This window comes from Callithrix jacchus, chromosome 2 (assembly GCF_049354715.1).
Source record: "Callithrix jacchus isolate 240 chromosome 2, calJac240_pri, whole genome shotgun sequence".
Lineage (NCBI taxonomy): Eukaryota > Metazoa > Chordata > Mammalia > Primates > Cebidae > Callithrix > Callithrix jacchus.
The window spans coordinates 159,334,154-159,478,332 of record NC_133503.1 but is presented as its reverse complement, the minus strand read 5'-3'; the positions used below and the strand labels follow the sequence as shown (position 1 = coordinate 159,478,332).

Sequence of the window (144,179 nt, the reverse complement as noted above, 5' to 3'; positions counted from 1 at the left end):
TCCCACCAGCAGTGTGTAAGTGTTCCCTTTTCTCTGCAACCTCTCCAGCATCTGTTATTTTTTACTTTTTAATAGTAGCCATGCTGGCTGGTATTAGATGTCATCTTATCGTGGTTTTGATTTGCATTTGTCTAATTAGTGATGCTGGGTGTTGTTTCATATGCTCATTGGCCACATGTATGTCTTCTGTCAAAAAGTGTCTGTTCATGTCTTATGCCTATTTTTTAATGGAGTTGTTAGTTTTTGGCCTATTAATTTAAGTTCCTTACAGATTCTGATAGTACTATTCAAAATAACAAAGACATGGAATCACCCTACATGCCTATCCCAGTGGTAGACTGGATAAAGAAAATATAGTACATATACCCAATCGACTACTTCACAGCCATTACAAAAGATCAATATTATGTCCTTTGCAGCACATGACTGGAGGCCATTATTCTAAGAGCACTCATGGACACAAAGGAAGGAACAACAGACACCAGAGCCTATGTGAGCATAAAGGATGGGAGGGGGAAGATTAAAAAAACTACCTATCAATATGATGCTTATTATCTGGGTGCTGAAATAATCTGTACACCAAACCCCTCTGACATACAATTTACCCATATAACCAACCTGCACAGGTAACCCAGAACCTAAAATAAAAGTTAAAAAAAAGAATGGAAGAAATAGAGAAAGGAGTCCCATGTGTATTATTACTGGAGAGTAACCTGTTGAGGATTCGTTTGGGTATATGAATGAAAACTTACTTCTCATTCTAACAAGTACTTCACAAACTGATATCCAATTCACAATAGAAGATAAGAACATAAAGCATGATTGTTACATTGCAGAAAGCTAGGAAATACAAAGAAAGAGAAAAGCCAAAATTGGGTTCAAGATACACAGATTTTAAAGAAATGAACATACTCAAGTTGTTAACAACTTGTTCACGTGAGAGAAGCCTCTAGACATTTCAGAAATGGGCTCTTGAGTAGAATAAAACAAGAGAGCATATGACAGAATCAGATAATTACAGATACATACTAATGAAGAGCAGATTCTTTGAATTCACACACCCAAACCCTTAATCTTTGAGTCTCAAAACAATGATTATGAGTTTGCTTTAAGGTCATGTCATAGAAAAGAGATTTCTATCAATTGTTTGGTAGGTCACACTGAGTATTCAGTGGAGGGCAGTGTTTAAACTATAGGATTACATAAAATATTTTTAGGGACAGTTACAGTGACACAAATCAATCCTTTTTCATTTATGAATTCAAGATCATTAAGATGTCTTCTGGTGATAATGAGTTATACAAAGATATTTTATGTTCATTCAGCAGTTTAAGAAAAATTTTTGAAAATGGGACTTTGGTGAAATGCATAAGATAGGTTCCCTAAAAAAAGAACATGTGTTTTGCATGTGTTGAGAATATCAGTTGCTTGGTAAATTCTTTCTCTAAAAAGTAAGTGTTATTTCTGCTATCACCACCCAACAAGTCCCACTCCTCAAAAAAAGAAAGAAAATGAAGGAACAAGTAAGTGTGGAGCTAGGATATATAGTCATTTAGCGTTGATAGACTGTTATAAGAGTTTGGTCATGGGATATCAGAAAAATGGAAAAATGGGCTATATGAAAATCTTCATGGAATCTGCTTTCCACGGCTCAGAATATATAAACCTGGCCTGTTGTCATACACCCTGGTATGTTCCCACAGATGATGTCACACTTGAGCTCCTTTCCATGTCTGATTTAGAGACTAAAGGGTCCATTTCGTCTGCTCAATTTCATAAGAACTTTGAATCCTTGGGTTGACAGGTTTGGTTAACCTTCATGAAACAAATATGTCCCTTCTCTTATCTTCTTTTTTGCTTCCTTCATTCACTATTGGCTGGTTTCCAACTCTTGGCACTTATATTTTTCTTTCCTTTTGTTTTGTTTTGCTTTTTATTATTGACCACTATTAAAACTTAATTTTCATGCGGAGCTATTTGCTATCAAAAGTTTTTTTTTTTTAATTTTTTATTGGATTATAGGTTTTGGGGTACATGAGCAGAGCATGCAAGACAGTTGCGTAGGTACACACATGGCAGTGTGCTTTGCTTTTCTTCTCCTCTTCACCCACATTTGGCATTTCTCCCCAGGCTATCCCTCCCCACCTCCCCCTCCCACTGGCCGTCCCATTTCTCCCCAATAGACCCCACTGTTTAGTACTCCCCTTTCTGTGTCCATGTGTTCTCATTTTTCATCACCCACCTATGAGTGAGAATATGCGGTGTTTCATTTTCTGTTCTTGTGTTAGTTTGCTGAGGATGATGTTTTCCAGATTTATCCATGTCCCTACAAACGACACGAACTCATCATTTCTGATTGCTGCATAATATTCCATGGTGTATATGTGCCACATTTTTCCAATCCAGTCTATTATCAATGGGCATTTGGGTTGATTCCAGGTCTTTGCTATTGTAAACAGTGCTGCAATGAACATTCGTGTACATGTGTCCTTATAGTAGAACGATTTATAGTCTTTTGGATATATACCCAATAATGGGATTGCTGGGTCAAATGGAATTTCTATTTCTAAGGCCTTGAGGAATCGCCACACTGTCTTCCACAATGGTTGGACTAATTTACACTCCCACCAACAGTGTAAAAGTGTTCCTTTTTCTCCACATCCTCTCCAGCATGTGTTGTCTTCAGATTTTTTAATGATCGCCATTCTAACTGGCGTCAGATGGTATCTCAATGTGGTTTTGATTTGCATCTCTCTGATGACCAGTGACGATGAGCATTTTTTCATATGATTGTTGGCCTCATATATGTCTTCTTTCGTAAAGTATCTGTTTATATCCTTTGCCCACTTTTGAATGGGCTTGTTTTTTTTTTTCCTGTAAATCTGTTTGAGTTCTTTGTAAATTCTGGATATCAGCCCTTTGTCAGATGGGTAGGCTGCAAAAATTTTTTCCCATTCTGTTGGTTGCCGATCCACTCTAGTGACTGTTTCTTTTGCCATGCAGAAGCTGTGGAGTTTCATTAGGTCCCATTTGTCTATTTTGGCTTTTGTTGCTAATGCTTTTGGTGTTTTGTTCATGAAGTCCTTGCCTACTCCTATGTCCTGGATGGTTTTGCCTAGATTTCCTTCTAGGGTTTTTATGGTGCCGGGTCTTATGTTTAAGTCTTTAATCCATCTGGAGTTAATTTTAGTGTAAGGTGTCAGGAAGGGGTCCAGTTTCTGCTTTCTGCACATGGCTAGCCAGTTTTCCCAACACCATTTGTTAAACAGGGAATCCTTTCCCCATTGCTTGTTTTTTTCGGGTTTATCAAAGATTGTATAGTTGTATGTATGTTGTGTTGCCTCTGGTGCCTCTGTTTTGTTCCATTGATCTATCTCTCTGTTTTGGTACCAGTACCATGCTGTTTTGATTACTGTAGCCTTGTAGTATAGTTTGAAATCCGGTAGTGTGATGCCCCCTGCTGTGTTCTTTTTGCTTAGATTTGACTTGGCTATGCGGGCTCTCTTTTGGTTCCATATGAAGTTCATGGTGGTTTTTTCCAGTTCTGTGAAGAAAGTCAATGGTAGCTTGATGGGGATAGCGTTGATTCTGTAAATTACTTTGGGCACTATAGCCATTTTCACGATGTTACTTCTTCCTAACCATGAACATGGAATGTTTCTCCATCTGTTTGTGTCCTCTCTGATTTCGTTGAGCAGTGGTTAGTAGTTCTCCTTGAAGAGGTCCCTTACGTTCCTTGTGAGTTGTATTCCAAGGTATTTTATTCTTTTTGTAGCAATTGCAAATGGCAGTTCGCTCTTGATTTGGCTTTCTTTAAGTCTGTTATTGGTGTAGACGAATGCTTGTGATTTTTGCACATTGATTTTATGTCCTGAGAATTTGTCAAGTTGCTTATCAGTTTCAGGAGTTTTTGGGCTGAGGCGATGGGGTCTTCTAGGTATACTATCATGTCGTCTGCAAATAGAGACAATTTGGCTTCCACCTTTCCTATTTGAATACCCTTTATTTCTTTTTCTTGCCCGATTGCTCTGGCTAGAACTTCCAGTACTATATTGAATAGGAGTGGTGAGAGAGGGCATCCTTGTCTAGTGCCAGATTTCAAAGGAAATGCTTCCAGTTTTTGCCCATTCAGTATGATATTGGCTGTTGGTTTGTCATTATTAGCTTTTATTACTTTGAGATACATTCCATCGATACCGAGTTTATTGAGGGTTTTTAGCATAAAGGGCGGTTGAATTTTGTCAAATGCCTTCTCTGTGTCAATTGAGATAATCATGTGGTTTTTGTTTTTGGTTCTGTTTATGTGGTGAATTACGTTGATAGACTTGCGTATGTTGAACCAGCCTTGCATCCCCGGGATGAATCCTACTTGATCATGATGAATACGTTTTTTGATTTGCTGTTGCAATCGGCTTGCCAATATTTTATTGAAGATTTTTGCATCTATGTTCATCATGGATATTGGCCTGAAGTTTTCTTTTCTTGTTGGGTCTCTGCCGGGTTTTGGTATCAGGATGATGTTGGTCTCATAAAATGATTTGGGAAGGATTCCCTCTTTTTGGATTGTTTGAAATAGTTTTAGAAGGAATGGTACCAGCTCCTCCTTGTGTGTCTGGTAGAATTCGGCTGTGAACCCGTCTGGACCTGGGCTTTTTTTGTGTGGTAGGCTCTTAATTGCTGCCTCAACTTCAGACCTTGTTATTGGTCTATTCATAGTTTCAGCTTCCTCCTGGTTTAGGCTTGGGAGGACACCGGAGTCCAGGAATTTATCCATTTCTTCCAGGTTTACTAGTTTATGCGCATAGAGTTGTTTGTAATATTCTCTGATGATGGTTTGAATTTCTGTGGAATCTGTGATGATTTCCCCTTTATCATTTTTTATTGCATCTATTTGGTTGTTCTCTCTTTTCTTTTTAATCACTCTGGCTAGTGGTCTGTCTATTTTGTTGATCTTTTCAAAAAACCAGCTCTTGGATTTATTGATTTTTTGAAGGGTTTTTCGTGTCTCAATCTCCTTCAGCTCAGCTCTGATCTTAGTTATTTCTTGTCTTCTGCTGGGTTTTGAGTTTCTTTGATCTTGCTTCTCTAGCTCTTTCAATTTTGATGATAGGGTGTCAATTTTGGATCTCTCCATTCTCCTCATATGGGCACTTATTGCTATATACTTTCCTCTAGAGACTGCTTTAAATGTGTCCCAGAGGTTCTGGCACGTTGTGTCTTCATTCTCATTGGTTTCGAAGAACTTCTTTATTTCTGCCTTCATTTCGTTGTTTACCCAGTCAACATTCAAGAGCCAGTTGTTCAGTTTCCATGAAGCTGTGTGGTTCTGGGTCAGTTTCTGAATTCTGAGTTCTAACTTGACTGCACTATGGTCTGAGAGGCTGTTTGTTATGATTTCAGTTGTTTTGCATTTGCTGAGCAGTGCTTTACTTCCAATTATGTGGTCAATTTTAGAGTAGGTGTGATGTGGTGCTGAGAAGAATGTGTATTCTGTGGATTTGGGGTGGAGAGTTCTGTAAATGTCTATCAGGTTTGCTTGCTCCAGGTCTGAGTTCAAGCCCTGGATATCCTTGTTGATTTTCTGTCTGGTTGATCTGTCTAGTATTGACAGTGGAGTGTTAAAGTCTCCCACTATTATTGTGTGGGAGTCTAAGTCCTTTTGTAAGTCATTAAGAACTTGCCTTATGTATCTGGGTGCTCCTGCATTGGGTCCATATATGTTTAGGATCGTTAGCTCTTCTTGTTGTATTGATCCTTTTACCATTATGTAATGGCCTTCTTTGTCTCTTTTGATCTTTGTTGCTTTAAAGTCTATTTTATCAGAGATGAGAATTGCAACTCCTGCTTTTTTTTGCTGTCCATTAGCTTGGTAAATCTTCCTCCATCCCTTTATTTTGAGCCTTTGTGTATCCTTGCATGTGAGATGGGTTTCCTGGATACAGCACACTGATGGGTTTTGGCTTTTTATCCAATTTGCCAGTCTGTGTCTTTTGATTGGTGCATTTAGTCCATTTACATTTAGGGTTAATATTGTTATGTGTGAATTCGATACTGCCATTTTGATGCTAAGTGGCTGTTTTGCCTGTTAGTTGTTGTAGATTCTTCATTATGTTGAAGCTCTTTAGCATTCAGTGTGATTTTGGAATGGCTGGTACTGGTTGATCCTTTCTATGTGTAGTGCCTCTTTTAGGAGCTCTTGTAAAGCAGGCTTGGTGGTGACAAAATCTCTGAGTACTTGCTTGTTCGCAAAGGATTTTATTTTTTCTTCACTTCTGAAGCTCAGTTTGGCTGGATATGAAATTCTGGGTTGAAAGTTCTTTTCTTTAAGAATGTTGAATATTGGCCCCCACTCTCTTCTGGCTTGTAGTGTTTCTGCCGAGAGATCTGCTGTGAGTCTGATGGGCTTCCCTTTGTGGGTGACCTGACCTTTCTCTCTGGCTGCCCTTAGTATTCTCTCCTTTATTTCAACCTTGTTGAATCTGACGATTATGTGCCTTTGGGTTGCTCTTCTTGCAGAATATCTTTGTGGTGTTCTCTGTATTTCCTGCATTTGAGTGTTGGCCTGTCTTGCTAGGTGGGGGAAATTTTCCTGGATGATGTCCTGAAGAGTATTTTCCAGCTTGGATTCATTCTCTTCGTCCCCTTCTGGTACACCTATCAAACGTAGGTTAGGTCTTTTCACATAGTCCCACATTTCTTCGAGACTTTGTTCATTCCTTTTTGCGCTTTTTTCTCTGATCTTGGTTTCTCGTTTTATTTCATTGAGTTGGTCTTCGACATCAGATATTCTTTCTTCTGCTTGGTCAATTCAGCTATTGAAACTTGTGTTTGCTTCGCGAAGTTCTCGTATTGTGTTTTTCAGCTCCTTTAATTCATTCATATTCCTCTCTAAGTTATCCATTTTTGTTGTCATTTCCTCGAATCTTTTTTCAAATCTTTTTTCAAGGTTCTTAGTTTCTTTGCATTGATTTAATAGATGATCTTTTAGCTCACAAAAGTTTCTCATTATCCATCTTCTGAAGTCTAATTCCGTCATTTCGTCACAGTCATTCTCCGTCCAGCTTTGTTACCTTGCTGGTGAGGAGTTTTGGTCCTTTCTAGGAGGCGAGGTGTTCTGGTTTCGGGTGTTTTCCTCCTTTTTGCGCTGGTTTCTTCCCATCTTTGTGGATTTGTCTGCTGGTCGTTTGAGTAGTTGCTGACTTTTCGATTGGGTCTCTGAGTGGACACCCAGAATGTTGATGATGAAGTATTTCTGTTGCTTGGTTTTCCTTCTACCAGTATAGCCCCTTTGCTGTACGACTGCTGAGGTCTGCTCCAGACCCTGCTTGTCTGGGGTGCACCTCTAGCAGCTGTGGCACAGCGAGGGATGCTACCAGTTTCTTTTTCTGCTATCTTTGTCCCAGGATAATGCCTGCCTAATGTCAGTCTTTTGGATATAGAGGGGTCAGGGAGCTGCTTGAGGAGACAGTTTGTACTTTATACGGGCTTAATTGCTGAGCTGTTCACTCTGTTGTTCATTCCGGGCTGTTAGGCTGCTATGTTTTATTCTGCTGCAACAGAGCTCATTAAAAAACCCTTTTTTTTTTTTTTCTCAAATGCTCTGTGTTGAGGGGTTTGGGCTTTATTTTTGGGTGTTCGATGAGGTGTCCTGCCCAGCTAGAAGGCAGACTAGCCACTGTTTGGCTGTCGAGGCTCCGCCCTGCTCTTGTGTGATTCGCCCTGTTCCTGCAGGCTCTGCTGTGGTCTCCGCCACGCCCTGCAGCAGAGTCTCTTCATTGTAGCATGTTGCCTCAGCAACGGCAGGCTGCGTCAGCAGTGGGCGTGTATCTCAGTAGGGACGGGTTGCCTTGGCAATGGCTGGCTGCATCAGCAGTGGGCGTGTATCTCAGTTGGGACGGGTTGCCTCGGCAATGGCTGGCTGCGTCAGCAGTGGGCGTGTATCTCAGTTGGGGCGGGTTGCCTCGGCAATGGCTGGCTGCATCAGTAGTGGGCGTGTATCTCAGTTGGGGCGGGTTGCCTCAGTCGTGGTGGACGCCCCTCCCCCACAGAGCATCTCGGACCGTCTGCTCGGGATAGTTTGAAATCGCGGTTTTGTTCGTCCCACTGGGTATCCCAAACGATCTGTCCCTGCAATCCCCTGGGCTGGGCTACTGTCCAAGTCTCGTTCAGTCTCAAGTCCAGCCCTCTCAAGTCTCAGGTTGCCGGTTCAACGGGGCACCCGGACTCGTGCGCCCTGTGGGGATTGCTGGGTAGGGCCGGCCACCGCCGCCCTGGCTGCCGGCTTCGCCAGGCAGACCTACTGCCTGGCGTCCCATGTCTTTTTATACTTAGGAGTTTCCCCGTTCTGTGGGCAACAAAGATCAGTCTGTAAATGCAGCTCTGACTCACCATTTGCGGATTCAACACAAGCTCTAATCCTGGGTTGTTCTCACAGTGCCATCTTGAGTCCTCCCGCTATCAAAAGTTTTTGGACAAAATACACTGTAACAAAAAATCATAAAATATTATTGGTTTATAATTTTAGGTAAATTTTAAATACTTGAAATAACTTTTAAGTCATTTAGAAATTTTTTTGTTATCTTCAAATTAGTTCAAGTCCATGATTAAAATTCCAAAGGGAAAAATTTAATCTTCATGGAAAGCAACAAAATTTGCAATAAAAAATCCCAGCTCTTTTGAAAGAAGATGGAAAATGCTTTCAAATATTTAATGAATTTTTTAATATAAAGTTTGTACAATTTACATGCATTTGTGGGAGGCTAAAAAACATATGTCTAGACAACTGATGGCTGCTTGAATAGACTTTGGTGTTCTGAACTGAAAATATTCCATTAGAAGCCTTTCTATATGATTTCACAATAATGATTCATTTTAAGTTACATTTTTGATTAGGTGGCCAGCTCTTTTCAGAGTTTTATTTATATGATAAACTTATTCTAAAAGACTTTGAGTCAGTAATGGCAGAAATTACAACACTTTCTGTCAAAATTTTTCTTTTAGGGAATATGCAAATTACCCTTTGTTAGACAAACATTTCTGGAAGGTGTGGAGAACTGAAAGTACTCTTGTCCATGGTTTCTCCTATAAAGGAAATTGGTCTTGTTAATTCCAAAATCAGGACTCTTCATACACCTCATTAGGGAACTATATTCTAGAATGCTGCACTATGCCTAACCACATATCCTCATCTCAGCAGATATGAAAGTTTCCTATGGCATGAAACACGTTAGCATGACAGGCTTGCACATCTATGGTAACACACAGTGAATTTACCTTTCATCCCAGAGTATACTGAACACATCTGGCCAGCTCACTTCGAAAAACAAGCAAGCAAATGAATGAGAACCACAACAAAACCTTATTTGTAAATACCTATATTGATTTCCACACAAAGTCTAGTAATGTGAATCAATAGATAATTGAGAAGTATTGCCTAAGCTTCAAGCTGGATAACATTTCACAGATGACTAGTTCTTAAATACTTTCAGTAGTGATCTTCACAGCTTAGCATCAGCCAGGGAAAGCCATACACAGAGGCTGACGCAGTTTATCCTTGCATGCCCTAAATCATAATTCCACCCAGAGCACTGGTCTAATGGGAGTGGAAATGCATATCTGATAAACGGCTAAGAAGATACAAGTATTTTTTAAGAGCCTACACACATTAAACAAATAAAACTCGGTAAAGAGAGCCACCGAAGTATAAAGCAATGGCTCCTGACAGTGGAGAGCTAGGAAATAGCAGCAGCAGGAAAAAGATTCATGGCTCTGGAGCTATCATCCTTTCTTTCTCTTCCTCTCATCTTTCGTGAAACAAAGAAAGAGAAAAGAGAAACTCAAAAATGTTGGTCTTGTTGTGGCTACCATTCATCTATGTGCAAATAAAATCATTCCCATTAATTTTAGAACTCAGTTCAGGACTGGGTTAATAAGGCAATATGAAATCTTTTAAAAATTGCATTCCTTAAATAAGTACACATTTGACTTTTAAATCTTAATTTTTCCTTTAAATATTTTATAATATGTTGAAAAATATTTTAAGATATTAATATTTTTTATTTTTATTTTTTTCATAGCCTTAATTTGCTTTTGCCATGTTCAAGCTTCTCATGTCTTTTGTTGTTGTTGTTGATTTTGCTCTGTTTTTTATTCTAATTTCTTCAGAGAGGGAATATGCCTATGAGGCAGTCATGTCGAAAGTCAAGATAGGCTGGACACTAGACCTTTCAGACCAAACAGTTTGCCAAGTTGTGAATGCAAATGAAAAGTTATGGAGGAAAATTAGTAGTGCTACTCCAGGTAACACACAAATAATCAGAAAGCAAAACAGCCTTACTGCCAAGATGGGGCAAGTTTGAGTGGTCTGAATAGAAGATTAAACATTAAGCAGCCACAACTTTCCCTTTAGCCAAAGCCTAATCTAGAGCAAGGCCCCAATTCTCTTCAATTCTTTGAGGACTGGGAGAGGTGAGGACTGCAGAAACAATATTTGAGAGGTTGGTTCCTCAGATTTTTTCAAAGAAGCCATCTCCATAACATAAAAGTGCCAGGTGAAACAGCAAGTGCTGCTGGAGAAGCTGCAGCCAGTCATCCACCAGATGTGCGAAGATCACTGATGGAGGCGTCTACACAAAACAAAAGCTTTTCCATGTAGATGAAACAACCTGATATTGGAAGAAGATGCCATCTAGGAGTTTCATAGCCAGAAAGAAGTCAATGTCTGTCTTCATAGCTTTGAAGGGCCTGCTAACTCTTTTGCTAGGAGCTAATGCAGCTAGTGAATGGAAGCCAATGATCATTTACCATTCTAAAAATCCTAAGACCCTGAGAACTATGCTAAATCTACTCTTGCTGTGCTCCATAAATGGAAAACCAAAGCTTGGGCGACAGCACACCTGTTTACAGGATGGTTTACTGATATTTGAACCCACTGTTGCGACTAACTCCTCAGAACAAACAAAAAAAAGATTCCTTTCAAAATAGTACTGCTCATGACAATGCATCTAGTTACCCAAGAAGGTTGATGCAGACGTACAAGGAGACCTATGTTTCCATGATGCAACATCCATTCTTCAGTCCATAGATGAAGGAGTAAATCTGACTTTCAAATCTTCCTATTTAAGAAATATCCGTCATAAAGCTATAGTAGCCATAGACAGTGATTCCTCTGATGGAACTGGGCAAAAAAAAATAAACAGAAAACTTTTTGGAAAGGATTCACCATTCTAGGTGCCATTAATAACATTCATTATTCAGCCAGCCATGGTGGCTCACTCCTGTAATCTCAGCACTTTGGGAGGCCGAGGTGGGTGGATCACAAGATCAGAAGTTCGAGACCAGCTTGGCCAGCATGGTGAAACCCCTCCCAATTAAAAATACAAAAACTTAGCCAGGCATGGTGGTGCGTTCCTGTAATCCCAGCTACTTGGGAGGCTGAGTCAGGAGAATCACTTGAACCCAGGAGGTGGAGGTTGCAGTGAGCCAAGATCACCTGGGTTCTTGGCTCACAAAGAGTGAGACTCTATCTCAAAAAATAAAAATTCATTATTCATGGAAAAAAGTCAAAATATCAACACTAACAGGAATGTTGAAGTTGATTCCAACTTCATGAGTCACCTCGAGGGATTTAAGACTTCAGTGGAGGAAGTGACTACAGATATGGTGGAAATAGCAAAAGAGAGAATAGGAGGTAGAGCCTACGGATGTGACAGAACTGCTGCAATCTCGTGATTCAACTTGAATGAATGAGGACTTGCTTCTAAAGGATGAGCAAAGAAAGTGGTTTCTTGAAATGTCTACTCCTGGTGAAGATGCTGTGTACATTGTTGAAAAAAACAATAAAATATTTTGAATATTAAGGATGCAGCAGTAGCAGTTTATGAGAATTGACTCCAATTTTGAAATAAATTCTGCTGTGGGTAAAATGCTGTCAATCAGCCTCACATGCTACAAAGAAATCTTTCAATAAAGGAAAAGTTAATTAATGAGGCAAACTTCATTGTTGCCTCAATTTAACAAATTGCTACCTACCCCAACTGTTAGCAGCCACCACCCTGATCTGTCAGCAGCCATCGACATCGAGATAAGACCTTCCATCAGCAAAAAAATTACAATTTGCTAAAGGCTCAGATGATCATTAGCATTTTTAGCAATAAAGCATTTTTCAATTAAGCCATAAACGTTGGTTGTTAGACATAATGCTGTTGTACACGTAATAGACCACAGTACAGTGTAAACATAACTTTTATATGCACTGGACAATCAAAAAAATTAATGTGGCTAACTTCATTATGATATTCATTTTATTGATGTGGTCTGGTACCAAAATTGCAGTATCTCCAAAGTATGCCTGTATATAAATATAAATAAATATATATATATATATATGCCTGTGTATAAATATGTATAAACATGTGCTGTTTGCTACTCTTTTCCAGTTGACTAAAGTTTACAAAATAATTTTCATATTTTATGCATAATTGTTTGACTCATTTCTTAAATTCAAACAGTATGAATTTTTTTATCTCACTAAGAATAAATAACCTACTTTTCAGACTTTGCTGTTTCACAATCAGTGGATAAATAGTTCTTATCTAAAAGCATGTTTTAAATGTTCTTACTGCAGTCGCTAAGAAAGTACTGTATGTTCTTCTTATATTCAATTTACTTTATTGAATATCTTCCCAAAAAAGTCACAAAACTCCAGCTATTTGCCTTATGAAGTTTAATATTGCATAAGACAGTGTACGTCTGCCACCTGCTGGCTATCTATAAACTTGCACAATTTTTACCAATTAGAAACAAATTCTAATTTCAATTTACAAAACAAGTTGAATTGGATCTTAGTGCTGCCGTGTGAGGTTAAAAATCATTAGTGATCTTTTTGTAGTCATTTCAGTTTCTAATTTTTTTAATAAATTTTTTAATAATGTTATGTTTTTTGATACAGTTAAATGATGGTTCTATATTTTAAATAGAAGCTTTAAGAAACAGATTTAAACCTCAAATTATTTAACTCTATTTTAAAGCGATGATACAACATTTTAAACGAGGTTTAAATATAATTATTCTTACAATTTTTCTTGTATAGTAATATGGTGACCTAGCCAAATTTGTTTTTTTCTCATATAAATTTAAGAAATACAAGTGCAATTTTGTTACATAGATATATTGCTTGGTGATGAAGACTGGGCTTTTAGTGTGTCAAACTCCCAAATAACGTACATTGTACCCATTAAGTGATTTCCCATCACCCATCCCAGTACACCCTCCACCTTCCCAAGTCTCCAGGGACTACTATTCCACACTCTATGTCCATGAGTACTCATTATTTAGTTCCCATTCATAACTGAGAACACATTGTATTTGACTTTCTGCTTTTGAGTTGTTTCACTTAAGATAATAGCCAACACTTTAATCTAGGTTGCTATAAAAGACACGATGTCATTCTTTTTTATGGCTACATAGTATTTCCATGTATATTTCCCCACATTTTCTTTATTCAAGCATCAGTTGATGAACACCTAACAACCTTCCCTAATTGAGTTTTTTTTTCCTGAGGCAGGGTCTCACTCTGGCACCCAGGATGGCGAGTGCAGTGGCACAATCTTGGCTCACTTCAACCTCTGCACTACCATGCCTGGCTAATTTTTTTGTATTTCTTATAGAGACAGAGTTTCACCATGTTGACCAGGTTGGTCTTAAACTCCTGGGCTCAAATGATCCACCCACTTGGGCCTCCCAAAGTGGTGAGATTACAAGCATGAACCTCCACACCCAACCCCAAATTGATTTTTCAAAAAAAAATTACGTAAATTTAAGGCATACAACATGATGTTTTGATACACATATACATAGTGAACTTGTAACTACAACCAAGCTAATTAATATAACCACCTCTTCACATAGTTACCTTTTGTGGTATGGAGTGAAAATACTTATGGTCTACTCTCTTAGCAAATTTTAAGGATATAAAAGGGTGTTATTAATTACATTTTGCATGTTGTACACTAGACCTCTGAAACATAATCACCTTACATAACTGAAACTTTGTACACTTTGACCAACATCTCCCCATTTCCCCCACTTTTTTCACCCTAGTACTCACCATTCTAATCTTCTTCTATAAATTTTTCTTCTATTTGCCCCATCAAGCAAATAGAAATTATATTTCCATTCAGGAATATTTGCTACCAGTTTCTATATGCTATCCTCAACTTCCCTGAGGGGCAATCATTAAAATCTGTATCCACATTTTGATCCTGTGCTTATCACTATCTATGTAGGATGCTTTCATTTTTTTTGCATAATCATTATTATCTTTATTTTTCATGGATACTTTGAGTTTATCCGAATTTAATTAATCATCCCCTTTTAGCTTAAGTTCTCACTGTTTCCAATTTTACTTGACTTGAAATTGTATTGAAATCAATATCTTCATAAATAGAAACTTTATTTACAAATAAGAGAGTCTTTTACATCAGGGGTTGAAGTTAATGTTCAAGATGAATGTTTGGGGCATTTAGAGCTAATGTTAAATGTATTTCAATTCTCAAGCAGAGCTATGTATAATATTGATTTGTGTTGGGATTCCAAATGTTTCCCAATGGAAAAATATTCACTGGGTATTCATTTGTGTGACTCACCGAGAAGCATAAGAAGGAATGAGACACAATTGTCTCACTTCTTGCACTGGATAATACTACTTGCTGGTGGAGACGAGATGTAGACAAACATTTCTAATGCAAAGCAGATATGGATTATTGCAAGAATAGAGGCCAAAGATAAAGATGGCTTTCAGAAGAAATATTCAAGGAAGGCTTTATTAATAAAAATTAAATTTAAATGAAGACATGAGTTTCATTTGTTTCTCCATTTCTGCATATTAATATAATTATAATTTTAATGTTAGAGAAGCTTGATAAATAGGAGAAAACAATGAGGTAGCATTGCTACACAGTGAGCTGTCATTACCTGAAAATTGCTGCCTAGAGTTCTACTGATTAAAAAAATAAAAAACAAAATTATAACACAATGTGGTGAAAAGAGTGCTAGCAGTGCTGATTTTCTGAAGATCTGAAAGTTTTCCTGGCTTCACCTATTCTTTGCAAGATCAGAGCAAAGGTAATTCGACCTCCACATTACACATCTTTGCCTCAATTTATGATGTATTAACGAAAGCCACCCACCACACACACACACACACACACAAGTATGGCTTTCAAGTTTTTTAAGTAACAGAAGAAATTTTATGAAGATGCTCAACACATAAAGTAGCTCAACTTGCAGCTACTGTGTTAAACGCTGTGAGAGAGCCAGTGAAGAAGCCCTGGCGCATTACCCCAACGCCTACCTCCACTCTTCCTTCACCTTTCAGAAACTTGACCTTGGTAGGAATATGTTAGAAAGAAAAAAGCATGTCCTGACATACAAGAACCAACGTGACAAAACTAGGCCATGGTGGTTTTAGAAGCTGTCCTGGTGCTCACACATAGGTGGTGGTTTTGTCAGGTTGGTTATAAACTTTCTTACAGAACACCAGCAAGGTCACACTGCAACCACGATGGTGTGTGACAAAACAAGTCCGCTTCATAATTTTGTCTAAGCAAAGAAAGAAGCAAGTTCACTGGGTGAACAGCAAAATATCCAATAACTTTCTGTCCAGGCTAATATGAGTGTATTACTTCTTTATTGTAATATACTATAGAGTAATATACAATGAGTAATCAACTCAATGTCTTCCTAGTAGGTTTTGACGGCATGAAGAAATACAATTAATTTTGCATGCTAATCTTGTATCCTGCAAACTTGCTGAACTCACGAATTCATTTTCCTGAGGTTATTCTGTAGGTCTTTTTTTTTTTCTTAGCTCCCATAGAACTTTCTATGTAGACATATCTTAACCTTTATCAATTTAAGGAAGTTCTCTTCTGTTTTTAGTTTCAAGAGGGTTTTTATTAAGGACGGTGTTTGGGTTTTATGTGCTTTTCTTGCATCTATTTAGCTGCTCAGAAACCTTTTCATTATTAGTTTGTTATTAAGAAGATTATATTGATTGAGCTTTGAGTGTTAAACCTTGCATTCTTGATTTATACTCCATTTAGTTATATAATAGGATCCTTTTCCTTTTTGTTGGCTGTTATTTGTTAAAATTCTGTTAAGTATTTTGCATCTCTATTAAGGAGGGGTTTTAGTTTATTGGAGTTTTCTTTGTAATATCCTTGCCAAGTTTTGCTATTAGGTAATGTTTGCTTTATAGAATGAGTTGGGAAACATTCCATCCTCTCCCATTTTCTATAAACATTTTTTCCTTTCTTGAATATTTTATAATCTTGCTTGTGTGGTTATCTACAAGAAATCACAATCATTATTATTTTTATTTATTTGTATGTAACTTGGAATTTGGAGGCATTGGAGATTCTTCTATTTATCACTGATTTTTATTAATTTTATTGTGTAACCTCTCTGTTTTAATCTCTGCTCTCCTCCTTGCTCACTATTATTACAGAAAATGTCAGTACATAGTAAAAAAGGAGAAAAAAGCTACATTTTTACTATGTGCTGAAAGTTTTCTTCAGCTGGAAAAAAATATTTTTTTAATCTTTATGCAGCTCTTTGCCTCCTTCAAATATTCACTCAAGTATCATGTCTCACTGATGTTCATTTTAATTATCCTGCTTGAAATTACAAACCCCCTAGCACTTCCACACCACCTTTCTTGCCATGCAATATAATTTCCCATAGCACTCATCACTTTCTAACTTTTCATACACATTTTTATGTTTATTTTCTGTCTTCTCAATTGGAATTTAATCATAGGAGGGCAGTAAGCTTTATCAATCTTTTTCACTGTTGTATATTTAGTACTTAGAATGAAACCTAGAACAGTGCCTAGAGTACTGTATTTTTAGAAAATATTTGTTGAAAGAATTAACTATTGAACAATGAAGATAATTAAAATGCTACTTTTAAAGTATTATTTTATTCAGTAATTCTTTTTTATTGACATCTACTTCATACTATGAGATTCTCGATATTAACTTTATCTTTGTGACAGTTAATAGGCCCTTAGTAAATATTTGTTGAATTATTGAATGATAAATTCTACTTTACGTACTTAACGGAGGGCAACATGTTATCATGATCCTTCCACTTACAAATTTAATGAATCTAAATTTACTAGCAACTGTAAATTTACTAGCAATTAATTGCTAGATAATTTATCATTAAGAATGTTGTATATATTATCATGCAGATTGAAAAGTTCTTTTGTCATTTAACATTTAACTGGTGAAGTATAATTTTTAAAATATTTATACTAGATTCAGAAGACCTAAATTCATGTCCCAGTTTTTCCACTTTCTAGACCTATAGCCATAGGAAAATTTCTTAAACTTTCTGACTCCCCATTTTCTTATCCTTAAAATGAGGACAATGAATTATAAGTTCTCCGAGTCCTTTCCAATTCTAACATTCTGGGAATCTACTTTAATAAATTACTTGTCCAAACTCAGTGTGATAAGGATAGTGTTTTGCAGCTAGACAAGATCAGTACCAGGATAACAAATGTCCCTAATGATGACCTGAAGGCATTCTGAGATCCCAGATTGCCTCCTGAGTCATCCTAAATGTTCTAAGGTTGGCTTCCAATCTGTCCTAACCAAGAAATTGAAAACAATTTTAAAAGCCCACACATGAGTTATAACAAAGAAATGGGAGATGTCTTTTTTTCCATTGTTCCAGAACTATGCACTTAGTGATTATTAGTCCATGTTGGCCTTTTGAAGAATAAATGTCTACTCAGGCTTTGTTTGCAACGACTTAATAATTACTATGTTAATAGTATTTCTATAACTCTAGTTATCCATGGTCTTGTAATTACTGCTTATACCTAGAATTCAGGCTTTGTTTGCAACTACTTAGTAATTACTGTGTTAATAATGGTATTTCTATAACTCTAGTTATCTGTATGTCTTGTAATTACTGCCCACATATAAAAACTATAACATTGGGAGATTTTCTTGTCATCTGAAATACTTACTGTCCACCACATAAGAAATGCCATTGCTGGAGTCTGCTGTGTCATTAACTCCAAATGTTGACTATTTAATTTACATTATTGTTGTAGGCAGCACGTAGTTTACACAGGGTCTTGATAGGGAAAAAAACAATTCTTTATATCAATATCAATGAAAAGGATACCTCACATGTTTCAGACCCCACAACAACTTCCAAGTTTACACACACACACAGAGACATACACACACACACACACACACACACACAGAGCCTTAGGGGTGGAAACTTTTTATTTGGCAATGTACAACTTTTTCAAAGCAACTATCTTTTGTAGCCATCATTTCATAAAACAAAATATACAGTAACAGCAAAATTTAGGAAAGACATAATATCAGAATAAAAGGCAATACTTTACATTTTATAAATATAGTTTTATTAACAGTTCACTATATCGGTTTTATTTTTCTTTTCCCCTTTTTTTAAAGAAATGACTAAGTGAGATGGTATCTCAATGTGGTTTTGATTTGCATTTCTCTAATGACCAGTGATGATGGCGGCATAAATGTCTTCTTTTGAAAAGTGTCTGTTCATATCCTTCTCCCACTTTTGAATGGGTTTGTTTGTTTCTTTTCTTTTTGCATTTTAGGTTTTGGGGTACATGTGAAGGACATGCAAGATTGTTGCATAGGTACAAAAATGGCAGTGTGATTTGCTGCCTTCCTCCCCATCACCTATATCTGGCATTTCCCCCCATGCTATCTCTCCCCAACTCCCCACCCTCCATTGTCCCTCCCTTATTGCCCCCTGACAGACCCCAGTGTGTGATGCTCCCCTCCCTGTGTCCATGTGTTCTTATTGTTCAACACCTACCTAAGAGTGAGAACGTGTGCTGTTTGATTTTCTGTTCTTGTGTCAGTTTGCTGAGAATGATGGTTTCCAGGTTGATCCATGTCCCTACAAAGGACACGAGCTCATCTTCTTGATGGCTGCATAGTATTCCATGGTGTATATATGTGCCACATTTTCCCTGTCCCATATATCATCGATGGGCATTTGGGTTGGTTCCAGGTCTTTGCTATTGTAAACAGTGCTGCAATTAACATTTGTGTGCATGTGTCCTTATAGTAGAACGATTTATAATCTTTTGGATATATACCCAGTAATGTGATTGCAGGGTCAAATGGAATTTCTATTTCTAGGTCCTTGAGGAATTGCCACACTGTCTTCCACAATGGTTGAGCTAATTTACACTCCCACCAACAGTGTAAAAGTGATCCTATTTCTCTGCAGCATCTGTTGTCTCCAGATTTTTTAATGATTGCCATCCTAACTGGAGTGAGATGGTATCTCAATGTAGTTTTGATTTGCATTTCTCTGATGATCAATCATGATGAGCATTTTTTCATGTTTGTTGCCTCATGTATGTCTTCTTTTGTAAAGTGTCTGTTCATATCCTTTGCCCACTTTTGAATGGACTTCTTTGTTTTTTTTCTTGTAAATCTGTTTTAGTTCTTTGTAAATTCTGGATATCAGCCCTTTGTCAGATGGGTAGACTGCAAAAATTCTGTTGGTTGCTGATTCACTCTAATGACTGTCTCTTTTGCTGTGCAGAAGCTGTGGAGTTTGATTAGGTCCCATTTGTCTAATTTGGCTTTTGTTGCCAATGCTTTTGGTGTTTTGGTCATGAAGTCCTTGCCTATGCCTATGTCCCAAATAGTTTTGCCTAGATTTTCTTCTAGGATTTTTATGGTGTTAGGTCTTATGTTTAAGTCTTTAATCCATCTGGAGTTAATTTAAGTGTAAGGTGTCAGGAAGGGATCTAGTTTCTGCTTTATGCACATGGCTAGCCAGTTTTCCCAACACCATTTATTAAACAGGGAATCCTTTCCTCATTGCTTGTTTTTATCAGATTTGTCAAAGATCAGATGGTTGTAGATGTGTCGTGTTGCCTCTGAGGCCTCTGTTCTGTTCTGTTGTTCTGTATCTCTGTTTTGATACCAGTACCATGCTGTTTTGATTACTGCAGCCTTGTAGTATAGTTGGAAGTCCAGTAGTGTGATGCCTCCTGCTCTGTTCTTTTTGCTTAGAATTGACTTGGCTATACAGGCTCTTTTTTGATTCCGTATAAAGTTTAAGGTTTTTTTTTCCAGTTCTGTGAAGAAGGTCATTGGTAGCTTGATGGGGATAGCGTTGATTCTGCAAATAACTTTGGGTAGAATGGCCATTTTCATGATATTGATTCTTCCTAACCATGAACATTGAATGTTTCTCCATCTGTTTCTGTCCTCTTTTATTTCATTGAGCAGTGGTTTGTAGTTCTCCTTGAAGAGGTCCCTTATGTTCCTTGTAAGTTGTATTCCTAGGTATTTTATTCTCTTTGTAGCAATTGAGAATGGCAGTTCGTTCTTGATTTGAGTCTCTTTAAGTCATGATTTGGTTCTCTGTTTGTCTATTATTGGTGTATAGGAATGCTTGTGATTTTTGCACATTGATTTTGTATCCTGAGACTTTGCTGAAGTGGCTTATTAGTTTCAGGAGATTTTGGTCTGAGACGATGGGGTCTTCTACATATACAATCATGTTGTCTGCAAATAGAGACAATTCGACTTCCTCTTTTCCTATTTGAATACTCTTTATTTCTTTTTCTTGCCTGATTGCTCTGGCTAGAACTTCCAATACTATATTGAATAGGAGTGGTGAGAGAGGGCATCCTTGTCTAGTGCCAGATTTCAAAGGGAATGCTTGCCGTTTTTGCCCATTCAGTATGAAATTGGCTGTTGGTTTGTCGTAAATAGCTTTTATTATTTTGAGATACATTCCATCGGTACCGAGTTTATTGAGGGTCTTTAGCATAAAGGGCTGTTGAACTTTGTCCAAGGCCTTCTCTGCATCCATTGAGATAATCATGTGGTTTTTGTCTTTGGTTCTGTTTATGTGGTGAATTAAGTTATAGACTTGCATATGTTGAACCAGCCTTGCATGCCTGCAATGAAACCTACTTGATCATGGTGGATAAGCTTTCTGATGTGCTGTTGCAATCCGTTTGCAAGTATTTTATTGAAGATTTTCCATCTATGTTCATCATGGATATTGGCCTGAAGTTTTCTTTTCTTGCTAAGTCTCTGCCGAGTTTTGGTATCAGGATGATGTTGGTCTCATAAAATGATTTGGGAAGGATTCCCTCTTTTTGGATTATTTGGAATAGTTTCAAAAAGAATGGTACCAGCTCCTCTTTGTATGTCTGGTAGAATTCGACTGTGAACCCATCTGGACCTGGCTTTTTTTGTGTGTGGTAGGCTCTTAATTTCTGTCTCAACTTCAGACCTTGTTATTGGTCTAATCAGGGTTTTGACTTCTTCCTGGTTTAGGCTTGGGAGGATGCAAGTGTCCAGGAATTTATCCATTTTTTTCCGGGTGTACTAGTTTATGTGCATAGAGTTGTATATAATAATCTCTGATGATGGTTTGTATTTCTGTGGAATCTGTGGTGATATCCTCTTTATCATTTTTATTGCATCTATTTGATTATTCTCTCTTTTCTTTTTTATTAATCTGGCTTGTGGTCTGTTTTGTTGATCTTTTCCAAAAACCAGCTCTTGGACTTATTGATTTTTTGAAGGGTTTTTTTGTGTCTCTATCTTCTTCAGTTCTGCTTTGATTTTAGTTATTTCTTGTCTTCTGCTAGATTTTGAGGTTTTCTTTTTTCTTGCTCCTCCAGCTCTTTCAATTTTGACGATAGGGTGTCAATTTTAGATTTCTCCTTGCTTCTCATGTGGGCATTTATTGCTGTATATTTTCCCGTAGAGACTGCTTTAAATGTGTCCCAGAGATTCTGGTATGTTGCGTCTTTGTTCTCGTTGGTTTCAAAGAACATCTTTATTTCTGCCTTCATTTCATTGTTTATCCAGTCAACATTCAAGAACCCGTTGTTCAGTTTCCATGAAGCTGTGCAGTTCTGAGTTAGTTTCTGAATTCTGATTTCTAACTTGATTCTGCTGTGATCTGAGATACTGTTTGTTATGATTTCCATTCTTTTGCATTTGCTGAGGAGTGATTTACTTCCAATTATGTGGTCAATTTTAGAGTAGGTGTGATGTGGTACTGAGAAGAATGTATATTCTGTGGATTTGGGGTGTAGAGTTCTGTAAATGTCTATTAGGTTTGCTTGGTCCGGGTCTGAGTTCAAATCCTGGATATCCTTGTTAGTTTTCTGTCTCATTGATCTGTCTAATAGTGACAAGGGGTTGTTAAAGTCTCCCACTATTATTGTGTGGGAGTCTAAGTCTCTTTGTAAGTCATTAAGAACTTGTCTTATGTATCTGGCTGCTCCTGTATTGGGTGTGTATATATTTAGGATAGTTAGCTCTTCTTGTTGCATTGATCCTTTTACCATTATGTAATGTCCTTCTTTGTCTCTTTTGATCTTTGATGGTTTAAAATCTATTTTATCAGAGATGATAATTGCAACTCCTGCTTTTTTTTTGCTCTCCATTTGCTTTGTAAATATTCCTCCATCCCTTTATTTTGAGCCCTTGTTTATCCTTGCATGTGAGATGGGTTTCCTGGATACAGCACACCCATGGGTTTTGGCTTTTTATCCAATTTGCCAGTCTGTGTCTTTTGATTGGTATATTTGGCCCATTTACATTTAGGGTTAATATTGTTATGTGTGAATTTGATCCTGCCATTTTAATGCTAGCTGGCTGTTTTACCCATTAGTTGATGCAGTTTCTTCATTGTGTTGATGCTCTTTACCATTTGGTATGTTTTTGGAGTGGCTGGTACTGGTTGTTCCTTTCTATGTTTAGTGCCTCTTTCAGGAGCTCTTGTAAGGCAGGCCTGGTGGTAATGAAATCTCTGAGTACTTACTTGTTCACAAAAGATTTTATTTTTCCGTCATTTATGAAGCTTAGTTTGGCTGGATATGAAATTCTTGGTTGAGAGTTCTTTTCTTTAAGGATATTGAATATTGGCTGCCGCTCTCTTTTGGCTTGCAGGGTTTCTGCCGAGAGATCTGCTGTGAGTCTGATGGGTTTCCCTTTGTGGGTAACCCGACCTTTTTCTCTGGCTGCCCTTAGCATTTTCTCCTTCATTTCAACCCTGGTGAATCTGATGATTATGTGCCTTGGGGTTGCTCTTCTTGAGGAATATCTTTGTGGTGTTCTCTGTGTTTCCTGGACTTGAATATTGGCCTTGCTAGGTTGAGGAAGTTTTGAATATTAGCCTTGCTAGGTTGAATATTAGCCTTGCCAGGTTGGGGAAGTTTTCCTGGATAATATCCTGAAGAGTATTTTCCAGCTTGGATTCATTCTCTCCGTCACATTCAGGTACACCTATCAAACGTACATTAGATCTTTTCACATAGTCCCACGTTTCTTGGAGACTTTGTTCATTCCTTTTTACCATTTTTTCCCCTAATCTTGCCTTCTCATTTTATTTCATTGAGTTGATTGTCAACCTCTGATATCGTTTCTTTTGCTTCATCAATTCAGCTGTTGAAACTTGTGTATGCTTCATGAAGTACTCATGTTGTGTTTTTCAGCTCCATCAATTCACTCATATTCTTAAGTTGTTCATTCTTGTTAGCATTTCGTCAAATCTTATTTCAACATTCTTAGTTTCTTTCCATTGGGTTAGAACATATTCTTTTAGCTCACAGAAGTTTCTTATTACCCACCTTCTGCAGCCTGCTTCTGTCAATTCATCACACTCATTCTCCATCCAGCCTGGTACCCTTGCTGGTGAGGAGTTATGATCTCTTGTAGGAGGAGAGGTGTTCTGCTTTCAGGTGTTTTCATCCTTTTTGTGGTGGTTTCTTCCCATCTTTGTGGATTTATCCATCTGTCATCTTTGTAGTTGTCAACTCTCAGATTGGGTCTCTGAGTGGATGTCTAGTTTGTTGGTGATGAAGTTATTTCTTTCTTTTTCTTAGTTTCCCTTCTAACAGTCTGGCCCCTCTGCTGTAGGACTGATGAGGTCCACTCCAGGTCCTGCTTGCCTGGGAATCACCCATAGTGGCTGCAGCACAGTAAAGGTTGCTGCCAGTTTCTTCTTCTGCTATCTTTGTCCCAGAAGGATACCCACCAGATGTCAGTCTGAGCTCTCCTTTATGAGCCGACTCTTTGGATATATGAGGGTCAAGGAGCTGCTTTAGGGGATAGTCTGTCCTTTATAGGAGCTCAATTGCTGAGCTGTGAGCTCCGTTGTTCATTCAGAGCTGCTGGGCAGGTACATTTAAGTCTGCTGCAGCAGAACTCATAAACCCCTTTCTTTATTTTTTCCCCAGGTGCTCTGTCCTGGGTAGTCAGGGCTTTATTTATGAGTTTCTGTTGTGCTGTTGTCTTTTTTTCAGGGCTGCCCTGCCCAGCCAGGAGGCAACCTAGTCATTGTCTTCCTGCAGAGGCTTTCCTGAACTGCTGTGGTTTCCGCTGCTCTGTGAACTTGCCTGCAATCCTGTTTATATGAGTGTAGTTAGAACTGCCTCCACAACGGCATCCCACCTCTATAATGGTGGACTCTCTCTGTAATGGCAGGTTGCCTCAGCAATGGCAAACTACCGCTGTAGTGGTGGACTGCCTCGGTAACGGCGGATGCCCCTCCCCACAGAGTTGGACTGTCCTGGGTTCAGCTGTGCTTGTTGTGAAACTCTCAATCCAGAGCATTTCTGATTGCTGTTCCTTTATGGGAGTGGGACCAGCAGTGCCTGATCACCTGGCTCCCTGTCTCAGAGCCCTTTTTTGTTTGTTTGCTTGTTTTTTTTTTTTCAGTTGAATGGTCGACTCTGTCTACCAGGTGTTCCAGCCGCCTGTTGAAAGGCATTGGGATCTGTGTGATTTCCCATGTGATGACCCACTGTGCCTGTGCCAGCTGAAACAGCTGTGCTGAGATTCGTGGCACTTTTTTGCCCAGGAATCTCCTGGCCTGGCTCCCTGTTTCAGTCCCTTTTTTAATCAGTTGAATGGGTGCCTCTGTCTGCCAGGAGGTCCATCGCCAGCTAAAATGGTGCCCAGACCAGTGTATTTTGTATGGAGAACCACTGGCAAAACAGCCGTGCTGGCCAAACCAGCCACACTGATGACCTGTGGGGCTCCTCCACCTGCGAATCTTTTAGTCTATGGGCAATAAAAATCCATCTGGAAATATGGCGCCCACTTACCCTCTGTGCTTTTGCTGGGAGCTGCAATCCTGAGGTGCTCCTAATTGGCCATCTTGGATCCCTCCAAACTGTTTGTTTGTTTCTTATAAGTCAGTTTTAGTTATTTGTAGATTCTGGATATTAGCCCATTGTCAGATGGGTAGATTGAAAAAAATTTTTCCCATTCTGTTAGTTGCCAGCTCCCACTAATGATTGTTTCTTTTGCTGTATGGAAGCTCTGGAGTTTAATTAGATCCCATTTGTCTATTTTGGCTTTTATTGCCAATGCTTTGATGATTTCGTCATGAAGTTCTTGCCTATGTCTATGTCCTGAATGTTTTTGCCTAGGTTTTCTTCTTGGGTTTTTATGTTGTTAGGTCTTATGTTTAAGTCTTTAATCCATCTAGAGTTAATTTTAGTGTAAGGTACCAGGAAGGGGCCCAATTTCTGTTTTCTGCACATGGCTAGGCAGTTTTCCCAACACCATTTATTAAACAGGGAATCCTTTCCCCATTTCCTGACAAACCTGTCAGATTTGTCAAAAATCAAATCTGGTTTTAGATGTGTGGCTGCCTCTGAAGCCTCTGTTATGTTTCATTGGTCTATATCTCTTGCCAGTTAGAATGGCAACCATTAAAAACTCTAGAGACAACAGATGCCGGAGAAGGATGTGGAGAAATAGGAACACTTTTACACTGTTGGTGAGAATGTAAATTAGTTCAACCATTGTGGAAGATAGTGTGGCAATTCCTCAAAGACCTAGAAATAGAAATTCCATTTGACCCATCAATCCCATTACTGGGTATATATGCAAAGGATTATAAATTGTTCTATTATAAAGACACATGCACACATATGTTCATTGCAGCACTGTTTACAATAGCAAAGACCTGGAACCAACCCAAATGCCCATCAATGATACACTGGACAAGAAAAATGTGGCACATATATACCATGGAATACTATGCAGCCATAAAAAATGATGAGTTTGTGTCCTTTGTAGGGACATGGAATCTGGAAACCATCATTCTCAGCAAACTGACACAAGAACAGAAAATCAAACACCACATGTTCTCACTCATAGGCAGGTGGTGAACACTGAGAACAAATGGACATAGGGAGGGGAGTATCACACACTGGAGTCTGTTGGGGGGGTGCCAAGGGAGGGACAGCAGGGGTTGGAGAGGGCAGGGAGGGATAACATGGGGTGAAATGCCAGATTTATGTAGGTGATGGGGGGATGGAGGCAGAAAACCATGTTGCCATGTGTGTACTTATGCAACAATCCTGCATGATCTGCCCATGTACCCCAGAACCTAAACTACAAAAAAAGATGTTCTCACCAGAAAAAAAAAGTAACCATAAGGTGATGGGCATGTTATTTAGCTTAATTGTGGTAATCATTTCACAATGTTTATGTATATCAAAATATCATGGTTTATACCTTAAATATATACAAATTTTGTTTGCCAATTATAACCTAAATAAACTAGAAAGAAATAGAAAAGCTAGAGATAGTCTGTAGGGAACCAGCCCTACATCATTCCTCTGTCCCACTGAACTAGTGGGACAGAGGAATGAGAAAAAGACAGATTAAGAGAGAAAGTGGGACTGGGGGCCATCACTGTATTACTTTGGAGGAGACAGTGAAGGCCCCGAGCTCTGATCATCCACACTATTTATTGATTACAATCACTTTGATCTATAGGGTAGGGGTGGAGTGATGGTGGAGAGAGGGTGATGTGATGGTGGAGTGAATTAGTGAGCCGGCAGTGAATCAGTGAGCCGGAACTGGTGTGTCATCCTAAGGACTGATAACAGTGGCAGTTTGGGAGTTTCACAAAACCAGAACTTGTGGTTATCTTTAGCTTATTATCTATGTACAGCTGGTGGAACACGGACCTTACAAGGAGCCTACAAGTCTGGCTATCTCATAGAGCTGCAAAAGGGTTTTATGTCCTTGAGCACAATGTTTATGGTAACAGAGCCTAGGTCACCCTGCACCGGAACATGAGGCATGGAGAGGCCTTCCTCCTTAGAGATCTCCTGCAGCCTTCCACAGTTTGTTGTTTATGTGTTACTCATAACCAGTTTATGTAGGCACTCTGTAAGTCTTTTCTCTTTTGCTTTTTTTCCCAGCAGTAGTCCCGCTTCTCAAAATGGGAGAATTAATGTAGAAAGCTGGCTAATTCAGGAAGAAGGGGAAAGAGAACATTTTAGAAACAGGTATATAGTAAAGGATAAGTGTTCAGGCTGATACTACCACTCTTGGATGTGGGGATAATAAATAACAAACCTAGGCTGCAGATTCATTCGTCTGAGTGACTCATTAAGATGCAAACTTTAAATTAGTAACTCGAGCATAGGAATCAAGGCTTTGCATGTCTGTAATGCCTGTGCTTGTCCACAGTCCCCAGTGTGCAGAGCAAGGTCCCAGAAGACAATGGACACTGGAATCAATGGCCAGAGGACTTGTCTCATCTGACTGGGGTGATAACAGATCTCAAATCTGTAGGCTCCAGGAGCTTCTATTCCTGGATGGTGAAAAGCTTGAAAACTGAAGACTTGCCATTGACACCTAACTGTCCTAGAAATTTTTGTCCTCTCTTTACTTTTATTATATGAACTGTTTTTTGTCCACCACCCTAACTCCTATAGTGGCTCCTCTTGTATCTCCTGCCACCTGGGAGTAGACATTAAACAAAGTCATATCATGGAATCCTTCAGAAACAGATTCAGTTTATGACTTCAATTAAACTTGCCACAAGTTAATTTCAGGTTTCTACTTCCTACTTGAATCTTTCTGTTAGTATTTACATTAGCGCTTGATATGGTTTGGCTGTTTCCCCATCCAAATCTCATCTTGAATTGGAGCTCTCATCATTTCCATATGTTGTGGGAAGGACGTGGTGGGAGATAATTGAATCATGGGGGCAGTTTCCCCCATAGGATTCTCATGGTAGTGAATCAGTCTTATGAGATCTGATGGTTTCATAAGAGGAAACCCCTTTTGCTTGGATCATTTCTGTTGTCTGCCATGATGTAAGATGTGCCTTTCACCTCCTCCCATGATTGTGAGGCCTCCCTAGCCATGTGGAACTGAGAGTCCATTAAACCTCTTTTTCTTTTTAAATTACCCAGTCTCAGATATGTCTTTATCAGCAATGTGAAAACAGATTAATACAGTAAATTTGTACCAGTAGAGTGGGGTGCTGCTGTAAAGACACCTATTATATAGCAAATTATACATATAAGATTATATACAATATATAATTCAAAGTGATTTAAACAAAAAGTGAGATCGACGGTTTTGTGTAAAAGAAGCAAGGATATCTTCAGACCAGTCTTGATCCAGATAAAATTATAATAGCAATACAAGCTTCTTCCTTTCTCTTCCTCCTTTCTTTTGAGATCCTATCCTGATCCTGAGACTCTGCCTAGTTGTCTCTGGAGTGTCTGAGCTCTGCCCTTATTAAAGGAATGGTTATTGAAGTTGTAAACCTCACTTCCTATAAAAGGAAGATATATTTCCCATTCCCTATAATGCCAACAAATATATCTTAACATCTTACTGACTCTAATTGGGTGATTTGCCCAACACTATGCAAATCATTAAGGACAGAAGATGATATAAACTTATTAGCTCAATAAATCTGGGTAATGTTAATGCCACCCAGACTTCATGGCCGAGAATGAGAAAGAGTACTTTGGGTAACAGAAAGAAGTAAGTAATAAGAATAAATGAACAAATCTCCTTTACATTCAATTCTAGGTTTCTAACAGACATTTTACCCTATTTCCTAACATTGCCCACAACTCTAGGTTTCTCAAAAACAACTCTCATCTTCAGCACTTTTTATCTTGATTTTTGCTGAAAAAAAATCATACTCTGTCCATCTTGTGGTTCTTACTTCACAGTTGACTTTTGACCTTTCTGAATCATATTTGTCTTCCCTCTCTCAATATTCCTTTAGTTCACATTATTCCTTAATTACCTGTGTTTCTTTTTGTCCAAGGAATAGATCGTAATACATGAGAAGGTTGGGATGCATCTTACATTTTTTATATCCTCCTTCAGTGCAAAATAGATTTTTAAGCACATTGTATATACTCAATAAATGATTACAGAATAAATCTTATTACAAGTAAGTAGCAATAGATTGAGGCAAAAGAGCACCAGAAGAAGTGGAGATCTCTACCTTTGTTCATTTACTCCCTAACACTTACTCCTTCTTTCTGTTACCCAAAGTACTCTTTCTCATTCTCAGCTCTGAAGTCTGGGTGGGATTAACTTTACCCAGATTTATTGAGCTAATAACTTTATACCATCTTCTGTCCTCAACGATCCTTGCAATGTTGGGCAAATAACCCAATTAGGGTCAGTAAGATGTTAAGCTCATCTCTTGCCAGTTGGCCAATTTTGCACAAATTATTTGGCCTAGAAGCCTCATTGTTATCATCTATAAAATAAGTAGATGTCTAAGTTTTTTGCCTATTTCATATTCATTTGTGGAATCAAATAAAATAAAGTGTTTTTCAAAGTAAATAACACAGAAATTCATGAGAGAATCTGACAATAAATTCTGAAGCAGTAGGGAACACTCCTAGGAGTAGAGTGTAGCAGGGCTTTTAAGTATGAATATCCCTAGAATAAGAAGCAGGAGAAAAGACAGTCTTCCAACTAGGGGATGGGTAGGAGGACCAGAAAAAGGTCAGGAATAAGCACAGCATTGCAGGAGGGCAAGTCCTTGAATGATCTTGGCAAATCCAGCTCTTCCCTCTCTGGCATGCAATTTTCAAACAGAATGTACCAAGAATATAATGTTCTCAGATAAGCAGAAACTGTTCAGAACAGCTTAAGCTTTGTCCTTATCCCTTTTAGAATAGCATATCTTGCAACACAACTCAGTTTCCCTGGAATATAAAACCTATAGCAGAGTCTTTGAGGGTCTCACGGATGTGATGTGAAGTGGGGCATATGCAGATGAGACTCCTTCAACCCGGGGCACCTTTCCTGAGCCTTAGGTGAACAGTTTGTCTATAGATCCGAGGCTTCTGTTGATTCCTGCTACTTACTTATGAGTAATAAAGTTGTTTTGCCTTGGTTGTGCAAGTATCTTGTCTCACATAACTACATAACTCATACTCTGGCAGCTGGCTTAGTACAAAACTTCCTGCTAGATCTAAGAACCTTGGCAAAAATTAGTGAGGTATTTAGAGGCTTCCCCTGGAAATGGTAACTGGTACATGGTATCTCCCTCCCAAGGACTGATATCAATGCATATTATTCTAATTAACAAGCGTTTTCTCTGAACCACAAAAAGAAAAGAAAAAAAATTGACCTCACCAACACATCCTTTTCAAATGAGATTGACCAAAAAGAAACCTTTTGCTTTACTCTTTTTAACAGTTGGAAATATAAAATTTACCATCCGTTTCCAGTTAATTGCTGACTCTGGGTCTCTGAAATATCATAAGGAATTAATTTTGACAAATAGAAGTAGCTATTGCCAGTAAAACCAATTGTATCACAAACTCATAGATTCATGGAAGGGAAGGAACAGTAAAAACATACCTGGTTCTTACCACCTTTAGTTAAGAGAATTCCTCAACGTTCCAAATAGACAAGAAACCAACTTTTTAATGGCTATAACAACATTTTACAATCTGTTTTAAATGTCAATACTCATTGTGTTATTACCTTCAGTATTCACACATAAATGCATTTTGTTGACTCAAAACCACTAAGAACCTTCATTTTATGAGACTAATTGAATCTGAGACCTAAAGCTTGAAATTACAAAATAAAGGTTCTTTGTGAAAACAACTATACTCCTAACACCTAACTCTTTCCACTGCTTTAACTTCCCATTATTAGACTGTGGTTAATGTAAACTTGATATTCCTGAGAGAAATCTAAAATACCCAACAGGATTATTACCTAACAATAGGGACAAACAGGAAAACACATTGAGTTCATTTAGATAAGTTTCAAATCCCTGGCCATTTGACTCTCACAAACAAATACATGCAATTATAATAAAAATAAGATCAGCTTGCACAACATAGGGATAGCTTATCTCTACAAATAATAATAATAATAATAATAATAATAATAATAAAATTATCTGGGCTTGGTGACACACATGCGGTCCCAGCTACTAGGGAGGCTGAGGTGTAAGGGTTGCTTGAGGCCAAGTGGTTGAGGCTGCAATGAGCTGTAATTGGGCCAATACATTCCAGTCTGGGCAACAGAACGAGACCCCATCTCAAAATAAATACATAAATAAATCACAAAATCTCCAGGACACCAATATACTTTCACTGGTATTTGAGCCATTTAATTTTAGAAAGGAAATTATAAGAGTTACTGTTGATGAGTTTAATATCACATAATTGTCACTTTTCTCAATAATCAGCTGTAATATTTTCTTCTTTAATGCTGTGTGCTGTACACAATCATGAACCCAAATTTTTTATAAATTTTGGCCTTATAAATATATAAAGAAGGAATATTTGTGTGCTTATTTCCAAGGAGTAAAATAGCAATGATAAAAGGAAGAGCAATTATATCAGCAGACTACATTTCCTCAATATTTACCTTTAAATGTGTGACATTTAAAGATATTTCCCTAATATAAGGATTTTCATTGTTAGTAGCAATGGGGAGAAAAGACAACCTACTCATTGTTGTACACATAGTGCAACTTTTATAGAAAATGGTTTAAATATATTTTAAATTTATCTAGAATTTCTTTACAAATTTGAGCAGAATTTCATTTCGGCATTTTTGTAGTTTCAAAAATAAATAAACAGCAACAACAAAACAGCAAATACTAAAACCACCCATTTCATCTACAGGGGACTGGATAAATGAGTTTGGGAATACTACCAAAAAAAAAAAGAAAAGAAAAATAGCCACCATGGAAAATAAAAGCAAAGATAGTATTTTAAAAGCTCTCAAAAGTACAGGCTCAAATGTAAAATTCAAAGTCCAAAACAATGTATGTAACATGATTTATTTTCTGTAAAACAACTAAAAGAACATGTAGGTAGATACAACACTATTTCCTTTTTCTTCTTTTTTAAGAAACTGGAAGAATTCAGAAAAAAAAAATTAAAGATTATCCTAAAGAAGCAGAATGAGAGAAAATGGAGAAAGATTTTTATTGTTTTTAACTCATACTTTTTCATGTGGATGGGTTCCCTATCTGTGTATGTGTACAGTTTTATAATTGTTTATATTGTTTTTAATTCTACTCGTTTTTGCACAGTGAGATTCAAGGTTGTAATTGCTTTTCATTTGTGCTACTACGTGATTTTTTAAAATGACAACTCATAGACCCAGGTTTTATTTTACATACACAAAGAAACTGGAAATTCTGGCTGCTTAGGGCTTTAATAATTCCTCTATTAGAGCAATGGGTATGAGATTTGTAGGAGGGGATGATGTTGCATGTCGTGTTTCAAAATTATTTAACTATAGAATCTTTTTTGTAAAAATCCACAGAGATAAATATTTTATGCATGAAATGTAAGAAAATTCCTACTTCACTTATCAATAGAGTGTCAGTTGAATCAGTTCCTTGTGATAATTGTGGTGGTGGTTGTTAATTATAGAGAACATGATAACATTTACTTGATTTAAGTCCTATAAGTCCTTTTACCTTGATTTATATTTTATACCAACTAAATGTATAATTTTCTAGTTTAGAGAATAGGTGAGCTTTTCTCATAAAGGAACAGATAGTAAATACTTCAAATTTTGTAAGTTTTATGGTCTCTGTTGCAACTATTCAGCACTGCCTATATAGAGGGAAAGCAGCCATAGCAATATATAAACAATAGGGTATGCTTGTGATCCAATAAAATGTTACAGACAAAATCATAAAAATAGTCTGGATTTGACCACTAGTCATAGATTTTAAATTCCTGATTTAACATTACTTTGCGTGTGTATTGTCTAACCTAAGAATCAAATATTTATATCAAGCTGTGGTATGCTGTATCATTCGATCATACACTCTACAACAAACTAGGCAACTCTATTTAGACAAGCATAAAATTCTCATGGATTGTTGACAGCTCAGAGCTATCAGCCTGCAGCATTCTCAGCAGTTGCAAGAAAAATTCCTTTAGTATTATAGGGAATTGGGGATTTTATTATATATATATATTTTTTTAATTGTACTTTAGATTCTGGGGTTCATGTGCAGATCATGCAGAATTGTTGCACAGGTACATACATGGCAATGTGGTTTGCTGCCTCCATTCCCATCACCTATATCTGGTATTTCTCCCCATGTTATCCCTTCCCAACCTCCCTACCTACCACTGTCCCTCCCCTAATCCCCCCAACAGATCCCAGTGTGTGATGCTCCCCTCCATGTGTCCATGTGTTCTCATTGTTCAACACTCACCTAAGAGTGAGAACATGTGTTTGATTTTCTATTCTTGTGTCAGTTTGCTGAGAATGATAATTTCCAGATTCATCCATGTCCCTACAAAGGACACAGACTTAACACTTTTTATGGCTGCATAGTATTCCATGGTGTTTATGAGCCACACTTTTCTTGTCCAGTCTATCCTCAACAGACATTTTGGTTGGTTCCAGGTCTTTGCATGTGTCTTTATAATAGAGCGATTTATAATCCATTTGGATCCTTTGTATGGGATTGCTGGGTCAAATGGAATTTCTATTTCTAGGTCCTTGAGGAATCACCACACTGTCTTCCACAATGGTTGAACTAATTTACACTCCCAGCAACACTGTAAAAGTGTTCCTATTTCTCCACATCATCTCCAGCATCTGTTGTCTCCACATTTTTTGATGACTGCCATTCTAACTGGCATGAGATGTTATCTCAGTGTGGTTTTGATTTGCATTTCTCTAATGACCAGTGATGAGCATTTTTTCATGTTTGTTGGTCTCATATATGTCTTCTTTTGAAAAGTGTCTGTTCATGCCTTTTGCCCACTTTTGAATGAGTTTGTTTCTTTTTTTCCTGTAAATATGTTTTAGTTCTATTTTGGCTTTTGTTGCCAGTGCTTTTGGTGCTTTAGTCATGAAGTCCTTGCCTATGCTTATGTCCTGAATGGTTTTGCCTAGGTTTTCTTCTAGGGTTTTTTTTTAAATGACAAACCCATGGCCAATATCATACCGAATGGGCAAAAATGGAAGCATTCCTTTTGAAATCTGGCACTAGACAAGGATGCCCTCTCTCACCCTCCTATTCAATATAGTATTAGAAGTTCTAGTCAGAGCAATCAGGCAAGAAAAATATAATAAAAGGTATTCAGTTAGGAAAGGAGAAAGTCAAATTGTCTCTATTTGCAGATGACATGATTGCATATTTTGAAGACCCCATCATCTCAGCCCAAAATCTCCTGAAACTGATAAGCAAATTTAGCAAAGTCTCAAGATACAAAATCAATGTGCAGAAATCACAAGCATTCCTATACACAAATAACAGACTAAAAGAGAACAAAATCAAGAGTGAACTCCCATTCTCAATTGATACAAAGAAAATAAAATACCTAGGAATACAATCAACAAAGGATGTAAAAGACCTCTTCAAGGAGAACTATGAAGCACTGCTCAAGTAAATAAGAGAGGACACAAACAGATGAAAAACATTCCATGCTCGTGGTTAGGAAGAATCAATATTGAGAAAATGGCCATACTACCCAAAGTAATTTATAGATTCAAGGCTATCTCCATCAAGCTACCTATGACCCTTTTCACAAAACTGGAAAAAAAAACACCTTAAACTTCATATGGAACCAAAAGAGAGCCCACATGACCAAGACAATTCTAAGCAAAAAGAACAAACCTGGAGGCATCATGCTACCTGACTTCAAACTATACTACAAGTCTACAGTAATCAAAACAGCATGGTAGTGGTACCAAAGCAGAGATATAGACCAATGGAACCGAACAGGGAATTGGGAATTTTAGACAGCATTCATTATGACTTGTCTCTTTAATGCAGATATTTGACTCTGATCACTATCAATAGATTTACTTATTTGTTCAATACTAGAGCATACCATAAATAGTTTAAAATTTGCCAACCCACCCCAGTGGGAAGGTTGGAGAAAGAAAACTTGTAACTAGATTTGAGTATTGGTTTAGCTGTCTTTTTAGTCTCAAGGTATATAGTGAATATACTGTGTTTAAAGGTCACTTGTGTTATTTCTTTTTCCTCCCTTCAGTGTGTTTATGGTATTCATTCAAAATACACTTCTTATATTGACTAGTTTCTGCTTGTATTGCATTTTGAGTTTTTACCTTCAATCCCTGTTAATTTTATTCATTCCCTCATTCATTCATTCATTCATTCAACTTAAAGTGAAATGTTAATACTTCTGAAAATGAAACTTATCCAAAATATATACTCAGGGAACTATTACTCCTCTCCCCTATGCCTTTTACTAATTTGCATACTCTCTGTTCCTCCAACCTGATCCCATTAATTCCCTATAGGTAACCAAGCTTACTCTTTTCTGGAATTTCTCTCTGTGTTTCGTTTTTGTAATGTGGAACACATCCCTGCTTGTCTTCTTATTTCTTCATTTTCTTACACAAAGGTTAACTATAATGAGCATTTTTAAACTTTTTTTAAGTTCAGCATATATTGTGGCAATCTTATCAGTTCATAGAAAGTTTGTTCATTTTTTTATACAGTTGCATAGTTCTCCATAGGTGTATGTCTCATAGTTTACTCAGCTAATCACCTATGTTACATTATTTTAAGCTGTTCCTAATATTTTACAATTACAAATGATGTTGCATTTAATAAACTTAAGCCTGTAGGTTTTTGTGTTCTGAGAACTGTATCTTCAGAATTAATTTCTAGAAGAGGATTACAAGGTATTTTATACTACTAGATTGTTAAAAATACTGAGTCCTTTTTGAACTCCTGAAATAAATCCTATTTGTGTATAACACATTATTTCATTAATGTGATATTGGATTCTTATCATTCATATTTTATTTTATTTTTATAATAGTCATAATATATGCAAGTGATATTGTTCTGTAATTTTCTTTTATTGTTAGTACAATTGTTATACTTCATTCTAAAAAAGAATTAAGAAATATCCCGTTATTTTCTATATGCTGCAACAATTCATGTAGCATTGAGACCATCTAGTTTTTAAAGGTTTGGTGGAATTTTCCTGTGAAAATATCTGACAATAGTGCATTCGTGTGAAATATTTCCTAAATAATTTTCTCTGTTTCTTCTACAGCAGTTGCTATGTCTTCCACCAACTCTACCAACACCACAAAATCTTGGTTACTCTAGGTATATAGAAAACCTTAGTATCAAATAGGATTATTCCTTCCACTTTATGCTTTATTTTTCCAAAATTCTAGTGGCTGTTTCAGCTCCAATGTATTTGTATATGAATTTTAGAATATGTTTATGTCAACAAAAAAGCTACCTACCTGGGATTCCTTATAGGAATTGCATTATATGTACAGATCAATTTGGAGAGAATTAACCTTTTTTTAATATAAGGAGGTTTCAAAACAATACACGGATGCCTCTTCACTTACTTAGGCCTTGTTTGATTTTTTAAAATCAGCATTTTGGAATTTTTACCAAACATATATTGTTAATATTTTTAGATTTATATTTAAGAATTTCATTTTCTTTGGCGCTAATATAAATGGTTTTATATTTTTATTTCAGTTTCATTTTTTGTATATGAAAACATTTTTTCTGTTGAGCTTGAATTCTGCAAACTGAATGACCTGAATGTACTTGTTAGATCCAACAACCTCTTTTTGTAGATTCTTGAAAGGTTTTACGTAAACAATCATGTCATCTGTAAACGGGTATAATTTTAATTTTCCTTTTCACCTATAAATATTTAAATTCCTTTTCTTACCTTATTGCACTGTCTGTGGGTGTTTTCATTATTATTATTTTAGTTGTACATCTCCTTTCACCCATGTATTAATAATGTCTTTTTATTCCATATCTTTGATACTTTGACATCTTGGGGACTTGCTGAGCCTGGAGGAACTGCCCCTCTCAGGGCTAATTCCTAGACAAGGCATACAACTCTCCTCTGAACACACCTGTCATGTGCAAACCGACCAACTCCCATGACCCTCATAGCCCCAAACTACCTCCTTCATTGGGCTTTCACACTTTAGGCCACTATCCACCTGTGCTTATTACTCCGGGGCCATGAACCAAACAACTTAGGGCAATCCCTATGTCCCAGAGCCCACTAGAATTATTCAAATTAGCCCATCCTAAACCTGCTTACCTTGCCTTACCTGTCCCTTTCTACAGAAACCACAATAAAATATCTTGCTTACATTTTCCCACTCCATCTGCCTCCTGATGACTCTGGTGCTTCCTTGTGTGGCCTTCCAATGGCAAGGCATGGCCCCTCATCTTGGGATCTGTGTGCATAACAAACTGTCTTTCCATTGGCAGTCCTCTCTCTCTCACTTTAACTTGCCATACCTAAATTACAATAAAACTAATATTTTAAAACAATGAGAGTTTATCAATAGAAGATTTTTATTCCTGTTGGAAATACCCTTTTGATTTTTATATCTTGTAACTAATTTATAGTTTTATTGCATTGTTAGAAAATGTTATCAGTCTATTGTCTTTTGTCAGGGCTTAGAGATCAATATCTAACTATAAGATGTATCTAGTTGATTTTGTTGTGCAGGTCTATATACTTACTTGTTATCTTAATCTCAGAGAGATATATAAAAGCCTCCAATATTCAATATGTTTCTACCAATATCTTCTTACATTGCCTGTAGTGCTTGCTTTATAAGAATAGTTATTTGGTGCATCAGTAATCTTAACTATTATATTCTTATTTTGAAATGAATATGTTTTTTGTCCCATATAATAACTTTTTATTATTTTTATATTATAATTTTGATAATAGAGAGATAACATTACTGCCACTTTAATAACATGTTTCAAATACACACTTTTTTGAAAGGTAGTTCAGACCCCAAATGCCTGACTGCAAGACTTAAACACTACCAGATAGACAAAAACTGGGTCAAAACCGTATTGAATCATTCAATATTAAAGCATTTTCTTATTTCTGAGTATAACCAACAGCTAACACTTTTCAGATTCTTTTCCAATTTCTGCTTTTAACAAATACATAATGCATTTGTAATACCAGACTGTGTGAAATATGCTGAGCACTGAAGGAGACGCTAGTATCAGCTTTATGATAATTTGTGAAATTCTGGACAAATTCCATAAATTCCTTTTTTTTAAATTTCATTTTAGGGTTTGGGGTACATGTGAAGAACATGCAAGATTGTTGCGTAGGTACACACATGGCAGTGTGATTTGCTGCCTTCCTCCCCATCACCTATATCTGGCATTTCTCCCCATGCGATCTGTCTTTTGACTTTAATTCTGCTTGTCTTATATCAGAATTGCAACCTACATTTTCTTATTATTTCCATTTGTCTGTAATTCCTTTTTCCATCTCTTTGTTTTGAACCTTTCCAAATCCCTTTGTTTAGGTTTGTTCTTATACAAACTACATTATGCAGTTGAGTCTTGCTTTGTGTTAAACTGAGAATCTCTTCTTTTCAATATGTAAGTTAAGCCCACACACATTTATTAAAATGACTGGTGGTGGTATCCTTAGTCTCTACCCTGCCAAATGATTTAAGTTATAATTACAATGTCTCTTCTACTTGCTTTTTCTATGTAACATGTTTTCTTTACTTGTTTATTTTAAAACCTAAATAATATTTATTTTTTTGTCCTAATGGTTATCTTTACACCTTTAAAGTGCCCCTTTCTTCTCATTTTCTTATCTAACCTTTTATTGGCTGGTCAGTTTGTGATGCTATAGTTTGACTAGACCTATTCCCTATACAAAAAATTAATGAATTTATTCTACTTGCCTCTTTTCCACTCCCTTGTTCCATTTTTAGCTGTATTATTTCTTCTGTCCAAAGGTATATTAGTATATTATATTTTAATACTCATCTCCACCCTTGTTTTAGATCATTAATTTAAAATACTAAATACTTACCAGCAGGGTTTTTTTCCTGAAATTTCCTCAATTACCATTTGATTGGATAAAGCTCATCTTCTCTTACAATGCTCAAGAAATAAGCCTCAATATCTTGAATGTTTTAAAATTTCTATTTATAGCCTTGGCACTTGAAGCACAGCTTACCTAGGTCAAAAAGCTTTGTTTAGACAGTCTTTCCTTGAGTGTCCTGAAAATGTTACTCGTTGTTGTCTTTATTAATATGCTGCTTTTGAGAAAGCTGATAGTCTAATTTTCATGAAATGCATTTATTTGTTTGTTTTCCTGTTTATTCATTTAGTGGTGAGGCCCAGAGGGCCTTGGAAATTTTTTTATTTTAAAGTTTAATAGTTTTATTTAAATGTGTCTATGGTTTGATTCTTCTGAATTGATCTTCACAGGTAATTGGGAAGTCCTGCTGATTAATGTCTATTTTTCTGGAAATTGTTCCTGTCTTATACATAGAAATACTAGTTTTGTCTGTGTTTTGTTTTTCTTCTTCAGTAACTTCAAGTTATACTAATATGGATCTTCTTTGCTTGTGTATTTCAACCACTGTTTCTCTGACCCAATTTAGTTGTTTCTCACCTCAGTTTTCATTCTCTTTGATGTTTTCCTACTTTTGTTTTTCACGCATCTTGTAATTTAGTCTTATTATTATACAATTTTCTCTTTTTCTTCTATATCTTTCCTAAGATCAATCAAGTACCATTTTCTTTCTTTATGGTTTGGGTACATTTCTGTCCTTTCTAAAATTTCTAAGAACAATAACCTAAAATTATTGTCTTTTTTAATATTAGCAAATGTTTGAGAATATGTAATTGATTTCACAGTGTTGGTTACATTTTCTTTCTGCTGTGTGTAGTGGGAGGGGGAAGCTTTCGTTAGCCAAAATAGTTTGATTCTTGTTTTTACTTTTCTCTGATAGTATCTTTCTGGAAGTCAAAATTTATTTTGCCATGAATTTCATGGACAGGACTCTTGATTTAGGGTGGTTTAAAACATTCTTAAAGAAGGCCTACCCCACTCTTCGTCAGGGTGAGAAAGTGCAATTTCTTTAGTTGATGGCACTTAGAGGACAGCTTTTGTGTTTTGTGCTCTGTTATTTTATTTTATTTATTTATTAGAGACAGCGTCTATAGCACAGGCTGGAGGGCAGTGGTGCAACTGTAGCTCACTATAGCCTTGAATTCCTGAGTTCAAGCAGTCCTACCAACTCAGCCTCCCAAGCAGCTGGGACTACAGGCAAGCAAGCATCACTACACCTGGCTAACTTAAAAATGAAGAGTGTGTAGAAACAGAGTCTAGCTGTGTTATCCACACAGGTTAAGCTCTGTGATTTTTGTCTTGTCTTCTGTCTTTCAGTATTTTACATCTCTCCCTACTTGCTCTGTTTTTCTCTTCACTGCACAATTTTCAAAGTCTGCCTCTCTCTTCTTTCTTCCCTTATTCTCCTCAGAAGAAATAGCTTTCCAAGGCTTCATCATTTTTAAGGCCCTTATCTGCAGCCAATGTACTGACATACAAGGCTCTTTTTCAGTGTTTTAGCACTTAACATTGTCTTCCTTTTTTCTAGTGGTAATGTTTTCTCAGTTGTAGGTCCTCCTTTCTTTTCTCCTATCTTCCACTTGGTTTTGCAAGAGGCCTACCCCTTACTCTCTGCAAAGGTCGGTGGAAGCTCAGCAAACAACTCTATGAAGTGATGTTTACATTGCTATATATAGGTAATTTGAAGCAATGGTGTTCTCTGTTTTTAACTTGAGATTTGGGGATTTCTCTATTGTTGTTTGTGTTGAATTGTATTGTTTTGAAGAGTGTGTTGGGAGATTTTAATTGAGGTGGCCACCATTACTTTGGCTAGTCCAAGTCCATGAATGTACTTGATATGGTTTGGCTATGTCTCCACCCAAATCTCATCTTGAATTGTAATTCCCTTAATTCCGATGTGTCATGGGAGGGACCTGATGGGAAGTGATTGAATCATGGGTGGTTACCCTCATGATAGTGAGTGAGTTCTCACAAAGTCTTTTTATAAGGGGCTTTTCTTCCTTTTGCTCAGCACTCCTCCTGGCTGATGCCCTGTGAAGAAGGGTGTGTTTGCTTCCCCTTCCACCATGTATGTTAAGTTTCCCATGCCCTCCCGAGTCATGCTGAAGTGTGAGTCAATTAACTCTCTTTTCTGTATAAATTACCCAGTCTCAGATATGTCTTTATTAGCAGTGAGAATGGATACAGCACTTAAAAAAAAAGTTGTATTTTATTTATAAACTCGTAAGTATTGCATAAACTACTTTAGATTTTATTCAAAATTCTTCAAAATATGGCTTAAATTTACTTTTCCAGCTTCATCAGCCAATTCTTACTCCTAGCCCTGCAGGTCTATCTTCTATTTTAATAGTCTGTGCTAAGGTTTTTAACATTCCCTAATTTTGCCATGTATTTCTCATCTCTATACCTCTGTTGTGCTCACTCCTCCCCTAAAAATGCCCTCTATAAATTTATTCGCCAGTTAAAAGTATTATTTGTTTACTGGGTTTCTGCCCTTTTCCCTTAGGTTTAATTAAATTTTAACTCTATGAGTATATGAAGAGAAACTGAATCAGGAGTCATTTCCCCTCTTGAGCTTGGTACTATGGGGTGGGATGACTAGATGCAACATTTAAGCAAGAGAATCTTTTTCTCTCTTCAAAATCTAATTCTGAAGAAAGGAACAAATTCAACTAAATCAATCATTTATGATTTATTAAAATTGAACTCCCACTTAGCATTTTGGTAACATATGGTAACGTTTTCCTTGGTAAACATTGTGATTATCAAATTTCAATTCCTGTGATACTTCGTATTCTCCCAAGTAGACGTTTTTAAAACATCAGAAGTTTTAAATAATTAAAGGTGAATTTTTCACAGCATGAATATTTGCTATCCTTCATTAACCATTACATGAGACATAATTAGGAGGCTGGATGTCAATTTTACATTTTAAAAAGAAGATATCTTTGTACAAAAAAAGGCACTTTGATATTTTCCAATTTATAACTGCAGGTGTTGACTTCCAACATCACTTTTCTTCATAAACTAGAGTGTGCTTTGAATTATGTCTAAACATCTACAGCAAAATATGAAGGAAATGAAACTTTGGGGAAGTCTAATTCACTGACAACCAATGAAGACCTTATAAAGAACTTCTGAAGCATCGATTACCTTTAAGTTCCTACCCTTTCTTATACCATGGGGATTGGCCTACTCTAGGTAAACTAACTTTACGAAGCCCTTGTAGATCCAACTTGATATTCTAAGTTTGTTGCTGATTTGGGCACATTTTACTTACTGAGGAACTTATTACTGAAATAATTCTGCTAAACTTAGAGGAAAAATAAAATTAAATAAAGAATTATTGAAATATATTCCTCATAGGCTATATATTTGGGCAAATACCTTATTTCCACCAGACTATCTCTTAGAAAATTGCCATTTGGTGTCCTTCCCTTTATGTGCCCATGACCCTTTAAGTGGTGTTTTCCCAAATGAATAATTTCACTGAAGGAATGGAGGAAATATTTCTAATCAATGGAATTTTCTTAATACACCTTGTCAAACTACTGCCCAGATAGCTGGCCTTAATATCAAGATACTAAATACATCAAGTCATTTTTGAAATCAAATTTAATGCTCTTTAGCTGATGAAAAAGTAGTGGCTTCTTTCCTGGCTTCCTTTCCTTCTTATATTTTTCTGTCTCTCTACTTTTCCCTCAAGCATGCACAACACAAATTGGATTTTCTTAGTCAGGTTGGAAGATAATTCTGTTCAGAAAACAAGCTTAATATTTTCTCTTTGATGAGAAAAAAAGCCATACATTTACAAGAACATTTGGTAGAAGTGATTAATATGAAAAACTACAGTAAAGCAGTCACAATTCTTAATTTTTCAAGGTTATCTTCCTGTTGCTTTTAGCCATGGCTCCCCCAATAAGGACGACTGTGACTTTTCCTTTCTTCTTTCTTATGCTCCTTCCTTTCCCTGCCTTCCTTCTTTCCTTTCTTCCCTCTCCCTTCCTCCCTCCCTCTCTTCCTTCCTTCCTTCTTTCCTCTCTCCTTCCTTTCCCTTCCTTCCTTCCTTTCTTCCTTCCTTCTTCCTCCCTTCCTTCCTTCCTTTATTTTTTCCTTCTTACTCCCTTCCTTCCTTCCTATTTTCCTTCTTTCCTTCCTTTCTTCCTTTTCCTCCCTCTGTCTCTCTTTCTGTGTCCTCTCTCTCTCTCTCTCATAGTCTGGTTTCTCACTGGAGAAATATTTATATTAAGTGGAAATTACATTTCAAAGTCTAGTTCATCTGGGCTGGCAAAAGAATGATGAAGAAATGTTTTGTCATGAGATTGCTCTCTGCAGTGAAAAACATTGATTTCAATGATTTTTCTATCCACTGCTAATACACCAAGCATGTATTAATTTGTTTTGTCATAAGTTTTGCACATTTTATATTTAATATACTATAGTTATATTTTTCAAAAACATTTTATGAGCATCTCATTGGAATGGGGTACAGAAAAAAATTTCTATATTTTTTATTGACTGTGTTTTTGAAGTATTACATGAATAATCAAGGAAATAAAAACTTGAAGAAGTAATGTCTGTAACTGACATTTGGCTAGTTCCAAGGTAAACTTTATAACTATAAATCTATTGAACCATTACTAAGATGACCTTATAGAATTTAGATCACCATCATAGACTTTAAACTGGTCTCCCTGCTTGGACTCTAGACTTCTCCATTCTTCACACAGCAGTTCAAGGGATCCTTTTATAATATAAATCCGTTTGTGTCATGCTTGTGATCACCACTACCCAATGGCTTCTTATGTCAGAGCCTATGATCACCACTACCCAACAGCTTCTTATGTCAGAGCCTATGATCACCACTACCCAACGGCTTCTTATGTCAGAGCCTATGATCACCACTACCCAATGGCTTCTTATGTCAGAGCCTATGATCACCACTACCCAACAGCTTCTTATGTCAGAGCCTACTCATATTCCTCCAATGCCTACTTGCTATTTTTTTGGATAATTGGACCCCTGATGTTTTCACAAATGATTACAATAAAAACTATATTTTCTTCTTTATCTCAGACCTAGTGGTAGCCATGAGATGAAATGAAATTCTATTCAATGGAATGGAATCAGAAGTGTCTTAAACACTTTCTGGGACATGACTTTATAGATAGAGGCATTTTCTTTTCTCCTTTGTATTTTATGGTTGTTGAAATACAGTGTTTTTCAACTCTGTATTCAAATGACATTTCAGTCCCTGAAGCAGAGGTCATAATCTGAATATGATTGAACAACAAGAGAGAGAGGAACCTAGGTCCATGACAACTTTATGAGTTGAACAGGATGCCTATATCTTGATGTCTTTATATCAAAGTGAATGGATTTTTATCTTTCTGAAAGAGAGAGAGAGAGAATATACATAAAATATACATATATAAATTTATCCACATTCTAGTGCTTCTGCTTAACATTCCATTGACTGGACTTCTCCTTATACTCTGCTTCCATTCCATTAAGTAGAATTTAATCTCGTGGCTAACTCTATCTCTGAGATAAAGTAGAAAATGGAGCTTTTATTCTAATCATTTGTGAATACATCAGGAGTCCAATTTCCCAAAAAAAAAAAAAAAATAGCAAGTAGGCATTCGTGGAATGTGAGTAGGCTCTGACATAAGAAGCCATTGGGTGGTGTTAAGCACAAGCATGACACGAACTGATTCATATTATGAAAGGATCCTTTGGACTGCTATGTGAAGAATAGGAGTCTAGAGTTAAAGCACGGAGACCAGCCAGAAGTCTATGACGGTAGTCTAAATTGTATTAAGGTCATCTAAGTAATGTTTTAATAGATATGTAGTTACAAGGTTTACTTTGGAACTGGCCAAATATCAGTTACTGATCCTTCTTCCTCAAGTTTTATTTCCTTGATTATTCACTTAATATTTACTCTAAAAAACAGTCAATAAAATATATAGAAATATTTTTCTGTACCCCCTACTCTAATCAGATACTCATTGAAAGATAGAAGATTCATTCACTTTCATATGTGTGTGTGTGTGTGTGTGTGTGTGTGTGTGTGTGTGTGTTGGTTTGTATACATATATATTTCATTATTGACAGTGATGCCTAATTTTAACTTTTCACAAAACTGAGAGGGAAATTTAAAATTCTCTTCATGGCTTCCATGTTCCTATATGACCCAGTCCTCAGCTTTCTCTGTTATTTCCTAACCTTCTTCCCCCTTCACTCTAGTGAAGCTATGCTAAACTTCTTGCTGCTCCTGAGAGCACACCACACCATAAGGTCTATGTCCTTTCTGACTGCAATACTCTTTCCCCAGATACATAACTTTAGTCTCATCTCTGCTTGGATCTTTTCCAGAAAAGCCTTCTAATCACCATATATTAAATAAAAGCACAAGTTAGTCTTTCTTTGCCTGCAATACTTTTTTGTAGTACTTATTAATCTAAGCTAATATATTAAATATTTTATTTGTCTTTTAGTTTGCCTGTTTTCTCCATTAGAAGGTAATTCCATGAGGGTAGGCACTTCAGTTTGTTTACCAGGCTATCTCCTAGACCAATGGCTGTTCCAGCTGCAGTTGCCCAATATATATTTATTGTCTGTATAAATGCAGAAGTAATTGATTATACATCTACTTACCCACAAAATATTTTTATACTATTCTTACAGTATCATGATGTACATATCCTATGTACTATACCCAGGACACCCAGGATACAGTTAGGCTGGTAAACTGATAAGACACTGATCATCGTTTGGATAGTCAGTTTGTTAAAGGACCCCTGAAGAACCTTCAGAGTGTTACTTGGTGAATTCTTATGTTGTTCTTTCAGTTTTATATACAGAAAACAGGAAGAAACTTGCTGAGATTAGACTCTAAATTCAGTTTTTTAATGGGAAAAGAGTGGAATATAAATGCTGTGACTTTGTTATTACATAACCTGACCTGGACAATTTTTGACTCAACATGATATTATCTAACATTATATGATTCAAAATTCTGAAAATATACTGATTTCACACTACCATGGGATTGTTTGGATATACGTGTGTTATGGATGGGAGTTGAACTTTCCCTCAATGACTATTCCCTGTCAATTATACTGGACAAATTGTCAATCCTGGGGAAGAGAATTCCTCAAGAGCCTCAAGAGGTGCACCACAGCCTGAGAAATGTGAACATCTTTCATTTTCTCTAAATGTTTTGGACAGTTGACCTAGATTCAGTGAGACACCAGTGGTTCTCACATTGGTGGAGGCACCCTGGATGTAAACAGGAAGTAGGGCTGATAAAAACTCTGCAGTACAGGCTGCACTGTGTAATAATTGTGAATTGTTTTCTATGCTGTATTTTCTTCTAGTGTGGTCAAGCCTTCAGCAAAATCTTGATAAATGTTCTCTATGTCATTTAGAATTAAAGGAAAGGGATTATTCTACCTATTAGGATAAAGCAGTCAGAGAGAAAGTAGAGTCCTTTTCCAAAATTCAGAGAGCTGGTCTCACCCTGGGTATGGATATACCCAAAATAGTGGCAATTAACCCAGGCGATATAGCTGAGACAGCAGTGCCATAGAATAGTAACAAAATTGGAGGGGCAAATCAGAAGGACCTGACACTTATGAGCCAGAACTCTCAAGAAAATTTAGAAATTGTTAAACTTGAAAATTTGAGAAAAAAAGTGTTCATTTCTGCTCTAAAGCCTGTGTGAGGTCATTCCATTTTAAAGTCTACTTAGGTAAAATCTCCTTTATATGTTCTTTTCTATTTATGTACCAGAGATCATCCATTTAAAAAAAAAAAACATTTTGCACATTATACTGAAAACTGTTGCTTATCTTTTTACCCAACACTAGTCCGTACATTCCTTAAAGACAAGAACTGCCTCATTTATCCATGTATTCCCAGTAACTGGCACACTGCTAAGCAAAGTGAATCCTTCATAAATATTTGTGGAAGGCCGAAACGAATCTTTTAAATAGTATATACAGTCATTCTCATGATTTTAATGAAATAACATATAAAAAAAGTGTCTCAATAATGTTAATTGAATCTTAAATTGTGCCAAAGACCTTGTACAAACAAAAATAAAATATGAGCAAGGAATATTTTAGAATACCTTTATTACAAAAACACCTGTGCATTGTTGTAGAATAAGAGGTCAAATGACATGAAAATAGTGTTCTACTCATTGAAATTCAATAATTTTCTTCTTCACAGTTTTACAATTCCTATTCTGTCTTTCAAAATCACAAAATGAGAAAAGCCTGGGGAAGAAACATGAGAATAAAAGGTATTTTTATCTCATTCTCTCATTCCAACTGTGACCTAATTCTGAGAAAACAAGCTGGCTCTAAATTATGATCTCTCTAAATACTTCAACTTCCTTCCTTCTTCAAATGTAAGTTCTTGGTATTTCTTTTTCTTTTTTTTAGATGAAGTCTTAGTTTGTCACCCAGGCTGGAGTGCAATGGCACAGTCTTGGCTCACTGCAACCTCTGCCTTCTGGGCTCATGTGATTCTCCTGCCTCAGCCTCCCAAGTAGCTGGGATTACAGGCGCATGACACCACACCGAGCTAATTTTTGCATCTTTAGTAGAGATGGGGTTTCACCATGTTGCCCAGGCTGCTTTTGAACTCCTGACCTCAGGTGATCCACCCTCCTCGGCCTCCCAAAGTGCTGGAATTGCAAGCATGAGGCACCCCACCTAATGAATTCTTAGTATTTCTAAAACTAAAGCAAATGAACATGGTGGCTGATGCCCAATCCCTCACTAGATACTGGTTAGCAACAGTTATGGCAGATAAAACGTACTAAATGCTGCCATATTCTATTGTTTGTAGTAAAAAAGGAAAATAGGTAGAAAACAAATATCTAAATTCTTATTTATGATCTTAGAAGTTCAAAGGTTATGAAAGGAAAATATTTTGCCACAGTTCTCAGGAATTTGCAAAAACTCAATTGTGTCATAGTTCATTTGTTTGGCATCATTCTTTCTTAAGTCAGCCCAATGCAAGGACATTCAGCTCCTGTCTTTTAACAGCAATCATTTAGACTTAGAAGCTTCCAGCCTAAGCTTAATCTTATGGATGCTGATTGCTTTTCTGAAACATATTATTACTTTAATTGGAGACCATTTATTTTGTGCCATAAGGGTACACAGACATAAGCATTAAGTACTTTGGCAAACTGATATGATTAAAACAGAAAAGTAAGAATGACAGATGAATTTCACATGCTTTAGAGTCAGATTAACAGCCAAAAATGAAATAATACCTGTTCCCATTATATAAAGAAATATCATTGTTTCTTTCTACAACCAATTTTAATGAACAGGTTTTGGGACCTGAGCTCAAATTGTACTTCCTTAGGAGTTATTAAGCTCAAAATAACAGAAAATAGTAAGGCACTACTTAATAAGTGTAATAACAGAAATTGAAGTTTCATTGCTGAAGATTAATTTTCTTAAGTGAGATTTCCTCTATGTAAATAGATGTATAGTTTCTGTCATCTCTGTATACTTTCATAACATTAAAAAATGAACTTTGAAAGAATGATGCCCACAAGGTGGAAGAATAGGAAGTCCCAGCCTTTATTTCCCCAGAGAAACAGCAAACAATAATATATGCACCAAAATATCTTTATGAGAAGTCTAGAATGTAGGTAAAGAGTTGCAGCACACCACATGAGCACAAAACCAAGAAAAGCCACACTGAAATGAATAAGAGTAATTTCACTTTATCCACACCAGCCTTTCCTCCAAACTGGCATAGCTCAGCACAGAGAGAGATCGCCTGGGCCCATGACTTCTACAAAGTGGGTAAAGAGAGAGTGAACCATAAGCCTCGCTTCCCAGCTTTCCAATATCCTCCACAAGAGGCTAGTTTCAGTGTCACCTTATACGAAGTGCTGAAGGAACCAGCATAGCTTAGACGACTGGAATAGCTTGAAACAAAGAAAAAGGGGTGGGTACCTCCCTACCTCTAGCACAGATCTGCAAGATTGGAAACAGTTACAGAACTGAGACTTCTCCCTCAGGAAAGAAGTTGAGTGAAGCATGACTTCAATGTCCCTGACCTTTCAGCACACAACTCAAGGAGTCAGTGCTTGTCTTGCCTTACAATGAGCACTAAAGGAACTGACATAGTATAACACCACCAGGAGCAAGAAACTATGGGTTTCAAAAATAAAAAAGACTGAATCCCTGGACAGCTACGAACACAGGCCTAGAATCTCTAGACAGTCTGATGAATATTTTTTCTTTTGTCAAAGGCAATCTGTGGAGAATTGCTAGAAGAGTTAGCTGTTTCTTCAAATGTATGGGCATCAATTAAAAGCTACAAAAAAATAGGAAAAGATCAGGAAAGCATGACACAATCAAATAAAGAAAACAAATCTCTAGTAACTGACCTGAAAGAAATGTCAATATAAAAACTATCTGAAAAAGAATTCAAGATAGTCATCTTCAAGAGGCTTAGGAGTTGCAAGAGCACACAGACAACTAAACAAATTCTGGGTGGGGGCTTTTCAAGATGGCGCAGTAAGAACAACTCGGGATCGCAGCACTCAGCGAATGCTCAGAGGGTGAGTCAAAGCCGCATTTCCAGACGGATCTTTGTTGTCCACAGAACGAGGAAAGTCCCAGGTGTAGGAAAGACACGGGACACAAGCGCAGCTGGTTCGTCTGTTGTGGCCGCTTCATCTGGGGCCACAGCGCAGGCACTCCCCAACAATCCGCACAAAACACATGGGCCCGGGTGCCCTGCTAAACTGGCAATCTGAGATTTGGGAGGGCAGATTAGCATATCCATCTGATTAAACGGGACTTGGACAGTGAGCCAGACCAGGAGATTCCTGGGAAGTGGCGTTTGAGCCAGAGCAGTGGCTAGCTGCATGGGAAATCACACAGATCCCAGTGCTCTAACAGCGGGTGACCAAAACACCTGGGAGAGAGCCATCCACTCAACTTAAAAAAAAAAAAAGAAAGGCACTCTGAGGCAGGGAGCCAGGCAAGCGGGCTCAGCAGGTGTCACCCCCACAAGGACAAACAAATGGCAACTCCAAACGCTCCAGCTGGAGAGTTTCATGGTGAGCACAGCTGAACCAAGGATGGTGCAGCTCGGTGGGGGAGGAGTGTTTGCCATTACCGAGGATATCTGCCCCTACGGAGGTACACTCCCATTGCTGATGCAGCCTGCCATTGCCAAGGCAACACGCCATAACAGAGAGACTCTACTGCAGGGCAGAGCTGGTGGCAGCAGGGCGGAGCCTGCTGCGGAGCCCGCAGCTGCAGGGCAGAGCCCACAGCAACAGGGGCCATACCGCATCAGCAGGGCAGAGTGTCGGCAGGCAAACAGTGACTAGACTGCCTCCTAACTGGGCAAGATAGTGCCACGGACACTCATAAAAAAAGCCCCAACACCCCCGAGACAGAGCATCTGAGGAAAAAAAGGGGTTCTAAGAGTTGTGCTGCAGCAGAATTAAACGCACCTGCCTAAAAGCCCTGAATGAACAACGGAGCTCACAGCTCAGCACTTGAGCTCCTATAAAGTACAGACTGTCTCCTCAAGCAGCTCCCTGACCCCTGTATATCCAGAGTCACCTCAAAAAGGACTGATCAGACTGACATTAGGCGGGCACCATTCTGGGACAAAGATAGCAGAAGAAGAAACTGGTAGCATCCCTCACCGTTCTGCAGCTGCTACAGGTGTACCCCAGACAAGCAGGGCCTGGAGTGGACCTCAGCAGTCCTACAGCAGAGGGGCTAGACTGGTAGAAGGAAAACCAAGTAACAGAAAGACTTCATCATCAACAAAAAGGGCATCCACTCAGAGACCCAAATGAAAAGTCAGCAACGACTCAGACGACAGGTGGATAAATCCACAAAGATGGGAAGAAATCAGCGCAAAAAGGAGGAAAACACCAAAACCAGAACACCTCGCCTCCTACAAAGGACCAAAACTCCTCACCAGCAAGGGAACAAAGCTGGACGGAGAATGACTGTGACGAAATGACGGGATTAGACTTCAGAAGGTGGATAATGAGAAACTTCCGTGAGCTAAAAGAACATGTTCTAAATCAATGCAAAGAAACTAAGAACCTTGACAAAAGATTTGAAAAAAAGATTCGAGGAAATGATAAGAATGAATAACTTAGAGAGGAATATGAATGAATTGAAGGAGCTGAAAAACACAATACGAGAACTTCGCGAAGCATGCACAAGTTTCAATAGCCGAACTGACCAAGCAGAAGAAAGAATATCAGAAGTCGAAGATCAACTCAATGAAATAAAATGAGAAACCAAGATTAGAGAAAAAAGTGCAAAAAGGAATAAACAAAGTCTCCAAGAAATGTGGGACTATGTGAAGAGACCTAACCTACGTATACCAGAAGGGGACGAAGAGAATGAATCCAAGCTGGAAAATACTCTTCAGGATATTATCCAGGAAAATTTCCCCCACCAAGCAAGGCAGGCCAACTCTCAAATTCAGGAAATACAGAGAACACCACAAACATATTCCACAAGAAGAGCAACCCCAAGGCACTTAATTGTCATATTCAACAGTGTTGAAATAAAGGAGAAAATACTAAGGGCAGCCAGAGAAAAAGGTCGGGTCACCCACAAAGGGAAGGCCATCAGGCTCACAGCAGATCTCTCGGCAGAAACTCTACAAGCCAGAAGAGAGTGGGGGGCCAATATTCAACATCCTTAAAGAAAAGAACTTTCAATCAAAAATTTCATATCCAGCCAAACCGAGCTTCGTAAGTGAAGGAAAAATAAAATCCTTTGCGAACAAGCAAGTACTCAGAGATTTTTGACACCACCAGGCCTGCTTCACAAGAGCTCCTGAAAGAGACACTAGACATAGAAAGGAACAACCAGTACCAGCCATTCCAAAATCACACAAAATTCTAAAGAGCATCAACATAATGAAGAATCTACATCAAGTAACAGGCAAAACAGCCAGCTAGCATCAAAATGGCAGTATCAAATTCACACATAACAATATTAACCCTAAATATAAACGGACTAAAAGGACCAATCAAAAGACACAGACTGGCAAACTGGATAAAAAAAAAAAAAACACCCATCACTGTGCTGTATCCAGGAAACCCATCTCACATGCAAGGATACACAAAGGCTCAAAATGAAGGGATGGAGGAGGATTTACCAAGCAAATGGAGAGCAAAAAAAAGCAGAAGTTGCAATTCTCATCTCTGATAAAATAGACTTTAAAGCAACAAAGATCAAAAGAGACAAAGAAGGTCATTACATAATGGTAAAAGGATCGATACGACAAGAAGAGCTAACGATCCTAAACATACATAAGGAGCACCCAGATATATAAGGCAAGTTCTTAATGACTTACAAAGAGACTTAGACTCCCACACAATAATAGTGGGAGACTTTAACACTCCACTGTCAATATTAGACAGATAACCCAGACAGAAAAGTAACAAGGATATCCAGGGCTTGAACTCAGACCTGGAACAAGCAAACCTGATAGACATTTACAGAACTCTCCACCCCAAATCCACAGAATATACATTCTTCTCAGCACCACATCACACCTACTCTAAAATTGACCACATAATTGGAAGTAAAGCACCCCTCAGCAAATGCAAAACAACTGTAATCATAACAAACAGTCTCTCAGACCATAGTGCAATCAAGTTAGAACTCAGAATTCAGAAACCAACCCAGAACCGCACAGCTTCATGGAAACTGAACAACTGGCTCCTGAATGTTGACTGGATAAACAATGAAATGAAAACAGAAATAAAGAAGTTCTTCGAAACCAATGAGAACAAAGACACAACATGCCAGAATCCCTGGGACACATTTAAAGCAGTCTCTAGAGGAAAATATATAGCAATAAGTGCCCATATGAGGAGAATGGAGAGATCCAAAATTGACACCCTATCGTCAAAATTGAAAGAGCTAGAGGAGCAAGATCAAAAAAACTCAAAGCCTAGCAGAAGACGAGAAATAACTAAGATCAGAGCAGAACTGAAGGAGATAGAGACACGAAAAACCCTTCAAAAAATCAATAAATCCAAGAGCTGGTTTTTTGAAAAGATCAGCAAAATAGACAGACCACTAGCCAGAATGATAAAAAAGAAAAGAGAGAACAACCAAATAGATGCAATAAAAAATGATAAAGGGGAAATCACCACAGATTCCACAGAAATTCAAACCATCATCAGAGAATATTACAAACAACTCTATGCACATAAACTAGTAAACCTGGAAGAAATGGATAAATTCCTGGACTCCTGTGTCCTCCCAAGCCTAAACCAGGAGGAAGCTGAAACTATGAATAGACCAATAACAACGTCTGAAGTCAAGGCAGCAATTAAGAGCCTACCACACAAAAAAAGCCCTGGTCCAGATGGGTTCACAGCCGAATTCTACCAGACACACAAAGAGGAGCTGGTACCATTCCTTCTGAAACTATTCCAAATAATCCAAAAAGAGGGAATCCTTCCCGAATCATTTTATGAGACCAACATCATCCTGATACCAAAACCCGGCAGAGACCCAACAAGAAAAGAAAACTTCAGGCCAATATCCATGAGGAACATAGATGTAAAAATATTTAATAAAATATTGGCAAGCCGACTGCAACAGCAAATCAAAAAACTTATCCATCATGATCAATTAGGATTCATCCCAGGGATGCAAGTCTGGTTCAACATAGGCAAGTCTATAAACATAATTCACCACATAAACAGAACCAAAAACAAAAACCACATGATTATCTCAATTGATGCAGAGAAGTCATTCGACAAAATTCAACAGCCCTTTATGCTAAAAACCCTCAATAAACTCGGTATCAATGGAACATATCTCAAAGTAATAAAAGCTATTTACGACAAACCAACAGCCAATATCATACTGAATGGGCAAAAACTGGAAGCATTCCCTTTGAAATCCGGCACTAGACAAGGATGCCCTCTTTCACCACTCCTGTTCAATATAGTACTGGAAGTTCTAGCCAGAGCAATCAGGCACGAAAAAGAAATAAAGGGTATTCAAATAGAAAAGGTGGAAGCCAAATTGTCTGTATTTGCAGATGACATGATAGTATACCTAGAAGACCCCATCGCCTCAGCCCAGAAACTCCTGAAACTAATAAGCAACTTCAGCAAAGTCTCAGAATATAAAATCAAAGTGCAAAAATCACAAGCATTCCTCTACACAAATAACAGACTTAAAGAAAGCCAAATCAGGAACGAACTGCCATTCACAATTGCTACAAAAAGAATAAAATACCTAGGAATACAACTCACAAGGAACGTAAAAGACCTCTTCAAGAAAAACTACAAAACACTGCTCAACGAAATAAGAGAGGACACAAACAGATGGAGAAACATTCCATGTTCATGGTTAGGAAGAATTATTATCGTGAAAATGGCTATAGTGCCCAAAGTAATTTACAGAATCAACGCTATCCCCATCAAGCTGCCATTGACTTTCTTCACAGAACTGGAAAAAAACCACCATGAACTTCATATAGAACCAAAAGAGAGCCCGCATAGCCAAGTCAATTCTAAGCAAAAAGAACACAGCGGGGGGCATCACACTACTGGATTTTAAACTATACTACAAGGCTACAGTAATCAAAACAGCATGGTACTGGTACCAAAACAGAGATATGGACCAATGGAACAAAACAGAGGCATTGGAGGCAACACAACATATCTACAACCATACAATCTTTGATAAACCTGAAAAAAACAAGCAATGGGGAAAGGATTCCATGTTTAATAAATGCTGTTGGGAAAACTGGCTAGCCATGTGCAGAAAGCAGAAACTGGACCCCTTCCTGACACCTTACACTAAAATTAACTCCAGATGGATTAAAGACTTAAACATAAGACCTGGCACCATAAAAACCCTGGAAGAAAATCTAGGCAAAACCATCCAGGACATAGGAGTAGGCAAGGACTTCATGAACAAAACACCAAAAGCATTGGCAACAAAAGCCAAAATAGACAAATGGGACCTAATCAAACTCCACAGCTTCTGCACGGCAAAGGAAACAGTCACTAGAGTGAATCGGCAACCAACAAAATGGGAAAAAAATTTTGCAATTTACCCATCTGACAAAGGGCTGATATCCAGAATTTACAAAGAACTCAAACAGATTTAAAGGAAAAAGACAAAAAAGCCCATTCAAAAATGGACAAAGGATATGAACCGACACTTTACAAAAGAAGACATATATGAGGCCAACAATCATATGAAAAAATGCTCATCATCACTGGTCATTAGAGAGATGCAAATCAAAACCACATTGAGATATCATCTCACGCCAGTTAGAATGGCGATCATTAAAAAATCTGGAGACAACAGATGCTGGAGGGGATGTGGAGAAAAAGGAACACTTTTACACTGTTGGTGGGAAGTTCAACCATTGTGGAAGACAGTGTGGCGATTCCTCAAGGCCTTAGAAATAGAAATTCCATTTGACCCAGCAATCCCATTACTGGGTATATATCCAAAGGACTATAAATCGTTCTACTATAAGGACACATGCACACGAATGTTCATTGCAGCACTGTTTACAATAGCAAAGACCTGGAACCAACCCAAATGCCCATCGATGATAGACTGGATTGGGAAAATGTGGGACATATACACCATGGAATATTATGCAGCAATCAGAAATGATGAGTTCGTGTCATTTGTAGGGACATGGATGAATCTGGAGAACATCATTCTCAGCAAACTGAACAGAAAATGAAATACTGCATATTCTCACTCATAGGAGGGTGATGAAAAATGAGAACACATGGACACAGGGAGGGGAGTACTAAACACTGGGGTCTATTGGGGGGCAAATTGGAGGGCCAGCAGTGAGGGGGAGCTGGGGAGGGATAGCCTGGGGAAAAATGCCAAATGTGGGTGAAGGGGAGAAAGGAAGCAAAACACACTGCCATGTGTGTACCTATGCAACTGTCTTGCACGTTCTGCACATGTACCCCAAAACCTAAAATGCAATAAAAAATTTAAATAAATAAATTAATTAATTAATTAAAAGCTGGGTGAGATGGCTGATGCTGAAAAAAAAAACAAATTCTGAAAAATAATAAAGCAAAATAAGAATGTAAACAAAAAATAGAAATAATTTTTTTAAAGAACCAAACAAAAATTCTGGAGCTGAAGAATATAACTGAACTAAAATATTCAATGTAAATATTCAGGAGCATATTTATTCAAGCAGAATAAATAACTAGTGAACTCAAAGATAAGAAAACAATAGACATGAACAACACCACAGGCCAAATTAACCTAACAGGTATGTATAAACATTCCACTCACTAGTGGCAGAATATACATTCTTCTCAAGTAAACAGGGAATATTCTACAAAAATATCACATATCAAGTCCCAAAACAAGTTTTAACAAACTTAAGAAGGATGAGTTTAAAGCAAGTGTCTTTTCTGAGCACCATGAAATCAAACTATGAAATACAAAACAGTAAGAAAATGAACAGGGCACACACACAAAATGAAGTTATCTAATGCTCATGGATTTGAAGAATTAATAGTGTTAACTTGTCCATACTACCCAAAGTGTTCAACAGATTCAATGCAATCCCTATCAAACTTCTAATTGCATTAATTATATTTCTTTTTTTTCTTTAATTTTTTATTGGATTTTAGGTTTTGGGGTACATGAGCAGAGCATGCAAGACAGTTGCGAAGATACACACATGGCAGTGTGCTTTGCTTTTCTTCTCCCCTTCACCCACATTTGATGAGTTGTAGAAGTTCCTTATATATTTGGAGATTAACCCATTATTGGATGTGTGGTTTGCAATTATTTTATCCCATGCTATAGGCTGCTTTTTCACTCTGTTGACTGGTTCCTTTGCTATACAGAAGCTATTTAATCTAAAGTAGTTTCACTTCTTCATTTTTATTGCTATTGCCTGTGCTTTGGTCATATATAGGAAATCATTGTCAAGACCAACATCCAGAAGCTTTCCCCCTATGAGTACTAAGAGTTTTACAGTTTTTACATGTGAGAATTATTCTAAATAATTTTCTTATATTTCTTTACTGAATTGAAACAGAAATGTAGATCAATGAAACAGAAAGGAGAGCCCAGATATAAAACCATGCATATGTAGCCAGCCAATCTTCAATGAGGGTGCCAAGAATACACAATGGGGGAAAACAGTCTTTTCCAGTTAGGAAAACTAGATACTCACATGTAGAAGAATAAATTTGACTCTGGTCTCACACCATATATAAAAATCACTTCAAAATAAAGACTTAAATGTAAGACCTCAAACTGTAAAACTCTTAGTACTCATAGGGGGAAATCTTCTGGATGTTGGTCTTGACAATGATTTCCTATATACGACCAAAGCACAGGCAATAGCAATAAAAATGAAGAAGTGAAACTACTTTAGATTAAATAGCTTCTGTATAGCAAAGGAACCAGTCAACAGAGTGAAAAAGCAGCCTATAGCATGGGATAAAATAATTGCAAACCACACATCCAATAATGGGTTAATCTCCAAATATATAAGGAACTTCTACAACTCATTATCAAAATATTGTTAATGGGAAAAGGATTTGAAGAGACATTTCTTCAAAGATAACATACAAATGACCAACAGATACATTTAAAAAGCATTCAAACCGGGCTCAGTGGTTCATGCCTATAATCCCAACAATTTGGAGGTTGAAGTGAGAGTAAGTATCACTTGAGTCCAGGAGTCTGAGACCAATCTGGGCAATATAGGGAGAACCCTATCTCTACAAAGTACTCAAAAATTAGCCAAGCCTGGTGGTGAATGCCTGTAGTCCCACCTACCCAGGAGGCTGAGGCAGAAGGATCACTTCCAGGAGATCGAGGCTGCAGCAAGCTGTGTTTGCACCACTGTACTCCAGCCTGAGTGGCACAGTGAGACCCTGTCTCAAAAAAGAAAGAAATAAATAAAATTCAACATCACTAGTCATCAGGGAAATGTCAATCACTTCACACCCTTAGGATGACTCTTAAAAAACAGGTATTGTTGAGGATGTGGAAAAGTTGGAACTCATATACACTGTTGATGGAAATACTTGATGCAGCCATTATGAAAACCGTATGGAGGTTTCTCACAAAAGTAAAAATAGAGCATCTGTATGATCCGACAGTCCCATTTCTGGGTACCTATCCAATAGAATTGAAATCAGGACCTTAAAAGGAATTTCTGCATTCTCATGTATACTGCAGCATTATTCACAACAGCCAAGATTTCAAAACAATCGGAAGGTCTCTCAACAGACAGATGAAGAAAATGTGATATATACATACAATGAAATATTATTTAGCTCTTAAAAAAAATCCTGCCATGTGTAAGAACATGGATGGCCCTAAGGATATTGTGCTAAGTGAGATAGCCAGAACAAATGCTGTGTATGGTGCCATTTATCTGAGGCATCTAACGTAAGCCAATCTCAGAGAAATAAAAAGCAAAATGGTGGTCGCCAGGAGCTGGGGGAGGGGGAATGGGAGGTTGTTGACAAAAGAGTATAAAGTCTCAGTTATGTAAGATGAATAAGGTGAGACTCCGTCTCTACAAAAAAATTGTAAAAATTAGCCAGATGTGGTGGCATGCAGCTGTGGTCCAAACTACTCAGGAGGCTGAAGTGGGAGAATTGCTTGATTGAGCCTGCAGTGAGCTGTGTTCACTCCACTGCACTCCAGCCTGGGCAGTGGATAGAGCACTCCAGACCCTATCTCAAAAAAAAAAAAAAAAAAGACTAGATCCTAGAGATCTGCCGTGCCTATACTTGACACTGTATTGTGCACTTAAAACTTTGTTAAGAAGGTAAAACTCAAGTTTAGCATTTCTACCACAATAAAGAATAACTAAAAATTAAAAACAAACTTTGGTTTCTCTTTAGACAAACATACTTACGTTTATGTTTTAAATTACCGTATTTTATATTTAGGCTAAAGTTTTTTGTTTGTGCCAGTTCAGGGAAACTTCAGATTATAACTAAAAGCAGAATTAGAAATATCATTTGGTAATTGTTTACAGAATCTCAGAAGTTTTAAAAGCATAAAATTTTTTCATTTCACAGAATTTTAATGCTTTCAGCACTACCTGCCTTAGCAAATCACATAGGCTGGCTCATGGTACTATCAGTCAGGTATCTATCTCACTCATAAACATGTGCTGCTGAATGCTATCTCTAGCCATAAACTGTCTCCTGCCACTGCAAATCACTGTGTACCTTTATTAAACACTCTTATCTCCTGCACCACATTTTAACTACTATAATGGCTCCAGAACACCTATTCAAAGAAAGAAACATATGAGTAAATGTAGTTATTATACGGAGATGACATAAATATGAATATATACTCTGGTGTTTACTGTGTACAGATATATTTTAGTACGTGTGCAAGGTTTTGATTCAAACTTGATAATGTACTTATTTTCAAAATAAAACCTTTTTGTCACTATAAAGTGGCTATTGTAGCTATGGCTAGGTACAATGAGAGATTTAATATATATAATTTCCTTCTCTTATGTAGCTACAGTAACACAAATAAAGATTCTTCTCAAATGATCATTATCGAGTTTATACATAAATATTGTCAATCATTCAATGATGAAACAACATTTTAAAACCTGTATTGTCGTTTAAGTAGAAATAAGAAATAGTTTTGTTTTTTTTTTTTGCAAGGACTATCTGGCAAGACATTATAATTTGAGCACATGGACTTGTAACTGACTCTGTACTTGCTTTTTTGCCAGTAGTTTGAGCTGATAGTTTAGGTTGATTTTCTACCTAAACCAGTAATAAAGAAGTTAAAAAAATTTCTTTTCTAATATTAATCATTTAATGCTTAGATTAATGAATTGATTCAAACATTTTTAAATATTTTGTTTTAAAATATATTACAGATTCATAGAAAGTTGCAAACATTTTTAAATATTTTGTTTTGAAATATATTACAGATTCATAGAAAGTTGCAAAGATATTACAGAGGTTCTATTTTCACCTAATTCAATTTCTCCCCATGCTTATATCTTAAGTAATAATACTACTACATCAAAAGAAGAAAATTGACATTGGTTATAATGTATATGTATAGTTCTAACCTGTTCCCACAAAGATCTCCTTATTATTACCTCTTTATAGTCACATCTACTCCCACTTCCCCTCCCCTCAGCATTCCTAACCCATGGTAAGCACTAATTTGTTGTCCATCTCAGTAATTTTATCCTTTCAAGGATGTCATATCAATGGACTCATATCTTTTGATATGGGCTTTTTTTTCCACTTAGCATAACACCCTTGAAGTCCATCCAAGTTGTTGCATGCATCAATAGTTCATTCCTCTTTATTTTGGAGCATATTCCATGATAGGGATGTACCACAGTTTGTTTAAATATCCTTCTACTTTAAGACATTTTGTTTACTTATAGTTTTAAGCTTTTATAACTAAAGCTGCTATGAACAATCATGTACAATTCTCTGTGTGGGCATAAGTTTTCATTCCTCTGATATGAATTTCCAGGAGTGAGATTTATTGGCCATATAAATATATGTTTATTCTTCTAAGAAACTGCTAGAGCCAGGCACAGTGGCTCAAGCCTGTAATCCCAGCATTTTGGGAGGCTGAGGTGGGTGGATCACGTGAGGTCAGGAGTTCAAGACCAGCCAGGCCAACATGGTGAACCCCATCTCTACAAATACAAAATTAGCTGGGCATGGTGGTGGACACCTGTGATCCCAGCTACTTGGAAGGTTGAAGTAAGAGAATTGCTTGAACCAAGGAGGAGGAGGTTGCAGTGAGCAGAGATCATACCACTGCACTCTAACCTGGATGACACAGTGAGACTCCATCTCAAAAATAAATTAAAAAAAAAAAAAAAACAAAAAAAGAAAAGAAAGAAACTGCTGCACTACTTTTCAAAGTGTCTGTACATTTCCATAAACAATATATGAGAGATATAATTTCTGTGTATGCTTACCAACATTTGGTATTGTCAGTATTTTTAATTTAAGCTATTCTCATATGTATGTAGTGATACTCATTGTGGTCTTCATTTGCAATTTTTACTCACTAGTGATGAACATCTTTCCATTTGCTTATTTGCCATCTATATATCCTCTTTGGCCTGTTCGTGTCTTTTGATCATTTTCTAGCTAGATTTTTTTGTTTTGTTGTTATTGATGTTTTGAGAGTTCTCTAAATATTCTAAATGAATCCTTTATAAGATACATGGTTTCCAAATGTTTTCTCCCAGTCTGTAGATTATCTTTTTATCCTCTTAACAGGGTCCTTCAGAGTAAAAGTTTTAAATTTTGATGAAGTGTAATTTAACAATTTTATTTTTATGGCTTGTACTTTTGATGTCACGTACTCTTTATCTAGGTCTTAAATATTTTATTTTTCTTCTAAAAAATGTATAGGATTTTTTATCCAATCACTTTTTGAATTATAATTTTAAAAACCATAAATCTTGCCATGGTTAAGATGAACTATTTTTAAGTATACAGTTTAATAGTGTTAAGTATATTCACATTGTTGTGAAACAGGTCTCCAGAACATTTTCTTGCAGAACTTAAACTCTATACCCATTAACCAATTCCTCTTTTTCCCTTTCCTTCCCCTGGTAATCTTTATTCTCCTTTATATTTCTATGAATTGGATTACTTTAGATACCTCATATAAGTGGAACCATACAGATGTTTTTTGTGACTGGTTTATTTCACTTAGCATAGTGCCCTTCAGGTTCATCCATATTGTAGCATGTAACAGAATTTCCTCCACTTTAAAGACTGAATAATGTTCCATTGTATGAATATACCACATTTTGCTTATCCACTCATCTGTCAATGACATTTGGACATTTGCATTGCTTCCACCTCTTGGCTTTGTGAGTTGTGCTTCTATAAACATGGGTGGGGCAGGTTGGTAGTTTGCTTTATAATTAAATCTATAATCCAGTTTGAGATAATTTTTGTGTAATGTGTGAGATTTAAGGTGCGGGTCATCTTTCTGGATACACAATTTTTCCAGCAACATTCGTTGAAAAGGTTCTTTGGGAATACTTGTGTGGAAGTATTTCTGGTTTCCTTTTCTATTTCATTGATCTGTTTTTCAACCCATTAGTTAGTACCACACAGTCTTACTTAAGGTAGTTACATAATAACTCTTAAAATAAGATGAAGTGATTTCTCCAAGTTCATTTCTATTTTTCAAAAATTGTTTCAGCTCTTCTGTTTCCTTTCCTTTCCAAAAAAATTTTTGAATAACTTTTGTCTTAAAAAAATCTTGCTAAGGTGTTTATAATAATTGGGTAGCATGTTTGTATTACCTTGGAGAGAACTGAGATTTTTACTCAGTTGAGTATTCCAATCCATGAACACTGGATATCAATTTAAAACATCTTTCTTTCATCAGTGTTTTGTAGTTCACATCATAGGAATCCTGTACATGTTTTGTTAGATTTCTACCTAAGTGCTTCATTTTTTAAAAGAGCTTATACACGGTATCATATTCTCAAATTTCATTTCCACAGGACCATTGCTTTCATGTAGGAATACAATTAATTTTATATGTTTTACTTGGAACTTTTGGCATTGCTGAACTCATCAGTTCTAGGAGTATTTTTATAGATCTCTTACTTTTTATGTAGACCATTGTGTCATTTGCAAGTAGGAACAGCTTTATATCTTCCTTCATAATTGTTGCCTTTTATTTCCTTTCCTTGCCTTATTGAGCTTCCTAGAACATCTTATAATATGTTGACTAGCAGTGGGATTGAGAGACACCATTGCATTGTTCTCATCTTATGAGGAAAGCTTTCTACTTTCACCACTAATTAAGATGTTAGCTCTAAGATTTTTATAAACATTCTTCATTAAGTTGAGGGTGTTTCTTTTCCTTACTTTCTGAGCTTTTATCATAAATGAGTGTCAAATTCTTAATTTGCCTCAATTGATATGATAATTTATCTCCTTTACATTGGTAACATGGTGAATTACAATGACTGTTTTGAAGTGTTGGACTAATTTTACATCTCTAGGATAAACTCCAAATTGCCATTTTATATATTGCTGAATGCTATTTGCCAATAATTCATAAAGGATTTTTGCTCTATATTCATGAGAGATATTGGTTTATAGTTTTCTTTATTTTGTATTATCTTTAATTTGGGTATAAAAGTAATACTGGTTTCATGTTCCTCCCTCTTTCATTTTCTGGAAGAAATCGTGTAGATCTTGTGTTATTTCTTTTCTTTTCTTTTTTTTTTTTTTTTTTTTGAGATGGAGTTTTGCTCTGTCACCCAGGCTGGAGGGCAATGGGTGCAATCTGGACTCACTGCAACCTCCCCCTCCTAGGTTCAAGTGATTCTCCGGCCTCAGTCTCCCAAGTAGCTGAGATTACAGGTGCCCACCACCACACCTGGCTAATTTTTGTATATTTAGTAGAGATAGGGTTTCACCATATTGACCAAGCTGGTCTTGAACTCCTGACTTCAGGTGATCCACCCACCTCGTCTGCCCAGAGTGCTGGGATTACAGGCGTGAGCCACCATGCCCAGCATATTTCTTTTTTAAATGTTTATGATATCCTGTGAACCAATCTGGCCTTAGATATTTCTTTTTAGGTAGTTTTTAAATGATAAATTTAATTTCCTTAATAGTTGTGGAGCTATGCAATTATGTTTTGCATATTAATTAATCCTTGATCATTCACAAGGTAGTTGTATAGCCCATTTCATCTAAATTGTGAAAATCATGTGTGTAGAGTTGTGCATACCATTTCTTTATTATCCTTTTGATATCTAGAATTTTATTGCCTGTTTCATTTCTGGTATTGGTAATTTGTCTCTTTCTCTTCTCTTCTCTCTCTTTTTTTTTTTCTTTTTTTGCTCTGTCAGTTTTGTTGGAGCTTTGCCAATTTTATCATTATTTCCAAAAACCATCTTTTTGTTTCATTGATTTTCTCTACTGTTTGTGTATTTAATTTCATTGACTTCTGCTCTTACATTCATAATCCCCTTCCTTTAGCTTGCTTTGGATTTTTGTTCTTCATTTTCTAGTTTCTTGGTGTAGGAGCTTAGGTTGATTTGAGGCTCTTTCTTTTTATAACATGAAAATTTAACACTATAAATGTCAGCACTGCTTTAGCTACATGCCCAAATTTTTGATGTGTTATATTTTCACTTACTTTCTGTCCCATTTACTTTTAAAATTTCCCCTAAGACTGCCTCTTCGACTCAAGAGTTATTTACAGGTGTATCTTTTAACACCCATGTGTGGAGATATTTCTGTTATCTCTATTACTAATGTCGAGTTTGATTCCATTTTTTTATGAGAAAACATACTCTATTATTTCAATTCTTTTATATTTGTTGGTGTTAGTTTTAAAGTCCAGGATACAGTCTATCTGGGTATATGTTCTATAGGTATGTGTGTATTCCACTGTTTGTGTTAGTATTATAAATATATAAATATAAATTAGATGTTGTTCATTGATGGTGTTATTTCATATACTTGCTGTGTTCCTGCCTAGTTGTTCTAACAGTTGTTGGGAGAGGGTTGTTATCGCTCTGAACATTAATTGTAAATTTGTCTATTTATTTTTTTCAGTTCTGTCAGTTTTTGCTGATAGTCTACCACATATTATGCAACTCTATTATTAGTCTATGTTTTCTTGGTGGGTTGATTCTTTTATTATTATGTAATATCCCTTTTTGTTCCTGGTAATTTTCTTTCCTCTAACATCCATTTTATTAGATATATAGTCATTCTTGCTTGCTTTTGATTAAAGCTTATATGGCAAATGGATTTCCATCATTTTACATTCAACCTACCTTTATTGTTCCATTTGAATTGAGTTTCTTGTAGGCGGCATATAGTGGGTTTTTTCATCCACTCTACCCAATCTCTGTCTTATTGGTGTAAGAAGCCTATTTATATTTAGGGATTATTGATTTACTAGAACCTAAGTCCGCCATTATTTTTATTTTCCATTTCTTCTGTTTTCCTTCTTGTATTTTCCCTGAATTCCTGTGTTACTAAAACTTTTCTTTTAGAATTCCGTTTTGATTTATCCATAGTGATTTCATTATATTTCTTTTATAGGTTTGCTAGTGGTTGTTCTACATATTATATAACTAATTACATAACTTTGAATATGATTTGTTAGTTTACTGGTATTGAAATTTTACCCATTTGTTTAAAAACCTTACCTACTTTTATGTCCCTTTATCATGCACCTTTATAAGTATCTCCAATATGTCTTTTACATTTACATTACATTAAGAACCAGATCAATGTTGTAACTTTTAATAGTTAAAAATAATAGAGAAAAATCAAGAAGGGAAGAATGTCTATTGTATTTGATGCTTCTACTCTATCAAAAAATTATTTCTCCCTTTCTGATGTTCTAAAATTCCTTCATGATTCCCTGTCTCATTGAAGAAATGTTTTTAACCATTCTTTTAAGGTTGGTCAGCCAGTTTCTTGTTCATTTTTCATTAAGGATGTCTTGATTTCTATGTCATTACTCAGGCATTCTTTCATCAGATATAGAACTTTGGACTGACTACACTACTATTCTATGAGCATTTGAAAATGTGACACTTCTTTTGTCTGGTTCCATAGTTTCTGATACGAAATCCACTGTCATTCATTCAGTTTTCCCCAGTAGGTCAGGTGTTGTTTCTCCAGCTCTGCTTTTAAGATTCTTTGTCTTTAGTTTTCATAATTTTCATTATGATGTGTTTTGACCCTGATTTCATTCAGTTTATTCTGTTTAGGGTTTGCTCAGTTTCTTGAATGTGTAGGTAATGGCATTTGTTAAAGTTGGGGAAATTTTCAATTATTATTGCTTTGAATACCTCTTCAGCCCAACCTTTTCTCCTCTACTTCTGCAACACTAATGATAAAAATATTATTATCATTTAAGTCTCACAGAGCCTGAGGTTCTGTGCATTTCCTTTTAGTCTAAATTACCTCTGTTATTCAGAATGGATAATCTTTATTTTCTTTAATTATTTCTTATATCATGTTTATTTCCTGCCACATTCTATTTGCTGAGGTTTTTATTTGTTCCTAGTTGCTCATGAAGCATTTCGATGATGGCTGCTTTAAATAATTCTTAGATAATTTTACCATTTGTTTCATTTTGGTGTTGGCATCTACTGTTTTTTTCTTAAACAAGTTGAGAATTTCATGACTCTTTTTTTTTTTTTTAACTGAAACTTATTTTAGGTATTATGAAATTCTAGACCTTATCTAGATTGGCTTAGTAGACCTCCTCTGACACCACGTTGATGGGGAAAGAGGTACTCACTTCATCTTATTACTGTCAGGTAGAGTTAGAAATCCAAGTTCCTCATTCTGCCTCTATTAAAAATCCAGGAGGGATGGGTGCAGTGGTGTGCCTATAATCCCAGCACTTTAGGAGGCCCAGGTGGGTGGATCATCAGGTCAGGAACTTGAGACTAGCCTGACCAACATGGTGAAATCTCTTCTCTACTATTAATAAAAGAATTAGCTGGTTGTGGTGGTGCATACCTGTAATCCCAGCTTCTCAGGAGGCTGAGGCAGGAGAATCGCCTGAACCCTGGAGGTGGAGGTTGCAGTGAGCTGAGATTGTTCCACTGCACTCCAGCCTGAGTGAGGCTCCATCTCAAAAAAAAAAAAAAAAAAAAAATCCAGGGGAAGAGGTGTACCTGAACATCCAGAGTGGAAGTTTGCGCTTCTTACTAGGAATGAAAAGTGGTTCCTTATCACCAGTTCAGGTGACAGTCTTGGCTCCCAGCTCCTATTTGGGGACCTTTGCTGCTGGAGGTCGAGGTGGGGCCATAGCAGCTGTGCTGTCTAAAGTCAGAATCTTCTATTGTTTGTTTTATAAGACCTAATGCTGTTAGCTATACTTACCAGGAGTAGTGGGGGAAAGTACATCTACTCGATCTTTCCAGAAGTTGATCTCTTAATCATTGTTTTCTAATCCAGTCACCAAAAAATACAATTACTCACTTCCTTTAAATTGGCCTCACATGCCTTAGAACACAGACACTTATTTACCAGTCATTAATTATTTTAGCATATATTTATGTCAAATTAGAGTAAAATAAAATATATAGTGAAATATTCTATATTCTCCCTAATATTTTTTCCTGTTAACTGTTAAAAACATCAAAATGCCCTATTTGGAATATTGATTATCTTTTGTAGTAGTAGAGATTTTCATAGAATATAAATTTTGAAATATTTTGCAAGCATTTTTCCTGAATCAATCTAAACTAACATGGCAAAGTTTTAAAAAAAATTTACCCACAACAAGAAAATGTGTTCTATGCATCATGTAGACTTAAAATATCTATTTTTATGAAGTTCATAATTGCCTTTTATATTGTTCAAATATATCAAATATATTTGGGACACTGAAAATTCCTTTGTGAAAGACTTCTGGTTTGATGTGTTAAAACAGAGTCCCAGCTCTAGGTACACTTTTTCATTGGGCTTGAGAAGGATACATTGTTCAACATGATTTAAATTACCTCCGAGTATACACAAATAAAAAAAAATAGTGTTTTCTGTTTAGTCCCTTTATATTTACTTTTAAACCACTATTAAAAATAAAAAGCGTGACAATGTTTTCCAATACTTAAATTTTTAATGCACAAAATACTATTTTATTCGATTTAATTGCATATTGATATACCTTTTGAGTTACATGCAACAGAAAATATTTTTTAAACATTCCTACAGTACAGAAAGGCCTTGAGAATTTAGGCACATATACTTTAAAAATATATATTATAATTATTAGAAAGTATGTCATAATAAATCCATGATCCTTGATTTAAATAAAACTAAAGATGATTGTATTTCTATCTTTAAGAGCACAAAAAGTTAATATAATGCTGTAGTTATAAACATTTTGTGCCATGTTTTTGCAGCAATAAATAGTATTATAGTTACATATGTAAAAAATTTAACATTTTCACTTGTTTATCAAATAACTTTAGAAAAAATAAGAATTTGTGCTACATTATTTTCTAAAGTTAAATAGCAAAATCAGTTTTTATAAACAAAGATTTTAAACATAAAATCTTTGCAAGCATTTTTATAATAAATAAAAAATAATATACGATTTTAACCAACACCCTAAACAATGTCCCTAGTATTTTCCCATTGAGGAAATGAAAAACAGATCAGAAAAATAGATGTTGCAGGTCAACATGTGATTAAAAGTAATTTTGACAATGTTATTCATCAATTATTTTCACTGACTTCATAAGCAAATTTTATTGTAAAAGCATAATCATGCATTCATGATTCACTGAGAATCACAGACATTTTATTATGACACATGAATCAGAAGATATGCAAGTCCAGTGAATTCTCCAGTGTATTCCATAGGCCAGCAAAAACATGACTTTCTTTGCCAGCTTCTCTTACAATTTGTGAATCATACTTTTGAACGGCCATAAATCTTAACCATATTAGATGATTTTGAAAATTAATAAAACTTGAAGCTTACTAAACTGTCTCATTATAGGCACTTTATAGTGAGACTCACCTGACATCTACTGAAAATGGATGGCTATTTTCCTGTCTTTACTAAAAACAGCTATTTTCCCGAAAGTTGACTTTTGTTTATCATTTACTTACTGCTGATGTTACTGCTGTGTCTAGGGAAGACCATCCATAATGTACTTAAATTCTCTCTGCAGGCTAAACCTGCTACCAGAGGGTATTTTCTGCCTGTTGTCTTGATGAAATCATAAATAGCACCTTCTTTCATTTTCAGTAGTTGGATGATAAATTTTACGGTCACCCTCTCAATTTATAAGTAAAATTAGAAAAAAAGAAAAAAGAAAGAAAACGTACTAAAGCATATAAATGTGTCTTGATTCCTCAGGAGCCCTATTGGGATACAAGAATGCCAAAGCATGGATTCCATAAAAATTCCATGGAATTTATGATATAACTGATGAGCTGAAAGGAATAAAATTTATGTTAAAAAATACAGATAAGGCCGGGCGCAGTGGCTCAAGCCTGTAAACCCAGCACTTTGGGAGACCGAGGCGGGTGGATCACAAGGTCAAGAGATCGAGACCATCCTGGTCAACATGGTGAAACCCCGTCTCTACTAAAAAAATACAAAAAATTAGCTGGACATGGTGGTGCGTGCCTGTAATCCCAGCTACTCAGGAGGCTGAGCCAGGAGAATTGCCTGAACCCAGGAGGCGGAGGTTGCGGTGAGCCGAGATCGCACCATTGCACTTCGGCTTGGGTAACAAGAGCGAAACTCCGTCTCAAAAAAAATAAATAAATACTTACAGATGATAGATAATAGCCTCATTCTCTAAGAAGCATGTAACTTGCTGGCTAAAGCTGTCCGACATGGTGGTTAAGCCTAGGTTCTTCAGGACTCCTTGAATGTGAATCTCAGCTCTAAATACTTATGGGCAGGTTGACTTTAGGCAGCTTACCTAATCTCTCTAAGCTGGAGTTTCCTCACCTATAAAAAAGTAGATATTAATTGTTTTATAGCATTTAATCATGTGTGGATTAAAAGAACAAAACGTGTCAAAGCATTTTGCAAAATGCCCATCATATGCCATGCACTCAATGTCAGTTGTTATTATTATTATCCTTAGTGAAGCATAATTCAGTTGGTAAACAGGGCATGTAACTGACCTTCTGGATACAGTGCAGATACATTCCTGAGTATCATATAAAAGAAGGGCCCATCAGTTCTAGTTTCCTTTTTCTCAATATTAGAGTAAGATAAAGTCATGGTTGATTAATAAAAATAAAAATAGACATTATATAAATCTGTATAAATTAAGATTGTAAAATAACTGAGTCATTCTTCTATTTTTCACTTATTTAATTAGCATTTATTCAGAGTATAGTACAAGAAGGTCATTTTAATTAATACTGTAACACATACTTGAACTTATTTCCACCTACAGATGAACAATGCTAATAAGGAATAAGTCCCCAATTCTTTGCATAAATTTGTTCAATTAGACAAAATGAAAAAAATGCTTTCAGTCATCAAAACTAAACTATGAAACTTTGAAAAGACTTACACTTTTAAGTTACATTTTGAATTGGATCTGAGATATTCTGAAGCATACTGGCAGGGGAGAGTGGAATGAGGTTAGTGGAGTGAACACAAGCATCAACTCTCTACAGTACAATGAAAAGGAATACAATCACTAAATTTCAGAGGGAACAGAAACAGGGTCTTCCTCTGTCTCCCGGCCTGGAGTGCAGTGGCAATCATGGCTCAGTGCAGCCTCAAACTCCTTGGCTCAAGTAATCCTCCTGCCTCAGCCACCCAAGTAGCTGGAACTACTACTACAGGCAAGCACCATGCCTGGCTAATTTCTTTTTTATTTTTTGTAGAGACAGGGCCTTACTATGTTGCCTAGACTGGTCTCAAGCTCCTATCCTCACGCGATCCATCCTCCTTGGCTTCCCAAAGTTCTGAGATTACAGGTGTGAGCCACCACACCTGGCCTAAAATTCTTTACGTTTAAAACCAATGCATTATATTATTAGAATAAAGGATAAAAATAAGTTTTGCATTTGTACCGTCCATGAAACATGATGAACAAGAAGAATTTAAATAAGTTGAGAGCAACATAATCTGTGTAATAGTTTAGGAATTAGAACTCCTTTTGCTCATAAGACATTAATTCATTATTAAAGAAAATATGATTGAATTTAGTCTATATATTTTTCAAATAGAAGCAAATACTGAAATCATAAAAGCTTATTTTTCTTTATTAGAATATTTTTTGAATTCTGATTTGTCACAATTTAGATTGTTTTTCTAAGAAAAAGTAGAAATTTAGAAAATTTAATTTTATTTATACATTTATCCATTCAATACACATTTCAAGACATCTCTATTGCATCCTTTGTGGTAGCTACAGGACAAAGAAATAAAATAATCCAAGAGAGACCAACAAATGTATATGTATAGCACAGTAATTAACACAAATAAATGTGGAGTTATTTAAGAATGTACGATGGTACATGCTGTACTGGGTACGGGGACTTCTACAAGACACAAGATCAGATTAAAGTCTTAAAAGATGATCTGGGGTTAGTCAAGCAGGTAGAAGTATGGAAGAGCACTTTCTGAGTGGAATCTCTATGTGCCAAGTCTAGCTCAAGAGACTGGAAAGAGATCAGCAATTTGGAACATGTGATATGAAGAAATGGCAAAGGTGTGTCTACAGAGATTCCACGTGGTACCTGTCACTTTAAGTTGCATAGTGAGGTTCGTGATTGAGAAAGTGGACTCAGGCAGCCATGCAAAAAGAGGGATCTTGATAGAAAAGGAGACTGAGGTAGGAAAATCAAGGCATTAACTGTTGTAGCTGGTGTGAGCAGACTTGGGGAGGCAATGGGGTGGATTCGTGAGCTACTAAAAAGGTCAAAGGAACAGGGATTCCTGAGCCATAAGTATTGCAATTCATACAGAAGAAGAAAATATCACAGTGAGTTCTAGATCTGGGCCTGAGCAGCTAGATGTTCGGATAATCACAAAAAGACTGCAAAAGAAGATCAGTACTTTGGCATAAATGAATATGACAGTATTTGGGAATTTTATGCCATCATTAAATCTACTTATTATGCTGAAAATCCTTGTTAGCTGTAAAGATTAAAAGAATTTCCCAATGTGCCTAATACATAAACTTGGAGTAGTTTTCCTACTTCAGCTTTTATGCTGCTTATTATTTGTAGTCAATTTATGGTTGGTCAGTATTAGTTAATCCATTTATCATCTTTATGAGATTGGTTAATGGAAGCAGTCCATTTTTAATCCAACAGTGGTGATTTTCTAGAAGACCTCTAGAGAGACTATTAAAAGCCAAAAATCAATTTTAATTTTTGAGTACTTTTTCTACTTAAGATTACTGAAATAAATTCTTTGCTAGAAAAAACTAAATAGCACTGCCAATTTAAAATTCAATTTATTATAAAAATATTTCCGATTATTTTATCTTCAGGAAGCAATGCTTCTTACTTGAAAACTGTATCGGCCTCAATGGTTAGAATGCATACTGCAGATGAGCTACGTATTTCTTTCCTTGTGTTCTATAGTCCCAGTCACAAATACACTGCTTTGAATTGTATTTAGTCAAATAGCAGGTTTGACTAATAGTTCCCTGAATTCAAATAGTTTAGATTAATTAAACTTATTGGTTATCTGTCATTATATGGATATCACCCAGGATGATGTCGTTAAAATAATAATGAATTAAACTAAAATAAATGCATGGCCCTGAGACCAAGAATAAAAAGCAGTTTGCCATTACCCAGGGATGTATTCAAGTTCAACCAACTGATAGGTTGGGTTAATATGCTTTACAACAAAATACTGCATTTTGCTATAGCAACAAAGTACTGAGCAGCTTCCAAGTCACTACCTTATGTGTATTCTTCATAGTAGTAATATTGGTAAAAATTTTCACTACCAAAATTTTATATTTTTCTTAGCCAAACATGGAATAAGTTTTTATAAAGTATTTCTTTCAAATCATCGAATTCTTCCTCCCTAACTTTAAATCCCCTAGTCACCAAGAATCATGGGTTCCTCACCATCACTCTTTGCTTCTGTTCTTAAAGTTGTTGCTCCATGAGCAGTGGGACACTGGACCCACCAGCTCCAAGGACACATCATGGTCATTTACCTGGTACCCTGTGGCATGATTTTAATATTTCAAGCACTGACAACTTTTCATATTGATTCAGATTTCATAAGATTTGATTACAGTGAGTTTATAAAATATTTCAGTTATATATGCAATAGCAATGAAGTATCCTATTTTTGAAGATAAGTCTAAGGCATTCGCAGCAATATAAAAGAAGTACTTTAGTACTTCTGGATTTCAGTCAAGGGATTTATTATTGCAAAGCTCTAGTAATACATGTTTAGATATTTATCCAGCCATAGATACCAGGAAGGCAGGTATTAAATCAAAGACACCAGGAAACCATGAGTCACCAAAGCATCAGTGTAGCAGTGTTGTATGTATTACGACTATATGGACCTGCACCCTAAAACATGAACAATAGTGTACCTTAGGAAGTTCAAAACCCTACTTAAAGACTAAGAAGCACTTTAGCCAGGTGGAGAAAGCAGTAGTTATGAGTGGAATAAAGACTGGGAAATTTGCTTTTTTAGTGACAGAGCTTTAGGGCAAGCACATAGTTTTACTTATTTGCCTTAAGTCACTATTTCCAGATAAAAGGTACGTTTTTCTTGTGGATATTGTAGAATAACTATCACTAGCAAATGCAGAAAGTATTTGTTTCAGCTTAGTAAAGACATACTTTTTCACTATCACAGAAAGATGATTTTTACATGAAAATTGTTACACATACGTCTATAATAAGCATGATTTTTTTAAAAAAATAACTTTCTAAGACAAATGGCAAAGGCTTTCTTTTTCGTGAATTCTTTGGTAATAAACAGGTTTTGAGTGACTTCTGTTCTATGAAGTATTAAGTGATTTTGCTGATATCGGTTCTGTGCGTCCTTTGAAGATCAGAATATAATTAATTTTATTCTGGTCTAATATATTTTTTCCGATTTGCATTGCTTTTATGTAACATAATTACAAAATGAAAATATACCTTTAGTACTGAGATAGCATATATTATTGATGGGGCTCCTGCTGAGCATGTTACATAAGCTTTTCATCCTTTAAAAACTAAAAACTCTGAGGCTCATAACAGGAAGAATAAACAAAGCTGAAATGTGAACTCTGTTTATCGTCCCATGATTCTTGACATGATGTTTTGCATTCACTGGCCCGTAGATTCCTGAGTTAAATAAAGCATAACGAAACATGATTAGTATGTTCTGGTTATTCTATAGTAACTTACTATCGCTTTAGCAAAGCAAAAAGTACTGGGACGTGAGGGATCCAATCTACTGCCAAAACAAAGAGCTCCTACTCTAACGTTGATGAACTAAGAAATTTTGAACCTAATCTGCAAAAAAAGTTAACTAATGTGCATAAATTTATACCCCCAAATATATGGCAATATATGAAAATAAAATAATAGAAATTCCAGAAAATTTGAGAGGAAAACAAATAAAGCTACATGAAAAACTATAAAAGAAACTAGCCCATGGTGATAAAATAAAATATATAGCCAGTGCAGAAGATTTATTTCTGGATTGGTGGCTGTGTGTCTTCTGGTGAAAAAGGATAGTATTTATTTTTGTATAACTATTCTGTAGATTTTCCCTGACAATAGTGTAAACAAGCATATTCAAGCACATCATAAATGACCAGGTTTTTTATGGAACTAAAAAAAAAAGTAACCGATTAATAGATAGCTTATGTATATTGAATTTTACCTTTTATTTGGAATATCACTCGGAAGTAACTTACATTTTTTCTGAGCCTGGGAACATTATTTTCTATACCATTGCTATCATCTGATTTCCTGCATAGAAAACAAAAAAGAAAATTACTAAATATTTATATTACATAAAATTAAGTCAGTACATCACTGATATCATGGCTATCAGATTAAAATGTAAAATGTCAATACAGACAGAATTCTTTTTTCCTAAAAATGTTTTACTTACAATGTTGAATTTATTTTGATGACATTTCTTGAAGAGAAGCTGTTACCACAGATAAGAGTGACAAAGGCTTATTGATTTTATGCACAGGGAGAATTGCTTCTCCCCAAGCATGAGTGAGGACTTGGGCATAAAGACCGTAACTGATGTGTGGTTTTGGAAACATGCAAGGTAACAGCTAATTAGGAGGTCAGCCAACATGCGTGATTTGGGTGCTGTATACTTGTATGCTTATTACACTGAATTAGTGGTTAAACATGGTTCTTTTTCCACCCAAAGTTCATCAGAGCAGCACTACAAATGTGGGCCTCAGATTCTAAAGATGAACTAAAACTAAATAACCAGTATGCATAATGAATACCTTGTCCTTCAAGGTCTTGGGGCAGGCTTCAAGTATAAAATCATAACACATATCATAAGACAGTGTTACTTATAATTAATAATATTTTCTAAAAAAAAAGGAAAAAGAAAAATATATCCCACTGAGTCCTTCTTTTTCTTTTGTGTTTACTCTTTAAAAGCAGAATAATGGCCACTAAAAAACCACCTCAGCAACTATTCCAAGAAATGCTTTGAGGGGCATCAAAACACTCATTGGTCTGAATGAGTTCAAGTGCCCTTGATATTTGTATACAATCCAAAGATAGTGAAATACCCTAAAGATAAGGAAAACTAAACCCCTTCAGTGATCTTTATGGTGTTGTACATGATGAGCACAAGATGTACATTATCCCAACTTTCGGAAAAAAAATTCATTTTTTACACTATAGATTGAATCAATTTTACATTGTTTAGAAGTAATAGTCCATTCTACACTGTTCTTACACCATCCTTTCAGAGTGTGTTTTAAATTAGAATGCAACCTCCAAATGTGAGCTAGAGGAGTGAGTAGAGACAGTGGGAAGCAGAGCTCGGAGAATAGAGGAATCTGAACAAGGTTCTGTCTTCGAATATGTCAATGACTGTCGTATTTTTTATACGATGCTAAGAATAAGAAAAAGACCAATACATGAAAATCAGAAAGATTTAAAGTTCGAATCAACATAAATAAGATGTCTATGTTCTCCAGAAAGATAAGGGATTCTCTTGGAAGAGATACAATTCCATTCCAACTATAGGAGTCTATGATTCTAAGACAACACTGCTTTTTCCTATCTGGGGTTACAGGATTTCTGATGTAGTTATTTTGTGCCCTTAATTTGGAAGCTCATATCACGTTGGCTTATTTTACCAGCCTACGTGAACTGAGTAAACATGATTATTTCAATAATGTCTACAAACATCTAAATGACAACTGTGTGCACCACTCCTGGTATCTGTGTCTGTAACACTCACTCCACAGAGCTCCTCTTGGCTAATAAACTCTAAGTGCCGTTTGTGTTGGTAATAGTTGCTCAGGCCTTCCACTTCTCAGGTTTTTTAAAGCAACTTTAATCTAGCCTCGTTTTCCTGGTCCCCAGCCCTTGGCTCTGTTGCTCAGACTTTATCCCAGTCTTAGGCACCTCTGTTACTGGCCTCCACACTCACTTCTCTGGCTTGGAGGAATGAGGAACTCCCATCTTTGCCAAACTAAATTATATCCCTGGTGATTTTATTCCGAGACCTCCTCATGCTTAACTCTGAACAAAAGAGGCCGTGTAAGAGAAACTGTGGCACAATTTATGTTCTCTGAATGACAATAACTAGTAGAATTCTAGGCTAGTGATTTTCAACAGACAGAGGATCAAAACCATGTTAGATGTTTTCAAGAAATATAGATGCCATAGGCCCAACCCAAGAGGTTCTGATCCAGGAGATTCAGTAAGCTCTGAGCAACTTTATTTTTAAAAAGACTCTTAAGTGATCAAAGCAGCCAGGGTTGAGAACCATTGCTCTGAAGAAATAATATTAAATACTTCCTGATGGTTACTGCACACCTTCTGTGCACCAAAACCTATGCTATGCATTTATACATATATAGTATTCATTCCATCCAACAGTCTCATGTGGTAAATAATATTATTAAACCCATTTTGTAGCAGAGAAAGCAGAAGTCAAGAGCAGTGCAGACAGTAAGTGATGAACAGGGATTCTCATGCAGGCAGGTAGACTTGGAATGCCACTTTTCACCACCACATGGATGTATACAGAAAATTCTCCTCTGCTTTTTTTTACCCAACTGCAAACATTTCATTCAATTTTATATTTCCCTGTATTTTACTCAAGTGAAAAATGATCTGTAAAGAATAATACTCACAGCTGTTCAATCTGCTCAAATTCTCTCTCCTCATCTGTGTAAAAAAAGAAGAATTTTACTATGAAGTTGATTTCTCATTTTTATGGAACACATGTGCTCAATTAAACCTCCTTCCTAAGTTAGAAAGCACTGTGCTCTTTCTCCTGTTTGAAATGAAGGAGAGACATGACACCTTAGACAGCTACAGCTCCTTCATCTGCACAACAGACCTTATCTGCTATTCTGATCAAACATAGTTACTGGCCTGGTATTTTCAAAAATATGACTCATTAGTTTGTCATTATTTAAATTATTAAAAATTTAGTACAAAATCAGGAAATAATACAGGATGTAAGGTCAATTTTCTCGAGGGATTATGGCTTTCTCAACCTGTAACCCATCAGGCACAGGCTGCAAAAATAGAAAAATAGGAAATGGCAGGACAGGGTTTTGTTTTTGTTTTTGTTTTTTTTTTTTTGAAGGAGTTTCGCTCTGTAACCCAGGCTGGAGTGCAGTGGCACGACCTTGGCTCAGTGCAACCTCTGCCTCCCAGGTTGAAGGGATTCTCCTGCCTCAGCCTCCCAAGTAGCTGAGATTACAGGCGCCTACTACCACACCCAGCTAATTTTCTTTATATTTTCAGTAGAGATGGGGTTTTACCATCTTGGCCATGTTGGTCTTGAACTCCTGACCTCATGATCTAACTGCCTCAGCCTCCCAAAGTGCTGGGATTATAGGCATAATCCACCGCACCCAGCCAGGACAGTCTCTCTTTGATGAGGAAGTTTGAAATGGTTAATAAAATATTTTGAATGATTATCTAAGTGAAAGAAAAATGGTTTCTTTGAGATCTTTGATATTAAGCTATCACAGATTTTTTCTAATATTCCAGTGCCAGAATACATGTCAACTAATTGGTGCTTAGTACCAGTAGCACCAAAAAAGGGGAGGGCGGGATGGGGAAGAGATAGAAAAAAAGGCACTTTTAATACTAAGTTTTTACAGAAACTGAAACAGAAAGATCATTGATACATGTTCCTAGCTCACTGTCACCAATACTGCTCCACATAAGAAAATTAATATTTTTCCCCAAAAATCCTAAAGTCATTGCAATGTATCAAATAATAATCCAAATCATAAGTAAATGATACTTATAATTAACTGATATTATTTTCTAAAATAAAGAAATCCCACCTGAGTGCTTCTTGTTCTTTTGGGTGTACTTTTCACAAAGCAGAATGATGGCCACTAAAAGAACCACCTCAGCCACTATTGCAAAAAATGGTTTGAGGGGCACCAAATAGCTCAGCACCACAAGCTCAACGTGTCCTTCACTCTCGCCTAACTGGAAGAGCGCACGGCACCAGTAAGATCCCCCATCTTCCTCCAACAGTTGTTTTATCTTCAGCTTTGTTTCATTAGCATATGTTTCATTGATCACATACTTATTCATTTGAACACCAACAGGAACCTAATATAAGGAGACATTAAAATCCATTCCTATCACAATACGTAAAAGATACATGATACAGTTTTTGAGTGAAAGCTCTAAGATAATGCCAACAAAGTTGTTTACTAGAGAAAGGCATATTAAAATGTGTGAGAGGTTATTTATAACAGACTTAAGTCTTATTAGAGTCTGATCTCCCAGGGAGCGAAGAAAAGATGTATACATTGCTGTAAGGATTTAGCACTGAATCTTTAAAACTACAAAGAAGCAAGTAGGTCATCATGGCTAAATATTACATAAGAATTAAAAACAGAAAAAGCCCAGTCATCTGAGTCTCACATTCCTATCCTTGCCTAGTGCCTTCATCAAAGTACTTTTTTCTTCACAAGCACAGGCACACATTCAAACAACTACCACCCTTGAAGCTACTATTTCTGATCATTCCTATAAAGGAAACTCACTCATCCAGACAATGGGATTTCCCCAGGCTGGAAATGAAGATGAAATGTTCAGGTCTTTGGAGCTGATATAGATAGACTAGAGGGAACCCTCTGTGGGCCTAGGGTCCAAAGTGAACAGCACACCTTCTATCTTTACATATATGAATTTCTTTGTCTCTCAGGTAAGGTGGCTTCTAAGATTTCCTGGGTTTTCCACAGCCTCACAAGGTGCCATACTAAGCTATTTAGGGCTGTTTTATTTAATCTATTTAAATTAAATTTTATTCCCAAGCCATTGGATGCTTTCCCTGCTCCATCATTCAACTGTACTGTTCAATAAACACTGATCTGGATTCATATATTCACAGAGTTTATCCAAGAAAGAACTGTCTGTGAGTATACTATTTGTGCAAAAAAAATTACAGCGATCTGGTACCATGTTCACAGCACTGTCTGGGATGTTTGGTACTGACTGATCACAGCTGATCAATCAAAGTACTATATTGTTAATAAGTACACTGCTGCTTCTGATGCACATGGTTGGTCTATATTTGAATAGGCATTTGCGCTAAAATTTTGACCTATGCCCTGCTCCATGAACTTTTCTCACACCCTAATACAACTCATGCTTAGAGTCAAATTAAGAGGATAATTACTAGAAAAGAAATGGACAGAAGCACCGGTACATCTAAAATGACATTTTCAACATCTGATATAATTAGATGGAGGCTAATATTTTTCATGTATTGTTGTATCACATACATATCAATAAATAAAGCTGTGTATTTCAAATACCACAGTTAACATTTGTTTTTACAAATTTACACTTTAAAAAAATTACATATACACAATGATTGCCTTTCCTCAACATCCATCAGAAGACAAGCAGAAGGAGGTATGGCTTAGGTCTGTATCTATGGGATTTGGTTGGAGCTATTTCATTGAAAAACTAAACCTGTTGCCATAGAATCAGTCACATTCCCTTCTGAGTCCTTTATCTGTCATCCAACAATAGTCTATAATAACACCAGTTCTGTCTAAAAAGAAATTTAATATTTCATTGTAACATCTACACTCTCTCATATGTTCCTTCTAGAATTATAGCTCACCTTTAATGGAACTTTGATTATAATGCTTATTAGCACCAGGGCAAAAGAAGGGTGTCTCTTAAAGGACAATTCCTAAATTTCCCTGCCATTAGATGCTATTTGGAAAGAAGACAGGAAAGCAGAAATTATTTACAAAATACTCATGTTTTTCTTAGTATCAGCTCTTTGAATAGCCATTTCTCTTACCAAAAAAGGAATTAAAATTATTCGGCTTCTGTCAGGTATCTTAAAGGCTACAAAAAAATGGCACTTACTGATAGAACCCAAGATGTAAGTTTAAGTTAAAAAGTTTTCATTCCTTTCTCAAATAGTACCATTATTTTGCATTCTATCAGACAATTCAGGAGCAGAAGCCCAAAAAGGTGGCTAGCATTTTTTCTAGTTATGTTCATGGAATGATTTTCAAAAAGAATCTTTTCTGATAGGGTTATTTCTAAACATGGCAACTATACATGAAATGTAACTTCTTTTCAAATAATATAAATTGTTAAACCTAAAAAACAAAGTGCCAGATAAGGAAACATGAAGAGTACCTTCATATGTACAATGTAAACATGCCCAAAACCATCAAATGACAACTCCACTGATCACTGCTCTTTATGAATACATGCTAAAGAAGAAGATAGCAAAACTATAAATCATCTTAGGAAAGTTGAGTCTGTTACAATCTTCTTATTTATTAAATAAATAGCGCCTTTTTGGTTTTCTTCAAATCAAGGAAATATCTTACCTGTACACTCCCATTACTGCGGTACCAGGTCCAATTTAAAGGAACACAATTTTGACATTTACATGTCAAGACAGTAGAATCCCCCACATAAGAGATCAATGGCTTGTTTTTCCCATGAAGTTCAGGAACTAAGAATAAAACAGAGAAATGTATGCTACTGAAAGAGTTTAGGCAAAGGAAATGTATTAAATTTGTTGATATTGTCTCCTTTAATTTTTTCATTAATACATTATTTTATACACTTTAAGTTATATATAAATGAAACTAGTAGGAGCAGTAATAATAGATAGCTTCAATGTAATTGTCTCCAATGTATAGAAATGGAAGGTCTTCTATTATTGAGCCTAACAACAAAGTACTGTTACTTTTGGGATAAGTTACATGTTTTGGATAAGAAAGAGGCTTCATGTTTTCAAACCTGTTCTTTCTTCCCACCTACTAAGCTATCTTACAATAATTATGTTCTTCAAAGTTTTAACCTTAGGTAGCATTTGAGTGAGAAGATAAAACTTCCAGGATAGGAAATCTTTAGTTGATACTAATTTATGAGGAGCCAGCAAAGAGTTGGAGAAGGTGGGAACAAGGAACAAGGGAAAATTAAGAAAGAGAACAGTGCAAGAAAGAAAATAAGATTTATACTTTCATGTGGTTTTGTAAAAATATATATATACTAATATCTATTATGATAAATTTCCTAGTCAAGAAAGTTTGAAGTACATTCCATTAGAAACAGAATACAAATGAGCACTGAATTTAGAAAAAATGAACTTTTCTTGAAGTTTATTTTATTATGTCTAAGGATGTAAATAACTTGGTAAAGAATATTAAAATATATGAGCATAAGCAGTATAATGAAAATCCTACGATGCAATCAGATCCTTCTGACTGACCTTGAAGGTTGTATTACAGAAGGTAAACTTACACTGAAAACGTAGGTAGACTCATCAACAAACATTACTTTGTTGATTTTTTTTGTTTTACTTTTTCTAATTTTAGCAGGTTTTTGCTTTTTAGTTTTGTGTGCCTGTGTGTGTACACATGTGTGTGTTTGTGTATTTACTTTTTTCATTTATATGTTTAGTTTGCCAGTAGGGAAAACATCATGTCAGCTAAAGACCTGCAGATAAGCAGAAATTGGAGCCTGGCTAAAATAGAGATTATTTACTAAAGCCACAAGGTTCCCTACAACCGCAGAGGAAGGGCAGCCACACTTCTGAGTTCCAGGTGAAAGAGAGGCACAAGAAGCATTATTGCATTATTGGTGCAATGACGTCTAGAGCCCTGTTCAACTAGCCTTAAACACTGCTTTGAAGTGCAGGCTTATGTTGGACACTAAGTAGTTAAGGGCACAGTTTCCGCTTTCCCAGGTTGTTTTTCTCGCAGAGATCCTATTTCTCAATCTCTACATCTTTCTTTCTGGCAGTTGAGTCATGCTTTAGCAGGAAAATATGTGTTGAAATAGGTTCAAAATGCTGAAATGTACCCACAGGCTAAGAGTAAAATGTGGAAGAAAGGTAATCTTGGGGAAAAACCTGGCAGAACATACACTGCTTTTCTGTATGCCTCAAAGTCACCTGCTTGGGAAGCATACTGGAAGCTGCAAGGTGCTTTCCAGGAAAGCTGAGCATTTTATGAGATCTGATGAGGAACACATGACTTTGCTATTAAATCATCCCAACTAAATATTAAGATCAGGCTGTAAACTGCAGGTAACTGACAATGACTACTGATAACATGGAAAAGTTGAGACCAAAATTCTGTTTCCTTGCCATCTCTTCAGTTTTCTTGATTAAATGACTAAAATACAACAAATCATACTTTTGTTCTGCTATATATGGTTAACAACAGCAGTGTGAATTTAAATTATAAAAGGTACCATGTTTATGGAACATGACATTTGTTTGAACTATTGTGGGGTTTGGGGCCACAGCTTATATTTGGAAATATTTATTAATATAACGGCAGTGAGATAGTATTCTAATGTGCCCTAGTGACCTTTTCAGATTTTGCCTAAAGTAGGATGCATAAGAGTGCTGGAGTTGGAATAAACCAGGTTCGAAGATGGTGAAATTGCTGATTCAGGCTAGTGTCTAGGAAGATGGGGTTCGGATCTATCCAGTGAAAGTAACAGCTCTCTGGAGTTGTAAAATTGGAGACTATATTTGTATATTCATAAACTAGGACAAATTGGCCTAAATGTCATGTTGGTTCAAAGACTTTTAGGTGTCGCCAAATTAGGAAAAAAGATTACTTCAAATAGTCAAAGACAGCTAACTATACTTCAACAGTGGGATTCAGGGCTGAAGTCCCAACTGATTCTATTATGTTACCTTTCCATACTTTGAATTTTTAGATACTTCCAGGGAAAGACAGATAGCTGAGTCATGCAGGCTTCATTGCATTAGGTACTATCAAAATCTCATCTTGACTTCCAAAAAGAACTTCATTGCATTTGGTACTATCAAAATCTTATCATGACTTCCAAAAAGTTCTTTTTGGAAGAAAAATTAAATTTCTGCATACTGTCTACTAAGAGATTTTAACATTGATAAATATCATGGAAGCTTTCAGCAACTACTCAGAATATTTGACCCACTACTGAGAAACACTACAGACCATCACTCAACTTTCTCTTTCTTGGGTGACAAGTAATCAGCAACGTATTAGCAGTCACAAGCTTCCAGTGTACACTTTTGCTGTCTCTTCTGTCCTGGTATCAACAATTAAACACATAAAGTCAGCAGGCTTTTGTGCATTGAACTAATCAGTAATCTGGAGCACCTTTTACAATCTTATAGCAGTAAATTAGCTGGTTCCCATAAAGACAGAAGCAGGGACTTTGCTGATCAATTGTTCTGAAGGCTCTGGCTCATGCACTATAGGTGGCTCATGTAGTCAATGGCAGAAAAATTCATCTTTGGCTTCATTTAAAATAGAGAATAAAACAGGCTTTTCATCCACATGCAGCTGTAATGCTTCTAAGAAAAGATAATTATTATTCTTAGGAAAAACCATAAGTAAACCATATGGAGAAATAATAGGACAGTTATAAAAATAAACATCATGTTATAAGCCTTTCAGACCTATTAAATAACTATAATATAATATGCAGATGTCTTTAAATTCTACTCAAGTAAAATTATTTCTCCAAGCAATATTCAATTTAGATGAATTACAGAGAATTATTATTTTACCAAAGAAGATTTGAAAGGACCCAACTTACTAATTTTATAAATATCTTCAAGATATAATACATACTTAAAAGTTACATTAATGTTAAATGGGCATTAAAAACAAAGTAGCTAACCTAAACTGCTTCAAGACAAGTAGAAAAGAAAAAAAGTAAATATTCAGTGATTCTGTGCTTTCCTTAAAGCCTTGATTTAAATTCTAGGCCTTGGGTCAATGCTTCTGACACCAGCCAAAATCAGCTTAGTTATCTCAAAACAGCTGTCAAGAGGCCTTCCCTACCAATACCTGGCATTCAACATATTGGTATGTTGAAAAGTAAAATGCTTGTTAATCTTCACATTAAACACAAGAATGATCCACACAATAATGATTAAACACAAGAATGATCCACACTTCCACACAATAATTTAAGTAATAATGAAAACTTACAAGAAAAATGTATTATCTTCAATATTTAAAGCAGGTATGACTAGTATATATTTCCAGAGCACAATGTCTTAGAAAAAAAAAATGAAAACAGTGTTTAAAGTTGAATATCTTGGGAGCACTTTAAGTCACAAGATTCTGTGAGCATTTCCTCAGGATCTGTAGGCCTTCCTTACATATTTTTTAAAAACTCAATAAAATATGTTCACTAAAATTGTGTATGTATTTAGTATTATTTTTGCTCATTGGGAAGAAAGCAAAAAGAAACAGAAAGAGAGGGAAAAAAGAAGGAAGGAGGAAGGAAGGGAGGGAAGGAAATGAACTCGAAAGGTAAGAGGGAAGAAAGGACAGGAGAAGACAGAGAAAGGAAAAGAGAGATTAAGCAAAGAGGAGGGTTAGGGTAGATGGGGCAGAGGAGGGAAAAATGAAATGGAGAAGGAAAAAAACTGAAAGGAAATGTATATGGTGTTATCTGGTCCTTCACTAAGTTAAAGGCAGATAAAGGGGGAAAGGTTAAGAAAGAATATACATTATTAAACTAATCAAAGAATGATACTAGTTTCTGCTTTTGGAGAAACCAAGATATATAAACAAAATAATTTATTATATTCACCACATTGAAACAATTACAAAACCATAAGAAGAAAATGAGTCTGTGAGTGCAGAAGGGATGCAGTGAGGGATACAGGAGTGAACCATTAGATCACAGAAACGGTGAAGCAAACCATTCTGCTATTGTTGGAGCCCTGAGGATAGCATCCACATTCTGTCACAGAAGACAGTTGGACTTCAGGATTTCTAGGAAAAGTAGAGAACACTCTTCATGTTACCTGGGAAATTAGTGCAAAGCAGAGTCCAACACAGTCAATATGGCAACAGATTTCATTTCCCAAATACCAGCATGGGTACTGTGGTTCACTAATTACCACAAAATACTGGGTTTTTCATAGTAATTATTTAACTCAAACAACTAGTCTTTATTATGAGACTGAGACCTTCTTGAGTTTTGGTTTAATGACAGTAACAATAAGATATTTTAATTTGTTTGTTTCCAAGGAGGAGAAATGTGGATGATATTCTGGGGCTTTTATGTACCTTTAAACTTCCTTACTTGGTGAGATTAAAAAGTTGGCAACCCTTTGTGCATCTCCATATTATTTTTAAGTTTTATGGATCCTAAAAACCCATGTCCTGGAGCTATGAATATAGAACACCAACCCACGTTCTCAGAGGCTGGGAGGACAATAACTTAGAAATCTGGAGGACTATTACAAAAGCTATGAATTTAGAGGGATAAATAAATAAAGAAATTCAGGCAACTGATATAATTCCCCAATAATCTGGTAGGCTGGCCTTTTAAACTAAAACCTGTGCTGTAAATTGAGGCATAAAAGCAGGCAAGAAGTGGACTTGGCAGGGAGACAAGACTATTTTCAAGGTTGCCTCTTGTGACTCTGCAAAGCATATGATTCTCTTTCAGCTACCTTATGTTTATTATTATAAAAATAATTTTAAAATTACAGGATTGCAAAATCTAAGAACATAATGCTGAAGTCATTAACTATTCCTCAAGTCATTAATACTGACCTTTGAAATTAAATGTTCCCTTTTGTTCCTTTTCCTCTTGAAAGAAACAAGAATAACTTCCCATTTGTTTGCTATTAATGATGGTGAACCTAAAGATAATTGAAGTTATTAGTATAGGCTTAGTTCTCAAACCTTCTTAATGAAAATAAAAAGATTTAACCATTAATGAAAATTTAAAAATAGAAATAATTCTGTAAATATGCAAACATTAGCATAACATTCAAGTGGATGCAAAGGAAAGAATGCTGCATCAGCAAAAATATTTAGAATTAAGCTACTTTTGATGAGAAAGGTAGGTTAAAATTTGTATACTCACCTGTACTGGGTATATAGGGTGGTTCCTGTTGCATTGACAAGATAATTATTCTCAAGTAGCTCACCGTCTTTTTTCCAAGTCACATTTACTGCATTCAGATCCCCAGATGTTGTGAACTGGCATGTGAGTTTTATGTTAGAAGGCCTTTCTAAAGTGATATTTTTTTCTACTGGCATACTAGAATGTTCTATAGGCACAAAAGAAGACAAAATATTAAAGTTACATTTGGAGGAATCTAATATACAAAATCTTTACTAACAGTAGTGCTTTATTCACAGTTTCTTAATGTAACATTCATGTGAAGAATTATTCCTCTATCAACATAGGTGGTTCCCTTTCTTACTCCCTTTCATATGCACACCTAAAGAAAAGTTTTCATCCAACATTAACACAGTCAAAAAAAACCCTAAGACTGTGATATTTATCTCCTTAAGCTCTGTAGTGAGCAGGATATAGGGTAGAGAGTACCCTAAAACATGAGCCCTATGCTCTGACAGTGTAAAAACAGCACAACTGTAAACACAAACACACATTCAAGGGTGACAGTGGAGTGCCTGTTTTAACACTTTTGAGTAATCATGTTGTTGGTAGTTATTACAAGAATGTTTTGTGTGTAACATGGATTAGAGTGATATATTATATTCTAACCATTCCTAGTCTTAGGAACCTGGCCGGGCTCCATGGCTCATGCCTGCAATCCCAGCACTTTGGGAGATTAAGGTGAGTGGATCACAAGAAGGAGTTCAAGATGAGCCTGGCCAAGATGATGAAACCCAGTCTGTACTAAAACTACAAAAAAAAAAAAAAAAAAAAAAATAGCCAGGCGTGGTGGCAGGCACCTGTAATTCCAGCTACTTGGGAGGCTGAGGCAGAGAACGGCTTGGACCCAGGAGGCAGAGGTTGCAGTGAGCCAAGATCACACCATTGCACTCCAGCCTGGCCAACAGAGCAAGACTCTGTCTCAAAAAAAAAAAAAAAAAAAAAAAAGGACCTGTAGGGACTGGATATAGACATAAGTATGGAACAGAGAATTTAAATAAGCATCCTGTAGTTCTGAATTTTAACTAAATTTCAAATATCAGTATGAATTCATGAGGTGCTTATCTTAAAAGGAAAACAACACACACACACAAACACACAAACACACACACACACACACATTGAAGGGTCCAAAATATGCCAGGATAGCATACAAATTATTTTTGAGCACAAGGCATTTGAGTTCCTGAAATCTATTCTCTGACCAAAAGCAGAGCTTTTCAAAGGAACTCCAAAAAACCTCCACTGCCATAAATCCCTCCCTAGGAGTAACAAGGAAGATGAACTCTTATCACTGAAAATGATGTCTTCACACCACACCTAAACAGACACTGTCACAAAACTATCACATCTTCCACCTGTTATCTAAATTGCTCATTTATCTTTCCAAAAACTCATTCATTTTTCCATAAGCAATCCCTCTCTTTACCCAACTAAGATGGCATATAAGCCCCCAAATTTAACTGCCCCTTTGGGCTACATTTTTCTAACTTCCATCTGTACGTAATTAAATATGCTTTTTGTTTTGCTAATCCATCTTTTGTCAGTTTAATTCACTGTGCCTGAAATTGTAAAGAAAAAGATGGAATGGTTAGGACTCCCCACACTTCCACTCCAACCCCAATTCCAAAGCCTGATTATTTCAGGACCTCTGACCCAGTAGGCAAGTATAAGCTTTTTTAAAAAAAAAAACCAGTATCCCAGATTTCTGCTGAGGGTCCACTAGAGCAAGAGCAGTAAAGCCTCTATTTGTCTTTTCTTTCTTCAGTTTAAATCTCAGGTTCCCAACCACTGACTTTCCAAACAATACACGTTCTCTCTCTCTCTATCTCTATCTCTATCTCTATCTCTCTCTCTCTCTCGGAAAACATATAAAGCTAACTTTAATTTTCAACAGTAGTAAATAAAGAAAAAATATTAAGCATGTACCTTGTTTGTCCTACACTAACTGTACCTGACTAACCAAACAGAAGAGAAAGTAAACTTTCTCTTTATAGAAAAATTCTAGCAAATAAATAAAAAAAGAAATCATATAAATATAGCACAATGATGCTGCAACCCCTAATGAATCATGGATCTAGGCATTTTCCATCAACTGCTGCAATAATTTCAAAAACAGAATTATGTCTCTCTTGATGAAGACTACCCCATTACCTAGGCTATAATCTTGTCACAAAAGATGTTGGAGGAGGTTCCTGAAATAGATTATGTCTCTGGATCCAATTTCCAGTTTACAGGAAATAGGGATTATGAAAGAACACATTAAACTACACTTCATGAAAGTAATCAACAAAATCCAGATTGTAGGAAAATTACAAAATCAATGATCTGGGCAGGGCAGGGTGGCTCACGCCTGTAATCCCAGTACTTTGAGAGGCTGAGGCAGGCAGATCACCTGAGGTCAGGAGTTCAAGACCAGCCTGACCAACATGAAGAAACCCATCTCTACTAAAAATACAAAATTAGCCAGGCGTGGTGGCGCATGCCTGTAATCACAGCTACTTGAGAGGCTGAGGCAGGAGAATTACTTGAATCCTGTAGGTGGAGGCTGCAGTGGGCCAACATGGCATCATTGCACTCCAGCCTGGGCAACAAGAGCAAAACTCCTTCTCAAAAAAACAAAACAAAACAACAAAAAAAATAAACGAGGGGATGTAGCAGTGAGGAAAATAGTGGACAGGAAGGCAGGAAAGGAGAGTCCTGAAAAGTTACAGCGAGCTGTAGCTGCCAGAGGACCTGAAGAAGAAGCAGCAAAACCTGTGAATACTAAGACTGTTTCTTCCAGTAATGAAGGGGAAAGTTCCAGTCATAGCACTGAGACACAGTCAGCTGAAGAAGCTGCAGACCTCCCAACAAAGCCTACCAAGATCTCCAAGTATGGATTTCCCATAGGTAGTTACACAACAAAGAAAGCATCAGACATGTCATCAAACTTGGATCAAGCAAGCCTTAAACTCTTCCAACTCCTGCTCCAAAAACTTTCAGTAGCAGCAGCTTTTAATGAAGATGAAGATAGTGAACCAGAGGAAATGCCTCCAGAAGCAAAGATGAAGATGAAGAATATAGGAAGGGATACACCAACATCAGCTGGACCAAACTCCTTCAACAAAGGAAAGCAGGGGTTTTCTGATAACCAGCAGCTATGGAAGCAAAATATAAAATCTCATCTTGGAAATGTCCATGACCAAGACAATTAAATGATGTTTTGAAATTGGGGTGTGGGGTAGGTGTAAAGTTAAAAGGAACCTTTTAACTTTTTTAAAGAATGGTATAAGACTATCTTTGGAGCTGCTTTTTTTTTCTTTTTCATTTTTTTTAAAAGATGAGTGGTACACTAATAAATGAGAGTTTCAAATTAGAGTAATTTATGCTTTATATACAGATTTTAAGACATTTGCTAATTTTGTTGTTTCATGTGATTAGTTTCCAAAGGTTACAGATAATAAAGAAATCAGAAATGGTACCTTTTTGAGAATTGCATGTTTTTTTAAACACAACCATTAGCCCAATAAGCAGAAAGTATTGCCAGGCTGGGCACAGTGGCTCACTCCTGTAGTCCCAGAAGCAAAGACAAAGATGAAGAATATTGGAAGGGATAAACCAACATCAGCTCCCACTTTGCAAGGCTGAGGCAGGCAAAGTGAAACCCTGTCTCTACTAAAAATACCAAAAAAGTAGCTGGGTGTGGTGGTGCGTGCCTGTAGTCCCAGCTACTTGGGAGGCTGAGGCAGGAGAATTGCTTGAATTTGGGAGGCATAGGTTGAAGTGAGCCGAGATTGTGCCAGTTCACTCCAACCTGGCAACAGAGCAAGACTCTATCTCAAAAAACAAAAACAAACAAACCAAAAAGCTATCAATTTAAAACTGCAAAGCAGTACTCTCTTAACTCCCTTATTACCTAAACTTGTCGAGCTTCTAGGAACAGCCTTACAGAGCGATGGAGTATTGTATTGGGAGGAAGATGCTACTGAACTCCTGACTGAAAGTAAATTTAGATAAAATTAAAATTCCTTATGGGCATTGGTTTTGTTTCAAGTCTTCGTAAACTAGGTGTTGCATTGCTATCAGCAGATACATATGCTTAGCTCTCCTGCCTCAGCCTCCTGAGTAGCTGGGATTACAGGCACACGCCACCATGCCCAGCTAATTTTTTGTATTTTTTAGTAGAGACGGGGTTTCACCATGTTGACCAGGATGGTCTTGATCTCTTGACCTCGTGATCCACCCGCCTCGGCCTCCCAAAGTGCTGGGATTACAGGCGTGAGCCACCGCGCCCGGCCATATGCTTAGCTCTTAAAAAGATTTTTTTTTATGTAAACTGTTGAATATTTGAAATAGCCCACTTCGCCTTAATGGGTCTTGTCTATCTTCATTACTCTTCAAAGAAAAGCCATTTGCTACCAAAGAAAATCAGTATTTTGAATGTGCTTCTCTTGTTTTTTATTAGCTAATTCCTGTAAGAATTTCCACCAGAACTTGAGGCAAATCATAAGGAAGCTGTTTCTTTTAAAATACAAACCACCACCAAAAATTTAAATGTATATATTGTTTATATATTTGGCTATTTTTATTTTTTAAAAGGCATAAATACAAAAAAATTTTTAACTTCGTATGAAGGTGGAAAACAAAAAAATGCACTTTCTGTAACTTTGTCTAAGGATGTAAATTACTAACTTGTGAAACACAATTTGAATTGAACTTAACTATCAGCTTTCTTACCAGAAAAATTATATGGTTTATTTTAAATGTATACATATTGACCAATGGCTTTGTGAAAAGCACATTTTAGATACTGAAATAGAAGGAAAGAAAATGCATCTTTAAACATTTTTTGGAATCTCACCACATATACTTTGTTAGATCTGTGTATTGTAGGGTGTTTGTTTTTGTATTTTTGTATTACATATAAACTTTTTTTTTAATGTGACAGTTAAACACACCTTTAAAAGCACAGTCACAGACAAAAGAAACATACAGTATAAAAATCTCCACAAAATTTCCTATGGTATTATATTTGGAGGCAGCTTCAGACTGTTTTATTGGTGGTAACTGCCCTCTGAGCTCTTTTAGACGGTAATAACTCCAGACACACAGCCTGTGTAAATTCCTAACCCTTAGTTCACTAGCATTTAAGTTCAGAATAAGCGCCATGTAAAACAATAGAAATTTATGTAGAACTCTTAGTTCTTGCATGATTTAATTATATCAGGATACATGAATTTCACCTTTAATGTAGGCAAACTATCCATTTTTATTTATTTTCTTGTTTGTTAAAATAACATACCTCTCCTACATTTTCTTTTCTTGACCCAAATGAAATATTAATCTAAGGTCAAGCTGGGAGAGAGAAATGACTGAGATGTCTTTACTAAAATACCAATAAAGTTGTCAAACTAAAAAAAAAAAGAAAAAAAAGAATGATCTGTTACTTTCTATTGTTCCTTTCTCTTTTTTAATAAAATTTCACTAAATTTGCCAAACTCAAAAAAAAAGATTCATTCCATCCTTTCCCCCTCTCCCTCCCTCCCTCCCACCTCCCTCCCTTTCTCCCTACTTTCCTTCTTTCCTTTCTTCTCCTTTCTCTTTCCATCTTTCTCTTTCTCGTTTTTCAGAGGGAGTTTCTTTCCTCAGCCTCCCAAGTAGCTGGAATTCTAGGTGCCCGCCACCATGCCTGGCTAATTTTTTTGTATTTTTAGTAGAGACGGGCTTTCACCATGTTGGCAGCCTGGTCTCGAATTCCTGACCACAGGTGATCTACCTGCCTTGGCCTCCAAAAGTACTGAGATCACAGGCATGAGCCACCGTACCTGGTCTGGTTTTTTCAATAGATAAATTTTAAAAGGGAGAGAGATGTCTTTGTATTGAACGTCAGGTGCTATGTTTGGGGCACCTGAAGATCGTAAGATGCTTAAAAGAAAACAAGCCATTAAAAGAAAAGCAAAACTGAACTGTAATATTTAGAGACACATACCTGGGTGATAAAACAATATAAAAAAGCAAGAAAGTGACTGCATAAAAATGAGAATAGTGGTAATTACTCTTAAGGGGAAGAGAAGGAGCTGTGTTTAGAAAATGGCAGTGCATCATGCAGTTTTCTCAAGCTCTTCTCATTCTCAATAATGCTGTAGTATGATTAAATGTAGAATGTAGAGTCAAAATGTAGAAAGAAAAATAATGTAATTCAAAATGGCGAGGTGCAGTGGTTCATGCCTATAATCCCAGCAATCTGGGAGGTTGAGGTGGGTGAGACTGCTTGAGCACAGGAGTTCAAAACCAGTCTGAGCAACATGGTGAGAACTCATCTCTATAAAACAAATGAAAAAATTATCCAGGCTTGGTAGTGCATGCCTGTGGTCCTAGCTAGTTGTAGGCAGAGGTGGGAGGATCTCTTGAGCCCAAGAGTTGAGGCTGCAGTGTGTTAAGGTGACTCCACTGCACTCCAGGCTGGGTGATGAAGCAGGACCCTGTCTCAAAAAAAAAAAAAAAAAATCTATTACTTTTAATTACATAAGAAACTTGATGAAATGCTTCCTGAAGCAAGGACCAGGTACAAGGTTTACAGATAGTGAAGTACAGCTCAAGCAAAGTGCTTTGTGAGCACATGCTTGAAATAACTACTTGTGTAATTGCAAAATTGCTGAATTGAATTTTATGCTCAAAAAGAAAAACAACATTTGGTGTCTCTAGAATATACTATATTGCCAGAGACTACCTATTCCTTGCAATTCCCTTTACTGTGCTCTATTTCACTATCCTAGTACATTTTAAACATTTTGCTAGCCACACCAAATTATTCCAATTACCTTTTAAATGTTGGTGGCCATCAGGATTTTGCTCTCTGGTCTCTACTGCTTATTCGGCACTCCTTTGGTGGATTCAACTATTAATTCTAGTGCTCTTTACTTGCAAAATCAGAACCTCCACTGAAGTCTTTTTTGTTACAGCTCCAGGTGTCTACGGAGCATCTAAATATGGCTATCTCATGGGAACTTCAGACTCAAAATATCCAAGAGAGATCCATTAGTATTCCCATATCACTGAATCACATGCAGTAGTATTCAGTTGATTCTGTCACTAAAATGTCCATCAAATTTGACCAGTTTTATCCAACCCTCCTATTATTGACGTTCATTATCTTTCACCAAGACCAGGCAAATTACCTAATTTCTCTTGGCCAGCTTCTCTTGCTCCAACCAAAGCTGCCCTTCTAAAAGCAAAACTCAAATTGTTTAACTGTCTTGATTCTATACCTTGCATTAGCAAATCAAAGTATCTTTGTATGGGACATCAGTTTCCTTATTTGTAAGGTGGGACAATACATATTTCAGGAGATTGTAGAAAGTTCTATCATAAGAAAAGCAATAGTAGTATAATATAGCAATTAATGAATGCCCACTTCTTCTCACCATTATCTCACTGGGGAATATTATAAAAACAATCATATATGATGCTAAATCATTTATATGTCGATTAAATCATTTATTTTTCATAAGAGCTTTATGAGGTAGGTATCATTGTTATAATTCTGACTTTAGAGATGAAGCAAAGAGAGGCTTACTATCTTGTCTAAGATCACACATCAAGACAACTGAATCTCAGATTTAGGTATGCCTGAGTCCAGACTGTGATAACCAACAGAATATGCCAACTCTCAAAGACATTACATCCTCATGACAATGGAATTAACTTAATCACCTTCAAACTGTTGAACCCAGATTTTAAATAAAAGAAAATATTAATAGAAGATTAAAGAAATGTACAGTGTACCTATATACCAATGTGAATGTGATGATAAATGAACAGTGCAATTAAAATATTTTAAAAATGCACATTTTCAACTAAACACAGTTTTACATAACTAAGGTGAGCTCAGCCAGCAATGTTTCAATTTCCTTAGCACTGCACAACTTAATACTGCAATGCATTTTTGCCACCTTAGGGTGCTGCAAAAACACCTATGACATCTACATTTCTAAAACAATAAAAATTGGTTGTTTCTGAAACATATATTTAAGACTGTTCTTAAAACCATATAGTAATTTATACCTAAATAATTTCATATTTTCATAGATAATATTTTTAAAGTATATGGGCCTTTCAGCAATTTGCAGTCTTCAGAGAAATGACATTTATATCTTCTTGGGTCTATTCAGGGCCCCATCTTTTAAACCATATCACTAAAAATAAAAGTCTGCTTTGTACTTTATTTAAAAAAAGAAAATATGGAGGAAGCCGATTAAAATATATTGCATAGGACAGTGTTTCCAAACATGCTTTAAAAACAGAAACTCTTACTAAAAACAGTTAAGTGAACTGTGACATATTCAACTGATTAGATGGGACAACTCTGATAGAAGTCAAGATAGAAAATACGGAGCCCCATCAGCCTGACTTTTCAGGATTCATAATGAGGTAGTAGGTGGCCTGGACCAGACTGAAGACTGACAGAAACAAGGAAGAGGTGATGAAAACTTCTCTCCATAAGACACGCCCACCAGCACCAAGACAATTTACCATTGCCATGGCTATATCCAGAAGCTACCATCCCTTTCCATGGCAATGGCCCAGAAGTTACCTTCTGTTTTCTAGAAATTTCTAAATAGTCTGCTCCTTATTTTGCATGTAATTAAAAGTGGTATAACCATGACTGCAGAACTGCTACTCTTGACTCACTGCCCAGGGTACCCCTGCTCTAAAGAAGAAGTCACAGAGCTGTAACACCCCTGCCTCAGAAAAGCTGCTTTTTTCTACCACCAGCTCACTCTTGAATTCTTTCCTGAGCAAACCTTCTCAGGCTACACCCCAACACTGGGATTCACCTGCTCTGTAACAATTTCACCATAAAAGTCAAGGGTTCATGATGCAACCTAAAATGTCAACGAAACATCCAGAATCCTTACAGAAACAGAAGGCCACACTAACATGGGGCCAACATCCCTATATAAAAATGATACAATGGATCTTGTTTTTATCATTAATGTTGCACATCTTAAACACAGGGAGTTCACTTATAATCCCTCTGAATAAGAATAAAGTTCTCAAATGTTACATCTGAAATTTATAAAACATAATACTATTCCTTGATTCTTGTAATTTCGCCTCTTTCCCAAATTAAGTCTCAAACTGAATGAAGAATCATGATTGTTTATTAAGTGATCCTATCAACAAGTTATTTACATGCTATCTGTTTACTGCAATATCAGTGTGATACAGCCAAAAACACATGTGCTTTCTGAATCCCATAAACTTAAAATCCCTGTGAAATCACAGGGTGTGAAATCACCATTGTGCACAGAGAAACCTGAAATGATAAAAACCCAACTTATGTAAAAAGTAGTACATATACACTTTGATACACTTTTTTATATGTATATAAAACCTCCAAGTACTTCCTAGAGACTCCCTCAAGACCTATGAAAAATGAGCTGAGCCTATTTTCAAACTATTAGAATCTTTTTTTTAACACAGGCATCCTCAAAAGAAATACTAAAAAATGTGAATGGCTTCTGCACAAATGAAGCCATGTTTTCCAAAATAATTCATCAAAGGTTTAGCAATATTTTGGAAAATGTGTTAAAATTATTTAAGAGGAGATGCTAGCTGAATTTTACTAAGCAAAGCTTCTGTTAGTCACTGTTGTCATCCACTTCAGTTAGTACCAGAAATTAAATCATGCAATGGTTATTTTTCTACTTTCTAAACTGATTTAACATCATTTCAAAGAAAAACGAAAATAATTCTACTTGGATTCCAGAATTGCATGTCTCTTGTTGCAACAATGTAGTGCTTAATTTGAGGCAATAACATTGGATAATAATACAATAATTAAATATATTTTTCTACAACATAGTGAACAACTTTGCATCTATTGTTTGCATCTGTTACTGGAAAACTATAGCAAATGATTACACTGTTTTAGTAACCAAATACATTTGTTGCCACTGTTTCCAAATAATTAACACAAAGCTAATCCAATCAATAGCGTGGCCATTGATCCTATTTTTGGACAATCAGAATCTGAACACTCCTCCCATCCGTATACGGTTTGGTGATAGGCAAATCACTCACTGCAGAAACCTAAGAACAGGTACTTCTTCTCTCTGCCCTGCTGAGAACTAGAGTTTGGCCACTTTAATTATAACCTCCTTGTCAGGGCTTTTAAGTTAGAGGCAGGGAGTTAAGGACCTAGGTCAGACTGAAAAATTAATCACAAATAGCAATGGCAAGTGTCTAGCAGTGACTGTGCCTCATTATTCCTTCACTCACTCATTTAACACTTATTTACTGAAGACTTACCACATGTTTTTCATTTATCCATTCATTCAACAATTTTACTAAAAATATATTATGTGCCTTTATGCCAGGCCCTAACATCAAGAGTCTGGTGCCGGCAGAAATATCTTAAGTAGACTATTCCAGTAATCCTTGCTATCTGTCACCTGAGGTTCTTGGCATTGCCAGAACTTGATTTCCAATCTTCTCATCGATTCTGCTAGCCAAAGTCCTTTATTCAATAAATTATTTCCTGCTTAACTGGCTATAGACTGTTTCTGGGCTTGAGATCATTAACCTAATCCACATATACCTATCAAGATTTACACCAGATACTTCATCTATGCACTCCGCCCATTTGATTAAAATTACATAGCACTTATGTCACTTGGCAGCTCACAAATATCTAGAACATATGATAATCTTAGGGCCTCAGAATAAATTCTGCAAAGTGGTAATCATAGTACCTGTTCAGTACATCTGAAAGGCAATGCCTGAGGTCAGGGGCAAGATCCAGGCTGAGGTAGCAGTCCAGGACTCAGAACAGCCAGTCCCTGGCCCTGCATGCTTCTCTCCATGGCCGGTTCTGCCCTCCTGTTCTTGGCACTATAAATTACACTTTAGTATTTTTCTACATCTCTCCTATATTTACAAATCAAAATCATCTCATGCCATAACAATTTGCCTTTGATGTTTATATCTAATTTCTGCCTTCTCTACCCTGATTAAAAAGTTTCATTTATTTTGAACCATTTTGCATATATCCACTTCAATGTAATGGAAGAAAGGAACAGCAAATGAAAATGTCATATCGTTTGATTCCCCGGTACAAAAATCATTTAAATGTTGAGATGGGTTATTCTAATGATAATTTTGAAATTCTAATTTCAAAATTATTTTAGTACCAGAACTATTTTAGAAATAAATCAGAGGAAAACTTAAGCAGAACCTCCTCCCACCAATATACGCACACACAAACATACACACACATAGATACTATATAAAACTGGTAAAAAAAAAAAAAATGTTGCTACAATTAGTGAAGAAAAGGGTGTGGAAAGCATTCAAGACTGGCCTCTTCATCCCTTCGACTTCTTTCCCCATCATGTTACATCCCAGGGAATAAAGGATTTAAAAGTGATACATGCAGACATATGTTCATTGCAGCACTATTCACAATAGCAAAGACATGGAATTAACCCAAATGCTCATCAGTGATAGACAGGATAAAGAAAATGTGGTACATATACACCATGGAATACTATGCAGCCATAAAAAGGAACAAGATCATGTCCTTTGCAGGGGCACGAATGAAGTTGGAAGCCATTATCCTCAGCAAACTAACACAGGAGCAGAAAACCAAAACACTGCATGTACTTACTTAAAAGTGGGAGCTGAACAATAAGAACACATGGACACAAGGAGAGGAACAACACACACTGGGGCCTGCTGAGGGAGGGTGGGGGGTGCAGAGCATTAGGGAAAAGGGCTAATGCATGCTGGGCTCAATGTCTAGGTGATGGATTGATAGGTGCAGCAAACCACCATGGAAAACATTTATCTATGTAACAAACCTGCATATCCTGCACATGTACCTTTGCACTTAAAAAATAAAATAAAAGTAACTGGATTTCGTCAAAGAAGAGGTAAACACCAGCCTCGGGACACACTGGATCAAGATGAGGGCTCATAAATACTTAATGTAAACCAAGAGCATGGCCTGCTACCTTGGTAATGAACTTCTCCAAACTGCAGGTGCTTACACCTTGACTCCGGTCCTTGAGATTTAATATTATATCCAGGATGCCAGTCCTTGAGATTTATGTCTTATGGTATCAGCTTCTAAGGTGCAACCATGCAGACATTCAGGGAGTCAATATATGCATTTTGGTACATACCCCAAGTGACTGACTGTCTCAGGTCACAGGCCTCCTTTGCCGAAAAGACTCCTCTAACCAGAAACACTGTTAGCAACAGACTCTATCACACTTTTATTCATTTTCTCTCCCCATTAAAACATAAACTGTATGACACGGGGGGAGGAGGGCAGAAAGGGAAGTCTGCCATGTTCATCACTGTAAACTGGGCTTTCAATAAATTATTGTTGAAGTGGTTGTAATAATGCAACTGGCTCCTCAAATAGAGCACTTAAAACGCAGAATCACGTCTGTAGACAGATAAGCCACCTTGCCTTAGACTGAAGGTTCAAGCATATTAAAATTCTGCCTCATGAATTATATGAGGAATTCTAGGCAGAAAGTACTTTAGGAGATATGCAAGAAATGTATAAGAAGTTCTTGTCTCACACAGTTGATTCATTCATTGTTCCAAATAAATTTGTTTAGCGTTTTTATATGTTATATGTGATACAGAGATGATTTTAAACGTATTAATCTAGCAGAGGATGTATCCAACATAAATTACTATTAAGATTAACTGCAATAGACAATCTAAATCAAATGAGATCTAAATCATAGATGGTAGCAGCATAAAAATATTAATTTTCTCCAAAATAAATCTACAAAGTAAGTGAAGAATCAGTCAAAATCCAAAAGTACTTTTTACGAAACCCAATTTTAAAGTGTATGTGAAAGAATTAAACTCCAAGAAAGAAAATCTGTTTCTTAAAAACAAACAGAGATAAAAAGATACAATGTTTTAAAAATAATACTAACATCTTAATATCATAAAATGCCAAGAAATTAATGAATTAACATTAATGAATTAACAGGCCAAACTTTCAGAATGCAAGCCAAAATCTATTAGTAGGTCAGGAAATCAACTTAATAGTTATCACCAGATTTGTTTTTTAATGGATTGGAATAAAAGAAATTATCAAAATATAATAATATTTGACGAATGTTTTGTTTCACATGTGTGTGAATGGTGCATCAGGTTACAAAGTGAAATGTACTTCTTACTTTGGGCAATACTTTAATAACTTTGTAAAACAATGAAAGGGTAGAGAAACAGAACAGAGTATGGGAACTGAAATATGATTACGGTGATATTTCAAAGCTATCAGAAAAAGGAGAACTATTTTTTTAGGGAGTGTTGAGATGCTGGCTAACAGTACAAAACAATAACCACAAAATTAGTTCCTTATCACATACAAAACATAAAGCTATATCATCTATGGGTTAAAAAGCAAAAGGTGGAAAAGTACACAAATAATAGGAGAAAACATACAATAAAACTTCTTCACAATTAAAAAGCATCACATAGAAGTTTAAAGACAAGAGGGAAAAAATATTTGCAACTTCTATAAAAAGTAAAAATTCGGTATCCAAAATTTATGCCTACCTCTTCAAAAAATAAAATATAAGCCTAATATGTAGATCAGTGGAAGGGGCCAACTGTCAAGATATTTTAAAGGACAATATGGAAGTATATATTAAAATAAAGATGTGAGTAATTTCTAACTCAGCAATTCTACTTTGTGGTATTTATCATAGAGAAACATTCACAATTATGCCCTGAGAGGTAACTGTAGGGTGTCCCTTGCGACATGGTTTATAACAAAAAATACATAAGCCAACTAGGGTCCACTAAGGAAAAAAAATGTATAAGTAAGTTGGTATATTTATACTGTGCATACAAGTGAAAAAAGAAAAAACAAGCTAGATTCATATGCAATATGGCTACATCTCCAAAAACTAATGTTGAATGACAAAAATCAATTTTCAGAACAATATATATGGACTAATACCACTAACACTAAAGAATACAAACAATACCACATAGATTTTATGGATGCACACATACACACACACACACACACACACACACACAGCATGGGAAACAAACACACTGAACAGAGTTTAGCATTGGAAAACAGAGAGAACAGAGATAGAAATGGTGGGTAAGTCAATAAGACTTGAACCTCCTCAGTCAAGTTTTTTATTTCATTTCCTGGAGTTATATTTGGATATTTTTGAAACCTACTTTGTCTTTTTAAAAAATAATATAATATTCATTTCTCATGTTTTTAATATTTCTTCTTTTATGGCTCTCCTGGTATTTCTATAATTTGAAGCTCTGGAATGTCTAATCCTACTGCTCCTTAACTCTGTTAGGGACTGCATGTTTGTTTTTTATATTTTTTGTCTTGTGACATGTTGAGACATGTAACAATAGGGATTATGTCACCAAGATGGACAATTCATTCTTCTACAGAGGGTTTTTAATTGCTTTCCTGTGGAAGTACTACCTTCCAGGGTCATTTTTGTGTTATTTTTCAGCTCAGAGGCTCCTCCTATACAGTATAATAGAGTTAATGTAAACTTACCATTTAAACTGTTAAGGAAAGGCCCACGTCTTTCAATAATAAGGTAAATCTTTGAGAGTTTAGAGGTTTTTTGTTTTATATTATTTTTATTAACATTATTTTTAATTGGCAGATAACACTGGGAATCTTTTGGTTTTAATGCCTAACAAAACTTTAAAAGAAAGAAGCCAACTTGTCATCTTGTGCTGTCTGCTGATTTCCTTCCCTAAATCAATCCTTTGACTACATTTATAGCCTAGGAAGGATCAGTTTTCTGGAGGTTTTCAGTTCCAACTCCCCTGCTTGCATGAATTCAAGGCTTTGTTTTTTATATTTTTGTGGCTCTTAAAACTCAAGGATCTTGGCAGCAAACACAGGAAATCTAACACAATATCACTTCATGGGTTTCAGGACCTGAGCACCAGAAACTCTTTACTTTTGTGTACATAGCTATATAGTTAAAAGAATGTTTACTATATTTTAGATATTTGTAGGTATGGCAGTAGGGTTTTCAGATTCTCTAAATTACTCTAATGCTGAAAATAATGCTTAATATTTTTAAAACTGAACTCATTTTTACTTACAGAATTAAAAATTAACACAAAACAGTAAATACATATCAGAGAAGCAGGAACATACATGCTTCTCTGTTATGTGCTTTATTGAAGATGTGGCTTTTGGCTGCATTCTTATTGAATACCAGTAGAAAAGAGGGAAGAGACAGGTCCTACTTACAGGGTATGAGGTCCTGTGCCTGTGATTCAGCACCATCATGTAACTTCATGGTGATATTCTTTATTAAATATTAATCATGAGATTCTTAAATCATGTGTCTTCTCATGATAAAGGGATGGGAAACACATGCAGGGCTCTCGTTTTTAATATATAGAACAGCAGGGGTAATTTTCAAGTGGGGACAATTTTGTTCCCCCAGGGAATGTTTACCATATCTGGAGACATATCCAGCTGTCCCACCTTAGCAGTGCTACTCAGATCTAGTGAGTAAAAGATAGGAATGCTGTTAAATAACCTACAATGCTGCAAACAACCTCCTACAACCAAGCATCATCCAGCCCTAACCATCAATACCTCTGCTAATAATAATAATAATAATAAAGAAACCTGATATAGAACAAAAGTCTATCACAGCCACTGCCACTTGTGTTGCTATGTATGGGTAGATCCCTCTTCCATCTTTGCTTTGTCTGACTCTCTACAAATGTTAGGTCTCAACATTTTTCCTCTGTACATCAACAGTCTACATATCAGATTTGATGAGTGCCTCTGAAAAATATCATAACATTTTCAGCTTATTGGAGTCATGCTATAATCTCCTCTGCAATAAAGTATTTTCACTTCTTTTCTTCTCAATCTTCTCAGTCACCTGCCCCTAAAATCTGAGTGGTGCTAACCTAGATCTCTTGCAGGCCTACCTTCAGGCAATGTGGTTGTCTTTCCTTATGTTGACTAATCTTCCCAAATCTTACCTTGTGCCTTAATTTGCACATCAGCATCTCTAATGTCTGCTTATATTACCTCCTTGCAGGATAGCTGCTCACATCTCAACATGTAAATAAAATGTGCCATTGGGTCAACACAGGAGAGCTGATTCCAACATGAACAGGCTGGTCAAGGAAACTGTCGGCTATTTCTTTTTATTTCCATCTCTTCAGTCAAACTATAACACTAATTGAAAAACTAAACCCTAATACACAGAGAGAAAAAATCCAAAAATAGAAATATATTGTGGTAATACAAACAATACAATGAATTCCAAATACTATGGACACTGGAAAATTAAGTATAGTGATATAAAAATAGTCCATTATCAAAAGATTGGTTTTAAAGCACCAGAAAGCAGAAAAAATACTTTCAGTTTCAGTCAAGTCAATTGCTTACACAAATGTATGATTAAGCAAAATGCAATTTCTTTTTTTTTTTTTTTGAATATGGACTCCTGCTCTGTCACCCAGGCTGGAGTGCAATGGTATAATCTCAGCTCACTGCAACCCCTTTCCCCCAGGTTCAGGCAATTCTCCTGCCACAGCCTCCCAGATAGATGGAAAGGCAGGTGCCTGCCACCATGCCTGTCTGATTTTTGTGTTTTTGGTAGAGATGGGGTTTCCCTATGTAGGCCAGGCTGGTCTCAAACTCCTCTCAGTTGATCCACACGCCTTGGCCTCCCAAAGTGCTGGGATTGCAGCTAGTAAATGCAATTTCTAAAACTAACCTATTTAGTAATAAATCAATTAAAATAGCTTATTTCTGTAGTTTTTTACTACATCATTTCAAAACTCATGTCATTATTCTTAAAATAAATATAATCAATTTAATGCTGTTAAAAGAAATAAGTAACTGGGCATTAAGAAAGGCTGAAAAACATAATGGTTAGTAGCACAGATCAGGCACCAAGCTGCCTCAAGTTAAAACCGTAAGCTCCAACTCAAGGCCTGCGATACTGGTCAGTTTACTTCATCCCTTTTGCCTCGCTTTCCTCACCTGCAAATTACAAATAGTAACAGTACCCACCTCAAAGAGCTGTTATAAGAATTAATTAAGTAATTTAGAAATTCATATATGATACACAGTCAACATCATGAGTTTGTTAAATAAATAGCAATATTTCAAAAATATTAAATAAGTAAACAACAAAGCTTTTATGTATAAAAAGTCATGTCTTCATTCTCCAAGGCACAAGAATCCATACACGTTTTCCAGTCTCAGGAATCTTTGGGTAAGTACATGTGTCAAGAGCCTGACCAAACTCCTTCTGGTCGAAAATTTACCATTAACATATTGTATTTGAATTTCTCTACAAGAAACATTTTATCCTAATAGAGAGATTAACTTCTACAATGGACAAAGGGAAAGAGAAAATAGTAAGTAACAACATAGAAATGTCATAAGTATTGTTTATAGACAAACATGAATAATGATAAAATCAATGTTGATACATATCAAACAATGTTACGAAAATATGAAAAACACTCCATTTACACATAGTAGGTTAAAAATCTTAATACCAGCCATAAGAAGAAAGTCTATGATTCATAAGGTGAAAATGGATAAACAGGAATTGGAGTTATCTTGTTATAACGAACTAAATTAGAGTCCAGAGACCCAGTAAAAAAGGAAAAGCAAAAACAAAAACAAAAAAAAACACCTGGAACACAAAGCACCTGCCCAGGGCTAATAATGCAAACCAGCTGCTGAAATGACCTGGTATGACTTGAAGATCATACTTCACAGGTTCTGAAACAAACTGCCATGACTCTAAGGCTAATTTACCCATCACAAGCACTTCAGAGCTTTTCAGCTCCTAAAAACTTTGCAAGTGAGAAGGAGTTTTATTCCAAAACAATATATAACATTTCCCTCTAATAAAACCCCTAAGCTTCTTTTTGTTTTTTCAGTCATACTGAAGACCATTCCATTCTCTGTGTATGCACTGAACTGCAATTCTGTTCTGCCAAATAAAGCATTGTGTTTAGAAATTCATCTCTCTATTTTTATTTTACCTTGAAACTCAAAATTATAAACATATCTTCAAATTTAAAGTCTATAGTTCAGTAAAGGAGTTTCTAAGACCAAACTTTTTAACAGGAAGGCAACTAGAGTAATAACCCAAATGGAAATTTAACCATTCAGTGCCCAGCTCTGAGATCTAATGTTTCCAAATCAAAGTCAAATCTTTTCTTTTGTCAAAAACAAATCTAAACTTAAATGAAGACATTTTTATTATTATTATTATTTGACAGAGTCTTGCTCTGTTCCCCAGGCTGGAGCACAATGGCTCAACCTTGGCTCACTGCAACCTCCACCTCCTGGGTTCAAGTGATTCTCCCGCCTCAGCCTCCTGAGTAGCTGGGACTACGGGCGTCTACCACCATGCCAGCTAATTTTTTATATTTTTAGTAGAGACAGGTTTTGCCTGTTGGCCAGGCTGGTCTTTAACTCCTGACCTCAAGTGATCCACCCACCTCAGCCTCCCAAAGTGCTGAGATTACAGGTGTGAGCCACCATGCTGGTCCTGAAGACATTATTTTTAAAAAGACTACTGCAATAGGGAAAAAGCTCCAAACTTAAGATCTGCAAGCATCCCAAAAATAAACAGGAAAAGGCTACTTTTTAATATAGAGAAGGATAAGGAGACAAGCAGGAACTTTGTAGGGAAATTGGGCAAATGAGAGAGTGTACACAGACAGCATGATCAGGCTGCAGTCAGCCAATTATCAAGATGTTCTTCATTTTAATGTTTGCTCAGCCTTAGGGCAAGCCACGTTTCAGGGATCTGTAAAGAAGGAAAAAGCCAGACTAAAGTTTGATCAAGCCAAGGCAGAGATAAGTAATAGACAATTGCAAACCATTAGTCTCTTTTTAAGTAGCACTATTTAGAATAGAAGAATAGGAGTTAAACCCTCCAAACAGGTTAAGTAAGTAAATAACCAGTCTAGCATCAATTAAAAGTCTATTTCTTGCTCCTGCCCTGAGCGTTGACCCTTTGTTTCCAGGCCCCAGCTGTACTGGTTAAGTAAGGGGTGCCCTGATGCCAACACTGCCAGGCTGGTTAAAGAATGTGCAAATTGCTTTCTCACATGAGTCTCTTAAAGAAACATTTCATCCTAACAGAGGGAACCAACAACCAGAACATGCAAAAAGTAAAAGAATGTAGGAATGTTATAATTATTTTTTATAAGAATGAACTCCATACATTGGAATACGGACATCTGGGAAAAAAACAAAAGCTGCAAAAAGACACAAAAATGCTCCACCAAAGCTTAATGCAAACATTCCATTGTTATCAGATTGAGAAACACACAGGTCCATGCACACTTGCGTGCACACACACACACACACACACACACCTTCTACTCATATTAAACAGAAATAAAGAAACAGTTCATAGGACTAGAGGACAGTTAAAAACTGAATGTGTATTTGGAAAAATCTAATGATTGATTTAACAGATAGAATTGTGATATTTTAAATTCTAAATATACAATTTTAATACTGTTACTAAAACAGATTAATGGCTCTTAGGAATTTAAAAAACTAAGATTACTTTGGAAACACTGGAACCAAAACTGTGAAAGAAAAAGCAGAGAAAGCAGGCTGGGTTGAATTTTGAAGTTCCTTTCTTGCTTTTCCTTAGCACACTGACTCATTTGACATCATTTTCGATTTCTCTGGCTAAAGGTTTTCCAACAGATACACAAATTCTCTTCTTGGCCTGGAGTGATGTAATGGATGTGCCAGCAGGAATTAATGAAAACATAAGAGTATCTGCAAATCAAAATTGATTCTCCCTTTTCTCAGGCATCCATTTTCTGGGGAGCCATTCTTAGCCCCAGCAGGTCTGGAACATTGTCCTCCATTGTGCGCCCCCAGCACAATGTCCTCACCACATTAGATTCCCAGCACACTACTGTTATGTTTCTCTCACCAGGCCGTGAACAGTGATTATCACCTCACAAAGCAAAAAGTAGTAGCTTTGTTTAAGAAAAATTGTTTAAACCCTTATTTTGGAATTGCATTATTTGAAACATGATAAACTTACCAGTCAGTGATATGTTATGGCTCCCCAAGGAAAAGTTAGAGTATTTTTCCATCATTTCTTCTCTGACAGGTGGACTTGTAAAAAGTGAGTCTATAAGAGAAAGAACACATGATTACACAGTCTTACCAAGACTAAATGACTATCTAAAAACTACTCTGCAACAGCTAAATCACTGTTGTGAACTATTAATAAAAAATAGTGTTTTCAGGAAGCTCAGTCTTATATACTTCAAAGAAATTTAGAGCTATATTAGGCTATCAAATGTGAAAAAATCCTGATTTTTGGGTTCTTTTTCAACCTAAAAATCCCTACAGACTTACATCAGATGGCTTTTTTTAAAATAAAATCTTCCATTTTTAGAATACAATTATAGATTATTTACAAAACATAAATAAACTGAAGATACTGAGGAATTAGATGAGATACCAAGGAATTAGATGAGAGAGCCAGAAAATGGAAAGACATGAAGAGGTAGAAAGAGAAGATGAGAGAAGAAACAGCGACAGGTAAACCCTAATAAAGGGTATTAGAGAAAAAAATAGATAGCACTGGGCACCAGGGGACAGAGAAGAGAAAATAGCTGACGGGCAAGTTTGGGCTGCTATTTGTTTTCCAGCTATGGTTACCAAGAGGCATGCCCTCTGTCACCTGAATTCCGGTTTCCTCTGCCTCTGTCACTTCTCTCTCCTTTTGAAAACTTGCATTAAAAAAACAAGGTTTCTATTTCCACCTCTCTCACTCTCTTGGAAGCTACTTTTTTTTTTTTTTTTTACAAGGCCTACTGTTCCTTTTACTTTAGAGTACCAGACCTTACCTCCCAGGAAACTACTCATTTAAATTAAATCCCATTTAATTTAAATGAAACTTGAGTCGTTTTTATTGCACTTTTTAAAAATAATCTGCTCATAAAGTTATTTCTAGTACAAGATTAGATTTCTAGTTCTTTCATTTTCTTATATGTGTGAAAAATGTTATCAAAGTTAGTGATCACTTTTGTTACTTTAGCTTTAGAACACGGCTTTTACAGTATTGCCTAATAAAATAACGTATCTAGCAGAACCTAACTCTCCTGTGTTCCAGTGGTTTAATCACCTCTAAAACAGCTTTGGAAATTGTAATGGACTTTCTCATAAAAACAATTCTTAAATAACATTTTGAATCAGACTACCCTCTGGCAGTAATTATATAGGAAAAATATGTCCTGAGTTTCTCATTGGGTTATCAATGAGGACATATCAATTTTGTTATCAAGTATACAAAATCTTTCCTCTGCCCACATCCAGTATTCATTCATTCATTCATTCATTCATTCCTATTTATACCAATGTTCTCCCATTCTCCCACTCCTCTCATCACCCACCCTTCTCTCTCTCCCTGTCTCTCCCTCCTCCCTAACTCCCTCACCACCACCACTGCCCCCTCGCCCAACACACACAGCTTAAACAAAAGGCTCCCATAAATGTTACTTTCCCAATGAAAATTTCTTGTTTCCATTCTTGAGGATAGCATACTTAGGGGTTACATTGAAGACAAAATATTTTAGGAAGATCAAGGCGGATGCTATTCACTTATAAACAGGAAGCCAGGAGGGGGTAGATGAGAAGGAAACAGCTATTCTACTATATCATCTGTTCTGTGAAGTCTGCAAAACATAAGCTTTGGTATCTTTGCTTTCCTCTCCAGGCATACCCCACTACAGAGCAGAATACAATCTTAAGGTTTCTTACTATACTCTTTTATGAAACAAGCCCATAACCTTTTTGAGATTTCCAGCATCATTTATTATTATTGTTTACAATATCAGCATAGGAGTGACATAAACTAAAAAAAAAAAAAAAAAAAAAAAAAAAAAAGGTGTCATTTTTATTCCTGTGCCACTTAAGTGAGTATACATAGTATCTAATGCACACTTGATGCTGATGGGGAATATGAAGCTGGCCAAACTTGGTACCTAAAGGGCTATATGGATCATAATAGTAGGGGTTTAGGCCCACAACTAGAAATTAAGAATTATTAAAATTTCAGAGCAGCACCCATTAATGCATAGCATTGACTAGAACTAGCCAGTATATTTTAAACAAATTGGCATATGAGCTAAAGTGTGAAGCCTGGGCCTGGAGGTGGAAGAAGAGTGAAGATAATTCCAGGAAGTTGAGCTCCAAGGCTGGGGTTATTCTCCCTTACTGATCACTAGCACTTGTCAGGGATGGGCTCAACCAGGACCTGTGTTAGAACAAGGAGAGAAAAGGAGTCTAAGTTTGGCTTTGGCAGAGTCTAAGCTGATGGCAGCTGAAGGAAGAGGAAAGGAAGAAAAAAGGTTCCAAAGGTAGAGAAGTCTGGGTATTTCCAGAATATACTAGCTGTTGAGGCCATTTCCACTTGCTGGCTCACATATTAAAACTACAATCAGATATCCATAAACCAAACACCAGCCCTGTCTTAACTTCATATTCCCTTCAAGGCATTATTTTTGATCCAGCTCCAGTTTCCACTGAACAAGCCCCAAGTGCAAAAGAACATGTATAACTGCTGTGTGGTTTCTGCCTTAGGAAAAGTCTCTTGAAAAGGCAGTATACAGAAACGCCTTCAGTGGAAAAGCAGGGCAGCCTATAGAAGGTATTAAGACCATAAAAGAAGTTCTTTGTTTAGACAAAATATGCTTTAACCAAAAAAGTGAGAATGTAAACCTATTGCTTTCAGTTGGAGGACAGCTGGCAGGAGGTTCATTCAGCTAACACTGGGGTTTAAAAGAAATTGGCAGGAGACACAGGCAGATGTGGTTTGAATACTTCTCTAAAAGGATTAGCTGAGTCACAAAAAAAAGTATAAAATGGAGAGGAAGGAATTTGGGGTCTTAATCCAAGTTCTGTCATTGACTTGTTATTTAGGGTTTCCAAACGCCATATGCCCAGCTCAGTGCTTTGAAAATATGTCTCCACTGTAAACCTCATCTGATAGGGAAAAAATGAGGATCAGAAGAGTTGTATAAATATGAGTGATGATGCCAAGATCATAACACGCATTTCTCAAGTTATCAAACTCACCCTTCCTTAATCATTGCTGGAACATAACCATGTAGCATTCTTTTACAGGTAGAGGCAAAATGTCAACATGAAAGAGAAACATCAAATAATTGCTTTAGAGATTAAAAGACATTTTTTTCTCCCTTTGCAGGGCAGATGAGGCATGAGACTATTGCATCAAAGAATTGAGTAATATCTTATTTTTCACCTGTTATAATGTTATGTGAAACAGCAAAATTGTCTCTACTTAAATGTTTTTCATATATTATATTTTACAATATATGCTGCTAGAAGGGCTTATAATTTATTCTATTAACACTTTCAAGTGATATAAACATGTTATAATTCTACTTAAAGATATTAAGGTAACATTTTCACATATTTCATTTTGAGGGCTTCATTTAATTGAAGTAAATTGGGAAGAAAAATAAGTAACACCAGAAAACTGCATGGGTCTTAAGATTAACTTTTTTAAATAAGGAAATAAATGTAACTACATCTCTGATTAAGAATAAACACTCTCCCCAAATTCCTTTATTATATGTTAAAATACTTGAAAGGTCTGAACTTCATTCCAAAAAAAGTGTAAGAAGCAACTACTATTAAAATAAATTTTCTTTATCTTTCTCATCTCTATACTGATAAATCAACATGCAGTACTTAATAAATCGTAATTTTAACAATCTGATATACAGCATTATAAATTTGCAACCCAATTACAAAAGTACTAATAGGAATGAATATTATATATTATTTATAAAATAGAGATTTTGAAATAAGAGTATACTTCTTCATGGAAGTAATTAGAACCATGTGATCCCATGCCAAATTGTAAAGGCCACTTAAGCCATGATATGGTTAAATCTTAACTTTAAAATACCTAATTCCTGAGTAAAATACTGATTATATACAACATATGGAGTCTGGGTTTTAGGAACAGAGTATCCCTATCCCCTGTCCATAAATGCAGCAGAAAGAAGAGAAAGGAAACTAGGAATCTCTGAGTCCTGGAAATTATACTGCAGAGATTCATCCAAACGAGAAGAAAAATAAAAAGCCTTGTCAAAAAAATTTAGTTCTCCTGATGGGGACATTTGTAAGTCAGACTTTCTAAGTCAGGGACAGATAATAGTCCACACAGAGAACTCGAACTCTTGAAATTTTCTGCATAGTGTGGAAACTACTGAACCAGAAGCCTTTACAGACAAGTTTTTTTTTAGAGGCCTACTGACAAGCACAATGTATACTTTTACTATTCCTATAAAACTATTTTAAAAACCAGATGGTATAGGAATGGAAATAAATTGATCTTTTTTCTTTTTTTTTTTTTTTTTTAATTTTTTATTGGATTATAGGTTTTGGGGTACATGAGCAGAGCATGCAAGACAGTTGCGTAGGTACACACATGGCAGTGTGCTTTCTTTTCTACTCCCCTTCACCCACATTTGGCTTTTCTCCCCAGGCTATCCCTCCCCACCTCCCCCTCCCACTGGCCCTCCCCTTTTCCCCCCAATAGACCCCAGTGTTTAGTACTCCCCTTTCTATGTCCATGTGTTCTCATTTTTCATCACCCACCTATGAGTGAGAATATGCGGTGTTTCATTTTCTGTTCTTGTGTCAGTTTGCTGAGGATGAAGTTCTCCAGATTCATCCATGTCCCTACAAACGACACAAACTCATCATTTCTGATTGCTGCATAATATTCCATGGTGTATATGTGCCACATTTTTCCAATCCAGTCTATTATCAATGGGCATTTGGGTTGATTCCAGGTCTTTGCTATTGTAAACAGTGCTGCAATGAACATTCGTGTACATGTGTCCTTATAGTAGAACGATTTATAGTCTTTTGGATATATACCCAGTAATGGGATTGCTGGGTCAAATGGAATTTCTATTTCTAAGGCCTTGAGGAATCGCCACACCGTCTTCCACAATGGTTGAACTAATTTACACTCCCACCAACAGTGTAAAAGTGTTCCTTTTTTTCCACATCCTCTCCAGCATCTGTTGTCTCCAGATTTTTTAATGATCGCCATTCTAACTGGCGTGAGATGGTATCTCAATGTGGTTTTGATTTGCATATCTCTGATGATCAGTGACGATGAGCATTTTTTCATATGATTGTTGGCCTCATATATGTCTTCTTTCGTAAAGTATCTGTTCATATCCTTTGCCCACTTTTGAATGGGCTTGTTTGTTTTTTTCCTGTAAATCTGTTTGAGTTCTTTGTAAATTCTGGATATCAGCCCTTTGTCAGATGGGTAAACTGCAAAAATTTTTTCCCATTCTGTTGGTTGCCGATCCACTCTAGTGACTGTTTCTTTTGCCGTGCAGAAGCTGTGGAGTTTCATTAGGTCCCATTTGTCTATTTTGGCTTTTGTTGCCAATGCTTTTGGTGTTTTGTTCATGAAGTCCTTGCCTACTCCTATGTCCTGGATAGTTTTGCCTAGATTTTCTTCTAGGGTTTTTATGGTGCCAGGTCTTATGTTTAAGTCTTTAATCCATCTGGAGTTAATTTTAGTGTAAGGTGTCAGGAAGGGGTCCAGTTTCTGCTTTCTGCACATGGCTAGCCAGTTTTCCCAACACCATTTGTTAAACATGGAATCCTTTCCCCATTGCTTGTTTTTGTCAGGTTTATCAAAGATTGTATAGTTGTATGTATGTTGTGTTGCCTCCGGTGCCTCTGTTTTGTTCCATTAGTCTATATCTCTGTTTTGGTACCAGTACCATGCTGTTTTGATTACTGTAGCCTTGTAGTATAGTTTGAAATCCGGTAGTGTGATGCCCCCCGCTGTGTTCTTTTTGCTTAGAATTGACTTGGCTATGTGGGCTCTCTTTTGGTTCCATATGAAGTTCATCGTGGTTTTTTCCAGTTCTGTGAAGAAAGTCAATGGTAGCTTGATGGGGATAGCGTTGATTCTGTAAATTACTTTGGGCAGTATAGCCATTTTCACGATATTAATTCTTCCTAACCATGAACATGGAATGTTTCTCCATCTGTTTGTGTCCTCTCTGATTTCGTTGAGCAGTGGTTTGTAGTTCTCCTTGAAGAGGTCTCTTACATTCCTTGTGAGTTGTATTCCAAGGTATTTTATTCTTTTTGTAGCAATTGCGAATGGCAGTTCGCTCTTGATTTGGCTTTGTTTAAGTCTGTTATTGGTGTAGACGAATGCTTGTGATTTTTGCACATTGATTTTATATCCTGAGACTTTGCTGAAGTTGCTTATCAGTTTCAGGAGCTTTTGGGCTGAGGCAATGGGGTCTTCTAGGTATACTATCATGTCGTCTGCAAATAGAGACAATTTGGCTTCCACCTTTCCTATTTGAATACCCTTTATTTCTTTTTCTTGCCTGATTGCTCTGGCTAGAACTTCCAGTACTATATTGAATAGGAGTGGTGAGAGAGGGCATCCTTGTCTAGTGCCAGATTTCAAAGGAAATGCTTCCAGTTTTTGCCCATTCAGTATGATATTGGCTGTTGGTTTGTCATAAATAGCTTTTATTACTTTGAGATACGTTCCATCGATACCGAGTTTATTGAGGGTTTTTAGCATAAAGGGCTGTTGAATTTTGTCAAATGCCTTCTCTGCGTCAATGAGATAATCATGTGGTTTTTGTTTTTGGTTCTGTTTATGTGGTGAATTACATTTATAGACTTGCGTATGTTGAACCAGCCTTGCATCCCCGGGATGAATCCTACTTGATCATGATGAATAAGTTTTTGTATTTGCTGTTGCAATCGGCTTGCCAATATTTTATTGAAGATTTTTGCATCTATGTTCATCATGGATATTGGCCTGAAGTTTTCTTTTCTTGTTGGGTCTCTGCCGGGTTTTGGTATCAGAATGATGTTGGTCTCATAAAATGATTTGGGAAGGATTCCCTCTTTTTGTATTGTTTGAAATAGTTTTAGAAGAAATGGTGCCAGCTCTTCCTTGTGTGTCTGGTAGAATTCGGCTGTGAACCCGTCTGGACCTGGGCTTTTTTTGTGTGGTAGGCTCTTAATTGCTGCCTCAACTTCAGACCTTGTTATTGGTCTATTCATAGTTTCAGCTTCCTCCTGGTTTAGGCTTGGGAGGACACAGGAATCCAGGAATTTGTCCATTTCTTCCAGGTTTACTAGTTTATGTGCATAGAGTTGTTTGTAATATTCTCTGATGATGGTTTGAATTTCTGTGGAATCTGTGGTGATTTCCCCTTTATCATTTTTTATTGCATCTATTTGGTTGTTCTCTCTTTTATTTTTAATCAATCTGGCTAGTGGTCTGTCTATTTTGTTGATCTTTTCAAAAAACCAGCTCTTGGATTTATTGATTTTTTGAAGGGTTTTTCGTGTCTCAATCTCCTTCAGCTCAGCTCTGATCTTAGTTATTTCTTGTCTTCTGCTGGGTTTTGAGTTTTTTTGGTCTTGGTCCTCTAGCTCTTTCAATTTTGACGATAGGGTGTCAATTTTGGATCTCTCCATTCTCCTCATATGGGCACTTATTGCTATATACTTTCCTCTAGAGACTGCTTTAAATGTGTCCCAGAGGTTCTGGCACGTTGTGTCTTCGTTCTCATTGGTTTCAAAGAACTTCTTTATTTCTGCCTTCATTTCGTTGTTTACCCAGTCAACATTCAAGAGCCAGTTGTTCAGTTTCCATGAAGCTGTGCGGTTCTGGGTCTGTTTCTGAATTCTGAGTTCTAACTTGATTGCACTATGGTCTGAGAGGCTGTTTGTTATGATTTCAGTTGTTTTGCATTTGTTGAGCAGTGCTTTACTTCCAATTATGTGGTCAATTTTTGAGTAGGTGTGATGTGGTGCTGAGAAGAATGTGTATTCTGTGGATTTGGGGTGGAGAGTTCTGTAAATGTCTATCAGGTTTGCTTGCTCCAGGTCTGAGTTCAAGCCCTGGATATCCTTGTTGATTTTTTGTCTGGTTGATCTGTCTAGTATTGACAGTGGAGTGTTAAAGTCTCCCACTATTATTGTGTGGGAGTCTAAGTCCTTTTGTAAGTCCTTAAGAACTTGCCTTATGTATCTGGGTGCTCCTGCATTGGGTCCATATATGTTTAGGATCGTTAGCTCTTCTTGTTGTATTGATCCTTTTACCATTATGTAATGGCCTTCTTTGTCTCTTTTGATCTTTGTTGCTTTAAAGTCTATTTTATCGGAGATGAGAATTGCTTTCCATTTGCTTGGTAAATCTTCCTCCATCCCTTTATTTTGAGCCTTTGTGTATCCTTGCATGTGAGATGGGTTTCCTGGATACAGCACACTGATGGGTTTTGGCTTTTTATCCAATTTGCCAGTCTGTGTCTTTTGATTGGTGCATTTAGTCCATTTACATTTAGGGTTAATATTGTTATGTGTAAATTTGATACTGCCATTTTGATGCTAAGTGGCTGTTTTGCCTGTTAGTTGTTGTAGATTCTTCATTATGTTGATGCTCTTTAGCATTCAGTGTGATTTTGGAATGGCTGGTACTGGTTGATCCTTTCTATGTGTAGTGCCTCTTTTAGGAGCTCTTGTAAAGCAGGCCTGGTGGTGACAAAATCTCTGAGTACTTGCTTGTTCGCAAAGGATTTTATTTTTCCTTCACTTCTGAAACTCAGTTTGGCTGGATATGAAATTCTGGGTTGAAAGTTCTTTTCTTTAAGAATGTTGAATATTGGCCCCCACTCTCTTCTGGCTTGTAGTGTTTCTGCCGAGAGATCTGCTGTGAGTCTGATGGGCTTCCCTTTGTGGGTGACCCGACCTTTCTCTCTGGCTGCCCTTAGTATTCTCTCCTTTATTTCAACCCTATTGAATCTGACGATTATGTGCCTTGGGGTTGCTCTTCTTGTGGAATATCTTTGTGGTGTTCTCTGAATTTCCTGCAATTGAGTGTTGGCCTGTCTTGCTAGGTGGGGGAAATTTTCCTGGATGATGTCCTGAAGAGTATTTTCCAGCTTGGATTCATTCTCTTCGTCCCCTTCTGGTACACCTATCAAACATAGGTTAGGTCTTTTCACATAGTCCCACATTTCTTGGAGACTTTGTTCATTCCTTTTTGCGTTTTTTTCTCTAATCTTGGTTTCTCGTTTTATTTCATTGAGTTGGTCTTCGACTTCAGATATTCTTTCTTCTGCTTGGTCAATTCGGCTATTGAAACTTGTGCATGCTTCGCGAAGTTCTCGTATTGTGTTTCTCAGCTCCTTTAATTCATTCATATTCCTCTCTAAGTTATCCATTCTTGTTATCATTTCCTCGAATCTTTTTTCAAATCTTTTGTCAAGGTTCTTAGTTTCTTTGCATTGATTTAATACATGATCTTTTAGCTCACCAAAGTTTCTCATTATCCATCTTCTGAAGTCTAATTCCGTCATTTCGTCACAGTCATTCTCCGTCCAGCTTTGTTCCCTTGCTGGTGAGGAGTTTTGGTCCTTTCTAGGAGGTGAGGTGTTCTGGTTTCGGGTGTTTTCCTCCTTTTTGCGCTGGTTTCTTCCCATCTTTGCGGATTTGTCCACTGGTCGTCTGCGTAGTTGCTGACTTTTCGATTGGGTCTCTGAGTGGACACCCTGAATGTTGATGATGAAGTATTTCTGTTGCTTGGTTTTCCTTCTACTGGTCTGGCCCCTTCGCTGTACGAGTGCTGAGGTCCACTCCAGACCCTGCTTGTCTGGGGTGCACCTCTAGCAGCTGTGGCACAGCGAGGGTGCTACCAGTTTCTTTTTCTGCTATCTTTGTCCCAGGATGGTGCCTGCCTAATGTCAGTCTTTTGGATATAGAGGGGTCAGGGAGCTGCTTGAGGAGACAGTTTGTACTTTATAGGGGTTTAATTGCTGAGCTGTGAGCTGTGTTGTTCATTCAGGGCTGTTAGGCTGCTATGTTTGATTCTGCTGCAACAGAGCTCATTAAAAAAACCCTTTTTTTCTCAAATGCTCTGTGTTGAGGGGTTTGGGCTTTATTTTTGGATGTCCGTTGAGGTCCTGCCCAGCTAGGATGCAGACTAGCCACTGTTTGCCTGCCGAGGCTCCGCCCTGCTGTTGTGAGGCTGGCCCTGGCTCCGCTGTTCTGCTGTTCTCCGCCACGCCCTGCGGCGGAGTCTCTCTGTTGTAGCGGGTTGCCTCGGCGACGGCAGACTGCGTCAGCAGTGGGCGTGTATGTCAGTAGGGACGGGTTGCCTCGGCAACGGCTGGCTGCGTCAGCAGTGGGCGTGTATCTCAGTAGGGACGGGTTGCCTCGGCAACGGCTGGCTGCGTCAGCAATGGGCGTGTATCTCAGTTGGGGTGGGTTACCTCGGTAATGGTGGCCGCCCCTCCCCCTCAGAGCGTCTGGAGCCGTCTGCACGGGGCTTGTTTGAAATCGAGGTTTTGTTCGTCCCACTGGGCCAATCCTAACGCTCTGTTCCTGCAATCCCCTGGGCTGGCCCACTGTTCAAGTCTAGCTCAGTCTCAAGTCCAGCCCTCTCACGTCTCCAGTTGCAGGTTCAACGGGGCACCCGGACAAGTGCGCCCTGTGGGGAGCGCTGGGTAGGGCCGGCCGCCGCCACCCCGGCTGCCGGCTTCGCCAGGCGGAATATCTGCCTGGCGTCCCGCGTCTCCTCTTCACTTGGGAATTTCCCCGTTCCGTGAGCAACAAAGATCAGTCTGGAAATGCAGCTCAGACTCACCTCTCCGCAGACACAACGAGAACTCCAATCCTGGGTTGTTCTCACAGCGCCATCTTGAGTCCTCCCCTGATCTTTTTTCAAAAATATAATTTTGGCAATAATATACATTTCAAAGGGCAACATGGAAATTCTCATGTTTCCAATCACCTCTCCATGGGTCACTAAGATACTGCAGCGAAACTTATGCCAAATAAAAGCTTATTAAAAAATAAAAACCCAAAAGTTAATAACTAAGATTTCTGTTCTTTCTAAAAAATGCAGATTTGTTATATGTTTCAATTGTTAGGCTAGTCGATAAGAGTTCTATTTCGTTTAGTAGCTCGCAAGTGCAGGTAGTTTTGCCCCACAGGGGACAATTGCCAATGTCTGAAAGCATTTCGCTTGTCACAACTGGGGGAAGATTACTACATTTATTTGGTAGGTTAAATTAGTTTCCATAACAAATTACCACAAATTAGGTGCCACAACAAATGACTACAAATTTGGTGGCAAAAACAACAGAAGTGTATTTTTCACAGTTCCAGAGGCCAGAAGAGGAAATCAAGGTACTGGCAGGGCCATCCTCCCCCGGAACTCTCTGGTGAAGAATCCTTCCTTGCCTCTTCCTAGCATCTGGGAGTCGCTGGCAACCTTGGCATTCCTTGGCTGGTGGTAGCAGTATCAGTCCAACACCTGCCTCTGTCTTTACATGATCATCTTCCCTCTGTGTATGTCTCTGTCTCTACGTCCAAATCGCCCTCTCATTTCTTTTATAAAGACCGCAGTCAATGGGGCAAGGATTCCATGTTTAACAAATGGTGTTGGGAAAACTGGCTAGCCATGTGCAGAAAGCAGAAACTGGACCCCTTCCTGACACCTTACACTAAAATTAACTCCAGATGGATTAAAGACTTAAACATAAGACCTGGCACCATAAAAACCCTAGAAGGAAATCTAGGCAAAACTATCCAGGACATAGGAGTAGGCAAGGACTTCATGAACAAAACACCAAAAGCATTGGCAACAAAAGCCAAAATAGACAAATGGGACCTAATCAAACTCCACAGCTTCTGCACGGCAAAAGAAACAGTCACTAGAGTGGATCGGCAACCAACAGAATGGGAAAAAATTTTCGCAGTCTACCCATCTAACAAAGGGCTGATATCCAGAATTTACAAACAACTCAAGCAGATTTACAGGAAAAAAACAAACAAGCCCATTCAAAAGTGGGCAAAGGATATGAACAGATACTTTTCGAAAGAAGACATATATGAGGCCAACAATCATATGAAAAAATGCTCATCGTCACTGGTCATCAGAGAGATGCAAATCAAAACCACATTGAGATACCATCTCACGCCAGTTAGAATGGCGATCATTAAAAAATCTGGAGACAACAGATGCTGGAGAGGATGTGGAGAAAAAGGAACACTTTTACACTGTTGGTGGGAGTGTAAGTTAGTGCAACCATTGTGGAAGACAGTGTGGCGATTCCTCAAGGCCTTAGAAATAGAAATTCCATTTGACCCAGCAATCCCATTACTGGGTATATATCCAAAAGACTATAAATCGTTCTACTATAAGGACACATGTACACGAATGTTCATTGCAGCACTGTTTACAATAGCAAAGACCTGGAATCAACCCAAATGCCCATTGATAATAGACTGGATTGGAAAAATGTGGCACATATACACCATGGAATATTATGCAGCAATCAGAAATGATGAGTTCGTGTCGTTTGTAGGGACATGGATGAATCTGGAAAACGTCATCCTCAGCAAACTGACACAAGAACAGAAAATGAAACACCGCATATTCTCACTCATAGGTGGGTGATGAAAAATGAGAACACATGGACACAGAAAGGGGAGTACTAAACACTGGGGTCTATTGGGGGGAAAAGGGGAGGGCCAGTGGGAGGGGGAGGTGGGGAGGGATAGCCTGGGGAGAAATGCCAAATGTGGGTGAAGGGGAGAAGAAAAGCAAAGCACACTGCCATGTGTGTACCTACGCAACTGTCTTGCATGCTCTGCTCATGTACCCCAAAACCTATAATCCAATAAAAAATTAAAAAAAAAAAAAAAAAGACCGCAGTCATTAGGTTAAGGGCTAACCCTAATCTAGAATGACCAATATTTTGGTCATTACATCTGCAAAGACCCTACTCCCAAATAAGCTCACTCTCACAGGTACCAAAGATCAGAGATTAAACATATCTTTTGGGGGTATGCAATTCACTCATCACATATGTAGAGGCCAGGGATGCTGCTAAACGTTTTAGAGTAACAGCTTGACATGACAAAGAATTATCCAGCCCAAAATGTCAATAGTGCCAAAGCTGAAAAAGCCCGATTTTGGACAGATACATTGGCAACCCTGATTCTTCAATGTGATGATGATTCTTAATAATCTTCTAATGGCCCTGTGGCCCTAAATTTCTGTTCTGCATAGTTTAGGTGCAGACATTTTAAAGTGTGAGCATTTTTTGCCACCCTTCCCTCCCAAGAACACTCTCCTGTGAGGGGCCTATTTTGAGGACTTTTTATGATGAAAAACCGCATGTTGGATAGAGGCTGAAATGCAAATGAGGAAAACAGTTACAGCCCATTAGCTATCTCACTGCTCTTGGCTAAGTTACAAAAGTACTTTGGGCTTCCAAATCAATCAAATGATGTATCTAAATTCCCTTTCAGGTTCTCAGAAGTAAGTTAAGTGTAAGGCTTTTAAAAGCTTCTGGTTTGGGATTAGGGACACATTAGTACGATAACCTCAGTAACTTCAAGAATGCCAGAAAAATGCTATTTTCAAAGAAAAGAACAACAACTCCTTAAAGATAACATTCATTATTTCTATACTAACATTATTTGAGATATTCTATGTTTAAATAGTGGCAATTTTTATTAGGAGTAGAGCTTATTTTTAGCAAAGTGCTGTGAAGTTTGTTCTCCTACATTGGTTATGTATGTCATAAGTTGTTAATTTCTAACATTCACCTTGTATTGTGCAATGTATGAAACCAGCTGTACAAAGATAATGTCAAAAGATTACACTCTAGGACAAACAGCCTCAACACGTGATTTCTTTTGGTGGGGACACATGCCTCTGGAAAATGATACCTAAGAACATTAACAGATTTCTCAACTATTAGTTTAGTTGAATGCCTACGTAAACTGAAGCTTTTGCAGGTAAACTAATTTTTTTGTTTCTTTTCCAACAATCTCAAAGTAGCAGAAACATTTCAAGAACAGAACATTTTCTCCTCTGAACCATGTGAGAGTAAGTTTCTGCCCTGATGCTTCATGCCCCTTTAAAAGGACATTCCCCATTCGTCCCAATACGTTCATTAAAATCAGGGAATGAATGTATATGCAGCACCATCCCCAATGTAAGTTTCAAGAAAAAAAGTCCCTATATTGCATTTGGTAGCAAAAGATTCCAGCTCAGAATCACATACTGCCATTGGCTGCCACTTCTCTCCACTGTGGCTTCACTCTGGAATCGCTAGTCTCTTCTGACTTTCATAACCTTGACACTTTTTTAAATTCCAAGACACTTCAGCTGTAATATGATTAGATCTGAGGCAGGCACCTTTGGCAGGAACATCAAGAGGTGATGCTGTGCTCTTCTCAGCAGATCCTCTCCTACGGCACACCATTTTTTTATCTTTGATCAAAGTGCTATCTGCCAAGCTTCTCCACCATAAAGTTACTCTCTTTCCCTTGATATTAATAAGCATATTCTGAAGAGTTACTTTGAATCTTTAATACTTTGTACCCCATTGAACTTTTCATTGATTCATTTTTTAATCTACATCAGCTGGTACTCATGAATCCCCATATTATTAAATAGGTTACAATCCACAAATATTATTATTTATTTTGACACTCGATTTGTCCCAGATTTGTCCAGTGGGGAACCCCTTCATGTTGGCTCCTCTATCTTTTCAACATGACTCATTACCCTTTGAGAACTGCATTGCTTTCTCGCACAAGATGTTCTATGCCTACCCGCTACTTTCCCACTCTGGCCCTGAAATCAGCCATTTCTCCAAGAAGCTTTGGTTACTATTAGTAAAGAACGGTATTTAGAATCCAAGCTCTGTGTGCTAAGTATACGCATCACTACTGGAAATCACTGCTAAAAATACATGTACACACACGCATACACACACACAAACAACTTATAATGTATATCACATAAATATATGTATATGATATGTATATATATTCATCATACATATATTTACACATATACTTGTTTAAATCTATATACCTATAGATATAGACATAGATAAAGAGATATAGATTTAATGTAATGGATTCACATGGATACTGCCAAATGCAGTTCAACACCACAGGATTCATTCTACTTTTCCCACTATCTTTATTGCATTCTTCTCTAGTGAAAAACCTAGATCCTATTATCTTTCCTAAATTTAATTATTTGATCAATCACCTTGTATATGACTAAGCTCTTATTGCCACTGCCACTCAGGCTCCAACCTCCATCACTGGTCTGACCCTCCTACATGCTTTATCTCCATATCTTGTTTGGGATCAGACATCACCCAGCTGCTCTTCCTGCACAAAGCCTTGTTAACTTGCTCAACTCTGGGACCCTGTGTCAAGCCACCAGCTGCAGAAGTACCCATTCACTGTGCTCAGGCTCTAACACTCCACACCAGGCTGCCCTCCTACCTGGATGCCATCCTTACCAGGCTCAGCCTCAGATACCTTATCTGGGCCCTTTGGGCTCCACCCACTCAGTAAGGTTGTCTCACTGCTCTTCCCCACCCAATAACTACAGGACCTATTGAGGGAAAGATGAGAGGGGGAAGGTAGAAAGGGAGTAAAGGTGACAGAAGATGAGGAACAGTCAGTTGCCCTAATTCTTAGCAAATGTTTTAAACATATAATTTTATCGTGATGATAAATTTCAGGTAAAAATTCTGATGCCTCAGAAACATCGCTACGAAAGGTAGGCTTAGGCTGGGCACAGGAGCTCTCACCTGTAATCCCAACATCTTGGGAGGCCAAAGCAGGAGGATCACTTGAGCCTAGGAGTTCAGGGCCAGCCTAGACAACATGACAAAACCCTACCTCTACAAAAGAAAAATACAAAAATTAGCCAGGTATGGTGGCGTTTGCCCATAGTCCCAGCAATGTGGGAGGAACCCTTGAGACCAGGGGTAAAGGCTACAGTGAGCTATGAGTGTGCCTCTGCACTCCAGCCTGAGTGACAGAATGAGACCCTGTCTCAAAAATTAAATAAATAAATGTAGCTTTATGGTTAATCTGTTTCCTTTAAGCAGTTTAAGTGTCTTTAAAGGTAAAAACTAGGCCAGGCGCAATGGCTCATGCCTGTTATCCTAGCACTTTGGGAGGCCAAGGTGGGTGGATCACCTCAGGTCAGGAGTTGGAAACCAGCCTGGCTAACATGGAGAAATCCCATCTCTACTAAAAAATACAAAATTAGCCAGGCATGGTGGCACATGCGTATAATCCCATGGGAGGGTTTATACTTGGGAGGCTGAGGCAAGAGAATTGCTTGAACCTGGGAGGCCGAGGCTGTGGTGAGCCAAGATCGTGCCATTGTACTCTAGCCTGGGCAACAAGAGTCAAACTCCGTCTCAAATAAATTAATTAATTAAATAATTAAAGATTAAAAACTGCTAGCATGTTCTACTAGACATGGACTAACCAATATCAGACATATGTGGGTGCTTGAATAATATTTGTTTCAAAAATGTTTATTACTAGAAAGCTGCTGTTTGGGGTAAGGGGCCAGTAGGGAAGGGTGTTCATAAAGGGAGTGCAAAAGCCACATCATCTGGAAGTTAAAAAGGATCATTTAAAATGATAAATATTTCTTATTTAATGAAAAAACCTTAAAGGAATCCCTGTACCTAATTTTATTCCAGGACTCAAGATGTGTCAGCACGTCATTAAGTGCAAATCAGACATTTAGACGCACATGCTCTTCTGTCAGTAGTTCTCTATTTTCATAGACATTTCCAATTAGCTCAGAGAGACAACTAGATATTGTGTCTAAGCACTGTGTTTAAGAAAACAGGCACTCGATTGACCAATGTCAAATTTCCTGCTCTGCTACTTAACTAAATATGTGTACTTGGGCAATTACTTAACCTAAGCCTCAATTTCTTCATCTTGAGCCCAGAAGGTCAAGGCTGCAGTGAGCCGTGAATGTGCCTCTGCCCTCCAGACTGAGTGACACAGCGAGAATCCCCCAGGAGTGCAGAGGTTCTCAGAACTGCAATACTCTGAGGTAAATTTTGAAAGGTGAATCTGGGTTAGAAGAACTGGGGATACCCAGAAGGGAGAAAAGTGTCTTGATAATTCTCTTTTTTTTTTAGCTGAGACTAAAAAAAGCTAACTCATCAGGCTATACTGTAACTATTTATAAATATTATTATTATTAACATTCAGCTCAAAGTCTTAGGTTAACAGAAAACCTATGTCCAAGTTTGTAGTTCTATGCATCTAGGTAAAAACTATCCAGTAAATCTCACAATATCCTTTGGCAAAGAGAAAACTGAATTTCACAGAGATCAATACAGAATCTAGAAAACACTGTCAGCTTATTTCCTAGAATTTAAGACAATTTTAAATGCTGGCTTAAATTCGATGCTAACTTCATAACTTTTGTCTTGTACATTATTCCACAATTTTAGCTTAAGTGGAGCTAAAAGGACAGAACTTATACCATATACATAGAGGAACATCCCCTTCCCCATTCATCTTGATTTACACCTTCATTTATTCCACTTTCATTTGTTCCTATCTTTTTTTTTCTCTTCAGAGCTCTGCCCTGCATATCAATTTAAACCTGATGCCTAATGGAATAAGTATAACAGTATACTCTCTAGGCCTATCATTTTAAAGCTGTGGTTTTCAACCGGCTTAAAATCCCATAGTTAAAGCTACATGGGGAGGTGTTAAAACTCAACTCCCACACTGAATCCCAAGCCAAATGAACCAGAGTATTGTAGGGCAAGATCCAGATATCAGGATTTTTCAAGCTCTCTGGTGATTCTGACATACAGACAAGTGGAGAATCAGTTCTATAATGAATCCAGAATGCACTGGTTCTCAGAACTGCAATACTCTGAGATGAACCAGGGATACAAGAATTGAGGATACCCAGAAGGGGGAAAATGTCCTGGACAATTCTGTTTCTCTCTCTCTCTCTCTTCATGTATTTATTTTGACAGTTTTGCTGTGTCCGGAGTGGCACCATCACCATCATAGCTCACTGCAGCCTCAAACTTTTGGGCTGAAGCAATCTTTCTGCCTCAGCGTCCCAAGTACCTGGGACTACAGGTGTACATCACCACAACCACAACCGCACTTGTTAAAATTTTTTATAGAGAAGGGCTTTTGCTATGTTGCCAGGATGGTCTTGAACTCCTGGATTCCAGCCGTCCTCCTACCTAACCATCTAAAAGTGTTGGGATTCCGGACAATCCTTTATAAATGGTACGGTGGAAAAAGAGAGGTGGTGCAAGAAAATTTAGAACTGAAGCAACCCAAGATGTTCTGTCAAGTTCTTAACAACTAGACCTTTTAAAAGGTATTTATATAAATTAATAGTCTTACTTTTCGATTATCCTTCCCTCTCTATGGTGTGTTACAAAAATTCCACATATTATAAGCCCATGAAAATAAATTCCTATGAAAGTTCGAAAACTTTATGCAGAATAATCGCCCAATTTTAGTTACTGATGGCCAGTATTTACCAGCTTGAGAGGTGGTGGCGTTTTATTATCCTTTATGACACAGAAATCTGCAACAGGTTGGATGGAATCCTTTCAACATGAACAGTAACTATAAACAAGTGAAGGGAAAATGGCAACTTTCGTGTTGGCTTTGGTAATGTTTTGCATGTAATCCCTCTGTCAAACTGTCTTAAACAATAAAACATGTAACAATCACAAACAATTTTGTTTGCAAAGACCACAGTGTAAAATGAAGATACACACACATTATCCTGTAAGTTGCGGGTCTTTAGTTGGCTGGTTGGTTGATTGTGACGGCTTTTTTCCCCACTCAGTTCTAAAGAAAACATCCTCAAAGCCAACCCACGGCCCAAGAGGAGGGAAGGAGGTGATACTCTAGCCTTACTCTCGATTCAAGAGAAGGGAGTAGGCCTTGGGGAAAAGTGGCTTTCAAAATTCATAGCACATTTGCACAAGCCAAGTCCCTAGTTGGCCCCCGCATCCACCCACACACCCCACCGCCCTCTTCCTAGGAAAAACCAGACTCCGCCCTATTACCTACGCGCCCTACTCACGGGGCGCTGTTTGTTCAAGACTCGCCCCAAAGAGCGCAGGAGCGCGAGCCGCCCGGGTTCCAGGGTTCAGCTTAGGTGACACAGCGTAGCCAATGGGAGGCCGCCGCCGCCGCCTCTCGCCACCCGCCCCGGCCAACATCCCCGCGCCTCTCCCCGCCACCCTTGCCCCGCGCGCCGGCGATGCCCTCCGCCCGCGAGGACCTGAGTCTCGTGCGCCCCTTCCTGTGCGTCCTTTGCCCTCTATACCCCGCCGCTGTACCCATCACACCTGGGGCACTGTCCGCTGCGGAGCTTGGGCGCGCGGTGGCGAGAAGGCACTGGAGGAGGAGGAGCAGCCGGGGCGTAGGCGCCCTGGCCCCCAGCAGGCCGGAGAGGGCGCGCATGGCGTTTGGGTTCCGCCTCGGCCCAGGTGGAGACTGCTCCCTCGGCTCGCAGGTGCCGGGAATCCCTGCGCACACGCGCCGGTGGCCCAGCGTCCGCTGCCAGTGCCGCGGACCTGACGCTGGAGAAAAGGCGGAATGGGAGGGGCCCGGCCGCGGCCCTACTCCCCGGAGACGCTCTCTCCGTGCCCGGCCCTCCATCAGTTACGCAGCCCTCAGCCGGCTGCTGGCGGGCCCGGATGTGCGTTCCACCTCCCGAACGCCTCTCCGGCCTCCGCCCTCTCGGCTCTGGAGAGAGCTTGGGCAGGTGATGCTGTACCCGAGCGAGTTGAAGGAAAGCACCACATTTTGCGATTGAGTCAGGAGTCCTTTATTTGCCGGCGACCTCTGGGCTAACGCTCAAATTTCTCTTGGACCCGTAGAATGGGTTTTGTTTCTTTTTATACCTGGCTTAAAGGAGGAGAGGGGGAACTTGGCTGAAGCAAATTTTTACAGAAGCAGAGCAAGCAAAAGTTAAGAGACAAGCGGTGCCGGCTTGTTATAAGCAGGCACATTTCTAAATGGAGACGGTACAGCTTGACTCAGTACTTTATCAGTAAGTGCATTCCGGAGTGCGAGTGAAGGGGGCTAAGATGGAGATACTCAGGCTCACATCTAAGATGGAGTTAGGCTAACTTGGGGTAGGTTAACCAACAATGTCCACCCTAGCTCCTGGGGAGAGGTTGAAACTCTCCCTGCAGACTGGCCTTTGCACTTCACCTGAGGCAGTGTTCACTAATTTACTTTGATGAGACGCATGAGAATATAGAAGACACTTTTCTCTTATGACAGAGGCTTATTTTTGTGCAGGTGTAAGGTTCTGTCCAGATGCCAGGCAACTTGAACTAATCTTTCTTTGCTTTGCCTGCCAATCGCACACACCCTCTTCGAGTCTCTGAAGGCTTAACTGATTTTCTTCGGATGAAGGGTTCAGAGTCCCAAGGCCCCATATCCGGTTGATTTTACTTTATTTTTGTTCGTTAAGCCTAGCAGCTTCTGAGGAGCCACCAGAGCTCAAGAAACAACAACGACAGAGAGTAGATTAAATTCGAACAGTGTTTAAGATAATGCTATCTCTTACCCACAAGGCTGTAGCTTGGCATTTTCAGTGCTCTGGACCAAATTAAATAAAACAATGAATTAGTTCTCTAAGAGGGGGGCGGGGTGGAGGGAGAAATCTATGTTATAACATTGAAATACATTGATTTGATTTCTCTCCGGGATGTTATAACACATTAAAAGATATTTTAAAGATTTTCATGAGCTTTGTCTCCTCTCCCTTTATTTTTTGGAGTTCAGCTTTCGCATTCTTAAATGCAAAATATAATAACGTTTAAAGACAAGGATTAGAAAGAAAGATACAAATTCTGAAAACGGAACTATTTAACAAAACCTATGCTTACTCCAGACAATGATAGTTAATTTTTTATTGGTACATATTAAAACATGCCCGTTTCTGGTTTAATATTATATGCGCAAAACTTAGGGGAAAAAAATGTAGATTCCTCAAATTGGCAGTGACAGAATATGAATGATACAATTCATTCAAAAGTATCATCTACCAGGTGCCAGTCATTGTGTTCAAAATAGGCTGAATAGGCACACATGCACCCGTGCACCCATGCATATTTGCGCGCGCACACAGAAATTAACTTAGACAACTATTTATCTGTGAAGGACAAATCTCAGAAAAGCCTCTTCAGAAAATTATGGTTACAATGATTAAAACCTTTTGAATGAAACTTTAAACGATGCCTTCAAGGACTAAATCTTATACACTGTGACCTTCTCAGGGCTTGGTAAACCCAAATTGCCTGAACAATTGCTGCTTCATCACGCCTCTGTTTTGCTACCCCGCATCCGGTCTCAGGACTAACTGCACACATTTCCCTGTAATTAAGTAGTGCCAACAGTAAGCGCTTCTCATATCAAACTAAACTCTGACTGACCTTTCCCCGTTAGTCTCATAAAGTCCTTAGACACAAATTCACCCTTCTTCAAATGAGCTGAACTTAAAGAAACATTTTTTCAGTTGAATCAGCCTGTTTATGACCAGAAAAAACTCACTTGCACAAGTAGATGCTGATCCCTAATGTTGCTTTTTCTGTTAGAGCAAAACAAGTCGAGAAAGAAATATAATTCTCATTTTGCTAAGCATTTTGAAAGTCTTTTCATCACTGTTCCTGTTCTATATTTAGATATTTGATATTTCCAGCCTTATCCAAACTCTACTTTTTCCAATGCTTCATATCCTTTAAAACCGGCTTATCAACTACCTTCCCTATACAGCTTTTTCTGACCTTTCTGGTCCAAATTGACCTTTCTCTTTATGGTGAAATAAATATTGCCACAAGCACTTTGACACTCTCATCATCATGAACTGTATAAAGGGGAAATAGGGGCCTATGTTTTCTCCCTTTGAGTTCAGTGGGCTCTGTAGCTCCCGTAACCTACTCAATATTGCTGAAGAAATATTGTGTGGGCTTTCTGACCACGAGAACTTCCACTTCCTTTCTCTTGGGAACCTTGCTCATAGAAGACGGCTGCCAGGAAAATAGTACTACTGTATTACCCTGAGACTGCAACACTGTGAGAAGCCCAAACTCCATGGAGGATCCCGTAAAAATAAAGTCAGGTTAAGTAAAAAAGGAATATGGAGGTTTATTGTACATAGAAAAGAATAGTTCACAAACTGGAAGACTTGAAATCAAAAGTGGTAAGAAACTTGACAGGAGAGTTACAGTGCAGCTTCTAAAGCATTATTGAGGAAGTGCATTGGCCTCTTTCGTGACTGGCTGTAAAAAACATATTCCTTTTTGGACGAGTAGAGCTGTATAAGAGTGTTTGTCTGTAACAGTTTGGTTCAATTTTATCAACCTTAATTTTTGTTAATGGGTAGAGATTGCATTTCGGTGAAATCAGGATAGCTTAAGTTTCGGTTATGTGGCTATGGGTGGTTGACCTAGGGATATACTATGGCCTCCATTGTGATTATACTTTAACAAATCCCCCCCTACAGGACCTTAAATCATTGTTGATTGTTTCCTTTGCTGTGCAGAAGCTTTTTAGACTGATTCGATCCCATTCGTCTATTGTTGCTTGGTTGCTTGTGCTTTAAAGGTCTTACACAACATTTCATTGCTCAGACTAATGTTCTGGAACGCTTCCTTCAAGTTTTCATCTAATTGTTTCACAGTTCCAGGTCTTAGATTTAAACCCTTAACCCATTTTAATTTTACTTTTCTGTACAGTTAGATATAGGGGTCTAGTTTCATCCTCCTCCGTGTGTAATTACCCAGTTTACCCAGCACCATTATTAAGCACACTACACTGTCGTTTTCCCATTTTATGCTCTTGGTGCTGTTGTTGAAAATTAGTTGGCTGTAAATGTATGGATTTATATCTGTGTTCTCTATTGTGTTCTACTGGTCTCTATGTCTATTTTCATGCCAGTGCTATGCTAATTTGATTACTATAGCTTTTTTTCAATATTTAATTTTTCTTTTAAGTTCCAGGGTACATGTGCAGGATGTGCAGGTTTGTTACATAGGTAAATGTGTGCCATAGTGGTTTGCTTCACAGATATCCCATCACCTGTGTATTAAGCCCAGTATGCATTAGCTGTTCTTCCTGATGCTCTCCCTCCTGCAACACTCCACCCCCAACTTGCCCAGTATGTGTCCATGTGGTCTCATCATTCAGCTCCCACTTATAGGTGAGAATATGCGGTGTTTGGTTTTCTTTTCCTGTGTTGGTTTGCTAAGGGTAACAGCTTCCAGCTCCATCTATGTCCCTGCAAAGGACATGATCTCATTCCTTTTTATAGCTGCATAGTATTTAATGATGTATATGTACAACATTTTCTTTATCCAGTCTATCATTGATGGGCATTTGGATTGATTCCATGTCTTTACTATTGTGAATAGTTGGTTACTGTATCTTTGCAGTAATTTTTGAAGTCAAATAATGTGATGCCTCCAGATTTGTTTTTGTTTTTTGTTTTTTTGCTCAGAATTGCTTTTGGTTTTCAGGGTCTTCATGGTTTCATATCAATTTTAGCATTTGTTCTATTTCTTTGAAGAATGGCATTGGTATTTTAATAAGGATTGCATTAAATCTGTAAATTGCTTTGGATGGTATTGTCATTTTAGCAATATTAATTTTTCCTATCCATGACATAGAATATTCTTGTTTAAATCTTCTGTTCAATTACTTTAATCAGTTTTTTATAGTTATCTTTGTATAGATCTATCAGTGTTGATGCACAGATATATAATTGTTATATTTTCTTGCTGAATTGACATTTTTATCATTATGTAACCTTCTTTATCTCTTTTTACAATCTTTGATTTGTAGTTTATTTTTGTTAATATAAATATAGTTACTCTTGCTCTTTTTTGGCTTCTAGTTACATGAAATATCTTTTTTCACCCCTTCACTTTCAGTCTATCTACATCTTTAGAGGTGAAGTGAATTTCTTATAGGCAGCATGAAGTTAGATATTGTTTCTTTATCCATTCAGCCACCCTATGCCTTTTAATTGGAGAATTACGTCCATTTAAATCCAGTGTTATTATTGATAATTAAGGAATTACTACTGCCATTTTGTTTCCTGTTTTCTAGTATTTTGAAACTCCTCTCTTTCTTTTTTTATTACTCTCTTCTTTTGTGGTTAAGTGATTTTCTGTGGTAGTATGTTTTTAATTTGCTGCTTTTTAATTTTTGTGAATCTTTTATTGGTTTTTGCATTGTTGTTACTATGAGGTTTACAAAAAACATCTTGTAGATATAACAAGTTATTTAAAAGAGATGACAATTTATCTTAGATCACAAAGAATAGAAACAAAGAAAACAAAACTTCCACATTTGAACTTCATTTTCCTCTTATTTTGAATTTTAATTGACTTACTTTACATATTTTTATATTACCTATCTCTTAACAGATTGCTGTAGCTATTATTATTTTTGATAGATTTGCTTTTGGGGGGTTCATATTAGAGTTATAAATGGATTGTGCACTACAATTACAGTATTAGAGTATTCTGAGTTTATTCATGAACATAATTTTACTAACATGTTTTATACCTTCAATTTTGTTTTTGCACATTAGTGGTTTTTATTTTAAGAATGAAAAACTCCCTTTAGCATCCTTTGTAAGATGAGTCAAGTAGTGGTGAATTCCCTCAGCTTTCCTTTGCCTGGAAAACACTATTTCTTCTTCAAAATAACTTTGCTGAATACAGTATTCTTGAATGACTGTTTGGTTTGTTTTTTAACTTTTATTTTAGGTTTGGGGATACATGTGAAAGTTTGTTATATAGGTAAACTCTCATCACGGTGGTGTTTCCTACAGATTATTTAATCGCCTGAGTATTAAGCCTAGTACCCAATAGTTATTTTTTCTGCTCCTCTCCCTCTTTCCACCTTCCACACACCAATAGGCCCCAGTATCTGCTGTTCTCTTCTTTGTGTTCATGAATTCTCATCGTTTAGCTCCCACTTATAAGCGAGAACATGCAGTATTGGGTTTTCTGTTCCTGTGTTAGTTTACTAAGGATAATGATCTCCAGCTCCATCCACGTTCTCAGAAAAGACATAATCTCGTTGTTTTTTATGGCTGCGTAGTATTCCCTGGTATGTATGTACCACATTATCTTTATTCAGTCTGTCATTGATGGGCATTTAAGTTGATTTCATGTCTTTTCTGTCATGAATAGTGTTGCAGTGAACATTTGTATACATGTACCTTTATGGTAGAACAATTTATATTTTTCTGGGTATATATCCAGTAATGTGATTCAAGGTCAAACGGTAGCTCTTTAAAAAATCGCCATACTGTTTTTCACAATAATTGAACAAATTTATGCTCCCAGAACAGTGTACAAGTATTACCTTTGCTTTGCAGCTTCACCAGCATCTGTTATTTTTTGACTTTTTAATAATAGCCATTCTGACTGATGTGAGATGGTATCTCATTTTGATTTTGTTTTGCATTTCTCTAATGATCAGTTATATTGAGCTTTTTTTCAGATGCTTCTTAGCCACATGTGTGCCTTCTTTTGAGAAGCATTTGTTCATGCTCTTTGCCCACTTTTTAATAGGATTGTTTGGTTTTCTCTTGTAAATTTGTTTCTTATAGATGCTGGATATTAGACCTTTGTCAGATACATAGTTTTCAAAATTTTTCTCCCATTCTCTAGGTTGTCTGTTTACTCTGTTGATAGTTTCTTTGGCTATGCAGTTTAATTTGATCCTGTTTGTCAGTTTTTGCTTTTGTTGCGATTGCTTTCAGCGCCTTCATCGTGAAATATTTACCTATTCCTATGTCCAGGATGATATGGTCTAAGTTGTCTTCCAGGATATTTACAATTTGGAGTTTTACATTTAAGTCTCGAATTCATCTTGAATTGATCTTTTTTTTTTTTTTATTGAGATGTTGTTTTGCTCTTGTTACCCAGGCTGGAGTGCAATGGTGCGATCTCGGCTCACAGCAACCTCCGCCTCCTGGGTTCAGGCAATTCTCCTGCCGCAGCCTCCTGAGTAGCTGGGATTACAGGCACGCGCCACCATGCCCAGCTAATTTTTTGTAGAGATGGGGTTTCACTATGTTGACCAAGATGGTCTCTATCTCTTGACCTCGTGATCCACCTGCCTTGGCCTCCCAAAGTGCTGGGATTAAAGGCATGAGCCACCGCGCCCAGCCGAGTTGATCTTTATATATGGTATTATAAGCAAGGGGTCTGCTCATATGGCTAGCGAGTTATCCCAGCACCATTTATGGAATAAGGAATCATTTCCCCATTGCTTTTTTTCAAATTAATTTGAACTTTATTTGTTTTATGCATTTCTTCTAAAGTTACTTGTTACACTCACGTAACATTTTTTTTTCTCGGTGCATATTGCTTTTTTCTAACCTTTATTTTAAGTTTAAGGGTGCATGTGCAGGATATGCAGGTTTGCTGCATAGGTAAACGTGTCATGGGGGTTTATTACACAGTTTATTTGATCACCTTAAGTATTAAGCCTCATATCCATTAGTTATTTTCCCTGATCTTTCTCCTGACACCCTCTACCCTCCAATAGGTCCCAGTGTGTGTTTCTCCTCTATGTGTTCATGTGTTCTCATCATTTAGCTATACTTATAAGTGATACCATGCTGTATTTGGTTTTCTGTTCCTGCATTAGTGTGATAAGGATAATGGCCTCCAGCTCCATCCATGTTCCCACAAAAGACATGATCTCATTTTTTACGGCTGCACAGTATTCCATGGTGTATATATACCACATTTGATTTATCCAGTCTGTCGTTGGTGGTCATTTAGGTTGAGTTCATGTTTTTGCTATTGTGAATAGTGCTGCAGTGAACATACACATGGATGTATCTTTATAACAGAATGATTTCTATTCTTATGGGTATATACACTCAGTAATGGGATTGCTGGGTCAAATGGTATTTCTGTCTTCAGGTCTTTAAGGAATTGCCACACTGTCTTCCACAATGGTTGAGCTAATGTTCACTCCCAACAAAAGTCTTCTCCATAACCTCACCAGCATCTGTTATTTTTTGACTTGTTAATAATGGCCATTTTAACTGGTATGAGATGATATCTCACTGTGGTTTTGATTTGCATTTCTCTAATAATCAGTGATGCTGAGCTTTTTTGAATATGTTTGTTTCTCACATAAATGTCTTCTTTTGAAGTGTCTGTTCATGTCCTTTGCCCACTTTTTAATGGGGTTGTGTTTTTCTTGTAAATTTATTTACGTTTCCTATAGATGCTTGATATTAGACCTTTGTCAGATGCATAGTTTATAAAAATTTTCTTCCATTGTATAGATTTTCTGTTTGTTATGTTGATAGTTTATTTCACTATGCAGGAGCTATTTTGTTTAATTAGGTCTCATTTGTCAATTTTTGTTTTCGCTCTTGGTGACTTCTTCATGAAATTTTTGCCTATGCCTATGTCAATGTCCTGAATGGTACTGCCTGGGTTGTTTTCCAGGGTTTTTATGATTTTGGTTTTTACATTTACGTCTTTACTCCATCTTGAGTTAATTTTTGTATATAGTGTAAAGGAGGGGGTCTAATTTTAATTTTCTGCATATGGCTAGCCAGTTATTGAATAGGGAATCCTTTCCCCATTGGTTTTTTGTCAGGTTTGTCAAAGATCAGATAGTTATAGGTATGCAGTTTTATTTCTGAGTTCACTGTTCTGTTCCACTAGTCTATGTATCTGTTCTTACACCAGTACCTTTCTACTTGGTTACTGTATCTCTTTAGTATAAAGTCAGGTAGTGTGATAACTCCTATTTTATTCTTTTGCTTATAATTGCCTTGACTCTTCAGATTCCTTTTTTTTTTTTTTTTTTTGGTTCCATATGAATTTTTAAATAGTTTTTTCTAATTCTGTGAAGAATGTCAAAGGTAGTTTAATGGGAATAGTACTGAATCTGTAAATTGCTTTAAGCAGTATGGCCATTTTCATGATATTGTTTCTTCGTATACATGAACACAGAATGCTTGTCCATTTGTTCAGTCATCTCAGATTTCTTTGAACAGCAGTTTGTGATTCTCCTTATAGAAATCTTTCAACTGCTTTATTAGCTGTATTCCTAGGTATTTTATTCTTTTTGTGGCAATTGTGAATGGAAGTTCATTCATGATTTGGCTCTTGGCTTGACTGTTGTTGACGTATAGGAATGCTAGTGATTTTTACACATTGATTTTGTATCCTGTGACTTTGCTGAAGTTGTTTATCAGCTTAAGAAGCTTTTAGGCTGAGATAACGGGGTTTTCTAGATATAGGATCATGTCATCCACAAGGAGAGATAGTTTGACTTCCTATTTGATGGTTTGACTTCCTATTTGAATGCCTTTTATTTCTTTCTCTTGCCTAATTGCCCTGGCCAGAAATTCCAATGCTATGTTGAATAGGAGTGGTGAGAGAGGGCATCCTTGTTTTATGCCAATTTTCAAGGGGAGTTCTTCCAGCTTTTGCCAATTCAGTATGATCTTGGCTATAGGTTTGTCATAGATGGCTCTCATTATTTCCTAATTATGTTTCTTCAATACTTAGCTTATTGGGAATTTTTTACATGAAGAGATATTGAATTTTATCAAAGGTCTTTTCTGCATCTATTGCGATAATCATGTGGTCATTTGTCTTTAGTTCTGTTTATGTATGTGATGAATCACATTTATTGATCTGCATATGTAGAACCAACCTATTATCCCAGGGATGAAGCCTACTTGATTCTGGTATATAAGCTTTTTGATGTGCTGCTGGATTTGGTTTGCAAATATTTTGTTGAAAATTTTTGCATCAATGTTCTTTAAGGATATTGGCTTCAAGTTTTCTTTTTAGTTGTATCTATGCCAGATTTTGGTATCAGGATGATGCTGGTCTCATAGAATGACTTAAAGAGGAGTCCCCTCTTTTCAATTTTTTGGAATAATTTCAGTAAATACATTGCTTGTTTTTTTAGGCTTTGTGGAAAATCATAGGTGTGCTGCCTTTTTTCTAAGCTCTGTGTTCTGTTCCATTGATCTATGTGCCTGTTTCTATACCAGTATCATGCTGAAGAGCTTTTTGGCTGAGGCTATGGGGTTTTCTAGATTTAGAATCATGTCATATACAAACAGAGATAGTTCGACTTTCTCTCTTTCCATTTGGATGTCCTTTGTTTCTTTGTCTTGCCTTCTTGATCTGGCTAGGACTTCCAATGATATGTTGAATAAGAGTGGTAAGAGAAGGCAATCTTGTCTGTGCCAGTATTCAAAAGGAATGCTGCCAGCTTTTGCCCATTCAGTATGATGTTGGCTGTGGATTTGTCATAGGTGGCCCTTATTATTTTGAGATATGTTCCTTCTACACCTAGTTTATTGAGTTTTTAACATGAAGGGGTGCTGAATTTTATTGAAGACCTTTTCTGCCTCTATTGAGATAAGCATGTGGCTTTTGTCTTTAGTTCTGTTTATGTGATTAATCACATTTGTTGATTGGCATATGGTGAACCAACCTTGCATCTGAGGGATTAAAGCCTATTTGAGCATGATGAAATAGCTTTGTGATGTGCTGCTGGATTTGGTTTGCAAGTGGTTTGTTTTTTTTTTTTTTCTTGAGGAATTTTGGATAGATATTCATCAAGGACATTATTGGCCTGAGGTTTTTTTGTTGTTGTTGTGTCTCTGCCTGGTTTGGGTGTCAAAAATGATGCTTCATAGGATGAGTTGGGGAACAGTCCCTCCTCCTCAATTTTTGGAATAGTCTCGGTAGGAATGGTACCAGCTCTTCTTTGTATATCCGGTAGAATTCAGCTGTAAATCCATCTGGTGCTGGACTTTTTTGGTTGGTAGACTGTTTATTACTGATCCAATTTTGGACCTTGTTATTGGTCTGTTCAGGAATATTTTCTATTCCTGGTTCTGTCTTGGGAGGATGTATATGTCCAGGAATTTATAGGTTTTCTAGAAACTACTACAAACACCACTATGTAAGCAAACTAGAAAACCTAGGAAAAGTTTTCCTAGTTTGTGTACATAGTGGTGTTGTGTTTGTTTGTAGTAGTTTGTGTACATAGTGGTGTTTGTAGTAGTGAGTTTCTGGTGGTTATTTTTATTTCTGTGGGGTCAGTGGTAACATCCCCTTTTTCATTTCTAATTGTGTTTATTTGGATCTTCTCTCTTTTCTTCTTTATTAATCTAGCTGGGGGGCAGTCTGTCTTATTACTTTTTCAAAAAAACTAACTCCTGCATTCTTTGATCATGAAGGTTTATCATGTCTCTATTTCCTTAAATTCAGCTCTGATTTTGGTTATTTCTTGTTTTCTGCTGGCTTTGAGGTTGATTTGTTTTTGCATCTTTAGTTCTTTCAGCTGTAATGTTAGATTATTAATTTAAGATCTTCTGCCTTTTTTGATGTGGACACTTAGTGCTATGAATTTCCTTTTTAACACTGCCTTAGCTGTGTCCCAGAGATACTGGTATGTTGTATCTTTGTTCTCATTTGTTTCAAAGACCTTTCTGATTTCTGCTTTAATTTAATTATTTACTGAAAAGTAATTCAGGACCATGTTGTTTAAATTCCATGTAACTGCATGGTTTGGAGCAATTAGCTTAGTCTTAATTTATATTTTTGTTGTGCTGTGGTTCAAGAGTGTGTTTGGGATCATTATGGTTCCTTATCATTTGCTGAGGATTATTTTATGACAAATTATGTGGTCAATTTTAGAGTAGGAACCATTTGGTAATGAAAAGAATGCATATTCTGTTCTTTTAGGGTAGAAAGTTCTGTAGAGGTCTATTAGGTCTATTTGGTCCAATGTTGAGTTCAGATCCTAAATATCTTTGTTAATTTTCTGCCTCAATGGCAGAAAATCTAATACTGTCAGTGGAGTGTTGAAGTCTCTGACTGTTATTTTTTGGGACTCTATATCTCTTGATAGGTCTCTAAGAATTTGCCTTATGAATGTAGTTGCTCCAGTGTTGGGTGCATATATATTTAGGGTAGTTAGGTCTTCTTGTTGAATTGAATCTTTTACTATTATATAATGCCCTTCTTTGTCTTTTTTTAATCTTTGTTGGTTGAAAGTCTGTTTCGTGTGAAATTAGAATTGCAATCCCTGCTTTTTTCAGTTTTTCATTTGCTTGGTAGATTCTCCTGCATCCCTTTAATTTGAGCCTATGGGTGTCATTATATGAGATGGGTCTCTTGAAGACACCATACTGTTGGATCTTGCTTTTTTATCCAAGTTGCCACTCTGTGCCTTTTAATTTGGGCATTTAGCCTGTTTATATTCAACGTTAATATTGATATATGTGGATTTGATCTTGTCATTCTTTTGTCAGCTGGTTAAGATGCTGGCTTGTTTTTAGGGGGCTTTATAGTGTCACTGGTTTGTGTATTTACATGTATTTTGTATTAGCTGATAGTGGTCTTTTATTTTTATATTTTGACCTCTTTTCAACATCTCTTGTAAGGCAGATGTGGTGGTAATGAACTCCCTTAACATTTGCTTATCTGAGAAAGGATCTAATGTCTTCTTCAGTTAGGGATCTCTTTTATAGTCTGTCTGGGTATAAAATTATTCTTTGAATTTTTTTTCTTTTTTTTTTTCTTTAATTGCATTTTAGGTTTTGGGGTACATGCGCAGAACATGAAAGATAGTTGCATAGGTACACACATGGCAGTGTGTTTTGCTGCCTTCCTCCCCTTCACCCACATTTGGCATTTCTCCCCAGGCATCCCTCCCCAGCTCCCCCCCACCCCCCGTCCCTCACCTACTCCCCCCAATAGACCCCAGTGTGTAGTACTCCCTTCCCTGTGTCCATGTGTTCTCATCACCTGCCTATGAGTGAGAATATGTGGTATTTCATTTTCTGTTCTTGTGCCAGTTTGCTAAGAATGATGTTCTCCAGATTCATCCACGTCCCTACAAAGGACATGAACTCATCATTTTTGATTGCTGCATAATATTCCATGGTGTATATGTGCCACATTTTCCCAGTCCAGTCTATCATCGATGGGCATTTGGGTTGGTTCCAGGTCTTTGCTATTGTAAACAGTGCTGCAAGGAACATTCGTGTGCATGTGTCCTTATAGTAGAATGATTTAGAGTCCTTTGGATATATACCCAGTAATGGGATTGCTGGGTCAAATGGAATTTCTATTTCTAGTTCCTTGAGGAATTGCCACACTGTCTTCCACAATGGTTTAACTAGTTTACACTCCCACCAACAGTGTAAAAGTGTTCCTATTTCTCCACATCCTCTCCAGCATCTGTTCTCTCCAGATTTTTTAATGATCGCCATTCTAACTGGCGTGAGATGGTATCTCAATGTGGTTTTGATTTGCATCTCTCTAATGACCAGTGATGATGAGCATTTTTTCATATGTTTGTTGGCCTCAGGTATGTCTTCTTTTGTAAAGTGTCTGTTATATCCCTTGCCCAATTTTGAATGGGCTTGTTTGTTGTTTTTTTTTCCTGTAAATCTGTTTGAGTTCTTTGTAAATTCTGGATATCAGCCCTTTGTCAGATGGGTAAACTGCAAACATTTTTTCCCATTCTGTTGGTTGCCGATTCTCTCTAGTGACTGTTTCTTTTGCCGTGCAGAAGCTGTGGAGTTTGATTAGGTCCCATTTGTCTATTTTGGCTTTTGTTGCCAATGCTTTTGGTGTTTTGTTCATGAAGTCCTTGCCTACTCCTATGTCCTGAATGGTTTTGCCTAGATTTTCTTCTAGGGTTTTATGGTGCCAGGTCTTATGTTTAATTCTTTAATCCATCTGGAGTTAATTTTAGTGTAAGGTGTCAGGAAGGGGTCCAGTTTCTGCTTTCTGCACATGGCTAGCCAGTTTTCCCAACACCATTTATTAAACAGGGAATCCTTTTCTCATTGCTTGTTTTTGTCAGGTTTATCAAAGATTGTATGGTTGTAGATATGCTGTGTTGCCTCTGATGCCTCTGTTCTGTTCCATTGGTCTATATCTCTGTTTTGGTACCAGTACCATGCTGTTTTGATTACTGTAGCCTTGTAGTATAGTTTGAAGTCCGGTAGTGTGATGCCCCCCGCTGTGTTCTTTTTGCTTAGAATTGACTTGACTATGCGGGCTCTCTTCTGGTTCCATATGAAGTTCATGATGGTTTTTTTCCAGTTCTGTGAAGAAAGTCAATGGTAGCTTGATGGGGATAGCATTGATTCTGTAAATTACTTTGGGCAGTATAGCCATTTTCATGATATTAATTCTTCCTAATCATGAACATGGAATGTTTCTCCATCTGTTTCTGTACTCTCTTATTTCGTTGAGCAGTGGTTTGTAGTTTTCCTTGAAGAGGTCCCTTACATTGTTTGTAAGTTGAATTCCTAGGTATTTTATTCTTTTTATTGCAATTGTGAATGGCAGTTCGTTCTTGATTTGGCTCTCTTTAAGTCTGTTATTGGTGTAGACGAATGCTTGTGATTTTTGCACATTGATTTTATATCCTGAGACTTTGCTGAAGTTGCTTATCAGTTTCAGGAGTTTTGGGGCTGAGGCGATGGGGTCTTCTAGGTATACTATCATGTCGTCTGCAAATAGAGACAATTTGGCTTCCACCTTTCCTATTTGAATACCCTTTATTTTTTTTTTCTTGCCTGATTGCTGTGGCTAGAAATTCCAGTACTATATTGAATAGGAGTGGTGAGAGAAGGCATCCTTGTCTAGTGCCGGATTTCAAAGGGAATGCTTCCAGTTTTTGCCCATTCAGTATGATATTGGCTGTTGGTTTGTCATAAATAGCTTTTATTACTTTGAGATACGTTCCATCAATACCGAGTTTATTAAGGTTTTTTAGCATAAAGGGCTGTTGAATTTTGTCAAATGCCTTCTCTGCATCTATGAATTTTTTTTTTCTTTAAGACTGTTGAGTATAGGCCCCCATTCTCTTCTAGTTTATAGACTTTTAGCTGAGAGACCTACTATTAACCTGATGGAGTTCCCTTTGTAAATGACCTGCCCTTTTTCTCTAGCTGCCTCTAACATCTTTTATTTCATTTCAACTTTATAAAATATAATGATTATGTGCCTTGAGAATGATTTTCTTGTATAGATCATTGCAGGAGTTCTCTGTGTTTCCTGAATCCTACTGGCCTGGCTAGCAAGGTTGGAGAAGTTTTTATGGATGATGTTCTAAAATATGTTTTCCAAGTTGTTCCCTTTCTCCTCTTCCCTTTCAGGGATGCCAGTGACTTGTAGATTTGTCCTCTTTACATGCTCTCATACTTCTCAGAGGTTTTGTTGATTCCTCTTCATTCACTTTTTTCTTTATTTTTGTCTGACTGTCCTATATCAGTCAGACAAAACAGAGCATCTCAGAACTTGCAGACTGAGAATCTCTGTTCTGAGATGCTTTCCTCAGCTTGGTCTGTTTTGCTGTTTATACTTGTGATTGCATTGTGAAATTCTTATATTATGTTTTTCAGCTCTGTCAGATCTGTTTGGTTCTTTTTTATACCAGCTATTTTGTCTTTCAGCTCCTATATAGTTTTATTATGATTCTTAGTTTCCTTGTGATTGGGTTTTAGCATTCTCCTGAATCTTGATGGTCTTTATTTCTACCCTTATTCTGAATTCTATTTCTGTCATTTTAGCCAGCTCGGCCTGGTTGAGAATGTTTATTGCAGAAACGATGTGGTCATTTGGAGGAATAACACTCTGGCCGTTTATGTTACCAGAGTTCTTGCTTTGCTTCTTTCTGATCTCTGCATCTGGGTGTTTCTTTAAATGCATCGTAGATTGAGTACAGTCAATAGACTTTTTTTCTGGATGTACAGGTCCAAGGCTTTGCACAGGGTCTTTGTTTGAAGCCGACTTCTTGTCTTTCATTTCACAGTGAGGAATGTTAGTAAGGTATTTTTGGTGTTGAAGCTTTGGGGTGTGATCCAGTAGGTGGCACTTAGGCACATTGGTCAGTTAGTAGACTCTTGCTCAGTTGTGTGGCTCCCTTTTGTCTCCTTAGAGTCACAACCATGTTCCCCCTCAATGTTTTGAAAGTATGGGCTCCTCTCCTCCTTCAGTGCTGGGTGTATATTGCAACTTGGCACTCCTGAGCTGCCTAATATAGTTCTGCAGTGATCATAGGATGTATTTTCCTCCCCCAACTCGGACACAGCAGAGGAAGAAAGTTTAGTAGTGGTTGTGGTTAAGGGTCTTTTGAGGGTCCATGCTTAGGTCCCAATCTAGTGGTTCCATGTGTTGTAATGAGCAGGGGGCTGGGGAATATGTGGGACCCAGGAGATGAACTGGCCTCCTTTCCTTAGGTCAACTGCAGCTTGCTGGAGATATGGATAAGGCTCTTAGATTCTTTGTTCCTTCATTAGTGGGAGGGTAGCAAAGGCAATTCCTCCACAGAGGCAGTGGCAGAGAGGCTTTCAGTTGCCCCAGGGTAAGCTCTGTCCAGGACGTTACAGAGCTGCTACTGACTCAATTGCCCCTTCAGGGGGTGACTGGAGGCCCAGACCTGGAAGAACTGCCCATTGTGGAGATATGGGAATAGACATCCATGTAAAATTCTGGCTATTTTTCCATAGGGCTGCTGTAGCATGCTGGGAGTCCACTCTAGTTTCTAGTCACCTCGGATTTCTCAGTACCCATTCTCTGGGCAGGGGAGGTTGCCCTGGATCTGTGTCACTTCAGGGTGGCCTTTTGTCTTGCCTTGCTTTTCTCCATTCTCTATGTGTCACGTTGTTTTTATGATTAGTCCCAATGAGTGTACCTGGATGTTTAGTTGATCCCTATTTACTTGCCCCTTCCATTACACTAGCATCTCGTTGGTCACATTGAAAATGTCCTTCCACTTCTTCTGGGCTGTATGCTTTCCATTTAGCAGTCTGTTGCTAGATGAATTGGAACACCATTATATATTATTTTCTTATTTTCGCTTGCTGCTTGTAGCATTCTCTCTTTGTCTTTGAGTTTTGACCATTAGAGTATTATACGACTTGGAATCTTATTTGAGTCAAATCTGTTTGGCTTTCTCTGACTCTCCTGTATTTAGATCTTTATATCTTTCTTAAGTCTTACTTATTTGATTAAGCTTTCTATCCCTTGTTCTTGCTCAACTCCCTCTTGAACACCAGCAATTTCCAGATTTGGACTTTTGAGATGATTTTCTACATCTTGTAGTCTATAGACAGACTACATTGTTTTTCATTCTTTTTTCTTCTCTGAATGTATACTACATTTTTTCTTCAACTTTTATTTAACTTCCAGGTTATATGTGCAGGATGTGCAGGTTTGTTACATAGGTAAACGTGTGCCATGGTGGTTTGCTGCACAGATCAACCCATTACCTTGGTATTAAGATCAGCATCCATTAGCTATTCTTCCTGATGCTCTCCCTCCCCCCAGCCCCTGCCAACAGGCCCCAGTGTGTGTTTTTCTTGTCTGCAGCCCATGTGTCTATGTATTCTCATCATTCAGCTCGTAAATTTTTCTCATAAAATTTTTCCGTTCCTTATAGGCTTGATATTAGACCTTTGCGCTATATATTTTCAGCCTCTTTGAGCTCACTGATTCTTTCCTCTGCTCAATTCATTCTGCTGTCCAGAGCCTTTAACGAAGTTTTCAGTTTAGCAAATTTGTTTCCCAGTTCCAAGATTTCTGTTTGATTTTTAAAAATTATTTTAATGTCTTTATTAAATTTCTCTGATAAATTTTTGAATTGCTTTTCTGTGCTATCTTGAAGATCACTGAGTTTTTCTAAAACTACTGTTCCTCAGAAAACCAAACACCGCATGTTCTCACTCATAAGTGGGTGTTGAACAATGAGAACACATGAATACAGGGAGGGGAACATCACACACAAGGGCCTGTTAGGGGGTGGAGGGCTAGAGGAGGGAGAGCAGGGGAGTAGGCGGATAGGGGAAGGACAGCATTAGGAGAAACACCTAATGTAGATGACAGGGTGATGGATGCAGCAAACCACCATGGCACGTGTATACCTATGTAACAAACCTGCCTGTTCTGCACATGTACCCCAGAACTTAAAGTATAATAATAAAAAATTTTAAAACTACTGTTCTAAATACTTGGTCAGAATGCTTGCATGTTCCTATCTCATTAGAATAAGTTACTGTTTCCTTGTTTTGCTCATTTGAGGAGATCATGGTTCCCTGTTTCCTATTTTTTCTTGTGGACATATGTCTCTGTCTTTCCACTGAAGAATTGGTTATGTATTCCAGTCTTTCCTGTCTAACTTGTTTAGGTTTTTACTGGATATATTTGCTTATAGGTTCTTTATTGCCAGGTAATTGCCTCCCTTTTGATTATAGATGGCATCTTAATCCCAGGTTCACCTCAGCTCTAATAAACAATCTGAATGCTGCCCTTTGCTAATGGTAGAGGTCCAAAAGGGGATGTCCCAGCAAGGCAGGAAGGCTAGTTAGGGGATAATGCCCAGGGGACATATGGAAAAAACTTCCTACAGTGTTGTGCTACCGAATAACCACTCTGAGTTGGCATCTCCTTTGGCTGAGTCACACAGCAGAGTTTCCAGGGCTGGGGTTGGTAGTCCCAGTGTTCCACTTCCCCACTTTGTCTTTGCTTGTCCACAGGGATATTCCTTCCTTCAGGCACTCACATGGGACAGGTCTCCTGCCAGGAAACCTATGATGGGGGGAAAGGTGGTTGTCCATCTCAATTTCTCAGTGCTATATATTAGGTTTTTGGTGTGGGGGAAGTGAAGTCAGCTTACTTCTATACCACCTTTTTGGAAATAGAAGTTCAAGGTAGATAATTAAGTGAAGTTCAACTGCAAGTGATCAAATGGTTGTG

At 37.2% G+C, this 144,179-nt stretch overlaps 1 protein-coding gene and 1 pseudogene across 2 annotated transcripts; one reads left to right on the top strand and one right to left on the bottom strand.

The window, feature by feature from the left end:
* Positions 1–58,005: 58,005 nt before the first annotated feature.
* Positions 58,006–125,969, bottom strand: EMB (embigin). 2 transcript variants are annotated; one of them, XM_054252260.2, is made up of 9 exons: positions 125,718–125,969; positions 106,499–106,588; positions 86,364–86,550; positions 86,048–86,136; positions 80,843–80,970; positions 78,308–78,584; positions 77,135–77,168; positions 74,702–74,756; positions 58,006–58,205 (listed from the first exon to the last, which is right to left on the bottom strand). In XM_054252260.2, the coding sequence occupies exons 1-9, from the start codon at positions 125,830–125,832 to the stop codon at positions 58,104–58,106; spliced, it is 1,077 nt and encodes a 358-aa protein (XP_054108235.2). In that variant the 5' UTR covers positions 125,833–125,969; the 3' UTR covers positions 58,006–58,103. The 2 variants fall into 2 exon arrangements, with proteins under 2 accessions (XP_054108235.2, XP_008990335.2); XM_008992087.5 differs by lacking the exon at positions 58,006–58,205 and adding an exon at positions 70,152–74,123.
* LOC108588377 (PEST proteolytic signal-containing nuclear protein pseudogene) lies at positions 87,841–89,599 on the top strand (annotated as a pseudogene).
* Positions 125,970–144,179: the final 18,210 nt, after the last annotated feature.

What these genes read in the sequence shown, in the direction of transcription:
- EMB (XM_054252260.2), bottom strand. Translation starts at nt 125,832, where the DNA reads ATGCGCGCCCTCTCCGGCCTGCTGGGGGCCAGGGCGCCTACGCCCCGG. An exon ending in GGGAACATTTAATTTCAAAG is followed by an intron (nt 80,971 to 86,047) that starts GTCAGTATTAAT and finishes TTTTATTCTTAG; the next exon opens with TTCCTGAACTTCATGGGAAA. An exon ending in TTCCCAGGCTCAGAAAAAAT is followed by an intron (nt 58,206 to 74,701) that starts GTAAGTTACTTC and finishes TTTTTGAGACAG; the next exon opens with GGTCTCACTGTGCCACTCAG.